Source organism: Melitaea cinxia, chromosome 1 (genome assembly GCF_905220565.1).
Source record: "Melitaea cinxia chromosome 1, ilMelCinx1.1, whole genome shotgun sequence".
Classification (NCBI taxonomy): Eukaryota; Metazoa; Arthropoda; class Insecta; order Lepidoptera; family Nymphalidae; genus Melitaea; species Melitaea cinxia.
This window is the reverse complement of record NC_059394.1, coordinates 8,019,519-8,158,841: the sequence shown is the minus strand read 5'-3', so window position 1 is coordinate 8,158,841 and position 139,323 is coordinate 8,019,519. Positions and strand designations below refer to the sequence as shown.

The following is a 139,323-nucleotide window of genomic DNA, read 5'->3' as shown; positions in this document are numbered from 1 at the left end:
AAGAGTCCTATGCCCAGCAGTAGGATATTACAGGCTGAAGCGTACTATAAGTGAATATTCAAATGTGCTTAGTAAAAACTTCTAATTTTGACCGTACAGACATTTTCTTACTTTAGAAATTACTCATGGAATTATTAAGTAAAAGTAAACAATACATTTTGCTTACCAAAAAACGTTATAGCAATTGAAACCATGACGTTAAATCTTAAAATAAGACTCTTAAATTTTAATGTTCTTATCAACACGACCGATCAGTTTCCACGCCAATTTTCAATTCAATTAATAAACACTTTAAATGTGTTTTAGCTGTTATTAATACCTTTTAAATTTTTTATATATTTCGATAATATGAATCTGTTTTCAAATAAATTCACAATATTTTGTTTTAAATTGCATTAAGAGAATAATTAATCAATAGTCTTTAAGAAATACAAGACGTCTCCTGCGTTTTTACTCACATTAATATTGCTTACTAATACTGTTCCACCACTATGAGGCTCAGCAAAAGCTTTATAGTTTACTTCACTTCTAAATGTTACTTATAGCGTTCTAAAGTTAAAACAATTAATAAATTGGTTATTTTATAAATCGACAAAAAAAATCCTTTTGACTATATAAATATAGATTATTTTATGAAAGTATTATTTTGAATCCATGAATTACGTTCAAAAATTTATCAACAAATATTATTTAAGTTATAAAAAGGTCCATTCATTCACAGCCACGTAATTTTATGATATGAAAATGTATTGAAATCACAGATACTGAGCTTTTCAGATCTTCCATTTGTTTGCTACAAAACCGTTAGTAACGTCGTAGTATTATTTATAAGTGTGAAGTCGAATACTAACACAACAAAAATTCTGTTAATTTGTAATCATAGACCGGTCCGATTTGAATAATTTATTTCATGCCTGTTCATTCAATAATAAACTACAAAATTCTCATTGTGATACATAGAATAACGAATTGAGGAATAAATCATCAATAAGTTTCATATACAACACGGACAAAAATGTCAGAGTCAGAAGGCAGAAGAAGGTAACACTAAGGTATTAAAAATGTATTTAATAAAAGGTTAACTATATATGAACATGAAAGCAAAATATAAATTGCACTTTCGTTATAAATGGTTCTCCGTAAAATTATTGGGTTATGCATTTAGAGAAAAGCAAATGCAAATGCTGAGTGCATTCAAAGTAAAACACATAAATGGATGCGACAAAATTTCTGGCAGTAAAAGTTTTCTCGGCTAATAACTTTAACTAAAACGTGTACTTTATATAACAAGGTATCTATCATTGAAATAAAAATTTACGTTATGCAATTTTGCTATCATGGCGTTTTTGGGAGAAATTTCCTTTTATTCGAAATATGATTTCTACATACCGCAATATTCTGCATTGCAGGTTTTTGAAACGTATTGACATAAGTTAACTATTAACATTTCTACATAGTCTAGCAATATTTATACTAAAGGAACACACCACCTTTTATGACTCATTACCGTCCGTTGTATGATATTATATTTATTTTTATTGTTAACGATAGCAACTAAAAGTTTTATCTTGAGGTTTCTTTTGTAATTAAGCCAAAACATTTAATTAATAGTAAAGTAATTTAAAAATAAAAATATTGTAGGAAAAAAATCTTTAATTAAAAAATATCACTGTGTAAATGTATTTATTGTGATTTTTTTCAGCTCAAGTTAATAAGAAAAATGTACCAACCGCCGCCACTGAGATATTCTTAAATGTAGATAATTGAAGTTCTTAAATCATTCAAGGTTATCACAATAAAGCATTAAAAGTGTTCTAATTTTAACAGCAGCGTAATATAATACGCTGTAGTGACAGAATTCTGGACATGATATCCAGTAGACTGAATAGCATATACATGAATCATTGCTGTGCCGTTGCAAGTGGAACGGTGCAGCGGTGATTTGTGTGTATTGTAACATTTAATTGTAACATTTATTTGTAACATTTATTTATTTTAAAAAATTGTAATAATTCAACTAACGTAGTATGTAAGAAATATTATTTACTAACGAAAATGCCGCGTTGGCGCAACGGTCACAGCCATGGCTTGTACCTATTACGCTGGCGGTTGCGGGTTCGATCCCAGCACATGACAAACATTTGTATTGACCATACAGGTGTTTGCCGTGGTCTGGGTGTTTGTGCAGTCCTTGTGGGTCTCCCCACCATGCCTCGGAGAGCACGTTAAGCCGTCGGTCCCGGTTGTTATCATGTACATCTGATAGCGATCGTTACTCATAGTAGGGAATATATCTGCCAACCCACAGTGGAGCAGCGTGGTGGATTAAGCTCTGATCCTTCTCCTACATGGGGAAAGAGGCCTATGCCCAGCAGTGGGATGTTACAAGCTAAAGCGTAACTAAAATGAGTCACTGCTTACTTAAATAAAGAATATTATTATTAGTATTATGATTATTTTAACTTTATTAGATACATTGCATTACAAAGAGATAAAGCTATTATATTTTATAAACATAATCATATCTCAACCAACTTCAAATAGGATAACAAGATAAGCATCAGCTTTCGATTCAAATAAAAAACGTCAAGATCGGTTCACCTAGTAAAAACTTACAAAGTTTAATACAACTTAAGTCGACGAAAAAATAAGTAAATGCGCATTATTAGAAAAAACTCGAAAAGTACTTATCAGATCTCAATTATACTTAAATGAGACCACATGAGAAGCACCATCTTTCGATTTAAAAAAATCATCGAAATCGGTCCACCCAGTCAAAAGTTCTGAGGTAACATAAATTTAAAAAAAATACAATCGAATGAAGAACCTCCTCCTTTTTTGAAGTCGATTAAATAACACATTTCCTAACCCGTCGTTCGTAACAAGCGTTGTTTGCCTAGTAAACGAAAGAAAGAACCGAAATTGCGTGTATTTAATAGTTTTAGTATAACCATCATAATGGGTCTCGTCACGGAAAACATATAATATTTATTATTGGGTGGAACAGTTTCTTTTGAGTTATATCTGTTTAGAAATATTTTTCTATTACTTACACGCATATAAATCACTTAACACAGCACACTCTTACGCAACAACTCCAACCAAAATTTTCCACTTTAATTTTTTAATTTCGCTATCGATATCGATATCACGTTAAGCTATTGTTCCCAGCTGTTAGTATAAATATCTGATAACGATTGTTACTTATAGTATAATCGAAAGGAAATATATCCGCCAACACGCAGTGGAGCAGCCTGGTGGATTAAGCTCCAATCCTTCTCCTACATGTAGAGAGAGTCCTATAATAAAATTAGATTATAACTAGTAATTTAGTGAGTTTCTCACTCATTTTTATATGTAATAAATTATAACAAGAAAAATAATTAAACGGTTTTTAATGTAGGCTAAAGAATATACAATTCTTTTCAGAGGAAATTCATTAGCACGCTTTATACATTCAACTGTTCTCATTATGAATCGTTGAATTTTTTATTTGAAGGAAAATTATGTGTGTCATGTATATCCTGTATGAAACGAGCTCAGTTAAGTATTAACAAAATATCTCTTTACAGAATTTCAAAGTGTATAAAGGAAACAAAGGATTAAAACAGATTAAGTATCGTTTTAGAATTTTTAATTTATAAATTAATATGTACCTACTGGTATATCTTTCGAATAAAAGAACATTAAAATAAAAACAGAATCAATTGAACGTTATTATAAAAATATGATTATTGTATATCTTACAAAATACACGACTAAAAAATAAGATTCCCAAACGTAACTCCACTATCTAAACCTTACTTTGTAAAAATAAAGTATGTATAGCTTATCTGTTTCCTAGGCGTAATACCTAGGAAACCGCTATTCCTGAACTAATATAAAGAAATTCAATCGACATATTTAATTTTATAACGCAACAAACCTTACCTTAGAGACAAAAGTGTAGATTTTGAATTTAATCGCTTAGGTCTCACATTTACATAAGTATATATGAAATCGTTAGTCCATTACCATAAAATGTCAATCCGCTGGACGCATAAAAATGAAAATAGGCAGGGGAGATAATTTACAGTTAGTAGACGTCCGCTAAAAACGTATTTTTTTAATTGGGCCGCATTGAAGGGCTCTTACAAATTTGCATGAAACACCTTCATTTTTTGGGCTACAAGGTTGAAATTTAACAGAAAGATAGCTAATAGTTACTAGACATCCTCTGAGAACGAATTTTGTGACAAAGACCATATTAAACTGGTCTAATGGCTCTTACTAGTATTTACAAAAGTCCTTCATTTTTTGTGTGTATCCCTGTGGTGAGAAAGGTAACCAAAGCATGTGGAGGGGATTGCGGGTAGGGCCAGCAACGCACTTTCGATGCTTCTGGTGTTGCAAGCATCTAACGGCTACGGTAATCGCTTACCATCAGGTGAGCAATGGTTTGTTTGTCGACTTAGTTGTTTAAAAGAAAGTTAATAACGTCCACTAAGAATAGATTTTGAAAAATTATACCTCTAAGGTTTAATAGTTGAAAGTTTGTATGGCAAGTCCGGAATTTTTTCGAATTACAAGCATGAGATGCTTTTTTTTACTAATGTTTCATCATCATCATCATCATCATCATCATCATCATCATCATCATCATCATCATTTCAGCCTATCACAGTCCACTGCTGGACATAGGCATCCACAAGTTTGCACCAAAAATGGCGTGAACTCATGTGTATTGCCCATACATAGTCACCACGCTGGGCAGGCGGTTTGGTGATCGCAGGGCTGGCTTTGTCGCACCGAAGACGCTGCTGCCCGTCTTCGGCCTGTGTATTTCAAAACTAGCAGTTGGATGGTTATCCCGCCATCAGTCGCCTTTTTAAGTTCCAAAGTGGTAGTGGAACTGGGTTATCCCTTAGTTGCCTCTTACCACCCCACGGGAAGAGATGGGGTGGCAATATTCTTTACTGCCGTAGCCACACAACAGACTAATGTTTAAAAACTAATAAATACGTTTTTCAGCATTTGTGGACAATTTACCCTTAAAGGTATAAAATAAAGGTTGAAATTTTAAACTGAAAGTTCGTCATTTTTGAAGCTGAAAACATGTAATTTTAGACCTAACAGTGTGCGGCCCTATCGAAAAATCCGTTCTTGGTAAACGCCAACTAACTATTAACCTTTCTGTAAATTTTAAGTTCATATCACAAAAAATTAAGGACAACTATCAACTACCTCTCTGCCAAATTTCATCTTTATGCGTTCAGCGGTATTAAGATTTCGTAATGAGTGAATGACTCAATGATTTTATACGTATATTTTTTACAGTAAAGTAACTTATAATATAGACTTAGCGTGACGACAGGTTAGCGCAGCGGTCACAGCACTGACTATTGGACTGGCGGTCGCTGGTTCGATCCCCGCTCACGACAGACATTTGTATCGGCCATATAGATGTTTGTCGTGGTCTGGGCGTTTGTGCTTCTGTATTGTGTGTGTTTCCGGACCCCCGACACTGGAGATAATCCAACTGGGGGCCTTTGAGTGTGAAGCGTTTATATATTTATTTAACTTACTTTGATAGTTTTGATAAACATCTCTTATTAGTCACGACTATTACATTCATATTATTTTTGTTATGCAAATATATAGTAAAGTTTTCATCTCGCTCCTATTTCTCCGACTTGATTGACGTAAACTATTATTTTTCATTAAATTTTTTGTTCAATACCAATGATGTATAACCTATACCATTATGTATAACCTATATCACTCCTGAATAGTGTAGCTTTCTATTAGTGAAAGAATTTTCACGATCGGATCAGTATTTGCGATAATTACCCCTTACAAACAAAGTTAGAAAATTTACCTCTTTATAATATTAGTATAAATAGTATAAATAATAACAATGCTCAGCTGATCTGATAAAACTCGCTAAATATATTTATGTATTTCTTTTAAGTAAATTTTTCATGTACGAAGGGCATTTCAAATTTATTATTACTTCAAAAATTGATGCTAGGCTTTACGAAAAGCGAAAGTTACTTACTGTTGTCACCGAGTAGTATTAAGTAATAGCAGCATAGGTTAATATCGTTAGTTGACTTAACATAGGTATGAAATAATAATAATTTAAAAAGATAAAAACCGTTGCCTGGACCTTTTAAGGCTTTTATCTAAAATGCGCTCAATTGTAGCTTAATCACGCTACCGCATTGCGGCCTAAAGGTTTATTTGAGCTCGAGTTGCTCAAATATAACTAGCAACTTTTCGGAAAGATCCTTTTAAAATAAATAACTATTTCTTTTTATATTAAAGATATTACAGAAATAAATCACCCTTTAAAAATCTGTATAAGTCTCTTCTTATTGTAATGGAAAAGTAAGTCTGTTTGTCCATTACAACTTTTTAACTTGAACTTTGAAACCAGCTCTACTCTCTGAAATTAATTTCATTGTGTACAAAAATACATCAACCGACAAATCAAAGTAATATTAAGAAAGGCATATATTTTATTGATATATGACTTTCTTTCGTTGCAGCCATCCACAAAAACCAGAGAATCTACAAATATGTCGTTCAAAAAATATTGAAGAATTAGGTTCCTACATGAGGAAGGACGAATTACTTGGTCAAAACTAAACGAGCTGTAACAGTTACATTGGCTCTAAAATGATAATATTACAAACACATTTATAATACTTTAAAGTAACATGTATAAGCTGCATGATAGCTTAGTAAAAAAGGCAAATGTTAATTGGTATTTAATATTTAAAAACTAATATTGTGCGGTACATTAAGAACATATTTCTTAATTTCGAGAAAATAATTTCAATTCTAGCCCAACATTTTTAACTTATCTCGGAAATGAGTATGTAATATGTATAGTATAATTAAAAATTTCCCTAATGTTTACTGTTGAGATTTTTCGCTTTTTGGTAAAATCCGTATCCGTAGATTTACAATATTAATATAAATTAATCTTCATCGCTAAACAATCGACGGTAAAATTCTAAGCTACTAACCTTTTCTTTCTTTTTTCTTTTTACACCTGTTTAGAAAGCCTGGTTTTTACCTGTTTGCATAAAAACTTAATCATACATTAATTGATTACAATGTATGATTACAAAATTATTGTTTTGCAAAAAAAATCAGTATTTTGGTAATCAAATAATCATTATACCTATTTTTTTAAGTTCTTAATCGACATAGTGTTCTGTAGTTACTGTTCAAAAAGGCTAGAGGAGAGTCTTCGATGGCCTTATTAAAAATCATATATTAATTTACAATAAAATTAAGATATTTCAAATATTGAATAAAATTGTTTCCCTTTTTGCAAAATGAATAGCTCTAATGATTATTTTAAGCATATTCAGGGAAATATGTTTATTGCTTTATACCTTAAATAGAAATTGAAAATTCCGCATACATTTATACCATTTAAACGAATATTCCAGAAGATATCACAGTTTCAAAATTACGCGTAACCAAAAATTTATTAACAGAGATACGGTTTTGTGGCACGTCGACGTTGTGGTCTATAATACAATCGTGGTTTGCTAATATTATTATAGTTAGTTTATCGTCATCCTCTCCCATATAAATTTTGTGTAGTCTACGAAGTATGAAAGATATATCTATACTAATAATATAAAGAGCTTATAGCTTTAGAAAGTTAGAAAACTTTGTTTGTTTGTAGGGGCTAATCTTCGCAAATGCTGATTGGATCATGAAAATTCTTTCACTAACAGAAAGCTAAACTATTCAGGATTGATATAAACTGTATTTTATTGTTATTGAACAAAAAATTCAGTGAAAAATAATAGTATATGTAAATCAAGTCGGAGAAATACGAGTGAGATTTAAACTTTGCTATATATTTGCATCACAAAAATATTAACGCCCAACGAAGTGGCCACGGGTCGGCTAGTTACAAATATATTTATTTAGTTTTACTAGTTAGTGATTTTGATGAATTTTTATATTACCGTGTTACACAAATTTACAATTTAATACGTAAACAATAAATCCTATAAGTAAAAAATGCTAGGTAAATCCTTTTCAGATTATTATCTTGTTTATATTTCTAATTTTATTATTATACACATGCTTAGAATCATGCGTGTTATATTTCTTAATAAAACTTTGTTAATTGAAATTCAAGTAAATTTTTTTGATTAATCTTTAGAAAAATTTACGATGTTTATAAGGATTTTAAAATATACATATTAAAAATATACCAGCATACTCTTTGCGGACGAGCACGTGAGCGAGGGCTAATAAGGTTAAATGAGATTAATTTACTGTTTGCGCTCGAAAAAAAATGTTCAATTTAACATACAAGTATGGTTAAAATATCATGGTGATTTCTAAAACAACCTAATTAACTATTATAAAATGTATACTTTTATAGCAATAGGATATTGCTATTATAGTGATATTTATAGTAAACTAGCTGACCCCGCAAACGTTGTTTTGCCATATATGTTATTAACCCCTTAAACCCCCCCCCTTATAACTTAGGGCTATGAAAAATAGATGTTGGCCGTTTGTCAAACCTACCCGATATGCACACAAAATTTCATAAAAATCTGTCCTGCCGTTTCGGAGGACTATGGTAACTAACATTGTGACACGAGAATTATAAATAAGATATCAACTATACCTTTCTGTCAGAAACGTACGTACAAATACATTTAGGTAATAATAAAGTGCCATCATACATTTTATTTTTTCATGCTATTAGGGTGGCAAATAAGTATACGAACCGAGCAATTATTTTAGTTTTTTTCAATACTGTTCTAAGATCCCAGGTACGAAAATATAATTAGAAATAAGTGACAAATATTTGTGTATATTAATATTATGATTCAGTAACATGCCACTGCTGGGCTCTTTCCCATTTATAGGCCTCTTTCTCCATGTAGGAGACGGATTGGAGCTTAATCCACCACGCTGCTCTACTGCAGGTTGGCGAATATGTTTCTATACTATGAGTAGCGATTGCTATCAGGTGTGCATGATAACAACCGGAACCGACGACTTGACGTGCTCTCCGAAGCACGGTGGGGAGTGGAGGCAGATACATTTTCGCGCTAGTTGCATTTTTACCTTGTTTATTCCTTACTAGCTGTTTCCCGCCCGCTTCGCGTGGGGTAAGTTCGTGTCTTCGCTCCGCGCGGAATAGTTATTCTATTCGGATTGAAGAACTTGATTGCTCTAAGTTAACAGGAAAAACCCCATGCAACAATGAATCTTTAGACAAAATGACTAGATTACGAAATAGTTCGTAAGGCATTTCAATACTATCACATGTCCGCAAATGATTAATTGAAAAATCGATCTAAAAAATAAAATATAAATTATAGTTTAAAAAATCTAAAAAAACATGCTTTTACAGCTAATCGTATATATAATAAAGTTTATGTTACAGTAGTAGAAGATTGAACAATCAATCATAATTAATTACTTCAAAATAAAATTATAATAAAATTTAAGTTATTAAGAGAATAACTCAATTCATAGTAAAAAGCGTGGGGTGCTTGATATACTAAATGTAACAATTATTCTACTTGTAACTATCTACGTGCGGAAAGTTATAAAAACATAGTAAAAAAGTTATGAAAATATAGTAAAATGCACCTCATGTTTTATTTATAATACATTATTTTATTCCACTTCGTTATTTATTATAAATTTATTATTATTTTATTTATTTATTATAATTACATAAACTTAAATATATAGACAAATCACCTAAACTAATGTCATAGTTGTAATAAAAGAGCTGTCGGAGAAAATTATAAATTTTATAGATCTGCCAAACGGTAGTGAAGCACATTGGCCAATAAAGCTCCATTTATTCTTCCTTTGGGTATTTGCAAATTAATGAGTCATTCAATGGTAGTTAGACGCTATTTATTATTTTTGTGAAGGCAATTTATTAAATATTTTGTACAAAGAGATCAAACGTTTCGCTGTACCTACACGTTTTAGATCCAAAACAAAAAACACGAACTAAAAGGATTATATTAAACTTGAATTTAGACAGCGTTATAAATATAAAATGTCATAACGGAATTTTAAATTACGAAGAAATGAGCTATTCAAGTAAGCAATTTTGCGAATGAGTTACGATTAAGAGTTTATTTATGTATAAAAATAAAGTAATGTTGGTATCGTTAAAGGAAATAGCAAAGGTGGCGTCGTCGTCGTCAAGATGTCATTAACGAGTTTGCGCCTTTAGCAGGATTTCCTAACCACCGCGAATCACTCGCGATAATAATAGAAAGGTTAACAACCTCAATTCACTGTGAAGAATTAATAAAGAAATATTCAAAACATTACGTAGCATACATAAATATTATAGATTTTGAATTGAAACTTTTTTAGGCACATGTGGGTAAAATTTTTACGAATGAAACGACATGTGTACGCACGCACTTTTTTTAAACTTTTATAGTCACTATTTAACATAGAAAACAGTTTATTTACCATAATAACTGTCATAAATTATTTTCAGTTTGAGATTTTGGCCAGGTCATAAGACCGCGACGCTTGCATTAATGCAGAAATGTCGGAAGTTCAAAGTCACCATGAGAGTTATAAATAAATAAATATCTTAAACATATACGTAGGTATAGGTCGTGCGTTCCTAAAGTGGGGAACTTTATGATGTAATCATTAAAGTAAGAAAAGATAAAGTAAGCAATTTACGTTACAGGTAAAAGCCGATTAATATACCCAAGAGCCACATGTTTTTTTTTTTCAGTAAATAGACTGAATATCTATATGATACTAATAATAATACTTTATTTCAGACTAAATTCTAAGTCCATATTGGGTTAGTACAACAAAACAAAATTAAATTAAAAAATCAATAAGTACAAATAAAAATAAATAAAGTAAAAGTAAAATCAAAAATTATATTACAACCAGATTAAGAATGTTTACAATTATAGGAAATTACCGTAGCTTATAGACGCCTGCAACACCAGAAGCATCGCAAGCGCGTTGGCGACCCAATCCCCAATCCCCCCCAGGAGCTCTGATCACCTTACTCACCAACGGGAACACAATACTGCTTGAAAACAGTATTATTTAGCTGTGGTCTTCTGTAAGGTCGGGGTACTACCCCAGTCGGGCTGCTCCATATTTTGAGCAGGAAATTCCTGCTGTGCCCTACCTCAGTTAAAAATATACTAACTGATATCACTTAATTTACTATGATAAATAAGATCAAGTATCATAGTAATTTTAGTTAGTATTTTCATTGCGAAACATTACAAACTATCAAAACCATATACAGCTACATAATAAGTAGCAATTCATAACACAAAATAAAAATATAAATAAGGACGAAAGAAAAGATAAATAGGAACAGTTCAAGAAATAACTCTCAATTAAAAGAAAAAAAAATCGTGTATTTAATTGTCGTTAGTCTAGATAAAATACTATTTAAGCATTCGTTTAAAATCTTAATAATAATAGAGTTGAACGTTACTTGGCTACCAGCCATTTTCAATATGATACGCCTTTCAGTTTAAGAATCATTGAGAAGACAATGTATTAACTTAATTGACATGTATCTAATAACTTCTTCATAGTCTACCCGATAGATAAAAAGAATACCTGACGCTATCAGTATTTCATTAAGTTTAATTATAATAATAAATATTCTTTATTGTACATCATGTATAAGCTGTGTGGTTACGGTAGTAAAGAATATAGCCACCCCTTCTCTTCCCGTAGGCGTGGTGGGTGGAAGTGAAGTTGACGATGAATGAAATGTTGCCAGTACCACATCCTATTTTTAGATTCATTCTGTAAGATTCCACCTCTGGGCCTCTTTCTCCGTATAGGAGAAGGATTCGAGCTTAATCCACCACGCTGCTCTACTGCGGGTTGGCAGGTATATTCCCTACTATAAGTCACGATCGCTATCAGCTTCTTACGAGTATGATAGCATCCCGACAGCTTAACGTGCTCTCCGAAGCACAGTGGGGCGACCCACAAGCAAAGACATTCAAACCGGAAAAAAATATATTTGTACAACTACAAGTATCCATCCCGAGCAGGAATCTAACACGCAAACCGTCGGTATTTTGGTACCTTCAGGCACCACTACCTACACCAGAGCGATTGTGAGCAGTGTATACTGTATATACATACCATATACTCGTATAGAATATAACAAGTGTGCTAGTACATCACTTCTTTTCTGTCAAGTTCAATTTCTCTGTCAAATTTTAATTAATAGCAATGTGGGTAGCAAAATGAAACGCCGATTGGCCGCAGGCCAGTTTAAGTGCTCTCAAGCGCGATTTTACGCTGAAACGAGCCAACTTAGTAGGTAATATGTAAAAAAAATGTATTGAACAAATTGAAAACTGTGGAAGGTATATTTTTCATCAATTAATTTAATGTACTAAAAATAAATATAAAAACATAAAAAAGTTGGACTTATCTCTGAAAGAGATCTTTTCGATTCGACCCATGGTCATGAAAAAGAATTTTACATAGCGTGGCAAACAGCGCCAAAAAATTAGTTTGAAGACGAAAAAAAACTACTATAAAGTATGTATTTGTAAAAAAAAAAGTTGAAACTCCAAGCTTCTACAAAAATCGCAAAGTATACTTTCCATTTTAGGCTAGTATTCACATAGGTTAATAAAATCCCTCAGACGATTTTTTAACAGATACAGACACTAATTTATAATGATCGAAAGTTTTGGTAAAGACTTTTTTCAGAGTAAAAGTAGTAAGCATATACCCCAAATTTTTAAATAATTCACATTATATAAAATTGTTTGGAATTAGTAGGACTTAATTATTTATTAAGTAAAATACTTCATCATCGACTAACAAGACACATTTTATTATTATGAAGTGGTTTTTTATTACTGAAATAGAATTCTGTACACACAAGACCACAAAGTTCTGTGACAAAAAAAAAAACACGACAACTATGTAACTTTATGAAGCAAGTTCTATAAAGATTACTAGCTGACCTGGCGAACTTCGTATCACCTTATTTTTTTCTGAAATATAATAATAACATAATATATCAAAATAAAATATAGCCTATCTTTTAAGTTGGATCAAACTGCACACGGTGTGCAAATTTGACTAAAATCGGTTAAGTAGTTTAGGAGTCCATTGAGGACAAACATTGTGACACGAGATTTATATATATTAAGACTAGCTGTGCCCGCGGCTTCGCCCGCGTTGAAATCAATGTGTCACAAAGTTTTCCCAGCAAACTTCCAATGAAACTTTCATCAAAATCGGCTTAGCTATTCCGTAAACCTTTCTCTTGAAGCCCTCTCTCCATTAGTGAAACCGCATGTAAATCCGTTTAGTAGATTTTGAGGGAATCGATCACATACACTTTTGGGGACGCCCGCGACTACGTCCGCGTGGTTATGAAGATATGCATATCTTATCATTAAACATCTTTATAGTAATGCATTACTATAAAGATGTTTAATGCAAATTATTTTTTTACTTCAGTCACTTGAAATGCTTATCACACTGAGTAACTTTTTAAAAGGCACAATTTAGTATAATTTAATAGCTATTTTTATAAAACCTCTACACACTACATTTTTAGTTTTATTTTCAAGCTGCAGTATAAATAACCTATCAGGTGAACTTATAGCTGCTGTATATGTTTCATACAAACTATCAACCGTAATTAAACCCCCTTAGCGGTGAAATATCGCAAAATCCGTTCTTAGCGGCGACTACTAACTATAGGTAATCTACATCCCTGCCAAATTTCATCTTTGTCCATGCTGGATAGATGGACCATCCAGCGGTTTTTGAGTTCTCGTGATGAGTGAGTCAGTGACCTTTCTCTTTTATATATATAGATTACGATGCATTATTTGGACACCTCCTCACTACTGTCTACGCCCTATAAGAAACCTATATGCCAAATTTCAAGTTTGTAGCTGTTATAGTTTCGGAGATTTCGTGATGAGGGAGTCAACCTACCATCCCCGTTTTAACCCCAAAAGGGAGTTGATTTCTAAAGATACATTATTGGGACACATTCTCACTATCTAAAGAGCGTATATTTTAAATTTCAAGTCTCTTACTTCAAAAACATAGGACTTTCATACAAACTTGCAACCCCCGTTTTACCCTCTTAGGGGTAGAGTTTCGTAAAATCCGTTCTTAGCGGATGTCTACGTCCTATAAGGAGCCTACCTGCCAAATTTCAAGTTTGTAGATGTTATAGTTTCGGAGATTTTGTGATGAGTGAGTCAACCTACCATCCCCCGTTTTAACCCCAAAAGGGAGTTGATTTCTAAAGATACATTATTTGGACACCTTCTCATCATCTATAGAGCATACATTTTAAATTTCAAATCTCTTACTTCAAAAACATAGGACTTTCATACAAACTTCCAACCCCCGTTTTACCCCCTTAGGGGTCGAGTTTCTTAAAATCCGTTCTTAGCGAATGTTTACGTCCTATAAGGAGCTTTTCTGCCAAATTTCAAGTTTTTAGGTGTTATAGTTTCGGAGATTTCGTGATCAGTGAGTCAACGTACCATACCCCGTTTCAACCCCAAAAAGGGGTTGATTTCTAAAGATACATTATTTGGACGCCTTTTCATCATCTATAGAGCATACATTTTAAATTTCAGGTCTCTTACTTCAAAAACATAGGACTTTCATACAAACTTCCAACCCCCGTTTTACCCCCTTAGGGGTCTATTTTCGTAAAATTCGTTCTTAGCGGATGTTTACGCCCTATAAGGAGCTTTCCTACCAAATTTCAAGTTTGTAGGTGTTATAGTTTCGGAGATTTCGTGATCAGTGAGTCAATGTACCTTCCCCTGTTTCAACCCCAAAAAGGGGTTGATTTCTAAAGATACATTATTTGGACGCCTTTTCATCATCTATAGAGCATACATTTTAAATTTCAAATCTCTTACTTCAAAAACATAGGACTTTCATACAAACTTCCAACCCCCGTTTTACCCCCTTAGGGGTCGAGTTTCGTAAAATCCGTTCTTAGCGAATGTTTACGTCCTATAAGGAGCTTTTCTGCCAAATTTCAAGTTTGTAGGTGTTATAGTTTCGGAGATTTCGTGATCAGTGAGTCAACGTACCATACCCCGTTTCAACCCCAAAAAGGGGTTTATTTCTAAAGATACATTATTTGGACGCCTTTTCATCATCTATAGAGCATACATTTTAAATTTCAGGTCTCTTACTTCAAAAACATAGGACTTTCATACAAACTTCAAACCCCCGTTTTACCCCCTTAGGGGTCGATTTTCATAAAATTCGTTCTTAACGGATGTTTACGTCTTATAAGGAGCCTATCTGCCAAATTTCAAGTTTATAGGTGTTATAGTTTCGGAGATTTCGTGATCAGTGAGTCAACCTACCATCCCCGTTTTAACCCCAAAAAGGGGTTGATTTCTAAAGATACATTATTTGGACGCCTTTTCATCATCTATAGAGCATACATTTTAAATTTCAGGTCTCTTACTTCAAAAACATAGGACTTTCATACAAACTTCCAACCCCCGTTTTACCCCCTTAGGGGTCGAGTTTCGTAAAATCCGTTCTTAGCGGATGTCTACGTCCTATAAGGAGCCTACCTGCCAAATTTCAAGTTTATAGGTGTTATAGTTTCGGAGATTTCGTGATCAGTGAGTCAACCTACCATCCCCGTTTTAACCCCAAAAGGGAGTTGATTTCTAAAGATACATTATTTGGACACCTTCTCATCATCTATAGAGCATACATTTTAAATTTCAAATCTCTTACTTCAAAAACATAGGACTTTCATACAAACTTCCAACCCCCGTTTTACCCCCTTAGGGGTCGAGTTTCTTAAAATCCGTTATTAGCGAATGTTTACGTCCTATAAGGAGCTTTTCTGCCAAATTTCAAGTTTTTAGGTGTTATAGTTTCGGAGATTTCGTGATCAGTGAGTCAACGTACCATACCCCGTTTCAACCCCAAAAAGGGGTTGATTTCTAAAGATACATTATTTGGACGCCTTTTCATCATCTATAGAGCATACATTTTAAATTTCAGGTCTCTTACTTCAAAAACATAGGACTTTCATACAAACTTCAAACCCCCGTTTTACCCCCTTAGGGGTCGATTTTTATAAAATTCGTTCTTAACGGATGTTTACGTCTTATAAGGAGCCTACCTGCCAAATTTCAAGTTTATAGGTGTTATAGTTTCGGAGATTTCGTGATCAGTGAGTCAACCTACCATCCCCGTTTTAACCCCAAAAGGGAGTTGATTTCTAAAGATACATTATTTGGACACCTTCTCATCATCTATAGAGCATACATTTTAAATTTCAAATCTCTTACTTCAAAAACATAGGACTTTCATACAAACTTCCAACCCCCGTTTTACCCCCTTAAGGGTCGAGTTTCTTAAAATCCGTTATTAGCGAATGTTTACGTCCTATAAGGAGCTTTTCTGCCAAATTTCAAGTTTTTAGGTGTTATAGTTTCGGAGATTTCGTGATCAGTGAGTCAACGTACCATACCCCGTTTCAACCCCAAAAAGGGGTTGATTTCTAAAGATACATTATTTGGACGCCTTTTCATCATCTATAGAGCATACATTTTAAATTTCAGGTCTCTTACTTCAAAAACATAGGACTTTCATACAAACTTCCAACCCCCGTTTTACCCCCTTAGGGGTCGAGTTTCGTAAAATCCGTTCTTAGCGGATGTCTACGTCCTATAAGGAGCCTACCTGCCAAATTTCAAGTTTGTAGGTGTTATAGTTTCGGAGATTTCGTGATCAGTGAGTCAACCTACCATCCCCGTTTTAACCCCAAAAAGGGGTTGATTTCTAAAGATACATTATTTGGACGCCTTTTCATCATCTATAGAGTATACATTTTAAATTTCAGGTCTCTTACTTCAAAAACATAGGACTTTCATACAAACTTCCAACCCCCGTTTTACCCCCTTAGGGGTCGAGTTTCGTAAAATCCGTTCTTAGCAGATGTTTACGTCCTATAAGGAGCCTATCTGCCAAATTTCAAGTTTATAGGTGTTATAGTTTCGGAGATTTCGTGATCAGTGAGTCAACCTACCATCCCCGTTTTAACCCCAAAAAGGGGTTGATTTCTAAAGATACATTATTTGGACGCCTTTTCATCATCTATAGAGTATACATTTTAAATTTCAGGTCTCTTACTTCAAAAACATAGGACTTTCATACAAACTTCCAACCCCCGTTTTACCCCCTTAGGGGTCTATTTTCGTAAAATTCGTTCTTAGCGGATGTTTACGCCCTATAAGGAGCTTTCCTACCAAATTTCAAGTTTGTAGATGTTATAGTTTCGGAGATTTCGTGATCAGTGAGTCAATGTACCATCCCCCGTTTCAACCCCAAAAAGGGGTTGATTTCTAAAGATACATTATTTGGTCACTTTCTCACCATCTATAGAGCATACATTTTAAATTTCAGGTCTCTTACTCCAAAAACATAGGACTTTCATACAAACTTCCAACCCCCGTTTTACCCCCTTAGGGGTCGAGTTTCGTAAAATCCGTTCTTAGCGGATGTCTACGTCCTATAAGGAGCCTACCTGCCAAATTTCAAGTTTGTAGGTGTTATAGTTTCGGAGATTTCGTGATGAGTGAGTGACCTCTCGCTTTTATATATATTATAGATTATAGATTATTATTTAGCACATACATAATTAGAAGCGTTTAATATTATGTCATTAAATCAGAGTTTATTGTTTTTTTTTTTTTTTTTGACGGAAGTCTATGCATACGACATTGTTCTTGGTGCTCCTCGTATACAAGGATTAAAAATTATAAAATTAAAAAATTTATTGTGCAATTGTTTAGTCGTGTTTCTTTGCAATGTCTTAAGTTGTGATACTTTTAAGAAAGCAATGGAGATCGCTGAGCGCACTGCTTCTTGTATAATAAGAAACCTTAAATAATTATCCGAAAAAAAAAATAAAGATGTACAGCAAAAACAAGTAAAAAAATACAATAACAGACAAAAAATGTCAACATCGAACAATGACCCCGCTTTTCTAGGTAACCTCATATACATATAAAATTCTCGTGTCGCGGTGGTTTACTTAAACTCCTCCGAAACGACTTGACCGATTCTCATGAAATTTTGTGTGCATATTAAGTAGGTCTGAGAATCGAACAACATCTATTTTTCATCCCCCTAAATGTTAAGGGTTCCACCCCTAAATATATATTTTTTTTTTTCATTTTTATATAAATTATTTTTTTTTTTTTAGTTTTTTATGATACAACATAAAATAATTGTGTTTGCTCGCAAACGAATAAAAACCGACTTCAGTTACATCGATGAGTAATTACAACGTAGACAGTCGAAAAAATAGTCAAGGAACTACGCGTTATCAAAGATTACTCAAAAAGTAGTTATCAGATCTCGATAAAATTTAAATTTGACACTCAAAATCGGTACACCCAGTAAAAAGTTAATACGGATTTTCGAGAGTTTCCCTCGATTTCTCTGGGATTCCATCATCAGATCCTGGTTTCCTTATCATGGTACCAAACTAGGGATATCCCCTTTCCAACAAAGAATTATCAAAATCGGTACATCCAGTAGAAAGTTATGCGGTATAATACAACGTAGGTCAACGAAAAAAGCGTCAAGTAAAAACGCATTATTATATATAACTCGAAAAGTAATTGTTAGATCTCAAATAAATTTAAATGGGACCAAATGGCACACACCACCTTTCGATTAAAAAAAATGTCGAAGTCGGTCCACCCAGTCAAAAGTTCTGAAGTAACATACATTAAAAAAAATACAGTCGAATTGAGAACCTCCTCCTTTTTTAGAAATCGGTTAAAAATACATACAACCCTAAATTTTCAATCCTCTACGATCAACCCCTATTTTTAAATAGCGTTTAGCGGCAAGACAACGTTTACCGAGTCAGCTAATAATTATAAGAGATCTGTCGATCTGTAGTCAAATCTAACAAAATCGCGTGTAGAATAAGCGTAACCTATTCAGGATATTAAAAGAAAGATACGGGCAGTTCATTTAAAAAATGGAATGTCATTTTAAAATAATAAAAACTCTTGATATATACACTACTAACTATTGATTAATTACATTTTTTCTACTTTACTCGCATTATTTATTCTTCTAAATGAGCTATGCTTTACGAGTGAGCTAACTAGCTGACAGTTAACGACAGTGAGAAGGATGGGTTCCCAGATGTTTCAATAGTTTATGAAACAATAACCTTTGCTGGAGTAGTATTGTTATTGTAAATACATTAATAATTAATACATTAACTAGGTATTAATCTCATAGATTAAGTTTTTGTTCTAAGTAACAGGCGTATTGCGATTTATACTTCAGTAATGGTAAAATATTCACATTAATAGTGTAATGACGTACATATAAATAGTAAGCCACCGTCGTAACATACTGTTTGAGGTCTTACAGCTCAATCAACGGTTTTCAGGCGTACACCGCATAATCGTCGCAATAATAATAATAAAAAATTATGTGGTGTCACTCAAATTAAAAGAAATCAAGAACTACAAAATATATATAAAATTCAACATCTTTTTTTTTTCAAATTATGTTGCTTCTATATTATCCGAAGGAACTTCGTTCCTACCTGGAAAAAATTATGTGCTTACTTTTTAAGGCTCTCAGTTCACTAGATTTTCTTTTGGCAATTTTACCATGACAAAATAGAAATCGCAATTTCCTTTGTCACTTATAACATAAAAGTCAAAAGAACAAAGTTAGGACCGCATTTACAATGCCGATAAACAATAACAATACTTTGGAGGGGGTAAAGTTATTGTTAAGATTTCAAACTATTGTATAGACATACCGGTACCCATACCCTTGCAATAATAGATTTCGAATTCTTTATACCTTACTTACTGTCAACAGACACTGTGAACAGACAAGTCGCTGTCTGTTTGTACGTGTATCATTGCTTATTTGTACATAAAAATAAAATAATACCTACTTACTCTAAACGTGTTAGTTCATTGCTAACGATAAGTGCTTTATTAGGTTTGGTTTAATGTGAGCATAGAGCAGCAGCGAATTCATTAAGTAATAAAAGGAAGATAGATCGTGTATTTTGAGTATTTTATATAAATACAGAAGTGTAGTGAGATTTACTATTATTGGGTTTGAGTTTAAGATGGTAAACTTAACCAATACTAATGAGCAGGCAGCGTTTACGATGGGAGAGGGAAGTAGTAGCCGAGCTCCGTTAACTCCTCGAGGTCATCACAACTGGTGGAAATTAATGGTTAAAGAGCCCACCACTTTAAGGGAATTAGAAAAGCTAGCAAAAAGGGCAGCTAAACTCATGAAGAAATATGGAGGAACTTCGGACGAAAATGTAGTAGTTGCAATGGATTTGTTACGTCTAGAGTACAATATGGTATGCCGATTAATATTTATTAGAACTATGAAAATAATTATGAAATATATTTTAAGCATCTATATATTGTTTATTTTTTTTCCTTACAGAACTTTGTAATCGTGTGTGAAAAATGTAAAGGAACGCATCACTACGACGAAATAATCGCTCCAGAAAGATAACATGTTTTGTGTTTCATCAACATTGTGAGATCATGTTATACGTTATATTATATATATATATAATTCATACTAGTTTTACTAATTTCAAATATTTTGCTTCAGTTTTCCTAATGATACCTATATATTTTATTAATTTATAAAAACAATTAGTTTCATTAAAATCGAAATAGATAAAACGTACAATTAATGCATTTTACTTTTTTGTTGTTTCGTCCAATTAAGTATTAATTAACTAATAAAATTTTGGGAATGTACCGTGCCTTGACTAAAGATGAACTCAGCAATAATAAATAAGTGATTTGATTGTAAGAGTTTCACTAAATACATTTAAAACTTTAAAACTAGCTTCACGTAGACATAATGCTTTTTTAAACAAAACTATCATACTATGAATTAAAAGAATAAGCAAATGAATACACTGAAGAACTACAATTTTTTTTTCATTTTTTATGTTTAAACAAAAGGGCGGAGTCAGCGTCCTATTTTAGGTGATAGAATTTACAGCAGCCTCTTTGCGAATAAAGTCATAGAAATAATACAACGTACCTAAGTACACCATAACTTTGTAAAAATTAGTTTTTTTAGAAAGAAAAAGTTTCTTGTGTTAATTTATTTACGTAGATAAAATATAACATTTAAAATACAGATACCTACGCAACAATAACTCAAAAAAAAGTCAATAATAAAAACAAAAAAGATAACTTTTTTGGAGTTTCATCCTTAAGAATCGATTTTAATATAAAAAAAAAATGAGGAGTAAAATCTACTGAACGAATGACCTCGTTACGTTCTTGTTAACGCCATGTCATCATCATCATCATCATTTCGGCCTATTGTAGTCCACTGCTGGACATAGGCATCCAAAAGTTCGCGCCAAATTGAGTCAGACACTTTTTTTTCTTGTTACTCAAGCTACTACGTCATATCCTATTATATGACTTTTGTAGAAAGGCCTATATCATATAGAATTATGTTATTTGAAGGTAACTTTAAAAAGGCTCTAGCTTTTCTTTCTTACATCTAACAAAATAATAATGAACTCCAAGAACTAAGGACCAAATAAATATTTTCCACCAAGCCGTTTATAAATGCATTTAAATAAATTGAAACAGAAGCAAACATAAATTTTATTCATAAATTTTAGTATTGAGCTAACTACTTACTTTGTTTTTTTTTTTGCTTAGTAAAAGCTACTTGAATGAATAAGCAAAGTGCAATCGACGAGGTTTATTCATTAGTTTTATTTACTCTTTAGTACTTCCCTAAAATATTTGACTGTAATTAACTGATACTTAACCGCCTTACATTTTAAATCCAAATGTACATAATAATAATTAATGCACGGTACATACAGACAAAAAATTTAACATCCGTGTAAACATCCCCTAAGAACAGATTTTACGATAGTCGACCCCTAAGGGTAAAACGCGGCTTGTAAGTTTGTATGAAAGTCCTATGTTTTTGAAGTAAGAGACTTGAAATTTAAAATGTATGCTCTATAGATCGTGAGAAGGTGTCCAAATAATGTATCTTTAGAAATCAACTCCTTTTGGGGTTAAAACGGGGGATGGTAGGTTGACTCACTCATCGCGAAATCTCCGAAAATATAACAGCTACAAACTTGAAATTTGGCAGGTGGGTGTCTTATAGGGCGTAGACATCCTCTAAGAACGGATTTTACGAAACTCGACCCCTAAAGGGATAAAACGGGCTTGGAAGTTTGTATGAAAGTCTTTTTGAAGTGTTTTTGAAGTAAGAGACCTGAATTTTAAAATGTATGCTCTATAGATGGTAAGGAAGTGTCCAAATAATGCAACGTAATCTATATATATATATATATATATATATATATATATATATATATATATATAAAAGAGAAAGGTCACTGACTCACTCATCACGAGAACTCAAAAACCGCTGGATGGTCCAACCTAGATGGATGGACAAAGATGAAATTTGGCAGGGCGGTAGATTATAGTTAGTATACGTCCGCTTAGAACGGATTTTGCGATATTCCACCGCTAAGGGGGTTCGATTGGGGTTGATAGTTTGTATGAAACATATACAGCAGCTCTAAGTTTGCCTGATAGGTTATTTATACTGCAGCCTGAAAATAAAACTAAAAACGTGGTGTATAGAGAGGTTTTATAAAAACAAATATTAAGTTGTACTAAATTGTGCCTTTTAAAAAGTTACTCAGTGTTATAAGCATTTAAAGTGACTGAAATAAAAAAATAATTTGCATTAAACATCTTAATAGAAACGCATATCTTCATAACCACGCGGACGTTGTCGCGGGCAACAGTTAGAGTAAGGTACCTGCGAGTAATAAGAGCCGGCGTATTGCAAGGGCCACTACTCCAAAAATACACTTCCAAAGTATTTATAAGATGGCCCTTGCCCACACATATAAAGAACCAATAGGAAAGCTTAATTTCATTGCCACGTGATAGCACGATCCGCCATCTTGTCAGTAGCCAAGAAACTGTCCGAACAGTTGTTTGACGTCACCCGTTAGTAAAAATCTCTCCATAAACATTATATATTGTGTGTAAAATAGTCAGCTGTTTGTAATTTTTTTCTGTTTTATAGTAAAAAGTAATCATAAGAGTTGACTAATCAAGGTAAGTTTAATCGCTTTATTGACAATTAACAATTTTACAAAGAAAAGCCTAAAAATCACTCTCGTGGTCTAATAAGGGCCACTTAGGCGGTCGGTAAATAGAGCCACTGCCCGGCCCTTATTAAACTAGTGGCATAATATTTTTTTAGACATTTGCATAACCATTTTCTACATTTCCCATAATATATTTTCTAAGCGTTGCTCATTACTTCATTACTTACAATGCCTATATAATGTAATAATTAAAAACTTAAGTGAATCATTTAAATACTTAACCCAATAAATAATTGTAAGTTTTATTTATTTCATCTGTATTTGCTTTGCTTGAGCTTATTTATTTCCTTTTTAGAATATTGAATTGAGTTAATTATGGAACCTCCTTCAAAAAAACGTCGAGGACTTTGGTCACTTCAACAATTACGAGCTGCAATGACTGCACTTCAAGACGGACTGATGTCACAGCGTGCTGCAGCTGCATATTATTCTCTACCCAGAAGAACTTTGGTAAACCATTTAAAATCTGGAAAAGTCGAAAACAAATACGACGACGTACGATTTTAACACCAGAACAAGAAAATGATTTGGCGTTAAGGATTAAAAGACTTGCCTCCATAGGATTTCCTTTAACGCCTAATGTTATTCGCCATCAAGCTTTTCTATTTTGCGATCAACAGAAAATTCCTAACAATTTTAAACAAACTTCAAAGCTAGCTGGTAAAGGTTGGTTAAAATTATTTTTAAAAAGACATCCCGATATATCAAAGCGCAAGGTTCAAATCTTAAACCCAGGACGAGCGCAGAAACTAAATAAGCACATTGTTATGCAGCATTTTACTGAATATAAGAAAATTTACGACGAACTGGAGATAGGGCGACATCCGCAGCGCTTATATAATATGGATGAAAAAGGCTGCCGTCTCACGATTCATAACCAGCCAGTAGTATTGGCACAAAAAGGTATTAAAAGAGTCCATATGGTTGCACCAGAGCATGCAGATAATGTTACTGTGGCTATATGTGTAAATGCTTTAGGCAATCCAATTCCGCCAATGATATTATTCAAAGGTAAAAGGTAAAAGCTTGAGTTTAATGACAATTTGCCTGTAGGATCACTTGTGAAAATGGCAAAGAAAGGCAGTATGATTTCATTATTATTTGTAGATTTCATACATCACTTGGGAAAATATAAAGCACTTGTTCCGCGACAAAATTTTACGCCTCAAAATATCCGTGATGTATACAGTTCCTTTGTTGATGAAAATGTAGGTCCAATATCAAGGCAAGAACAAACTCCCAAGAAGAATACAGCATATACTGACTTCTACAGTACACACAACACGTACGACAAGTACGTGATAGCAAGTGATTCTGAAGACAACTTGCCACTATCGATAATAAAAGCTAAAAAAGTCATAAAGTCTCCATTTCAGGAGCTGATTTCGACACCGAATTTAACTGTGGTGAAACAAAATAAGCCAAGACGTAAGGCCATCAATTATAAAGCACGGATTGTAACCAAATATTTGTTTGCTGAAAAAGTTAATGAAAAACACCAAAGTGAGAAAGAAACAAATAATGAACTGCCACAGCAGGCAAAGGAAAGGATGAAAGGATGTCCAAAAACATTTCGTCATATTAGAAGAAATAAAGAAAAGAAACAATTTAAAGGACAGAAATTAAAAAATAGAAAACAGAAACGGACACTAAATAACACTTTTGACAAATGGTACTGTCATGCTTGTAATACAGAGAGTTTTAAAGACATGCGACAGTGTCCAGTATGCCAAAAATGGTTCCATGAAGAATGCGTGGGCCTGACAAAAGATGATATTGATTTTCAATGCCCTATGTGCAATTAGCTGATCAAAGCTGTAAAATAAAGCATAAAGATAAAACTGATTTCTACTGGATTTTATAATGATTGATCTCATTAGTGTAATAAGAGCCACATTTTTTATACAAAAAAAAAGTTTTAGTTTTATTTGTTTTTATTAAAGCTTTTGATATTGTTACGCGCTAATTCTTCTTAAATATATTTAATATTTTTTATTTTATTTTCGTAATGCTTTTTAATGCGATTTTTTTTTACTTTATTCTAATAAGGGCCATCGATATATTTTTGATTAGTTAGAATTCATCTAGAGCGTGATTTGTAAAGAAAGTGATAAATGATAATTAGTGGAAACAAGAAAATATAATAATAGTGCTCATATCAGTGAAAAAAAAATTATTTAAATTTGGCCCTTTTTAAACCACCAGGGTTTATTAAGGACCACACAGAGGGTTTTTAAAAAACTGATTTGTAGACGAAAATTATAATAGTAATCCAAAACATTGTACTTGGTTTGATTAATAATAAAAAAAATATTTCTCTGATGTCTTGTTTTTTGTTCTCAACGTTTAAATATTTAAAATATTAAGTGTTGAATTAAGGTGGCTCTTATTTGCCGCAGGGACCTTATTATAAAACTAAGTCCCCAAAAGTGTATGTGATCGATTCTCTCAAAATCTACCGAACGGATTTTCATGCGATTTCACCAATAGAGAGAGGGCTTCAAGAGGAAGGTTTACGGAACGGCTAAGCCGATTTTGATGAGAGTTTCAAATGGAAGTTTGCCGGGAAAACTTTGTGACACATTGATTTCAACGCGGGCAAAGCTGCGGGAACTGCTAGTATAACATAAAACCAAATCAATAATAACTATTAGAAAAACATACATACGGAAAGATGGCGTTACGTTGCCGAAAAGTCATGTCTCTACGAGTGAGCAATGAGCTATAAGAAATGAAGATAGAAGATATATTTACCCCACAAATTCAACCTACATGGACAGATAATAATTATAACGATTTGTTAGTTTGATAAAGTATAGTCAAGTTAATAAGACTGATAATCATTTAAAAATATTCTCCTTTATAGAAAAAGAGGTCTGTGCTCAGCAGTGAGGTGCAACAGAGATGCTACAGATTAAATTAAATCATTCATATATTAATAAATTGTGCGATCGAGAATAGTATATACATACAATCGATGTAAATAAGAAATGTATTTGATTGTACTGCTCTAAGGGCGTAGGACTCGATATCGGCGTACCCTTTAATTACTGCAAAATCAACAATGTCTTAATTAATATATTTCCGTGTAGCGAATTTACAGCTAAATTATATTAATGTTTTACATGATTCTTACGGATATCAATCAAATTGATAGAAGTACTTTGTACTTTACTAGAAGTTTTTGTTTTTTCTCTACTTCTATTAATTATGTGGTATTTTAGAATTTTTTTTAAATAATTGTTAAAAGTGACAATATTTTTTATAATAACGATCTTATAATAATTGGCTTAATAAGTAAATTTATAAAATGGCTTGGCTTAACAAGTAAATTTACTAAATGTGAGACATTTAATTGTATAATACTAACTCACACTATAGTCACCAAAACGTATATGTAATAGGTAGGTGGATGTATTGAATTCGTTGCAAACTTCTAAAGCTCTTAGCCTTCTATTTCATTTGCTAGTAGGTAACAACATTAAACTTATCCTAACTAGAAATGGTAGCTCTCGGCATACACCATTGACAATCTTCATGACTAGCAAATTCAATATATATTGCAAATATGTTATAGAAGGATGAACACAACATTACAGAAGATAAGTTAAGTTTGGAAGCAACCTCATAATCGGATTTGTCTTCATTGATTAAAACAAAAATGTTGAAACGCATTTTATTATTAATTTCGTATATTTTGTATGATTTGTAGTGTATTACTTGGTTGATGTTCCTGGTTTATAAAAATAAACAAACGAAAAACTTGGTTTACTTTCTGTTTCACATATAAATAGCAGTTAAAATCTAGTAATATAACGCAATAACAAACTAAAGAAATTGTATTGTAAAAGCTAAATTCCTTGTACATATAAGATAAAGAATTTAAAATTCGAGTCATTTATTATTTTCGGCACGCATTGAAATTTTAAAACAATGGTTTTTTATAACCAGCTCCTGCAATAGAAGTATAAAAGAAGATTGGTACCTTATAAACAAAAGGCTACGCAGATGTGAAGACTTTTTGTCATCGCAGGTAGTAAGTAGTCTCAACCGAAAGAGCATTTTTATTTTTATCATTATTATTACTAACTGACCTGACAGACGTGTCTTACAAACTGTCTAATGAGTGAAGTTTAAACAACCGTTGCTTCTCAAGGGTTTCCAATATTCTTCATAATTTTCTTAATTTTAAAATTTCCGTTTAGCAACATACCACTATTTAAATAGAATATCTAATTGTAATAGTGAACAACTATTTTTCTTGGGTAATTCACTGTAGGAAAAAAATATAAGAAACTAAAATCCGGTACACCATCATTAAATTCTTCTTCTCAAAAACTTAAATTTTTACATAAGCTAGATAATAAATTTAAAAATAAATAAACATAAACGGGTGCAGGATAGAGCTCCGGCAAAGATCAGGCAGCAGACGGCTAGAGTCCTCGGGTACTGCTTCCGTCTCCCACCGCACTCGCTGCTTACTCGTTAACATTAGTTTAATTTCCCATCTTAAACTTAAACCAGATAATAATAACTTTGAATTAACTTTCAATAGTTATGTAAACTACACAAAATACTCGTTCTTTCTTCCTGTTATACCTATCTCTATTAGTGAACTAATACACTAGCTAACATTAAACTGACTCAATGTTATTACTTATAATTAGTAATTTACTACTACGCTTAAATGCTTATTATTATTTTTAACTGTATTACTAATTAATAATTACAAAGAAGCAATGACTCATCAATTATTTATTAGCTGATTGTCTGTTCACGACACTAAGTGAAGAATAAAAAATTTAATTCGTACGATTTATTTTTGTTTTACCCACACATTAGGAAATTCTAAACAATTCTTTTAATATCATATCAAAAATCGACCGTTCCAGCGGGGATCGACTATAGACGGCGCCACGGTCGCTTAGACCGAATATAAAATGATCATATCAAAAATTTCGATCTAACGGGTGCATCGTTCCATAGCTTAATTGGCTAACGCCGAGTTGCACGAAAAGAAATTAAAATTTAAGTAGTGATTAAACTAATTTAATCGCAAGAATTGTATGAAATTCTTGTGATTAAATTAGTTTAATCTCTACTTAAATTTTAATTTTGTTTCGTGCAACTCGGCGTAAAACACCGACACGGTAAGTCCGAGATGCAGGCTCGATCCCCGTTGGAACGGTCGATTTTTGATATTATATAAAAAAAATAAAAAATTTGAAAAGTATTACATTCTTAAACATTTTTTTGAATATCATATCAAAAATTACCTAATTATGATTACTGATTAACATTAATATAATGTTATTATTATAATTAACAAATCATAATAATAACATTATATTAATGTGTGGGTAACACAAAAATAAAATCGTACATATTACATTCTTGCAAGAGTCTTACAGGTATATATATAAAAGATCGAGGTTTTAACAATAACTGTATCTTTTCTATTACTAAATTATTTATATTGTTTATTAGAGGTAGGGTGTTAATTTTGTTGTTTTGGATTTTATGTTATAAGTTAAAAACTTATTCTGATTTCTACTTTCGACGTGATGAAATCGCCAATAGAAAATCTAACGAACACTAAACCTGAAAATGATATTATTAATACTCCTTTTACCATATTATTCACTGTTGTTAACTGACAATTAGACATACGTGAATCACAACATGTTTGAAAGAAAAATTAATTTCATTAAAGTAGAAAACACGTAAAAACGCAATTAGCAAATGAGTTAATTATTACATGATTATTATTATTTTTTTTGTTAAGTCAACATTTTTTAATCAGTTAATATCCGGTGTCATTTTTAAAACAAAATGGATAGGTTACGCTTATCCTACACGTGTGTTTGATTTGACTATAGGTCGACAGACTTATGATTGTCTAGTAAAGCTAGGGTGTAGACTAGTACGCTAGGAGTAGATAGGAAGTTATCAATGACATTTATCCATCGGATATGTATAAGATATGTATATTAGATTGTATTGCACTATTTCACTTTCTGTTAATGTAGTTTTAGTTATATGCAATATGGGTGACAAAATCAAATACCAATTGGCTGCACGCCAGTTTTCAATCGAGCAGATTGCATAAATGCTTTTAAGAGTGACTTTACCCTGAAAAAATCCACCTAAGTAACAACTTTAGGTTTATCAAACGTATTTAAAATATTTTTTCTTACTCCTTAGCGTACATTGAGAAGTTCTTGAAAACATTAAATAGGTTTTGTTGAAATAAAAAATTATTAAAAGTTTAAGAAAATATATAAAAGTTAGTCAATAGCTACACAAAGTGATATTTCAATACTAAAATACATTTTATAACAGCACATTTCTAAGAATGGTATAACTATTAGTGTCTAAGGAAGTTGAAACAAAAGCCGTTGGTCTCTGCGAGTCATTTATTATTACAGGCCTACTAACGAGGCAACATTTACTTTCAGCGTTATCTACATGCCTCCTTATTCTTACAAGCTTTACCGACTACAATGCCAGAAAATATTCAAGTGTTACTTTATCTAAGAATATTATAATTAATATTAAAACAATTGGACTCTATATATCAATAAAATATCTTGAGATTTAATTATTTCAAAGTTTATTCAAAAATAAGTAATTAACAATATTATTGTTCTTAAGTATTAAAGCATTATTATGTAGTATGTAGTACTCGTATCATTCGCACAACTTCTTTTCGTTGTATGTGGTTTTCTTTTGGTGTTTTTTTTTTGTTCTCTTAATGTTTCCATAAAGGAGTATGCAAACATAAGTTGCTTTCAATCTAGTTAAAACGGTGAATCCAAAAATTCTTGGTTATAGATCTGAGGTTATAGATATGTTATTTTAAGACTAGATAATGGGTGAGTTGTTTTGTGCTTGTTTATTTTCGCAATAAAACAACACTGAAATAAGCAGGAAGGACAATTATTTATTTTTCTCTTTGTTGCACTGCAAATTATAGAATGTAAATTTTGCTAATTTTATAACTATAAAAAAATTAATACATTTTGTTAAGAAAGGTTCGCTGTATGGTTACGGCTTCAAAGAATATAGCCACCCACTTTCTTCCCGTGGGTATCATAAGAGGCGACTAAGGGATAACACAATTCCACCACCAACTTGGAACTTAAAAAGCCAACCGATGGCGGGATAGCCATCCGACTGCTGGCTTTGTAATACTCAGGCTGAAGACGGGCAGCGACGTCTACGGTGCGACAAAACCAGCCCAGCGGTCACCAACCCGCCTGCCCAGCGTGGTGACTATGGACAGAACACATGAGATCACGCCATTTTCGGCGCGAACTTGTGGAGGCCCACGTCCAGCAGTGGATTGTGATAGGGTGAAATGATGAATGATGATGATAAACGAAGGTAATACTAATTGTACGTAATGAATGTTTTTTTTTATTCTTCCTTAACAATGTATTCTGTTTAACAATGACATAACCTTTAATAAACAGTTATTAAGTAAATGTAACGAAACAATGTAATACTTGATTTTCATTAGTTTGCTAAGAAAGACAAAACAAAAGGTTAAGGTAGTTTTGTTTATAATATTCATAGCGAATTTTTATTATACACTTAATGAGTCTTAATAAGATTTACGTAACTGCTTGCTACTTGTTATTTTTTTAAAGATACTTGTTTATACATGAACTAGGTACGCCCGCGGCTTAACACGCGTTAATTTGAGAAAAAATTAACCTATATATCCTTCAACAAACAAACGTTTTCAGCTTTATAATATTAGTATAGATAACCGTAAATATATAAAACAGTTAATTGATTTTCCAAAAAACAAAAGAAAGCAACACAGATGCAGCGTTACAACGTATTTAACTAAATCCGGATTAAACTGAAAATTAAAATACTTATTCTGCCTTACTTATGCCGTTCATTTCTACGCGCTCTCAATGTTCGCAAAAAATAAGGTATAATCCTAAATATTGCTTATATTAAAAGAAAAATGAAATTAGTCGTACATATGAGCGTAATATTATTAAAATACAATACGATACGCTCAAGAAGATTTTTAACCCGGCAGGAGGCACTACCGGGTAAAATTTACCACATAGTGCAATAAATATGTAACAAATATTTAGGGTTCTGCTTAATTTTGTTCCCGCCGCTTCGAGTACCTGTCGAAAACGCACAATGGTTAGCCAGTTTGAATGGCTGACCACTCTTTGTACGGTATTTATCACCAACTGATCTTTTAGATGAATATGGGAATTTTTATCCAGTTAGTGTCTTACTATTTTTAGTATTTATTGTGCTTTACATAAAACCTGGTAAATTTACCAAAGTGATAAAACTACTCATTGACAAGTTTTTGAACCCCCAGAGAATATTCGATCGCAGTAGCATTATTATTATTATTTCCAATCATGCTTCCGTGATAATACGTTACAAAAAAAACTAGGCAAACAACAATATCATCATTCATCATCATTGGCCTTACTACATCTATTGCAGACGATTTAGACAGTGTCAAACAAACACTGTGTCGCCTAGAACACCACCACCTTCAGGAAAACGCAGAGTTGCCTAACTTCTGCGCCACCCTCTCGACCTCACCGCCTAGGTCCACAGGAACGACGAGTCGATACGTGTGGAGCCAGTTCGACTGCAGGAGTCTTTCGCAATTTAGAGCTATGCCACGAATGCTTGACGGAAACCCCATTCCGGCTTTCAAATGAAGTTTTCCTTCTCCAGGACCCTGATGATTTTGACACAGGTCTATCCCTCGGTCGCCTTTTACGACCCCCACGGTAAAAAAGGGGGTGGTGCTATTCTACTTGGCCGACACCACACGGCATAAACAATAATATATATAAATCATGACAAGTTGCACTCAGCCAGAAAAAGACCAGCATCGACGTTCGCAAATGTTTGCATCACGATATGCAGTGTTTCCTTCGTCCTTTGTGTAAAAATGATTGATAAACTTGAATTAATTGCAATTTGTGCCATAAAAACATATCTAGAAAACAAACCATTCCTATTTTATCATAAGTAAGAATATGTTATGTTTTTTTCAAATTTATGTTTTTTATAAAACTTGGTGAACTTTGGTTTCATTAAAAAAAAAAAACAATACATTACAATAGTAAATGATCACTTTATCTACACATTATTTCACTAAAAATATAATGGTATTTTTGACCCGGTTGCGACAGTCCGTGCTATATTATGGGACGCGCCTCGCGCCGACTTAACAAAAAGTTATGTCTTCCAATTCCTTTTTATGTAAATTATTCTTTTCGATATAAATAGTTATATAGAGTTCTATGCTTATTAAAAATATTTATGTACCTACCTATTAATATATATAAACAAGAACTCAATTCGCTAGACTATTTTCATTTCAATAAGTCTATTTTATGCTTAAAATATACCTTTTTTTTTGTTATACTTCAAATTCACTCCATATTAAATCCATAGTTTAGGTACATATTTCGGGTAATAAATTTTATGTAAATTTGGCAGGGTATTGAGCACATGCAAAATATTTATTTAAGGCCGACTTCAAAGCGATGGTTTTAAAATGATACGTTAATGAATTTTCTCTAGAAGAAGTTAACCATTGATAAGGGTGGCAAATGAATATTAATGGGAATTTTGAAAAACCTGTCAAAAATTAAAATGGTAGCAGTTTGTGGTTATTTTTAACCGATTTCAAAAAAGCAGGAGGCTACTTAATTTGTTAATTTTTTTCGTATATTTACATTGTATTTACATAACGTCAGTTTATTAAAGTCAGTTTTTTTTTTCTTTGCTAGCAAACACAATTATAACGATTCTTTTTCATATACTCTGCAGCTTTCGACAACTACTTATAATACGATTTTTATATAATTTGTAACAAGTTTATATGAAAAATATTGGAGTCTATTGAAGTTAAGTCCTTAAGAATCAATTTTCATATAAGGCTACCGGTGAGAAAAAAAGATGAGGAGTAAAATCTACTGAATGAATGACCTCGTTACGTTTCTCGTAGCGCCTTATTTATTATTTGATTCGTTTATTAACCATTTGATATAGTAATCGTTTTCTTAGACTAGTAAACCTATTTTGTCTATTTAGACAGTCGATCAGAAGGTTACGTCTGGTGATCACACACTTTTTTATATAAAAAAAGCAATTTCACAGACAATAATAAATGCTAGTCATCCTTACTGTAGCTTTTTAAGTGATTTCAAATATTATTTTTGCGTTAGAAAGAAACTTAAAATCTGTACAATATCTACCTCGTCACGATTCATTATTGTGAAAAAGTAAACCCACTAAGAAAAATAACTGAAAGTTTTCATTTCTCATATTACATGACGTATCCTACATACACTGCTAATATTAAGATAGAGCTTTGTCAAAAATTCCCTGATATTATCATTCATTTGGATTAATAATTCTAATTGTGTCATAATAGTACATGAATTGATAATTTCACTAGTGTCACATAGAATGAAGACGTTTTATAGACATAAATTTATTAAAAGTTTTACTCCATTTATATATGAAAAGATATCTAAATAAAACAAAAAATATATCATGCATTCAATTGTTGCACGTCTTACTTCAATTTTATTTTAAACTAGCTGTGCCCGCGACATCGTTCGCGTGGAATTTAACTAAAAGTTATTGTTCAGTTCATAGTGTTAGAAAATAAATAAATTTCTTAAATAAAGGTAGCCTAAGATACTCCTTACTACATCAGCTATCTGCCAGTGAAAGTCCCGTCAAAATCGATCCAGCTGTTTCAGAGATTAGCTGGAACAAACCGACAGACAGACAGACAAAAATTGTAAAAAATGTTATTTTGGTATATGTCTCCTGTATACATCCATATGCATTTAGTAAAAAGCGGTTATTTTAATATTACAAACAGACACTCCAATTTGTATAGACTAGCTAACCTGGCTAACTTCTTTTTCTTCTTTTTTTTAAATTTTTCTTTTACACATTTCTTTTTCTGACAATAACGAATAAACATGATTAACTACCTTATTTAGTACCTAATATTTTAAAAAAATCCAATTTGGTGGTCGTTCGAAAGTCATGCGCGTACATACATTTTGGCTGTTCATTTTTATTGATATGTACTTTAAAGCTATTTCATATTATGCACTGGCTTGAAATTATCAAAAACAATTAATTCCGTTAAAGCGAAACATTACGCAATTTCGCTGCAGCAAATTAACTTATTCATTCATGAGCTCGTTCCTGTCCCCTGCGGTGTGCCCTCGACCGCAAACTGAGCTCGCCTTCCTGCCACCAGCTCGTGATAACTGTTTGTTAATTAGCAAGTGAATAAAACACATAACAGTACCTACGTTTCAAAATTTACTAAACGTGCTATGTTTGTGTGAATATGTGAATATGTATATATGAATATATTGTCTTGTGTATTAGTTAACAGTCATAAAGAACGTAGGTATTTGTATTTTTTTTTCATAATCAAAATTCAATTTACTCCATAATAATTATAATTATGTATCACACATTCTTTTGTTACGTACATTTTTTCTATATAATTATCAAATAATATGATTCTATATAATTATAAAAATAATTATCATCAGATTGTACTCATAAGAAACGTACAACAAATATTGTGTAAACACAGACAGAAACAGATATGCAAGCTTTTTTTATCGTGAATTTGGTCTTTTTTAAACAATGGAAATCGATATTTAAAAAATAGTGTACGAATAAAACGATTTCGTTACGATTTTACTACAATTGGTGATGGAGTAGCAACTTTACACTCCACTTTTTGACGGCAAATTGAAATTAAGTAGATACTCACCAGATTTCAAGACTTCCGAGATTGAAGAGTTGATTTCATCCGAAAGATTTTCTTGGCCGTTGTCAGAATAAATACAAAGAAAGACAGACAAAAATTAAAAATAGAATTATATTGGGTTCTATTCTATTTCCCCTCAAGAAGACCTTTGTAATTTTTTTTTTTTTTTTTTTAATAAAATTTATTAGTCTTACGATTTCTTTATTAAGATCACATTCCTCATGGGCCTTTACGTCTATTCCAGACGATTTAAACGGTGTCTGAAGAGCATTTCTTCTGATGGCTGTACAAGCCGATACGGGAGCGGCAGACTCTACCACACACCGAACAAGGAAAAGATGTGCTAGTGTCATTGATGTCGCTGTTCTGGTGTTTTTTGTTTCTCCTGTCCGATAAGAGTCCAAACCAGGCTTCATCGTGATGTTGTTAATTTATCTCATATATATTATTTCTTACCTGACTGAACTACTTTATTGCTTTTAAAAAATAAATAAAAATAAATAAAAAAATAAAATAAAAAATAAAAAAGCCTTTTATTTCTTGCTTTTTTCATATTACAGACTTAATATCAATGTGCATGCAAAATTATTCACAAATACAAAAAGCGTTTTTAAAAAAAGTAAAAAAATAATAGTAAAAAAAGTAAACAATAAAAAATAAGAAAATATCCGTTAAGTACCTAAACACAAATTGATATGGTTAAATAAATAGTAAATCTAGAAGAAAATATTAGTATGTATTGTTTTAGTTTATTAAATCATAATATTTCATTTAAATAATAGTAATTTTCTTGGCAAGAACCCTCTCAATGAAAGGTAAAGGCCTCCTCCAGAGATGACCAGTACTCTCTATTCTCTGCCGTTCGCAACCATTGAGTACCTGCTACTTTTATGATGTCATCTACCCAGCGTGCGTATGGTCTTCCTCTTTTTCTCTGTCCTTGTGGACCTACCCATATTGTTGTTTTTTTAGTCCAGCGATTATCGCTAAGTCTCGCAACATGTCCAGCCCATCGCCATTTAAGCTTTTTTGAATAGCTGAGAGCGTCTATGGCTCTAGTTTTTTGTCTTATATCAGTGTGGCGGATCTTTTGAATTTTTCTAATTTTCAAAATGCTTCTCTCCATACTCCTTTGGCAGGATGTTATTTTATTTTTTGTTTTTCTGGTGAATTTCCAAGTTTGGCTAGCATATGTTAATGAGGGGAGTAGGCAGGTGTTCATGACTTTAGTTTTCATCCGTATCGTCATATCGCTTTTGAGTATTTCTTTGAGACTCCAGAACTTAACCAGAACCAAAAAAAATATATACTCATTTCGAATTTTATGAATTCGTTCACAAACATTACCTGTAAATGTTTCCAATATAGTGCCCAAAAACTGTTTTTTTTTTCTGTTGTTTTTCTTCCTACATATGCACAACTAGATCGGGTGCAGCGGTTCGCCTGCGTAAGTAGCATCGTGTCGGAGACGGAAGGACAGAAGAAAACAGATGTCTTTTGAGTGAGCTGAAGCCTGGGCGACATTTATTTATTTATTTATTTATTTACACTTTCGCACACTAATACAAGGTTTTAACAGCATAACAAATAGAATATAAAAATAAAATTTGCATCAGCTGCAACAGGCGGCCTTATCGCTAATACAGCGATCTCTTCCAGGCAACCTTTGGGCAGAGGACTAATAAGGAAGTGTGGGTGGACATTCGCACAACTGCGGCCCATGTGGTGGTCCATGAAACTTACTCGGAGAGTAACATTAAAAATATTTCGCTCCAAAGTGAACACTGTGCTGCTGTACGAGTGCGAGACGTGATCACAAAAAATATCAAGCAACGCATCCAGATCTTCGTCGGCCGATGCCATAGACATATCCTTGGTATTTACTGGCCTGATAGGATCTCCAACGAAAAAATGTGGGATCTCTGCTCCAAGACACCTATCGGTCTCCAAATAAGATGCTGCAAGTGGACTTGAATTGGCCACACCCTAAGAAGAGCCCGTGACCACATTCCAAGGCAAGCTTTCAAGTGAATACTACAAAGGAAAAGGAAACTTGGCCATCCTAAGCACACTTAGAAGTGTCCAATGGCAGCAAACTGAAGGCGATCGGGCTGACGTGGTCCGGGGCGAAGTGAGTTGGGGAAAACAAAACGCGATTGCAGAGTACTTAGGAAGCCGCCTGCCACAACTAGGGGCTATAGGACATTAAGCCAAGTAATCACATGCACTTAACATCACATGCACATACATCCGAAAAGTGGCAAGTTGTGGCAATGCCTGTCTGAACAGCTTACCCCAACTGGTCCCTTTGATCATGATGTTTTAATTTACTACGATTTAATTGATCAAAGGACGTAGTTAAGCTATAATTGATAGCGATGAGTCATAAAAAAAAATATTGTACGCCTGATTATTAAAGTTTTAACATCAACTTTCAAAATGTTTTTTTTTTTTTTTTTTATTTAGATAATTATTATTAAATTAACGGTAACAAAAAAACTAATATATAAATTTGAATTTTGAAAATTAATTGATTCAGTCTGCAACATACCACTACTAGGTATGGGCGGCTTTTTCCATGTTAAAGGATCGGAGCTTAATCCACCACGCTGCTCTACTGCAAGTTGACGAATATATCCCTACAACGAGTAACGATCGCTAACCAATATCTATGATAACAACCAGGACCGAAAGCTTCGTAACGTGATCTCCAAGAGACGATGGGCAAACGCAAAAGGATAAACACCAAGGCGGGAATCAAATACAATTACAAATATGGGTGTTTGTGTATGGGTGCAACCATAAAAAGAGGTAGTTACTTATTCAATAAATAATAAATACGCTTTAATTAATGAAACGAACACTGGACAAATTGAAAATGCTTCAAGAAGTCAATGCAAATTAACCTTTAAAATAATATTAATCTTTTATTGTTAAGGTAAAAAGGAGAGGTCAAATATTTCTTAAAATTTAATGTCATTAATTTCTTTGATACATTAGCTTGCGAATTAAATGTCAATGAGCAACCTACACACGGTCTTCTATACAGGTCTTGCAACAACAATACAGTTTTATTCTCAATTTACTGACGCCAGAGACATGACGATAGATGGGTGTGCTGTGTAACGAAGACTGAATAGCATTCTGACTCTTTTTCTATCACACGTAACACATTTATGTTTTAAAATATGCATAACCTATTACAATGAAACATGATTCAACGGACCACGTGACCACTACCACCACCACGCACCACGTGACCGCACCCACCGACAGCAGTGACGTACAGCAGCGTTGACGCGAACGAAAAGTTATGACAGTATCGTACTAATCTCTCACCATTGAAATTGGGCTCCGTTGCAAGACCGTCCGTTATGTATGAGACCGTGAACCTACCCTGTGCTTCATTTCTGCCTTTTTTTAATTTATTGAGAGCTGGATTCGAGTATTTCGCTCTTCAATTTGTGCCTTTACTTAAATGCTGCCATGTAAAAATGATTCGTAAATTTAATCCATTGGATTGAGGTGATGGATTTTAAACTTAGAACTTTTAAACTTAACTTAAAAAATGCAGGAAATTCGAAATTTTTCAATTTGATATTCTGAAATCAAAGCTTAATTTACACACAATACACAGTGTGCTTAGGTTTTTGGGGAATTATAATTTAGTTATATTGTTATAGTAAAGTTTTTTAATATGATACAATAGGTAACCAGAGTGTTCATTGTTTTGAAATGAATATAATAATCGCAGTGTAAAGACGAGAAGGAATAATAAAATTGTAACTCCAAGCTTCCGACTGTCCGAGTAAACGTCTCCTTTCTGGATTATGGTATTCGCTTGTAGAATAAAAAATTGCACAAACAATTTTGGAATTGTCTCAACATAAATTTAAAGTTTTTATTAAAAAAATTATGTGGTGTCATGGGACACCAGGTAGGAACGAAGTTCCTTCGGATAGTATAGAAGCAACACAATTCGAAAAAAAAAAATGTTGAATTTTATATATATTTTCTAGTTCTTGATTTTTTTTAATTTTGTGGATTGGTTTTTATTAAGTACATAAAAGTATTTAAGAAATTTAGTATTTTAGAAAATAACAAATACCGTAAAATAAAATAAATCAAACAAAATGATGATAATAATAATTCAAACTATTAAGTAAAATAAAAAAAAAACATGTCTTTATTTATTTTTGTTGATAGTATAAAATTACATAAATAATTTAAAAAAAAAGTTTATTAGTAATATTTTAGTTTTAAGAAAAGTCATATTATACAGTCGTGTGACTGATATTACGTCACTTTCGTTATATATTCGGTGCAGGATTACATAGTTTATAAAGATGTATGGACTTGTGACATTGTATTTCATGCAAGATGTTAGTGGTTTTGTACTAAAACACAGTTTATATAATATTTTCAAAAGAGTAACTGCGGAGTTTCTTGCCGATTCTTCTCTGCAGAATCTACATTCCGAATCAGTGGTAGCTTTACAAATAACAAAAATAATAATCGACTTAGAATTTTAATTTGTAAAATGACGATTCAAAAGTGCTCTTGGAGCTTATTTTAATAAAGTTGTTTTTGATTTTGATGATTACTAAGATTTAGTATTCATTAAATATTATGACTAAGTTAAAGTTGCTGCATAACACACATTACCTAAGTTTGTAATGTATCTAATATTAAGTTGTAATTTTTTTTTTAATTGATTGATTCTTTTGATAACTTAACTTTTTTAATTTATTGTTTTTTATGAATATATTTTTTCCTTTTTTTGAAATTCGTTAAGTGTGTTATCCCCTTATGGCCAAATAAATATTTTCATTTCATTTCATAATAAACCAGTTATAAAAAGTAATAAATCTACATACATAAGTACGCCTTTAAAGCCTTTTTTATGTGTGGTGAGACTCATTACTTTAAAGTTTAACTAACCTTAAAAAATTAATTTCTCAGATTCGAAATTGCGCCTATTCATAACTCAACAGAATTTGTTTCAAACCTATAAACTTGATAAAAAAAGACGTTTTAAAATCTGTTACATTACTTACGTATTATACTTAATATATTTTAGTGTGTTTTTAAAATTTTCATCTTTGGGTGAATTATCATTTAGCCCATGGAGCATATAACTAGTTTTATACAGCATAGTGCGTACTACAAAAAAGCTATTTAAAGAGTAACTTTTATGAACGTTTACGTCTAGATTTAAAATATTTGCTATAAATACAATGTTTTAATGAATAAACTAAAGGGGATTAAGTAATTTTATTAGTAATTTACATTCAACACTTTCTGAACGTGTGTGGCAAACAAGATAGAATAGTGAGGAATGATTATTATGTGTAGGTATCTAACAATGAGTAATGAATGAGGAATGACGGATTGTGATTGTATACATACGAGATTCCAATCGTGAATCTTGACGGACGATTCGGTCGACAGCTCATCGTTTGTTTCTAACAAGTGCAATTAACTAATATTATAAACTAAATATTTAAGTGCTAATTATTGTGCCTCATATCAACAAGATGTGGGATCCGACTCATGTTCAAGTAACAGTGCAAAAAGCAAGAGGTTTGATAATAAAAGGCAAAAACGGTACAAATAATTGTTTTGTTACAATCTCCCTTGCTAAAGAAAAATTTCAAACTTCCGTAAAACACAAATCAACTTCGAATGTAGAATGGTTTGAAGAATGTGAATTACGCATACCATCTCAAGGAAACACCGCTGAGATTGTTTTAAAAGTGTACGATGAGGATTTTGTTAAGGATCACTTATTAGGTCAAGTATCGATTCCGTTAAAAGACCTCGATGTATACGAACGTCCCAGAAATCGATGGTACCCGCTGCAAGGAAAAACTGGGAAAGAAAACGACAAAAACAGAGGTGAGTTAGAGGTTAAAATAGGATTTACTGTTAAAGAAGGAAGCTTAACAGATTTGAGCAAAAAAGATAAACATAAATCGTCTTTGTCTAGTATTGCGCAGAATGTTGGTGGTAGCCTTATGAGTATCGGGAGTATCGAGAAACGTAAGAGTTTAAAGAAATTAGCAAAAAACTTAGGCTCTAAGATTAATCTTACAAAGAAAGACAAAAAGAGTGATTCATCATCGCTAGGAGGAAGTGTAGGAAATCTTAGAACTTCTGTGTTATCAACACCCGACACTTCAACACCAAAAAGATCACCTACAGAAGCAGATCCAGGTGTAATAAGTGAAGATGAGGATGAATTTGCTTTTGATGATTTATCTCATAAAAGTTCTGGGAGCTCACTAAATGTACAAAATTCCTCTTACTTACCTCGGTCAGTAAAATACACCCCATCTCCTAATAATGCATCACTTGAAAATTTAGGAGGAGGTGAATTTTTGAGACGATCAACCAGTAGTAATTTAGTAACTGCAGAAAAAACAGCTCCATTGAAACCTGTTCGTTTAAGTCTTGATACTTTTACAGCCCCACAATTACCAGTACAAGTGTTAAATAAAGATGACGAATGGTCTCAAAAACTTTACCCCAGAAAATCTGTCAGTCAAACTATGATAGACAGAGAAAAATCCTCCAGTTTAGAAAGAAACAAAAAATTAGATAGCCCTAGTTCTCTTAAAGAAAAGCCTAGTCCTAAGTTCTTCAAGAAGTTTGCAAGTAATAAGCCTAAGAAACTACTTGAAGAACGTATCATTGTTGGTGAAGAAAACATAGTTGAAGAAGATACTATCAACCCAGCATTTAATAATTTACCAAAAACTGTAGTACAGCAGTATGACGATATGACTCGAGAAGACCTCATAGTATTGATTTATAACTTACAGAAAGATGTAGAATCAGAAAAGAAAAAGAACAAGGATCTGGAAAATTACTTAGACGAACTGTTGCTGAGAGTAATGGAGACAACACCGAGAATTTTACAGAATCCCTATGTTAGAAATAATAGCATGCATATCCGGAACAAGTAGATTTTATTATTGTTGAACTTGTGGGAGTTGTAATGCTTTGTATGAATTACATTGCAAGGTCTAACCACAGTGAATTTAGATTTGATCTAATACTGAATTAGTATATATTTTTCCTGAGATTACATTGTCTATTGTTTATTATAAAAATAATTTATATTGTTAATAAGTGCTTCTGAGTAATATTATTTAACTAAAATAGCATTCACTTCAAAATGTATACAAAAAAACTGTTAAACTGTTGTCAATTAAAAAAATTGTCCATATATTTCATAGGTAATTTTATGAGTATTTCCAATTAGCATCTGATACCGTGCCTTAAGTATTCTTAAAATCTGTGATACAAATTGTTGATCACAATAGATAGTGTCTATTATCTTATTTACTCTATTTTATATTGATAGATTAAAAATTCTATAAATTGCATGTTTTCTTTAAAAATATATTACTTACTACTGATTCAGTTTATTTTTGTGTGCCAAAATTAATTTATCATTTTGCTGTCTTTTGGTGATTTTTTTAATTACTACTGTAATAAATAACATTCCAAGTTATTATATATCATTATTGTTTTGAATTGTAACATTTTTTAGTGTTTGAAAAGTATTCTTTACTTAGTTTATTACATATATTATTTTTGTACTACTAACAAAATTAACAAAAGCCTGTATAAATATGATAGACGTATACTGAGGCTGAAATTCTTGATACATGCTTTTATTTTTAACATAAAGTGCAAATACAGGCCACGTAAGGCCTCTGTGCAATATAACATAGTAATAATATTTAAGGTATAATTATAAAAAATAATTAAAAATCTTTTATGGGTTTGTTCAAACAAAATTCAAGTCACTATTCACATTTTCTAACGTTATAATTAATGAAAATGTTTTGTCATATAGATATTAAGGTGTAATATGTTTCTTTTAGTAACAGATAGTATCTCCCAGTTTATAATTTAGATAAAAATTATTATTTTAAGATCCAAGAGCTGATTAGATGATATTTTTCATTTGAAATTGATGGTTGTTAATCTAATCATAATTAAAATTATTTTTCACCTTTTAAAATACTAACTCATTTTTAACCACGTTAAGATAAAAAAAATTGCATGATTATTTATCTCATATCATTATAATATAAGGAATAAATGTGTTTTTTGTAGACAGTGAGCTAGCAATTTAAAGTTTTAGTAAAAACTGCTTACTCTTTAATTATTTTAGTAATATTCTAAAGCTAAGAGAAAAGTATGTTTATGTAAATATGTTAAGTGAGAAAATATTTCAGAGATCAATATTTTTTTAAGATACCTACTTGATAATTGTTAACTACATAAAACTAAAACATTGTAGCAAAAATAAGTTTATGTATAAAAAGACCATATTAAAATAAATGTTTATTAAAAAAATCATATTAATTTATTATTTATTTGTGACGACGACCCTTTACTGGAGCAGGAACAGTAGTTGTAGAAGCATATGTTTTCTGGGACAATTTATTCATGTAGTAGAGAGTAATAAGAGAGAAAATTAAACTGAAATAAAAATAATATACAATTAGTTTTTCTCATAATAATGGTAGTATAAAACGAAAGATTTTCATAATAATATAATACCTAATTACCAAATAAGAAAAGGTAAAACATTCCAATCACTAAATGCTATATATGCTATACACTATCCCTTAAATGATATAAAGTGAAAAAACAAATATGAACCACTGCCTAATAACTATAAAAAATTATAACTCAAAAATTTTAATAATATAATTATGCATTACAAGCATTGAACGATATAATTATACTTTCTAAACACTGATAGTACCTAATTTTAGAAAAGTTATTTGTTACCACTGCCTAATAACTATAAAAAATTATAACTCAAAAATTTAAGTAATAAAAGTATGCATTAAACATTACAAGCATTGAACGATATAATTATAACTTTCTAAACACTGATAGTACCTAATTTTAGAAAAGTTATTTGTTTAATTTGTTACTCTTAAATTAAACTGTATTGTTACTTGATTCTTATCATATTGGTGGACTGGTGTGGCTTATAGTCTTATAGGAACTATTCAAAGCCTATGAAATAATTATTATAGAGAATTGTTTAAAACAATATTAGAAAAAATATAAAGACCAACACGCACCTACAAGGAATAATGCACCACTATAATAATTGTAACAACTTTATTGTTTATTACTTATTGTATTACACATACACATTATCTCCTCTACTGAAATTCATCGACTCCTTTTTTACTCTTTTTTTTTATACAACTAGGTCGATAAACAAGCATATGGGCCAACTGTTAGTAAGCAGTTACCATAGCTTATATGGACCTTCACAAAACCAGAAGCATCACAAGCACATTGCCAATTCTATCCCCCAACCCTCTACAGGAACCTTGGCTACCGTACTGCTCACGAGAACACAACATTGCTTGAAAGCATTATTATTTAGGTGTGATATTCTGTAAGGTTGAGGTACTTACCCAGTCAGTCTTCTCCAGACTTTAAACATGATATTTTCTGCCTCAGTAAAACCACACTGCCCTTACCAACCAAACAAACTTTACAAGATTAGAGGAGTACAGAGAGTAGATGTGAGTTGGTGCAATATTCCCTGAAGATACTAAACAATTAGACCGTTGCCTTTAAAATGTTAAAATAATTAAAAAATACATATTTACCATGTTGTGAAACATATTCTATGTACCATCCCTGATGCAATAAGAGAAATTATCATTGATAACACAATCTCCGGCAATTTCAATTGGAAATTTTTTCCAAACAATGTAGCCTCCAGGTTTCCTATAGCCTATTTTAATTGTTAAGGAACTAATAAATCATTTTAAACAATAATAAAAACTTTTATGAAAAAAAAACTGTTATGAATATATAAATTAAGCATCACATTACTTGTCTGCGATGGACTCCTAAACTACTTGACCGATTTTAATCAAATTTGGACACGGTGTGCAGTTTGATCCCACTTGAAAGATATATTATATATTTTATTGAGATATATGTAATTATTATATTTAAGAAAAAAAATAAGGCAATACGAAGTTTGCCAGGTCAGCTACTAATCATCAAAAATAATAATTTTCACCAACAAGGCTTGGCTTTACAGCAAAATTCTATAAGTTTATAAAAATCTTTTAAATTCTATCTCACAATTTCAAAAATTATAAAATATGCCTATTTTATTTTTTTATTTATTTTACCATTTATGCACACTAAAGGATAGCAATAGGAAATAGCCCTTTTAAGCAATGCTGGTACAAAGGCACTACTTATTCCATGATGGAATCTCTTCCGGTAGTCCTGCCACACGAAAATAATAAAACAGTCGTAAAATTAGCGTGTACAATATAAACATATTGAGAATAAATACATAATTATACAATACTAGCTGACCCGGCGAACTTCGTATCGCCTAACACAAACTTTATCGTATTGTATTAAAGTTCGAATTGACTTTTAAGTATTATCACAAATCTTTTGTATGGGAGTATAGAAAAGTGTTGTTTTTAGACTTTTTCAGGAAAATTATTTTTTTTTTTTTTTTAGAATTTTTCTCTCCGTAAGAACCATCCTCGTACTTCAAGGAATATTTTAAAAAAGAATTAGCGAAATCGGTCCAACCGTTCTCGAGTTTTGCGCTTAGCAACACATTCAGCGACTCATTTTTATATTATAGATATAAATGCATACATACATTATAATGTATACACACGAAAATACAAATAATATGATACTTATATACAGTTACGGCATTAAGATTATAGCCACCCCCTCTCATCCTGTGGGTGTCGTAAGAGGCGACTAAGGGATAACACAGTTCCACTACCACCTTGGAACTTAAAAAGCCGACCGATGGCGGGATAACCATTCAACTGCTGGCTTTGAAATACACAGATCGAAGACGGGCAGCAGCGTCTTCGGCGCGACAAAGCCAGGCCTGCGGTCACCAACCCGCCTGCCCAGCATGGTGACTATGGGCAAAATACATGACTCACTCAATTTTTGCCACGAACTTGTGGAGGCCTATGTCCAGCAGTGGACTGTAATAGGCTGAAATGATATACTTATACATACACGCTTATACATACACGCATACACATATACGATACGTAATATAATACATACGATAATATATTCCAATACGCATAAAGACAATTAAATTGATTTTAGACTAGGATTGATTCCGGTAGAATTCTCTCTCTTTTAACCGACTTCCAAAAAAGGAGGAGGTTCTCAATTCGACTGTTTTTTTTTTATGTATGTTACATCAGAACTTTTGACTGGGTGGAGCGATTTCGACAAATTTTCTTTTAATCGAAAGGTGGTGTGTGCCAATTGGTCCCATTTAAATTTATTTGAGATCTAAAAACTACTTTTCGAGCTATATCTAATAATGCGTTTTTACTTGACGCTTTTTTCGTCGACCTACGTTGTATTATACCGCATAACTTTCTACTGGATGTACCAATTTTGATAATTCTTTTTTTGTTGGAAAGGAGATATCCCTAGTTTGGTATCATGATAAGGAAACCAGGATCTAATAATGGGATCCCAGAGAAATCGAGGGAACTTCTGGAAAATCCGCAATAACTTTTTACTGGATGTACCGATTTTAATAATTTTTAATTTAATCGAAAGCTGGTGTTTGTCATGTGATCACATATAAATTTCATTGAGATCTGATAACTACTTTTTGAGTAATCTTTGATAACGCGCAGTTACTTAAGTATTTTTTCGTCGATCTACGTTGTATTACTCGTCGATGTAATTGAAGTCGGTTTTTTTTCGTTTGCGAGCAAACACAATTATGTTAAACAGCGATAGTGTTTGGCAATCGCGAATTTCATATGGTAGGGAATTCCAAAGTCTAACGAAATGTACAGTAAAGGAGTGGGAATAAAAATCGGTACGGTGGGCATCTGAAGAAGAGAACGTTTATGAGATCTGCGCGGAGAATCATTATCGTGAGAGAAAGAAAAGCGGTCCCGTAGATACGAAGGAGAACAAGGATTAAAAAGAGGCTTAAAAGGAAAAGAAAGTATTCTAAAATTTCTAAGATGGCGGGTAGGTAGCCATTACGAAAGTGACTTACATGATCATATTTTTTAAGCCGAAAATGAAACGCAAGCATAAATTTTGTAGTCGCTCAAGCCTCTTCAGTAATTCTTCGGTGACATCTAAACAAGTGACATCAGCGTAATCAGTGATCGGATGTATGAGTTTGCACGAGAGAAACTTTTATCTTGAAGGGTAAAAAATGTTGAGAATAGAGCGAAAAGTATACCTTACGACTAATCTCATTGATATAAGCATTCCAGTTAAGATTGGAATAAAAAACAACACCTAAATTCTTAGCCGAGTCGGAAAAAGTAATATAAAAAAATTTGTTGAGAGCGTGTAAGTCAAAATCGCTAGGTGAAAGGATGGGTGATTTGCCAATACCCACGGACTTAAGAAATTTCCAAATATCTGCAGTACTTCTATTTTGGAGAGAAGAGTGAAAATATTGACTTTTGCCAGCACGACAAATACGGTTGCATCGATTACGAAGAGTTTTGAATTTTTGGAGATTACTTTCGGAAGTACAAAGCTTGAATTTCCTTTTAGCGCGATCTCTAAATGCCATTTGTTCCTTGATAGTATCGGAAAACCATTTTATTTGTTTTTAAAAATATTTTTGTAAAACAAGCTATATTTAAAATACGAAATATATTTTTCTTGCATTCAGTAAAATACGCCATAGCGCCACGCTTTTCCATAGGAGTGAAATTTTGTACAAAGAAATAGTTCTATACACAAAAAATATCAAGTTTCACAAATAAATATGAAATTAATTAGCGTAGTAAAAGATTTGGGAGTATTTTTGGATGGCAAAATGACTTTTGTACCACATATTGAAGGCATGGTTGGAAGAGCTTCCAAACTACAAAGTTTTGTTATCAGAAACGTCGGGGCATTTAAGCGCTCATCAACCAAAATAACTCTCTATAACAGTATTGTGAGATCAGTTCTCGAATATGGTAGCGTGGTATGGCATCCACATTATGCTTGTCATATATTACATATAGAATGTATTCAAAAGCGGCTGGTTCGACATTTAGTTTACAACCATTACAGAGACAAGAAGTCACTCTCGTATAATAATATTTTAGAGTTACTGAAAATGCAAAGTTTAAACAGCTGACGAGACATACCTGATCTCTGTTTTTTCTATAAAATTATAAGAAATTATTTAAGTTGCCCAGCTCTTTTGAAAAATTTTATGTTTAGAATCCCTCTTCAGATGCCTCGCAGGCCAGTTGAGCCACTCTTTCGCCCATTTCGTAGAACAGTTTTGGGTGCAAACTCGCCAGTCTCACGAATTTGTATGCTATATAGTAGATGTAGGGGATCGATTGATGTACACAGCATGTCTCTAACTTAGTGGTTATTGTTATTATTATTTCTTTTTCTAATGTTTACGCGAATTTTACTCATTGTAGTGGGACGGCTTTTTTAGATTTTGTCACGGTCTGTTGGATTTTTTAGATGCCCAACGTTATCATGGTTGCTGTAAAGTATCCGGAATGTTGGGCGTCTGAGAGGCCTGGTGGGTCTCGATGGGGTTTCATTGTAATTATTGTAATTAACCTTTTTTTTTTATTAGTCTGTGTTTAGCACATAATTTAGTTTTTAATAAATTTCTTATGTATACATAATATAAAAAGCAAGTCGTGTATACCTATAACTGATTGTGCAATTAGCGCAAATAAATTAAATATTATACTCTAGATGTAAGTAACATTGTAACAATCGTTGGTGTACCAAATAAATAAATAAATAAATTTGGTATTTATACAACAATAGTTATATTCATTACATTTAGGGCCTGTTTCACCAGTTGAGGATGATGATATCCAACAGATAGAAGTTTTTGATGTGTTATTCTTTCTCACCACCAAATTCTACGGTATTTATAAAATATTGCAAAAATGAATCTAAAAGCTGTAGTTTATGAATTGAGACACAACAAGTTCTAATTGCCTATTCTACCTCCCGCTGTTAAAGTCTAATCGTAACTTATTTGCAGGATAAACTTTATCCATAACTGGTGAAACATGCCCTTAGTAACCAAATAAAATAATTCGCTTCAAAAAGGATACAGTAACGAAGAACATGAACATTACGGAGCCCAAGTACCCGCCAAAAATAATTGTGACTGGAGACCTTGTTAGAAGTGGTTTGTACATTTGCATTCCAGAAAATATTAATAAGGTTAAAATTGACGATAACACAAAAGACGTGGCGCTGTTTACGGCTGAAAAAATACATCGAATCGTTAACATAAAACACTTAAAATAATAATCATACGATTTGTCTAACTTACGCATTATGGAAATTGATAAATTATTGTATTAATAAGTATTGAAAACAATTTATTTCACCGGCTAAGTTTTGTGACCATAAACGATAATCTTTATTTGTAGCGAGATCCAATAAAACAGAATTGACAAGTTTGACACCTACCCCACCCCAGCCTGCAAAATAATGATATTTGTAATCAAAAAAATACTAACTGATAGATTTTGAATTGCTCAATTCAACTACGATGTCCTTTTAAATTGCTCACCTCAAATTATTTAATTAAAAATAAATTTTTTTTTTAAAAAATCAAATATTTTCAAACTCCTATATCTTTTGATGTATACAATATTTTAAATTGCTCAAAGTGTTAAAGAATTGCTTAAGTTGCATTTATAATTGCTCAAGTACAGTTTGGAACAGCTCTACTTTCCTTAATTTTTAAATAAATATAAATAGTTTGAACAAATAAAATATTGATATTTGTAAAAAAAAAATACTAATCGATACATTTTCAATAGCTCAATTCACCTACGTTGTCCTTTTAAATTGCTCACCTCAAATTATTTAATTATAAATCAAAAAAGTCGTTGAAAAATATTCTTTTATCAATATTTTCAAACTCCTATATCTTTTGATGTATACAATATTTTAAATTGCTCAACGTGTTAAAGAACTGCTCAAGTTGCATTTATAATTGCTCAAGTACAGATTCGAACAGCTCCACTTTCCTTAATTTTTAAATAAATATATAATGTTGGATCAAATTACCGTTTATATCGATAAAGTGAGCGCTGCAGATGCGCATAGACAATGATGGGAAGCCAAAAAAATTGTGGATATTCGTAATAAAAAGATGCTAATCGTTCGATTTTCAATAGCTCAATTCAACTACGTTGGCCTTTTAAATTGCTCACTTCAAATTATTTAATTAAAAATCAAAAAAGTCGTTGAAAAATATTCTTTTATCAATATTTTCAAACTCCTATATCTTTTGATGTATACAATATTTTAAATTGCTCAACGTGTTAAAGAACTGCTCAAGTTGCATTTATAATTGCTCAAGTACAGATTCGAACAGCTCCACTTTCCTTAATTTTTAAATAAATATAAATAGTTTGAACAAATAAAATAATGATATTTGTAAAAAGAAAAATACTAATCGATAGATTTTCAATAGTTCAATGCAACTACGTTGTTCTTTTAAACTGCTCACCTTAAACTGTTCAATTAAAAATCAATAAAGTCGTTGAAAAAAATTCATTTATCAATATTTTCAAACTCCTATATCTTTTGATGTATACAATATTTTAAATTGCTCAACGTGTTAAAGAACTACTCAAGTTGCATTTATAATTGCTCAAGTACAGTTTTGAACAGCTCCACTTTCCTTAATTTCGATTTCCTTTCCTTTCCTCCATTTTCGTTTCCAACAACTGATCGGGACGCAGACGTCCTACCCGTCGATGAAGATTGAAATATTGATTGAAAATATTGATAAAAGAATATTTTTCAACGACTTTTTTGATTTATAATTAAATAATTTGAGGTGAGCAATTTAAAAGGACAACGTAGGTGAATTGAGCTATTGAAAATGTATCGATTTAGTATTTTTTTTTTTACAAATATCAATATTTTATTTGTTCAAACTATTTATATTTATTTAAAAATTAAGGGAAGTGGATCTGTTCCAAACTATACTTGAGCAATTATAAATGCAACTTGAGCAGTTTTTTAACACTTTGAGCAATTTAAAATATTGTATACATCAAAAGATATAGGAGTTTGAAAATATTTGATTTTTAAAAAAAAAATTGATTTTTAATTAAATAATTTGAGGTGAGCAATTTAAAAGGACAACGTAGTTGAATTGAGCAATTCAAAATCTATCAATTAGTATTTTTTTGATTACAAATATCATTATTTTGCAGGCTGGGGTGGGGTAGGTAAGTTTGACAACTGATAACGACTCCCAAGTTTGTTATGTTACCTATGTGTTACCTACATCTCCGTCTATGATTACCCAGAAAGCCAGAATATTTATGGTTAATTCTTAAAAAGTGACAGTAACCTGTCGAGCAGTTTTTAAAGGAAATTCGTAGTTATTTATATAGGAAAAGCCAATTTTTACACTATATTCTATTAAAAGAGATTTCTGTTTTATATAGAGGCAGAGTAATAACAAAATAGAATTGTAATGTAGAATTGAAGTCAATCTCACTCTACTTCCTTTTGGGACTGTTTCATAAAGAAGGTGTTCATACAGAACAGCTCTACTTACTGAGGAAATTGACTAGCATTTGACCCCTCTAGATTCCACGCCCATACCAATATGGTTCCCAGTATGATTCGCCACTTCGCTGTACCACTTTGTCATTAAGTCCATCACGACGAAAGTGATGTGAGTCAGTATTATTATGTTTAGCTATCGTTATGTCTTAGAAGAAGGACTCAACCTCTTCATGTGAACTGCTCGAGGTCGGCCTATTAACCCCTACAAGCTTGAGTACAACGAGAGTATCTCTCGCTTAATTTCAGTACAAGTTACGCTACCCGGGTTGAGACGCTGAAGATCTCTACCAGGCTGTCAGAACCTTGTTGACCAGAAACCCCACGCCACCCTGGGATTGTTACTTTATTTGTTTACTTTTTTCCTTGAAGTAAAAAAGGGGCCGATTCCAAGATAACTGTATCCTCACCCTCTCTTCGGATTTCAGATAAACCTAGAACGTGCCACCTAATATTATTTAATTGTACCTCAAGGATTTGGAGGCCTTCTTCTAGTCTTAGACTTCTTCTAAAAAAAAGTCTAAGAGATGTCGGTAAAAACATATTTCTTTAGTGAAGTCAGAGATAACGTTATTGATATCGTTACTAAGCCCTGCTTGACAGGTTACGGTGACACTTTTTTTAGAACTAGTCATATACTTAATGTATCTAAACGTTAAAATTTAACTTATCATTCATTCATGTCTTCTACCACTTTTACGTGACATTAGCTAAATCATTTGTGCCATCTTAGCACTATTGGAAGCCATTTTACCGATTGATTGTTTGGTTCAGTTCAGTTCTTTGCTTAATGGCTTTTAGTTGTGTCAGTTTGACACATATCATTTCGCCAATGTCACGTGGGATGGAGAACACACGAAGGAGATTGTTATTTTTTCGGTGGATTTGAGAATACAATTTAGTTAAATTTTGAAAATACACGAAAATAGTATGTATTTATTCACAATACTAAAAATACAAAATGTACAAATATATAAAAATATTTATAAGTATATAACATTGTACTAAATATATATATATATATATATATATATATATATATATATATATACATTGTAATATTTACAATTTAATTTTATTATATTTAATATATTTACATAAAAACGAACACAGAGGACTAAACACAAACATTAATAAAGATTCAACATTTATAGGGCGGGGAACTTCAGGAGGGAGTACGTCATACAACGGATGAAGGAGTTTGGGGCAATTAAACAGGATATGGGATGGAGATCCTTCATCTAAACCGCATTCGCAGAGTGAATGGTCCCGTACTCTAATTTTTGCGAGATGTCTAGATGTGCAAGCGTGACCTAAACGCAACCTGCAAATGGTCGAAGTGACCCAGCGATCGGCGTGTCTAAAACGGAAAAACCATGGTCGTCTAGGGATTTCTGGTTGCAGGCTCGCATAGTATTTACCTTTTACCATTTTGGATGATATCCAAGATGATGTCCACGAATTGGCCAACCGAGTATTCGCTGCAACACCAAGATCATAACAGAAAGGACAATGGCAGATCGCCTAACAAATTTTTGTTGGCATAAATTTTTAGCGTCTACTAATGAAAAATATGTAGTAAAATAGTACTTAAATTCCTAATCACTTTTGCTTAAAGAAGCACCACCGAAAGAAGTAATGAATTGAAGATATTCCAGGTTGAACATTTATAGGTTATGTGTCAACAACTTGTTGGTACCTGATCAAAAACTTAGTCAAATATATGTTAAATATAGTCCGAAACTACATTTTTAATAACTAGATAGATTGATTACAAAACCTTGTAGTAGATATATTTAGAGTATCGACGCACTTACAGCAAAATAATAAATGGCTAATTAGCCATAAGTCCGCCCATTGTACTTCACTGTCTGTAACTATCTTTATGCTTTGTTTGTAATATATTTGTGGTGTACAATAAAGTATAAAATAAAAATAAAATAAAGAAAAATATTTTTCTTAGACGCTTGTTTTAAACCTTAGGACTAAAATATTTCATATTCGGGGATTTTCTTTGTTACCTGTCCTTTAGGTATTTCCTACATAGGTACATCAGCGTTAGCTGTAGGTGATATAAAATCGACGATCGACAAAGATGTTCATCTTCTTAAATCATGAGCGCTGTATGTCAACAGATCTAATAAACCCTGCTCTTAGAATTTCTAGACCACGCTTCTGATTAGATTTTTCTTTAATAATAATCACCATAGATAGTTACCAGGACCATCCACTTATCGTGCCCTTTGCAGCATGGGATCATCTTTTTATCAGATAATCAGATAAATTATTTTTATATATATTTTATTAAAAGCTGGATTCTAGTCCTTCGCTAAACTAAGACAGTTATGTTTTTTAAGTGTTGTCATGGCTATCATACTATTTTACCTTTGCCATTCTCGAATTATTATTGTATTTATGAAATAATTGGGCTTAGCAAATAAATAAATAACGCGTTATTCTTTGTAATAAAACAATGTTTCGGGTTTATACAATATAAATCGTGTAACTTGATGCAACATAATACGTGTAAAGTGTATTATTTATTTAAAGGCATAGATATTGTAAAAAAAAGTAGATAATGCGCGGCCTTTGTTGTTAGTGAAGCCACAAAACTCGGCTCCTTCAAGTAAATACACGCGCTCACGCACACATATGCATCAAACTACGCTCATTTTCGTCAGTATGTCACAAGGCTTCATACAGTAACTTTGCTTATAAAATGCCGTCTTGTGTGATTAAATGGTGCAAAAACAATACCAAAGTAAACAAAAAATCTGAAGGAATATCGTTTCACACGTAAGTACATATAAAACTTTAAATTTATTGTTATTCCAAAATAATATTGAGGTTATTCGGAACTAATAATTTTAATGTCACGAAATGACGTACCACGGGAGTGTTGCCAGTAGTTCTTTTTTTTCAATACCCCAAAATGTGGGTAAGTAAATTGTACGCAATCAGAAAAATAATTAAGTAAAAAGTAGACATAGTTATTGTTTTTTTTTCTCGTGTTATTTTATGTTACATAAATTGAAAATAAAAAAATCAAAATATATTTATGAATTATTAACTCGTTTGTTTTATGTTTTAACTTTTTACAATTTTTGAGTAAACTAGGTACCCATATTTTACTATCAAATTTCATGGTTTTAGGTTTCCAACAAATATTTTAATAAGAGGTGAATGGGTAGAGGCTGTAAGACTCAGAAAATGACCACGATTATGCTGGCCATGCGCATAAAGTCAATTTAATACGATTAGTGATTGAAAAATATTTGAACATAAGACTACATCATATTAGTAAAATGCAAACAATGACGATGACTCTGAGTTCTAAGCGACACAAATTTAAAAAACTTATACAACATAAAGGATTCTAGGTTTAAGAAAAATAGTTAAAAAAAACTGACTGCAAACTGAAAAGAGATAAACAGAGGGGATAGGAAGTGTCCATTCATACGATTATCTTACGAATATATTTTTTTATTATTCTACCGATTTTTCGTTTCATTTTTAGTAAACTTATATAAAACTATAAACAGGTTTTTATTTTCACATATCCATTTTACCTATATTAAATTAATTGTTTAATAAAAATTTTAGGGACTTTGTTTAAAAGGTGTCAACACTTCACTCACTCACACATCTTTAAAAAAGTGGCTTCAGTTTTCTGTTCTAGGTGCGTTATCTACCTTTTTTTACTTGATCTATGTTTAAAGGCAAAAAGTTCATTTATGTTACTAAGAGAAGATTTATTACCATGTGGCAACATTCAACGGAACTATCGCTAGGTACCTCATATTCCAATGACATGTCAAATCATTTTTACAATAATCAAATGTTCTTTTCATTAAAAATGATATTTTTCCTAGACTTACACAGATCTTAAAAATATATTGAAAAAACGTAAGAAATTATTTTATTTACATTCGACATTAAGACATTTATAGACGCTTAGGAATTCTATCAACAACTTTTTCGCCATTGTTCTTTGATTGTTTGGTTTAATGAATTGCAGTTGGTGGAGCACGGTTGATCCCGCCAATGTCACGTACAGTGGAGAGCCCGAGAGCACACGAAGGAAATTGATCGGTTTAGTTGAGATAACAATCTCAATTTCATTTTAAAAATGGGCAAAATACTCAGATTTTAATTATTACTCCTTAATTTAAAACAATACAAACAGTTAAAGTTAAACTAAGACTACAACTACGACTAAAAATTAAGTTGTAAATAAATCATGTATCTGTCCTAGTGTAATTATAATTAGTTCGTAACTTAATTTTATTTATTTCAAGATATTTACACCAAAATAAACAGACTAAACACCAAAATTAACATACATTGCACATGTATAGGACGGGGAATGTCACAGGGATGATGGAAGGATGTCATATATAGGAATAGGACGGAGGAGTTTAGGACAAGACGTGATAAGAATAATATAATAATATATTCCTTTAGTATAATCATGGTATGATGACCATGAATATACCAAAGGAATGAAATAATCTTCTTCTTCTTCTTTGGCTTTAGCTCCCTTGTGGAAATGAAATACCTAATGAATACTTTAAACGTATGTCAGTGTCAACTGTCAGTATGTCTTCGAAATATTGATTTTTTATTATTAAAAATACTTTAAAATACCATAATTCCATAATTGTATAACAATTTAAGTTCCTAATGGAATAAATTATAAAAATGATTCGATTTATATATTTTAATGCTATTTGAGTTAAACATATTACTGAATAGGTATTTAATATTGACCTTTTTATTGTTTAACTTAGAACTCAAAGAATTATCATTATGTATATATTTCACGTTCATTAAAACACGATACGACTGATAAGAATGATACAATTCATTCATTACTGAAAATAGTTTTGACATAGAATTTCAACAAAATGCAATGTTTAAGAAATTCTGTTTTAAAAATAACACATCAACCTTTTCGTACAATTGTGAGTTTAATTTTTATATAGTATAATATTGTATTCTTGCAATAAAGAGGACATATTTTTGTTTAGAGCAGTGCGATCCCCGAAATACGAATTTATGAAGTAGGGCCAAGAGATGGACTTCAAAATGAATCGAAATTTGTACCAACGGATGTTAAAATTGAACTTATTCATAAACTTGCTGCAGCCGGTATTAAAGATATTGAATCTGCAAGGTAAGCGAATATTATAATGAGTAAAAAATATCTTGTATTAAGTAACAGTAATAAAGCTGTCTTTTTCTTATATATGTATATTGTTAGTTTCGTGAGTCCAAAGTGGGTAAAACAAATGAGTGATGGATCTGAAGTTATGAAAAATCTCAAGAGAGTTCCAGGTGTTAATTATCCAGTACTAATACCTAATCTAAAAGGCTATGAAGCAGCAGTAAGTTAAATACTAGTATATTTTTACAAAGAAATATTGAGTATAATTTGCATATTAATTTCAAATTATATTGCCTAATCTAATCTTAACATTTTTTAGAAAAAATGCAACATTGAGGAAATAGCTATTTTTCCTGCTGGTTCAGAGGGATTTTCTCAAAAAAATCTAAATTGTTCACTTGAAGAAGGTCTTAAGCGGTTTAAACTAGTTGCCGATCAGGCAGTGAAAGATGGTATCAGAGTGAGAGGATATATATCCTGTGTTGTAGGATGTCCCTATGATGGTCCTATCAGTCCTAAAACAATCGCAAAGGTAATATATTTAAAAGTACAACATTTTTACAACAAAACATAAATTAAAATAGACATTTAATTAAAATCATAATTTTAAAAATAAGCACATTTAATATGTCATTATAGTAAAATAAACTATTTGCTGATTTCACATCACATCACGTTCAGCCTGTAAAATCCCACTGTTGGGTATAGGCCTCTTTATCTATGTAGGAGAAGGATTGGAGCTTAATCCACCACGGTGCTTCGCTGCGGGTTAGCGGTTGTTCCCTACTATGAGTAACAATCTCTATCAGATATTTATGATAACAACCGGGGACGATGGCTTAACATGCTCTCTGAAGCATGGTGAGGACAAGGACAGAAATCCAAACGGGAAAGAAATATTTCGTTCCTTAGCTAACAACATCGTTTAAGTCATTTTTACCAACTTTAAAGGAGACGAAAAAAACTATCTATTTTATAATATTGATGGAATTTTTGTGTTATTACTTAATAATAAATAACCTTAGTTAGCGGTTAAGAAATAATTATTTATATTTATTTTGACGATTTACTTTATTTTAACTTTTATTTTATGACTTGAGATGTGTTGACTGATATTTTATTAGACTAAGTCGGTGTTGCTTGCGGAAATGTTAATAACATAGGTCAATCATCACATCAGATCAATTGCTTAAAGTTATTTGGTGACACACAAACCCTTAGAGCGCAACTGTAATGGGTATTTTTTTATTAGTTAAATATTTAAAACAAAGTATTTAATAAACTGCAATGAAACAAGATACAATAGTAATAACAATATAAAAATAAAATATAATACTTGAAATCACTAGTCTAATAGTCAGTTGCAGTCTTTAGCGATTGCTGTGCGGAAGGTCATTGTAAAAACAGTGGCAACTAGATGGCAATACACTATTTACGTGTTGCAAATCTTCATACTTCCGTTTTGTAATTGGTACTGTTTCACCCGCAGTAACTGTTTGCAGCTAGAAGCTGCATACAGTTTCTGCGGGTGATAAACAGGGCATACACTGAATAGTTTAATATCGAAAAAGGTGTTAGACAGGGATGTGTAGCGTCACCATGGCTGTTTAATCTGTTCATAGACAATTGTTTAACAGATTGAAAAGAGAATGAAAGTGGGTTGAGAATGAATGAGTTACTCGTCAAATGTCTTCTCTATGCTTATGACCAAGTATATACTTGCGTCTTCGGCCGAGGAGTTGCAGGAGATGGTAACTGCTATGAGTGGAGCTTTTGTAAGACAAAGAATGAAGATGAATGTAAAGAAAACGAAAGTGTTGGTGTTTGAAAGAGATAAGGCAGTGACAGACTGCAATATCGTGATTCATTCATGGTGAACAAATTGAACAGGTGAATGAATTTGCGTGTCTGGGTTCAAAGTTTACAAGAGATGGAAAGTGTGAGAGTGATATTGAGAGAAGAGTGAATGCAGGAAACAGGGTGGATGGGGCTTTGCACTCCTTTATGAGCAGTCGGAAGGTGTCTAACAAGGCTCGTTTGGTTGTGCATGAGGAGGTGTTGATTCCGACACTCATGTACGGAAGTGAAAGATGGGTATGGCAGAAGAAATATGAAAGCAGAATAAATGCAGTTGAGATGAGAGCGTTAAGAAGTATGATAGGAGTTAAACTGAGTGACAGGATAAGAATAGTGAGATAAGGAAACGTCGTGGTCAGGAAGAAAGTGTAGTGATAAAAATTGAGAAAGCTATGCTCAGATGGTTTGGCCATGTCGAGTGAATGAGTGAAGAACAATTGACGAAAAAAGTGTATAAGGCGAGTGTGAATGGAATGGTTAGAAGGGGTAGACCTAGATGGACGTTTCGAGGCCAAATAAGGGACGTCTTGACAAAAGGCCAGGTCAAAAGAACCCTAAACCGAAGAGCGTGTATGAAGGGAATAATGAAAGTAGACGAAGCGAAACAAGTATGTAAGGATCGCAGCAAGTGGAAAGAAGTGGTCTCTGCCTACCCCTACGAGAAAGAAGACATTATCAACTTTTTCTATAATATCTAAATTGCTAATAATTGCTAATGTCAATATTTTCAATATCCAAGACTATATTTTGATTAAGTATTGTTTTACATTGTCCTGGCTACTAAATACTTTTCAGGGACTCTCCACAGTTTTTTTCGTTTATTGGTGTTGCAATAATTGCGTATTTATTATGAGAATTGCATGCTTTGGTATAAGGAGAACTAGTGTTAATTTTTTGATTCAAATCTTTAAAAAATAATTGGAATTATTAAATTCAAATATAAATAACTAGTTTAATTCTTTTTTTATCTTTTTTGCATCTTTTTTACGCCATTTATGTTTTGACATCAGTCCTGCTTCTTAATTTAGCACATAACTCGGATCACTCAAGGAATCAATTTCTTCTACATCAATAGTGTATTTCAATCATTGAGTTTCCTAAAAGAAATAAAATACATTTTGAAACACCGCCTAAGTTAAAAAAAAAAAAAACATAATTAGTAAACACCGCTTAAGTAAATAAAAATATTCTATCATCATTTCTTTCTATATTAATAAGCCTAAATTCTATCTATCTTCTATTCAAACTTTTAACATACACCTTTCAGCGATAAAAGTCACAAAAAATATAATAATCACGGAGCGCCAAGTATTTTCTACCAGAAAAGTATGACAATCTATCGACTTATGCGGTGTTGAGAGGCCAACCGACTTGCGCGCTGTCACTACTTTTTGTATTACGATTTCTTATTCGCTGAAATCAATATCATGTGACCAATGATAAGACGCGCAATGAGCAGCTCCATCGAAATGCATTAAAATGAGAAAACCGTCAATTTCGACTTAAGCGGTGTTGTAAGCTAAGGGACGATTTGTACAAATACAAATATTAGCCCTAGCGGGAATCAAACCCGCAAACCGTCGGTGTTTTAGGCAACTACTTGCACTTGAGTAACAGAGCAGTTGTTGCTACACCAGACCAGTTGTTATTGAACGGTTGAATTTATATTTAAAAAGGGATACCTGTATTTACGGTTTTTTGGTAATTTTGAGTTGGTGGTCATGTTTGTACCCATAAAATATCCCAAAAAATATACTATTTTACATAATAATCATAGTGTCCATGAAAGTTTAAAAAGTTATACTGGCAATTTATTTTTTATATTTTACTAGTTGACCTGGCAAAGTTCATATCCTAATATTTTTTTTTTTTGTATAATAATTACATATATGAAAATAAAATACAGCATATCTTTCAAGTTGGCTCAAACTGCACACGGTGTGCAAATTTTGTTAAAATTGGTTAAGTAGTAGGAGTACACACCGACAAACAACGTGTCGGGTAATTTATATATATTAAGACTTTTAATAAAGGTTGTTTTTAGATAACAGATGAACTATTTTCAATGGGCTGTTATGAAGTATCATTGGGTGATACAATCGGAGTTGGTACCGCCGGTTCAGTTAGGAAGTTAATGAAAGAAATTGTAGCAGTAACCACAGCAGACAAACTGGCTCTTCACTTTCATGATACATATGGACAAGGATTATCAAATCTGCTTGCTGGTCTAGAGGTAATATTTTATTTTACAAAGTGCTCCTATTAAAAATTTACTACTTTGTTAATTAAAACAAATACAAATAGACTAAAAACATTAGAATATAATAAAAAAGGACATATTTGTTAAGAATGTGAGCTCTTCAAAAAATTTTAGGAAATAGCTCAAAATATAGTAAAGCTAACGCTTTTATAGGTAGTGTGCACCTGTTAAGCATTAGATACATAATTGTGTAATAATTTTCTTAATTTAGTTGAAGCCAGAGGCAATGGGGATTTAAAAAAAGTTTAAATTATATGCAGCAAATCTTACAGCGTAGAGGTATATTACTGTAGAGATTATAATGTATCTGTAGATAAGATAAAGATAAAAACTAGATTTTTTAAATCAAACAAAAATTATTGCCGCAACGGAAACGGAAAAGTAAAAAAAATGACGTAGAATATTATATTTTTTTAAGGATTTTTCTTTTTTTTTGTTACAAAAAGTGAAATCTGAATCTAGTCTTTAATGATCCTACATTACATTTTTTTTGTTGTTGTTTTTATCCACAATCCTGATAATAAAATATTTACACATTGCATTTATGTAACTTTAATTGGCTAGGCTAGTTGTAAGTGAGAAGTGTTTGAATGAAGCAATAAGAGTATAGGGGCCTGTATTGACTCGTCCCACCTAGCGTCGAATCATTTCGCTCTGCCTCATACCATGTCACTTTATTCATTATTTATGTATTATTTATTATATTATAGACTAACACCATAATCTTACATAAGGAAACATCTCATTCTATAATCCATAATAAGCAGTTTACCTATAAAAAGTTACTTTAACTGAAAAATAAGGTATGAGTAAGTATAGAGGGAAGACTACGTTAGTTAATTAATTTTAAATTTAGCCCCAAAACGGTAAATAAATATAGTTACGGTAAATAACGTTATCATTTAATAAATATTATTAACCAGCTGTACCCTGCGCGCGTTGCTACGCTTTTTTTTTGGTCGTACCAACTCAGAAACCTTTGTGGGCTCATGCACAACACTTTGCTGAAGATCATAACATGATCAAATGCATTGTTTACGATTCTATAAAGGACATACAGACACACATTCATTTTTATATATCATCATCATCATCATCATTTCAGCCTATCACAGTCCACTGCTGGACATAGGCCTCTAAAAGTTCAAGCCAAAAATAGCGTGAACTCATGTGTTTTGCCCATAGTCACCACGCTGGGCAGGCGGGTTGGTGACCGCAGGGCTGGCTTTGTCGCACCGAAGACGCTGCTGCCCGTCTTCGCCCTGTGTATTTCAAAGCCAGCAGTTGGATGGTTATCCCGCCACCGGTCGGCTTTTTAAGTTCCAAGGTGGTAGTGGAACCTTGTTATCCCTTAGTCGCCGCTTACGCCACCCACGGGAAGAGAGGGAGTGGCTATATTCTTTAGTACCGTAGCCACACAGTACATTTATATAAATACTAAAGTAAAACTATTATCCGTTCCTTTTGGACGTGCTGGGATAAATCTCTTTTAGGGCAAACAAATATTAAATTATTAAATTCTGTTCGTATAATAAATTGTTAAATTTCTGTTTTTGATATTAAAATAATCGCTTTAGCTAAATTCATGTGTATAATATGTATACACGGGACATATACCAAAATAACCCCATTTATAATTTTTGTCTGTCTGTTTGTTTCGGCTAATCTCTGAAACGGCTGGACCGATTTTAAGTAGTAAGAAAAATAACTTTTTTGTTAAATTCCACGCGGACGAAGTCGCGGGCACAGCTAGTAAATAAATAAATTTTCTATTATTCATTTTGTTGAGGGTAAAATACAGAAATGGAGAAAAAAATTGAACATACAAGTTGAGGTTCTTGATTTTCACTGTTACGTTTGAATTTATAATTACTATATATAAATATTACTACTTTCTTGAGAATCGTAGGCTTTTTGATATTGAACCATGAAAAATGTGGCGGATAGTTAGTTTATATAACATTCCAAATCCATTTAGACATATAATAATAACTAGCTGGGCACCGCGGTTTCACCCTTGTTGATTTTAGGAAAAAATAGCCTTCCTTTTTAAAGCATACCTAACCTTCATTTTTAAATAGTTTAAATTTTTGAGTTGTGGATGCCGGTAGAGCGAGCAGATTTATGTGGAGTAATTTTAAAGTTTTTTTTCTAAAAAGGGAGGCAAACATCTTAACCTTATATATGATAATATATTTACTTAAGCGTATCATCAGAATAAATATAACTATTCTGTTCTATAGCTAAACATATATTCTTTATTTTATTGATAAAATAAACAAGATTAAAAGAAGCGATAAAATAAAAACAACATGTATCAGTGTGCTATAATAAAGTACATAAAAATCATACGATGTTGAACATTTGTCATTGTCTGAAAAATAACTGTTCACGCTACTATTGTCAATATCAAAAGATTTTATATTTTTTTGCAGTTTGGTATCAAGACCGTCGATTCTTCTATCTCGGGTCTAGGCGGATGTCCGTATGCACGCGGAGCGAGCGGAAACCTTGCAACCGAAGACCTTGTATATTTCCTTTACGGTCTAGGAGTTAATACAAACATAGACCTGGTCAAGCTCGTCGAAGCCGGCCGTTATATTTCCAACTTCCTCGCCAAACCTACAGAGTCCAAAGTGAACCGAGCTCTCGGTGACCGATTTAAAAATCGCGAAAACATTATAAAAATGGCTGCATGCACGCTTTAGTAAAATGAAAAAAGACGAACAAAGAGTAAATTTTATGTAAATATTTCAATAAATATGTAATAAATATTAATATGAAAATGTAATAATAAATGTTTGCATTCGTATATCGTGTATTATTTATCTGCTGGCTAGAGTTATGTCAGCGTGGTCACAAGCGTCACTACCCAACATACTGGTTTTTATCAATTATCATGCGAAGCGGGCGCTGGGCCGGGTGACGGCGGCACACACTAGTGCGGCGAGCGCGCACCGAGCAACTCGCTTTATATTGAATTGACCTTATTTACTTGATCCGATCTTGAAAGAGGGGTCGATAAACCCTTCATTCATTTAACCATTCCTAAATAGTTTTAATACATCAGTTTGTAGCGGGATACTGTCACGGTTCGTTAGTTTTTATGGCATATAGAAAGTTCCAAAAATGGTCGAAGTGAAGATAACCGAAAAAATTAAAGTCGGCGGTGATAATCCCTGCTTTATCATCGCTGAAGTTGGTCAAAATCATCAAGGTGACATTGAAATTGCAAAAAAATTAATAAAGGCCGCAAAAGTAAGTATTGTTTGAAATATTTGACACTCATTGCTATATGAATGATTTGAGGTTGTGAGCGCTTTGTTGTGAGTAGCCAGTAGGAAACAAAACAACGGATGACGTATCACGGTGAATGCCGTGCAAGTTTATTTCCCAATTCCAAAACAGCACATTTTACCGAATTAATTCTAATAATAATTTATTATTTTACGTGTTTCTTTGCTTAACGATAGAAAATGTTAAAGAAATACCTATACTTACAAAAAATATAAAACACTACATTCGACAAATATCAATGTAGTTAGATATTACTAGGTACTTCGAGAATAGTAAATTACTTAGTATATTTACGAATAATAAAAACAATGTCGTAACTGTATTGATTACAAAACGCAATTTGTTTACGTTTTTTGCGATTCTACCCAGATTAATATTTACGGATTTTTTATCGCTATTCTAAACTTTAGCTAAATGTCTTGTATTTTTTTACTTAAACATGCTAATTTAGTATTTAATAGTGAAAGGATTATTAAAAACGCAATAAATTTTTAGAGATATCAATTATTAATTACAAATATATATATATACATATATATATAACTAGATCTGTATAGGTAGTTACGTGGGTTATAGTTTGAAATATATGTTTTATTTATTATTCATATTTCATAGTACTTATAAGTAAAGAAACCATACACATTGTACGTTTGCACACAAACACTCTGATTTTTACTAAGACATTGTCTAATAACTTGTAGGTATTTGTTATTATTACACTTTACCTTTTCAACTATAGGATGCTGGTGCGAGCTGTGTAAAATTTCAAAAGACCTGTCTCAAGGAAAAGTTTACGAACAAGTATTTAGAAAAACCTTATGATAATCCAAACTCTTGGGGAAAAACTTACGGCGACCATAAAAGACATTTAGAATTTTCTGACAGTCAATATAGAGAATTGATTAAATATGCGCACGAAGTCGGAATCCTCTTCACTGCTTCTGCTATGGATATGGTAAGCCTAAGCAAAAACTTTTATTACCTAATTCTGTATTTTTTGTTTAATTATTAATTCTTTATTCACTGATTTGTGTGTCTTTTTTTGTTTGAAGGTTTCGTTTGACTTTTTGGTCAACATAAAAGTGCCATTTATAAAAATTGGTTCCGGAGATTCAAATAATTTACTCTTTTTAAAATATGCCGCATCCAAAAAGGTCCCTTTAATTATATCGACTGGAATGGTTGATAAGAGCGCAGTAAAAACTATTTACGACATCATATCAGCGCAACATAAACGATTCTGTTTATTGCACTGTGTATCCGCGTATCCAGTGCCATTCGAAGATTGCAATCTGACTGTGTTACTAGATTATAAAAACACTTTTGATGTTCCGGTCGGGTATTCTGGCCAAGAACTGGGAACAGCGGTGGCGCTGGCCGCAGTTGCACTAGGAGCTAAGGTATAATCTGTTTCAATTACTGCACTCATAAGTACCAATATATACTTCACACATTCACCAACTTTTAATTAAACAGTAACAAAAACAAAATCTTTTCAATTTTTAGTCTAACAGTCACAAAAAAGACTGGTCTATTTCAACACGCTACTTTGTTTTAAAAAAATATTAACAGCGTTATTTTAGTAACATTCCTTGCAACCTTGACAAGGTCTCCAAAAATAAAATACATAACGACTATTTCATACAACTATCTCATAAATTTCTTAAAATATTTTGTTTTTGTTCATACAAATTTATTTTCACGCAATTGTGAGCTAAAGAATAAATAATTTGTTTGCTCGCAAACGAAAAAAAAACCGACTTCAATTACATCGACGAGTAATACAACGTAGATCGACGAAAAAATAGTCAAGTAACTACGCGTTATCAAAGATTACTCAAAAAGTAGTTATCAGATCTCGATAAAATTTATATCTGACCACATGATAAGTATCAGCTTTTGATTAAATTAAAAATTATCAAAATCGGTTCACCCAGTAAAAAGTTATTGCGGATTTTCGAGAGTTTCCCTCGATTTCCCTGGGTATCCATCATCAGTGCCTAGTTTCGTTATCATGGTACCAAACTAGGGATATCACCTTTCCAACAAAAAAAGAATTATCAAAATCGGTACATCCAGTAGAAAGTTATGCGGTATAATACAACGTAGGTTGACGAAAAAAGCGTCAAGTAAAAATGCATTATTAGATATAACTCGAAAAGTAGTTGTTAGATCTCAAATAAATTTAAATGGGACCAATTGGCACACACTACCTTTCGATTAAAAAAAAATTGTCGAAATCGGTCCACACGGTCAAAAGTTCTGATGTAGGTAACATACATTAAAAAAAAATACAGTCGAATTGAGAACCTCCTCCTTTTCTGGAAGTCGGTTAAAAAACTTTAAAATACCGAAAAGAATTACAATTATTAAACAAATGATTTATTTTTTATATTTAAGGTATTGGAAAAACACATAACACTGGATAAAACTATGAAGGGTACGGATCATGTCTGCTCGCTGACACCTGAGGAGTTTAAGCAGTTAGTAAAAGACGTGCGTGTTATTGAAGCATCGCTTGGTACTCCTATCAAAAAAATTGTAACATCAGGTATATACTTCAAGCATATATATAACTATTATACGAGTAGAACGGTCAGAATTAAAACCTTAAGATATTTATTTATTGATTAGTGTATCAAAAAAAAACTATCTGTGCCCTACGATATCACTGGCGTTATTTTAAGGAAAAACCGTCCTAAAATATTTTGAAAGCATTACTGTGCATCTCGGGCGACTTGCACAGGCCTGCGCCGCGACACTTCGTCGATCAATTGATTTTACAATATTCCCTAAATTATGCAACAAAATTAAATCCTATAAAAGAAAAAGTTTATTTTCATACAATTGCCCTGTTAATAAAGTATTTTTCATTCGTAATGATTCAATGCCTGGCTAATTTAAATGCAATAAAATCGCCTATTAATTTTTTGTGATCATTAATTCGTTACAAAGTTATTTTAAAACTATGATATATTCTAAGATACTCATAGAAATCGAGTGATTACATTTTAGTACCTCTTTTATCAAATTATAGCGGGTGGAACCGCGGAGCTCAGCTTGTTATTATTACATTTAGTATTTAAAAACATGTGTAAAAAATATTAATAATGTATTTTTAGCAATGGATTTTGTGGCACGTAATAGATGCTCAAAGTCCAATTTATATCAATGTTTTATGTATGTACTATTCACTTCGTAATTTTTTTTTTATATTATGAGGTCGGCAAACAAGCTTACGGCTCACCTTATGGTATGCGACTACTGTAACTTATAGACGTCTGCAACACCAGAAGCATCGCAAGAGCGTTGCCGACTTATCCCAATTCCCCAGGAACTCTGGTCACCTTACTCACCAACAGGAACACAACACTGCTTGAAAGCTTTCTGTAAGGTCAAGGTTATGGACTACCCCATTCGGGCTGATCCATATTTTGAGCAGGAAATTTCTTTCTGAGCCCTACCTCGGTTACCTCACTTAGTACCCCAGTTTTAGTATAAATAACAAGTAAATTGTTACATAAGCATACTTTTTACAGAAATACCGTGCATTGATAAGTTGCAAAAGTCCCTTGTTATGGGCTGTACAAAGAACAAAGGTGAAATTTTATACCCTGGAGATGTGAAAATAAAAGTTGCGGAACCTAAAGGCTTAAACGCGTTACATTTCGAAGAGGTTATCTACAAAACTCTTGTTTACGACAAGAAAGAAGATGAGCCCCTCAATGAAGGAGATTTCTGTTAATTAACAACAAGAACACTACAGATTCATTATCAGCCATAATCAACTATCACTATATTTGCATGCCCATTATTATACGACTACAAGCACAAATTAACTATTAGACTCGTTTTTGATATAAGTAAGTCTATACATATAAAAAAAAAGAAAAAAGGAATAAAAAATGTTTAATGTTACTAATAATATACAAGCTTCTATTTTAAAATGCGTTTAATTTGACGTCTTCTTTTGTATTAATTGTTACAGTTTTTTAATTTCCTCGTCAAATTCACCTACCTACTTGAATCAAATATACACGAATGTATTCGTAAATAAAACAAATGAATTAAAAGCAATGTAGATGTTTTCTTGGCAACGAACAAACGTAAATATTATTACAAGAATTCTCAGTAGATGTTTGTAGTTAGTACGAGTAACTATGAGATAAAGAAAATTTCCATGTTTCCATTTTTTTACGTCGAGTGGCCATTCATGAGTGGCTGACGTCAATGCAGCACTGTTGAATATTTTTGTATTCTTTGAGTATTTTTGGAAGTTCTATGGTTTTCTTTCAGTGTTTAAAAGTGTTTTCACCCTAATTAGGAGAAAAAAAGAGTAACTAGTTATTTTATTCCAAATTATAAGCTATTATTAGTAGAAATATGTATTCCTGGCAATAAATACAATTCTTTGTCTAATCTAACGGAATCACAGCATTAAAATTATACACTGGAGTGGCGTCATTTGCCCATCTGTGAATTCCTAGCGAAGTCCTTAATCGATATACTTTGAAACAATCGTGTCTGAATTATTCATATTGAAAGTGTAATCGGGAGCGCGTGTCGTGTGGTGTAATAGAGCACAAGTGGCGCGGCGCGCGAACGCTGGCAAGGTGCCCGCGCCGCCGCCAGTCCCCGGAGTATCGGCTCGACTGCCGCCTGCGCCGCGCCGCGCCCGATCACTTTCCCACCCCCAGTGAACCCACGAACCATAATCCTATTACGTATTTACGCATGCGACGCGACTATTATATACTGTTTTGCACCATAAAACCACTTCATTGAGATATTATTTACGCCAATACAATTTTTTCGCGCTGCAACACGTTTTCAGTCTCCCAATTAAGAGCTGCCGATTTAGGTCGCCCGGTTCGAACAGAGCAGCAAGATATTTTTATGGCCGATCTGCGGTGCAGACTTACGAGCTTTTTGGTCACGTTGCTAGTTACATGAATTACTATTAATAGCGTAGAATCGTAAAACTCATTCCATAAAAAATATCGAGTGATGTGCTTAATGCACATTGTACAGTCTTCCTGGACGAGATTTTTGATAGGTAATAAATCGTCAACAGAAACAGATAGTCGTTATATGTTATAGTATTGGCATTTAGTGTTGAACCGTTGACATTTTTAAATTGCATTTGTAACTAGTTTGAGTGTGGTGTTCCAAAATGCATCATTTGTACCCGTTGGCGAAGGGTGACCCATTGTGCCCTCTGGGTTTCCACCCACAAGTGCGATGGCCAACGCGTTGTAAGCGTTGCTTTCGCGATTACAAGGAGCATGGTGGACGGAAGAAGGAGGAAGACTTCACCGCATCTACACCCAGCCTCTCAACTTGGAACTCGCCTTCATCACGGTAGGTCACAAAATGAAGGATAGAAATATTATACTATAGGTATAGTTAAAAATCCTTTAAAAATAAATTATAAGCGAGATTTTTTTCCCTTTAATAGAAGCAATAATTATTATGTGGCTAACCCGTTTCGTACATACGTTATATATAAGAATAAAATAAATAAATAAACACTCACACTCAACGGCCGCAGTATGATTTTCTCCTGCATTGGGGGTCCGGAAACGCACACAATACACAAGCGCAAACGACCAGACCACGACAAACATCTATATGGCCAAAACAAATAATTGTCATGTGCGCGGTGCTTTTTTTTACCCAGGGGAAATCCCTTATGGATACACCGACATAACCCAAGGTCCACGGAAGTCGTAGGTTTTGTGGGACCTTCACCGACCAAAAAACCACAGGGGTGTTCCTTTGACACACCTGGGCGGAATTACGGCAACGCTATTGTACTTCCGCGATCTATTGCATTTCTAAATCATTATAATAATTAAAATTTATATTATACCTTTATATATTTAGTATATTTTTTCACACATACACACGGTCGGCCTGTTCCTCGGCCAGAAACGATTTGAAATCTGTTTGACCCGAGCAAGCAGGGCTACCTACAGGCTAGTAATTTAATATGATATTATTATTATGATAATCTAGGCAATGAATTCATAGTCTAGGGAATTCTTTCAAACATTTCTCCAATAGTCACATAGACGTGTAGGGTATTCTGAGCGTCCAAGCTTATATAAACTTTCTAAGGACACGTCAGCAAGGATTAACACGTATTTTAAAAAAAATATAAAAGTACCCTCTTATTTCGAACATTATTATCTTGTAACATATTTCAATCATTTCATAACTTTAGATAAATGAAACAGTATTATTGATTTGTTAAAATATTTATACATGTATAAATATTTTAACAAATATTGTAATTTAATGTAAAAAATAATATACTATAATACTTTGTAGTTTTGAACACTAACAGTTCAGTCATATCGAAAGAGCAGCGCAGAGGCGACAAAGATCCAACTAGTTTATTTATTTTATAATAAAATACATATAAGTATAGTAGATATAATAAACATGTACCTATGTACATATTTTTATCTATTTTGGGTACCAACTCTATCAGACATTTGCAATAGACAAATTTAGATCAGCGTGACTAATTAAAAATAAGTCAAATTCGTTTTCGCTGTAAATCTGCGGCAATGACAGATACCGGCATTTCACGAAACTTCTAAAACGGCCACTGTAAATCTTTGTACTGTACAAATAATATCTAAATATATAAAAATGTGGGCGATAAATTCCGAAAGTACTGAACCATTTTTTATCAAATTTTGTAAGCATCTGTAATTTAGTCCAACTTGCGAGATAGGGTAGTTTTTGTCTCAATTGGACCCGGTAGGTGGCGCAGCTATCGGTGTGTAAGCAATCAAATTTGGTAACTGTTTTCCGGGCAGGGCAACGTCTGCGGGGTCTGCTGGTAGGTATATTATAGTTTTATTTTCCATACAGTAGGTAATTTGTCATGTAATATTTTAGATGAATATAGATAACTTTCCTCGCCTTAAAATAAGGTAGAAAGCCAAAATTGCATATGACAAAATCGGTTTTAATAAAACCCATCTTCCCAACTGCCAACTTTTAAAAGATTGTGTTATTGAGAAGCGTAATTGCAGGATTTAAAATATAGACCTAATAATACCTATATTAAAAAAAAGAAAAAAATCTACTGATCTGATTTTGTATATGAAAATTTCTTATTTGACTAAAAATAGTAATTAATCTTTAACCAAAACCACAATAGGAACCGCACGGGTTGTCTATAGTAAGTTAACATACGGACATGACACGGAAATGCATGCACCAAGAAATACACATATTGCAGAGAGCGACCGCGGTGTCTGGAATCATAAAAGTTAACCGTGGCACTATTCCAACCCGTCGAACATTTTCTCGGATTGTTTGCATTCCATCAACAAATACTCACCAATTGACGTAATAATCTACGAAACAACGTCAATATTTCAACACCTAAAAACTTTACAATGTGGATAAAATAAGCAACATCTGCCTAATACATTTGTTATTGTTATTTTTATCAAAAATAACTATTAAATATTGTTGTGACGACTTGATTTGGCTCAAGTAATACCTATTGGTAAGTGTGTAGTCAATTCTGTTTTGGCTTGTTTATTTGTTTTCGTTTGACGTGACTTTTGTACTTATTCGTATTTATATAAGTTTCATACTACATAAAATGTAGTTAAATATCCTAAGACGTGTAGATCGTCATACCTAGTCATAGTTTCTTTGTGACGAATGCTGCCAAAACTGTCTACTACGTACAAAGCTTTGTGTAGAAAATATATTTATAATATTATAAACTTTTATATAGACTTGTTGTTTGAGTTAATCTCGTTCATAAGTTATTGATAGGCTTTATCAGTAAAAAATAAAACAGGTCATTAGGGCATGTCTCATTTCAACTAACAAACAACACAATATTTACGGTTTGCACATTGAGATTGACAACTGGTATAGTGGTGTGAGTAGTAGCCTAAAACACTGACGGTTTGTGGGTTCGATGCCTGCTTGGGATGACCTGCCTGATGGATAAATATCCACAAGTATAAATATTTCTTTTTGGTTTAGATGTCTGTCTTTGTGATTCTCCCCACCGTGCGAGACAAAGTTTATCTTGCTAAAATTGCCTTGTTAATTAATGAAATATTTTTTATTCGTAAGGATTCAATGCTTGGCTAATTTAAATACAATAAAATCACCTTTTAATTGTTTGTGATCATTAATTCGTTACAAAATTGTTTTAAAACTATGATATATTCTAATATTCATAGAAATCGAATGATATCAAGGACAATTTTGTTCAAAAAGTTAATAATTGTGTTTGCTAGCAAACGAAAAAACCGACTGCAATTTCATCGACAAGACAACGTAGACGATAAAAATTAACAAAGGCAATAGTCGCCACTACGATTTCAATCGATTCACAAACGACGAGGTTATTCGCGAACACACATAAAAAAATATACTTATATACGGTCGAATTGAGAAACCTCCTTTTTGAAGTCGGTTAAAAAGAAAAGAACTTATTACGAATAACGTAATTATTTGGATATAGATTAGCGTGATGTCTATAAGACTACCTTCGCAAATAATGCATTGCAACAGCCACAAATCAATGCTGTGCCGCCGCGTTGATGCAACGGTCACAGCACCGATTTGTGGCTGTTGCGCTGGCGGTAGCGGGTTCGATCCCCGCACATGACAAACATTTGTATTGGCCATACAGATGTTTGTCGTGGTCTGGGTGTTTGTGCACTCCTTGTGGGTCTCCTCACCGTGCCTCACAGAGCATATTAAGTTGTCGGTCCCGGTTATTATCATAAATATCTGATAGCGATCGTTACCCATAGTAGGGTACATATCCGCAACCGGCATTAGAGTAGCGTGGTGAAACTCTAATCCTTCTCCAACATGGAGGAATAAGAGGCCCGCAGTGGGATGTTACTGTCGGAATGCGTGCGTGTGCGTGAGTGCAAATTGATTCATCTGACAAATATAGTAAAGCTAAATGTTAAAGTTAAATATAAGTTTATCATATTCTTATCTATTGAGTACCGTTATACATCAGATAGATTTATCAGAAACCGTTGATACATGCCACACATAATAAGAATTTAACAATAACTTGCTAAAAACTTCGTTTTACTTCTATGGATAATTCGACCACAAATGTACGAGTAGGAATGTAGACACGTAGCTACTCTTTTATTGTTATTATCAAAAAATATGAAAATTTTCAATAACTTTTTAAGAACATAGATTTTTTTTTTAAGTGCGAATCTAAACTATCTCAATCCATAAACGAACCTCTCTTGATTTTTTACATTTTACATTTTTTATTTAGGAAATTTAGTATTTTAGAAAATAACAAATACCGTAAAAAAAAACAAAAAAAAATAATAATAATTCAAACTATTAAGTGAAATAAAAAACGTGTTTTTATTTATTTTTGTCGACAGTATAAAATTACATAAATAATTTTAAAAAAAGTTTGCTAGTAATATTTTAGTTTTACAAACGTCATATTATACAATCGTGTGACTGATATTACGTCACTTCCGTTATATATTTTTCTTACGGTTTTAGTATCACATTTTTTTTAAGTTCGGTCGCCCAGCGAAATGTCAAGCCTCCCGTAAGGAACTTCGTTCCAAAAAATGCAATCTGTAGTCAGGTTGAGTGAGGTATTTGTTGTAAGTATTCACTGTAATAGAAATAGACACAATCTTTTCAGTAAGATATAAGCATTTTATCTATAGTTTGCATTACATTTACAGGTACATAATTATATGTATATACCTGAAGTCTTATGTGCCTAGGCTATAATATAAACACTAATGGTCTAATGTTTGTCCTCGTTTAAAAAAGTATTGAACAGCTACAAGCCAAGAAGTAAATAGAAATAAATTAGGTATAGTTTACAAAAAATGTGACAATTTTAGCTAAGACAATATGACAATACATTTACATTTCTTTACTTACGCATTTCTGTAATTCTGTATACTAATAATATGAAGAAAATGTTTGCGTTACTATTTATAATACGGAGAATTTATTTTTTGCTTATGTTCGATTCACTCAAAACAACTGGACCGATACAAACAATTTATTAACTGTTACAAAACCTTACCTATGGCATTTTTTATTGTAATTACCTACATGTAGTTAAAATATATTTTTACTGATATAAAACTACATTTGTATTTTAAGGTTGTAGATGGTCTTTTTTAACAACAATTAGAAGTAATATAATTACACTAGAAAACACGACTCTGCGCTACCCATAGCATTCAAATCATTGCGGCCGCAGCCGCTGTAACGTTTCTAGTTAATAGTAGAATTTTTAAATTTTACTATTCTGGTTAGACTGTTAAAATCATCTGAATTATTTCGATGACGGCTATTACATGGAATTATAGACATCATATCCTTTGCAAAGACATCAACGACCTGTAATTTGCCTAGATTTCACGCGAAGACGCGTTGGCGCAGCGGTCACAAGTGACTGTTACGCTGGCGGTCACGGGTTCGATCCCCCTCACGACAGACATTTGTAAGTATTGGCCATATAGAACATCTATCATGTCTATGTCATGTATCATGTCTAGTCATGGTGTGAGCGTTTATGTTTGTGTATTAATGTGTGTTTCCGGACCCCCGATACAGGAGTAAATGCTACTGAGGGCCGTTGAGTGTGAATAGTTTATTTATTTATTTATTAGAATGTCAATATTTATTCAATGTGAATATTTCTCCACAAAAGTTCAACAAACTCTGTTTAACAGCTTTACTGAAAAACAAAAGGGATTATCTGATTATTACTTATTACACAGTAACAGTACAGTTACGCGTGAAGTAGGTAATTAAAACGTTCTGTATAGGAACCGTGACGATGAAAATGGCTCTGAAGTTGAGAAGGTGACACGTGGCTGGGCATCGAGTTCAAACCTGAGCACGATCGATCAACCCAAAAAGGACGCCTTCTCCACAGGTATTTATTTAGTAATATTACACGATTAGTTTTCAACGAAACATATATTTAAGTATATTACTTTGTAGAAAATTCACAGTTTTTTTTTTTTGATGAAAGTAATGAACGAACAGTTGAATCAGGATGGGTTGGTATGGAATAATATTCTAATACGGGTAGGAAAATATTCAATAACTAAGCAAAAGCTTCCACTGTTGTGTAAAGGGATGGAGAAATAGGTTGATCTAACTTCAACAGCGACAGACTAATGTAACGCACAGTACCATGTTATAAGCACTTACCAAAATTTTATCTTATTAAAGTTTTATAATAACTTAATTATTTTTAAATCTGTTTTTAAATTTTGAATTAAAACTTTCGAATTTTCTTTGTTAACCCCAAATTTATTTGGTGCCGCGGAATATGATTTTTTAAATGTTTATGGTTTTCTCAGGGTTTAACAAAACCAGCACATCGTGGACGTCGACGCCTGACTTGGGGGCCAACGAAACTGACACCAGCACTGCAGTAACAGTCAGTTTAAAGTTACCTAAACGAAGAAACACGGGGCCCTTACCTTCTATAGACACCGGTCAAAGTAATATAGGTATTATTTTTAAGTTCTGTTGCTATTATAAACAACAGAATAATTTAAATAAGAACTTAGCAACTACTTAGCGATTTTTTGAGATTTCATTAACTAAATGCCTAAAATATACAATGTATAATGTTAAATTCATACATTTTTATGCCTTAAAAATAAAATTAACGTTATTGCGAGTTAATGCTAAGAAACATTTTTTAGGGCCTGTTTTAACAGTTGTGGATGACACTATTTGACGGATGACAAATACCAACACAAATAAAAGCTTTTGGTGTAATATTCTTTTTACCATCGAATTCAATCATTCGTTTCATTTCATCGAAAATAAAAATAAAAATAGCCTATAGCCTTCCTTGATGAAATGGGCTATCTAACACTGAAATTTTTTGAAACTTGGGACTATTGGTCCAGTTTGAACGCGCTAATCTCAGGATCTATTTTTCAAACAAACAAACAAACTCTTCAGCTTTATAATATTAGTATAGATTTCTATACGCAAATATGAATCTTGAACTTGTACTTTATTAATTAAAGTTAAACAATTCCTAATGGCTTATTCTATCTCCTGCTGTTAAAGTCTAATGGTAACTTATTTACAAGATAAACTTTATCCACAACAGATAAACAGGCCCTAAGGAATTCAAAACTCATTTACAGAGAGGAGTAGATGATGTTCGTATATTACTAACTAGATGTGCACTGCGATTTCACCCACTTTAATTTAAGAAAAAAGAAGTACTAAAATATTATATACCCTATAGCTTTCGTCTATATTTGGGCTATCTAACACTGAAAAAATTCAAATCGAACCAGTAGTTCCTGAGATTAGCGCGTTAAAGCGAACAAACGAACAAACTCTTCAGCTTTGTGATATTAGTATATATACTGCAAGTTAAGACAAGAACCCACGTTGCATCATTTTCAATCGCTTGATATGTTTTAAAATATATCTTGTGCTCGAATATTGAGGAGAACAGAATGAGGAAACTTGCATTTACCACATTTAGCACTAATACTTACATGACACCAACAATTATCAGGCTATTCATCATCATCATCATCATCATCATCATTTTTGCCGACCACTGCTGGACATAGACCTCCACAAGTTTGTACCAAAAATGGCACGAACTCATGTGTGTTGCCCATAGCCACCACACTGGGCAGGCGAGTTGGTGACCGTGGGGCAGGCTTTGTCACATCAAAGACACTGCCCACCTTCGGCCTGTGTATTTTAAAGCCAGCAGTTGGATGGTTATGCCGCACTCAGTCGGCTTTATAAGTTGATATCATCATCATCGTCATCATCATCATCATCATCATCATCATCATCATCATTTCAGCCTATCACAGTCCACTGCTGGACATAGGCCACTAAAAGTTCAAGCCAAAAATAGCGTGAACTCATGTGTTTTGCCCATAGTCACCACGCTGGGCAGGTGGGTTGGTGACCGCAGGGCTGGCTTTGTCGAACCGAAGACGCTGCTGCCCGTCTTCGGCCTGTGTATTTCAAAGCCAGCAGTTGGATGGTTATCCCGCCACTGGTCGGCTTTTTAAGTTCCAAGGTGGTAGTGGAACTTTGTTATCCCTTAGTCGCCTCTTACGACATCCACGGGAAGAAAGGGGGTGACTGTATTCTTTAATGCCTTAGCTACACAGCCAGGCTATTATCAAATGCAAAAAAGAAAGGCGTAGCGAAAATTAATCTAACTCTTGTAATACTAAATAGAAGGAGATGTAGGCATTTACACAATATTCTGACAATTGGCTGGTTCTTTTACGATACGATTCAGTCTGTAACATCCTACTGTTGGGTATAAGCCTTTCTCCATGTAGGAGATTGATAATACAGTACATTACAAAAATAATAATGTAATTTTTCATATTCAGAAACTGTCACAGTGCGTCGACCATCACCATCTCCTCCGCCATCGACAACCACGGCTCAGATCACGATCAACAAAAATGACTCACTCGCTGAGCGAGTACGAAAGGTATAAACAACTGTCAGAATCAATGTTTTATCACAAGAACTTTGACCTTGTCCTAAAAACCTTTATAAAATGCTAAAAAAACAGTAATATCTTTATATTAGCTAAAATATTAGTTACAATCTAAGAGGTAAATAAAGTTAGTTACATTCAGCGTCAATTTAATTTTATAACAGTTTCTTCGAAATCGAAACAAAATGTTTTGAACTGAACCTAAGTGGGTCATCTTGATGTTTAAACGGCTTTCAACTCAATATGTTTCGTTCTGATGCCCAAAATAACCAAAGGTCGCCGACAAACTTTCAGCTTGCTATCTCGAACTTTGAGACAGTTAAATCAATCAAGGAAATGATCCAATTTTATTGAATCTAGTTATTGTTGGTTAAAACAATGTTTTAAATGTTAGGTGAATGGTAGAAAAACCCTCATACTTAAAAAAATAAAACTTGTGATAATATAATTTATAAAATTTTTATATGCTACATACATGTATATATTTTTAGATGCAACTTATGAAAGCACAAAATAGTTTTGATAAAGAATCCAGTGTCGAAAAAGAAAGAGAGAAGCGTAGTAACTCCAGAAGTAAAGAAGAAGAGAAAATAAGTCGACAAAAAGACGATCGTGTCGTTAGAGAAGATGTTAACTTTTTAATACAGGTATACTTAACATTTTTAGCTAAATATTATTGAGTTTTGTGTCATTAAGAGTGTACCTCAAATTGCTTATTTTCCAGGTTCCATAGTTTTTTTAGGGCTCAACCGATTTTCATTGAACACATAATTTTATAATGTTCCCGTGATGCGCTTTCATTTGAGACCCCACTAGATTATATTTGCAGACATTCGGTTATTCTTCCCCACTTTCACCCCCCACAAATTTTAAACGACTCAACCGATTTTCATCAAACATATCTAAAAACACTCGCCCGTAACTCACCTTTCATACAAAAAAAAAACTAAATTGAAATCGCTTCATCCTGTTGCGAGCTACGGATCCACAGACAGACAGGCAGACAGACAAACAGACACGTCAAACTTATAACACCCCTCTTTTTGCGTCGGAGGTTAAAAAGCATTTATTTTAATATTACAAACAGAAAATCTAATTTTATTTATTAGTATAGATAATATGCAAACATAGTGAAAGCAATTATTGTTTGTTATATATATTTAGAAATAGCTCTAGTTAATGTTTAATATTTTTTTTAATGAACAGGTAAAAAGTTCTCGAAATAGTTCAATTTCCAAACCTCCAATACGCGGTGGTCCATCGCGTGATAAGGAAGATGAGTCTGATGATGAAGCAAGTACAGTTGGCACCGTCACCACAGACACGGAAACGACACTTATTGATCCAAATATAAAGGATTATCAAGTAAGCGATTTACTTGAAATTTCGAATTAATTATTCTTCATTACCAAATTACTAAAAAAAAAAATTGGCAGTTATAGACTGTCAATAGAGGTCAAAACTTGGAACTTTAGTATTAAAATTTAAAATTTTATAATGTTTGAATTAAAATTATGTGTATAATGTTGCACAATGTCAGGCATGTCGGTGACGCGAACCCACAAGATTTCACCCATCCAAAAAGTGTAACGCGCGAAGCACGCGGCTGCTGCGCGTGCGCCAGTCATGAGCATGTCAGTGACGCGAACCCATAAGATTTTTCGCTACCAAAAACTGACCAACGCGTTAAAGAAATTTTCAGTTCAATAATTTTTCGTTTCAGGACCAAATAGAAAGCTTAAAGCAGGAAGTAGATATTCTTAAGAAACGTTGTGAACGTGTTGAAAAAGAAAAAAGTGATATTTTGCTTCGAAGGTTAGCTAATATCGATACGGCAAATAAATATACCAGTGGTCGCACGTCAGAAGTACTCAAATTACAGCAAAAAGTAAACGAACTTACTTCCCAAAACGAAGATTTGAAAGATGAAAAGAAACATCTGTCTTTACGAATTAAAGAGATGGAAGTGGATATCGAAGTAAGCATGTATAAAATTCGAAATGTTTTTTTTTTATATTCAATATTTTCTAACGGAATATTTTTATTATGTAGTCTCGTCCGTCAATAGAAGCACAAACGCGCCAAATAGAACAACTGAGATCAAAGTTACTGGCGGCAGAAACTCTTTGTGAAGAACTAATGGATGAAAATGAAGACATGAAAAAAGAATTAAGAGATCTTGAGGAAGAAATTGAAGAAATGCAAGACAATTTTAGGTAAGTGTGTAATTTAGTTTGTGTCATTATAAAAAAGTATATGTTATAACTAAACATTATATACAATGGATTGTTATAGAGAGGATCAAGCAGACGAATACTCCTCGTTAAGAAGAGAATTGGAACAGACTATAAAAAACTGTAGAGTTTTATCTTTCAAGTTAAAAAAGACTGAACGCAAAAATGAGCAACTTGAACAGGAGAAAGCTGATCAAGAAAAGAAACTTTTGGAAGTGAGAATTTTTGTACTTTGTTGACTAACTAAGAAGCTTCCTTAGAGTTTTGAGCATAAATACGGTCATTTTGTTTGTTAAAATATTGCTAAATTGTAAAAGTTTTCTCACCCGTAATATAAAAATTTTGTGACCTCCCTATGCGTACCACTTAAGTAGTTGTTTTGATTTTACCACCCCTATCCTTTTTTAAATTATGAGTTAAAAAATTACCAGGGCGTCTCTTATAGGCTGCAAGTCCTAAGTCATCTTTTAAAATACGCGACATGGTTCTAGGTGCTATCTCCCGAGATAAAATCTTTCGCTTTCGTACAGGATTTCTTCGAATTCTTTCCCTTACTGCTTTGATCGCCTTCTTCGTACGAACACTACGTGGACGGCCAGATCTTTTTCTTTCACAAATATATGAGTTTTCATTGTACGTCTCAATAGCCCGGTACACAAACATTTGACTAATCCCAAGCGTATGTTTGCGCGTTTACCGCTAAAAAATCACCCTACGTCATTCCTCTCAAATTTAAAGGCACTCCCCTAACCGTCTTGGCCAGTATTGGAATACTTGGCGTCGACATATCGAGCAATGTGCAATTTCGTGGTCATCTGGAGGGAAAGGTTAAACTAGCCTCGAAGAAACTTGGAGGGCTCAGCTCAGTAGGGCGAAGCAATATTTCATGCCTTCCCACAGCCTACACTCATATAAGGCGCAGATCCCGCCCCCCATGGAATACTGCTGGGGGCTGTGGGCTTACCTGTGGGCTGGGGCGCCCCAGTACCAGCTCCTTCCATTTTACCGTGCTCAACGCCGAGAGGCTCGAATCGTCTGCGACAAGATTCTCTCCGATCGCCTCGATTCTTTGGCGCTGCGTAGAGATTTTAATAATTATCACAAAATATTTTACAACATATTATTTTCGCGTAAATGAGAAAACACAATGGACAAGCATGTAAAAATTACGGATTCCAAATTCAAATATTTTGTTTATTTTTAATTGTATTAGTATTTATGGCCAGACTATGTAGGTACTTATATAATACATGTTGGGAGTTGCTAAGCATGTCTCTTAAAACACTGATGGACAAAGTAACTACCAATGATATGTATAATGTGTTTTATGTATATAGTTATTTATATACAAATTTAGTTAGCAACGTTGGACTTATCTCTAGAAGAGATCTGTTCCATCCAACCTGTGATAGTGAGAGCTAATGTTACACAGCAGGCTAAGAAAGTGCAGTAATGTAGATAATAAACAGATTCTTGAAAATAAAAAGCTAATTAAATAATATTCATAATATCATACATTGAATGCATACATGTATGTGAAATGTATAGAAATATATACGAGTACAATAGTATATATATATATATATATATATATATATATATATATATATATATATACAGGGTGTCCCAAAAAGTAGTGATAAGCGGAATTCCAGAGATAGGGCACCCCTTGGGGTATCCGAATCACCCCTATGTATGTTCAGCGATTTTGCATAGTTTTCGAGTTATGAATTTTTTTATATGTTTTTGAGAATTTTCCACCTGAACAAATTAAAAAATTTCTAAAAAAAAAAATTGAATACTTTTTAGAATTTTTGTTTTTGTATCTAAATAGTCATGAGCTGTAGCTTCCCGTTTAAAAGATTCAGCTTCTTAACTTTGATGGAAATTGTGAAAATCTAAGTATAAAGTGAAAATTTTACGTTTTGAGAACTATGACTTCAATTTTCAACTTAGAATTAAAAATCTAAACAGGCAATTTTATGGTTTCTAATTAGGCTTAAAAACTTCTCCAAAGTCTCAGCTTTCATAATCATAAATAAAAAGTTGTACTTAATGGGGCTACTTTTGCTAAAATTTGCCTTCAAAGACATCAAGGTGGAAAATTCTTAAAATTACCAATTTGAATAAAAAAAATTTTTTTGCTCAATTTATTATTCCTTTAAGGTTAAATAGTTTTGTCGGCGTTCTAGCTGGGTCATACGTATAGGATTCTTGCGGAGGAAAATGATAAATCCGTAGATTGAGTGATATGGTTCCAAAACGATGGTGCTCCATGCCACTTTGCAAGAATAGTCAGACAACATTTAACAGAAAGATTTAGAGACAGATGGATCGGCCGTGGAGGGCCCATTGCATGGCCGCCGCGGTCCCCAGACTTGAATCCAATCGATTTCTTTGTCTGGGGATATTATAAAGAAATAGTTTACGCTAAAAACATTAGCAACGTAGCGGAGTTAAGACGAAAATTGAGACAGGCAGAAGAAACAATTAAAAACAACAGAATAGCATTCGTAAGAGTTAATTAGTCTGTTAAACTCAAAGAAAACTTTTTAAGACGATGTAGAACATGTATCGAGCACGAAGGTCGACATATTGAAAACTTTTTATAATAAATAATATTAAGACGATTACTTTTCGTTTTATTAATTAAACCTAAATAACCTCCAAATGTTTATTAAATCTTCGATCTTAGTTTTCTTACAATCTTTTGGTTGGTTAACAGACTAATAACCTAACTACTTAACTAACTAGACTAATTAACTCTTACGAATGCTATTCTGTTGTTTTTAATTGTTTCTTCTGCCTGTCTCAGTTTTCGTCTTAACTCCGCTACGTTGCTAATGTTTTTAGCGTAAACTATTTCTTTATAATATCCCCAGACAAAGAAATCGATTGGATTCAAGTCTGGGGACCGCGGTGGCCATGCAATGGGCCCTCCACGGCCGATCCATCTGTCTCTAAATCTTTCTGTTAAATGTTGTCTGACTATTCTTGCAAAGTGGCATGAGGCACCATCGTTTTGGAACCATATCACTCAATCTACGGATTTATCATTTTCCTCCGCAAGAATCCTATACGTATGACCCAGCTAGAGCGCCGACAAAACTATTTAACCTTAAAGGAATAATAAATTGAGCAAAAAAATTTTTTTTATTCTAATTGGTAATTTTAAGAATTTTCCACCTTGATGTCTTTGAAGGCAAATTTTAGCAAAAGTAGCCGCATTAAGTACAACTTTTTATTTATGATTATGAAAGCTGAGACTTTGGAGAAGTTTTTAAGCCTAATTAGAAACCATAAAATTGCCTGTTTAGATTTTTAATTCTAAGTTGAAAATTGAAGTCATAGTTCTCAAAACGTAAAATTTTCACTTTATACTTAGATTTTCACAATTTCCATCAAAGTTAAGAAGCTGAATCTTTTAAACGGGAAGCTACAGCTCATGACTATTTAGATACAAAAACAAAAATTCTAAAAAGTATTCAATTTTTTTTTTTAGAAATTTTTTAATTTGTTCAGGTGGAAAATTCTCAAAAACATATAAAAAAATTCATAACTCGTAAACTATGCAAAATCGCTGAACATACATAGGGGTGATTCGGATACCCCAAGGGGTGCCCTATCTCTGGAATTCCGCTTATCACTACTTTTTGGGACACCCTATATATATTTATATATATACACTATTGTACTATTTATTTACGGTTATATAGTACCTGAGTTGAATATGGCCACCTTAAGGTTGTTATCCTTTTTTTATAATAACAAAGCTAAAACTTCCAAGTTTTAGCATTTTTTCATGAAGAGTGGCTAATTATCTTTATAATAAAGGCATAAATATACAAAGACAATAAACGATAAATAATATTTTAAACAGTTTAAAAAAAAAAAAATAGAAATTGGCCATGTTTCCGACGGGGTAGGTTAATATGCCCATATATGTGGAAATATTTGTGTATTTACTTGTTTAAAAACCACTATTCAGTAACTGCAATAAAAATGACTATTATATTTTAATGGTGTTTATTTAAAAGGAGGTTTTTGTACGACATTCATTACAAATAAAAAACAATATTTAACAAGTAATATAAATTTGAAAATATCAACAATGAGATCGAAATCAACAATGATATTCAAACGATAAGATAGAAAATCAACATTAAATTTATTTAAAAAATTAATTTAAAAAAGAAAACGTAACGTTTGCGATCCTTCATAGATAAATGCGTTCATACAAATTTGTCAGTATCTTCTTTTGTTAACCCAACGCAGTCTTCGTGAACATACGTTTTACTTAAAAAGCATAGTCTCATGTCTGCTACTCTATCCTCATTGCAAACGTAACAATACCAAATCTTTAGATTTTTTTAAAATGTCTTTTAACTTTTTGGTGAGAAACCTTAGAAGTTACTGCTTAACTCTTGTTCATATTAGCAGAATATTGTTTTCTTTTTTGGGAAGAAACTTTAGATGATCCTGGTTCATTATTTTTCTTCTCTGTAAACATTGATTTTGTACCTCCTGTTTCAGACTATTAATAGCTTTTGCCCTTGGTGTAGTTTTTAGGCTTGACATTTTCTCCGGAGTTTTTAAAGTTTCACAAAATGATGAATATGACTCATTAAATGTTGTGTAACAAAGTTTCTGTAAATATGGCCAAACGCGGGCCATATTTACAGTCATACAAATTTTTTGCTTTTATATTAACAAATAAAAACACGCAATGGGTTTATAAATAAACAAAGAAATATTAAATTACAATCGTCACACAATATAGTAATGTGAATAGCAACGATTTTTATTAGAAAAGTATCGAAACACAAGACAATACTTACTGAATGTTTTTAAAACCTTAAAAGCATGTTTCATAATAATGGACGCAGGATGACCAGTGAGTGCGCGAGAGGGGTGACAAATACGCTGTACATGCGACCTCAGATTAATAAACAAAAGGCAGATGGAGCGCGCCGAACATGCGAGTGAAGCCACCAAAGCGAATACAAAATCAAAAGCGAATACAAAGTCGCAGCAGTGCTAAAGATAGCGTTGTATTGTTTAAACGTCTCGAGTGATTCATTATTTTTGCCAAAAAATGCCGTCTTGTGTTATTAAACATTGTAAAAGTTGTTTCTTTTGTTTATTAATCTGAGCATGCGACATTAGCGACAAATTATGATCACTTTGAGGTTATTACAAAGTTTTGTGTTTTAAATAATGGCATGTGGCCATAATTTCCGGCTGGCCATATTCGACCCAGGTACTTACACATAAATATTACATATTTATTTACATAAAATACACATACAATATACATATTATACATAAGATAATGACATGAAAATTAAAATATTCAGGAACCGAATTGATTATGTTATTCTTCTATGATATTTGGATAATAACTCGTCTTGAACCAGCTATAAGTATATAAAAATTATAATACACTTCATTTTTTTTTTCGTATCGAAATATGAATATATCAACTGACTATATGTGTCAATAGATAGTAGGAGGTGCAGAGGGTCTTCAGCGCGAGAATCGTATTAAAGAACTGGAAAAGGAAGTCGCGCGTTCAAACGAAGTGGCTCTGCGCCTGCAGCGGGAGTTGGCCGAAGCTAACGCCAAGTTGGCCACCGCTTCCGGTGCACCTCCCGCCAATGTTAAGAAAGCTCCACTTACAGAAGGCGTAAGAATCAATTTTGAATTTTTATTGTGCTCGTTTTTTTTAACTACTCGACAAACAAGTATACGGCTCACCTGATTGAAAGCGATTACTGTAGCTTAAAGACATCTGCAACTTCAGAAGTATCGTGAGCGCGTTGCCAACCCTATCCCCAATCCCGTAAGAAACTCTGGTCACCTTACTCACCACAGAAACACAACACTGCTTTAAAACAGTAGGTATTGTTTAGTTGTCTAGATCTTCTGTATAGTTGTCTCTTTATTAATATTTACATAAATTTGAACAATTTGATAAAACAGAGCTTAGCTGTATGGCTACGGCATTAAAAAATATAGCTACTCCCTCTCTTCCCGTGGGTGTGTAAAATAAAATAAAATTGTTTAAGCTTAATATATATAAATCACGTTATTTGTCCGCGATAGACTCCTGAACTACTAAACCGATTTTAATCAAATTTGCACACCGTGTGCAGTTTGATCAAAACTTGAAAGATAGGCTTTATTTTATTTTGATATGTGTAATTATTACATTTAGAAAAAAAACAAGGCGATACGAAGTTTGCCAGATCAGCTAGTTGATTATATTTTTTAAGACATAAGTTACTCGTATGAGATAATAGTTTTTTTTTAATGAAATATATATTGATGTTATAATCGCATAAACTTCACACTCACACCCAAAGGAATATTATAAAGTATATCCAGCCAGATCGAATCGTCCTGAGGAATAATAAATATAGATCTCTTTCAGCAACACAATTCGAAAATTTAATACACTCAAGTCAGGCTGTCGTTAAAACTTCGTTTAAAAATTGTTTTTACTGAAAAAGACTATTAAAACGCACTTTTCATCTAAGCTTATACTACTGCATAAAAATCAACCAATAAAACAAGTATTATTTAACTTTACTTAAACTGGGTTATTTAATGTATTAATAAATAAATAATGAATTTCATACGTATAAATTAATAACTTGAAACTTACTTATTTAATTCGTTATTATTATTTATTTATGTAATTTAATTTGTGCTGTGTGGCTACGGCACTAAAGAATTTAGCCACCCCCTCTCTTCCCGCGGGTGTCGTAAGAGGCGACTAAGGGATAACAAGGTTCCACTACTACCTTGGAACTGATAATGCCGACCGATGGCGGGATAACCATCCAACTGCTGGTTTTTAAGTACACAGGCTGAAGACGGGCAGCAGTGTCTTCGGAGCGACAAAGCCAGCCCTGTGGTCACCAACCCGCGTGCCCAGCGTGGTGACTATGGGCAAAACACATGAGTTCACGCCATTTTTGGCGCGAACTTGTGGAGGCCTATGTCCAGCAGTGGACTACAATAGGCTGAAATGATGATGATGATAAAATAGAAAATTTTGACGCATTTAACATTTTTCTATGTTTCTTAATACTATCACAATACAACTACTTGGCAAAGAACATATAAAAATTCGAATAGGAAACTACTTGTATTCGTTTAAAAAGTTTTTTACAATACAGGTAATATTAAAGATTCTTGTTTCATACAAAGTAATATTTTTTTTCTTTTTATGATCCAACAGAAAGTATCACGATCTTCGCTAACGCGAGGAGGCAGCCAGGAAGATTCTGCACAATTGCTGAGAGATTTGCAAGATTCATTGGAACGTGAGGCAGATTTGAGAGAACAATTACGCAATGCCGAGGAAGAGGTACAACAATTCTATAACTTATAGATAACGCTAACGAATTTTATGCCTAATTCCTTAGGAATATTTATTAGCACATTCGTAATTTAAAGAGTGCTGTACCCATAGTCATTTTTATTGATATGATGACATTCTAGAAGTGTTACAAAAAACTAACTCGTTTTTTACTATTCATTTCTATTTTTATATTCTATCCGAACACATTAACTATCTGCTTTAAGCTTATACTCGAACTAAAATTAGAGGGTTATATTGTAAAAATACTTTGTTTATAAAAAGTAAATAATAATTTCAGTAATTGTTATTAGAAAGCAAAATAAGTACTAAAAATCTGTCTATAATGAAAATTCTAAACTATTTAAATGTAAAACTATTTAGTATAATTTATGGAAACTAATGAACTACTTTGTTAATTACGCTAAATAATAATTGCATCTAATAGAATAGCCAACTGGCTCTTCTCCAACTTTTATTGAATCAACAAGTTGAACATGATTATTCTCTGTCTATATGTCTCTAAATAAGTCTATTTATTTATCTTTAAAACGCAACAGTTCTTCTTCACTTGCCTATAACAAAATTGTAAGACAAGCTTTTAATATTATCTTTAAACAGGCTAGTCGATATCGTCGACGCTTCGGAGACAAAGAGATACCTCCACCGTCAAAAGTTCCATCGCCATCACTGCCTCATCTTACTTCTAATCTTGCTGCCAATGACCATTCAAATGAATTTATTCAACGAATCATAGAAATGCAATACAACTTAGAAAATAAATTATCTTCATTAGACATAAGTCAATTGTCCATTGGCATTAATCAAATAACTCAGTCGCCCCATGATGTTGTCGCCACCTATTCGGAAGGTTGTCAAACGGAGCCTGTAATGTATCACGATGTAGCGAATGATACTAAGAAAATTACGTTAGACTCGTGCTTACAAACAGATACACAAACATCAGATATGTATAGTCAAACTGATAGCGCTTATCGTAAAAATAAAAATATTCAGACAGCTTGCATTAAAGCAGACTCTTATTCTCAAACGAATAAAATAAAAATCATTGATGCTTGCATACAAACAGTTGAAAAACTAGTTAATGGTAAATGTTTTCAAGTAAGCAATATGAAATTAGAACAAATGCCAAGCAAAAATGTAATGTCTAATGATAAAAGTACAATAACCGATATACATGAAGAAAATTACTTTGTTGACCCAAAGGCTAACCAAACTTTAAATAAAAAAATTTCGAGAGAAAAATCTGACAGCCCTCCCCTTTCTTCCGATAAATCAACATCAAGTCCCACAAACAGTATTCAATTTCCTTTTGCATTATTCAATCCATTGGCAGCAAGGGTACCTATTGTAGGTATATATTTTACAATTTTAATCAAATTAATTTACGTATAAATAACCATATCCCTGTCACTTTAGCATAATATAGGTATATGATATTTTTACCATTAGTTAATAATCTACTAACGAATATTTTCAGGCAAATAACTTGCGTAAAACTGCATCCAGATACGAGGACGACAATGAGTCCTTACTTCTACAGCTGAAGAAAATGGCTACCAAAGCCAGAAGTACGTCCAATTACAATTGCAAATTCTCAGTTTGTGTACTCCCGAACCCCAATTTACTCTTTATATCACTCTACCTAACACCAAATCATCTCCATTATTTTGTCCCGTAACTCGCCTCGAGGTAACCCGTTACCTTTTCTTTTGGACCTGCCACCTTTCAACGTTGTTGCTAACACGCTTTGCCTTTAGGGACTTTCTATTAGTCTCCGTAGACAATACGACCGATCCCGCGTATCTTTCGGAGGTAGCCATTTTCTCCAGTTCAGCTTGATACCTGACAATAAAATGGAGTTTTGAGTGTACTCACAAATATAATCATTTAATAAACTAAAGTTTCTAAACTTTACGCATATTTAATAATAACCTCGGCATTGCACTATACTAATATATATATATTTTTTTGTTGCTTGTATATAATTTAATTTTTTTTATTGAGTAATTAATATATTTACAGCTACAGGTCGCAAGCTCTCGCCTTCACCGCCTACAAATAGACTTGCCATTGAAGCTCCTAATGAAAAAGATGAAGGTATATCAGATGAAGAGGATCCAGCAGAGCTGAGAATATTATTAGAACTGAACGAACAGGTAATAAATTTACACATTTACATTGGAATAAATTTTACACGAACTATATAAAATAATAGATTTTTAAACAATAATATATGCACGTCTTTAATACCTAGGAAGCTGCTGTTTTACGTAAAAAAGTAGAAGATTTGGAACAGGATCGGGATTCTTTAACGAAGCAAGTGAAAGAATTGACAGATAAAATATCAAAAACTAAACCTAATACCACTTCAACGGTAACCTTGCGCAGAACTACGCCGAAAAGTAATTTAGCGGAAGAAAAGGTTAAGGTAAACAAGGAATATTCTATTTCGTTGCTTTTATTATTAACTATATAAATAAATAGTTCACATGATATAACATCGCTATTTTGTTCCTTTAATTATTTATTTATTTATTTATTTATTTACTCTTTCGCACAACAATACAAGGTTTTAACAATATGGTATAAGAAAATGGAAGTTGTTTAAGTTACAACAGGCGGCCTTATCGCTAATACAGCGATCTCTTCCAGGCAACCTTTAGGCAGAGGACTAACATTTAAATATTTGTTTTTGTTCAAATTGACATAAATGAAAAAAAAACCTTTTACAAAAATAGTTTCAATGGGATTATTTTCTTATGATATTCAAAATAAAGATAAGTTTGTTAACAAATTAATAAACCGAAAGTGAATATAGACTTTAAAAAATAATAAAAATATTTAACAGAAGCCTTTAACAGTCCACTGGTAGACATAGGCCTCCCCAAATGTTCGCCTATCCATCCGGTCCTGCGCCGTCTGAATCCAGCGGCTTCCCGCTGTCTTCTTAAAATTATAAAAAATTATATAAACTAAACTTTGTTTATAGGTTCTTGAAGACGAAATAGCTGAATTGAGAAAAAAACTTATAGAAAAGGAAAGAGACTGCGAAAGATTACACGCCGAACTTAGTCTTACTCAAAAAAAACCAAAAGCATCGTTGATAAAGAGCAAGTAGGTAAAACTGTACATGGATCAGGCATAGAAGAGTCATTTTTCACTAATTTTAAATGCACAGATGCGGCACAAAAACTTAACAATTTCAGGTATAATAATCAATCTTGTTCTTTAAGGTCTTTAGATGCAACGTGCGATCAACAAAACGTGGATTTAAAACGACAACTTCAAGTTATAGAACAAGAAGCAAATGTTTTAAGAGCTAAAACACAGGCGCTAGAAGCTGACAATGAAAAATTACAAACTGAGAATAAAAAACTTCAGGTAATATTGATTAAGTAATCGCAATTTGTACCCGTAACTTTTGACAGAAAAAGCTACGTTAAGCTACATGGGGGGTGGGAGGGGTCTAAGAAGGGCTAAAATATGACCACGTGCTTTATGGACGCTCCCTTACTTAAGCTTATTGACTAGAAGGTCATGGTTTGGCTAAGGTACCCGCAACGAGTTGCTAGCAGCCGTTGATTTGATCCCTGTTCATTGTAACTTACGTATAGACGACAAACCTCTGGATCCGTAAAGTACTTACTTCAAAAACATAGTAATTTATCGAAAAACTATTTTATAAATTCCAATGTTTATGCACTAAAGTTTTAACACATAATAGTTATTTGTTTGTTATTCATATTTTATTCAAGTCTAATATATTATAATTTACGTTTAAAATAAAAACTTTTTGACAAAAAATTAAACCGCCAAAAAAACTGATAAGCAAAAAAATATTAAACCATTTTAATTTAACCTTAATAACTAACTTCTTAAAGTAATTAAACTATATCTAAGTACATATTTTTATAAATAGTTGAGTTTTTAATTAACCTTATTAACTAAGTTCTAAAACTAATGTAAGTATAGCTAAGTAATTTTGAGTCGGCGCCAAACAAGCTGTGTAATTGAATAATTACGTAAAGCGTATAAATATTTAAAAAACAGGCTTTATATACCAACATGGGTAGACCTATTAAAAATGCTGCTCGAATGAGAAAAAGATATTTAGAAGAATCTAGAATAAATTTCCTACCCTTGGGGTTGGATTTTTATTTTCAAATGTATATAGGACCAGCTTCGGGGTTATACTCTTTCCAATAAAAAAAAAAGAATTATCAAAATCGAACTAATCTGTAAAAAGTTATGCGTGGTCATACATAAAAAAAATATACGCGTCGACTTGAGAACCTCCTCCGTTTTTTTGTCGCTTAATTACTTTTTATTTAATATTTTCTTTACTGTACTCATATTTTAGTTACTGAAAAATGCAAAAAGTTTAAAAACAGAAAAAAGTTTAGATCAAAATGTAACTAAAATAAGTCAACTAGAAAACGACCTTAAAGAAGCCCTAGCAAAAATAAGTGAATACGAAAACAATAAAGACGAAAAAACCGAAAAGAAAGTTCGATTCGGTGAATCTAAAAAAGAAGCAGATGCTCTAAAGCAAAAACAGGACGAACTGGATAAATTAAAGCTCAACTTCAGCAAGGTAATGTACCGTTGGTAAAAAAAAACATTATACCGGCCCGGTACTGTGTGGCTACGGTACTAAAGGATTGGAACATTGGAACTTAAAAAGCCGACCGGTGGCGGGATAACCATCCAACTGCTAGCTTTGAAATACACAGGCCGAAGACGGACAGCAGCGTCTTCGATGCGACAAAGCCAGCACTGCGGTCACTAACTCGCCTGCCCAGCGTGGTGACTATGAGCAAAACACATGAGTTCACGCTATTTTTGGCGTAAACTTATGGAGGCCTATGTCCAGCAGTGGACTGTGATAGGCTGTAATGATGATGATGAGATGTTAAAATAACAAGTTCTATAAAAACTTCCATACCTAAACTTATTAATTTAATTTTAATATTAAGGTTGAAAAAGAAAAACTTAAAATACAAGCTGTGTTAAAGGAATTAAAAGAAGATGCACTTAAATCTTTCAAACCAAGAACACCGAAAAAAGTTACGGATATAACAACTAAATTACAAATGAAAAAAATGGTGGAAGAACTAGAAAACGAAATCGGTAAAAATTGTTATTTATTTACATATTGATATGTTTACAAACAGTTCTTGTAGTAGATTCACGTTTTTTTAAACTCATAAAAATAATATATTATATTTGTAGGAGAAATGTATGTCATAATGAAAAATTCCGGGCTTTCATCTAAAGAATTAACTCTTAAAAGTCAAGCAGAAAAAGACATAGAAAATGTAAAATCAAAATTGAATAAAACTGAAACTGAGTTCATAAATGAAAAGAACCGATTACAGAGTGAAATTTCAAAACTCAAAGATTTAAATACTAAATTGGAGTCCGAAAATAAGTCATTTATTAGCAAGTTAAAGGCTTTAGAGACAGATGGCAATAACGCAGTTACTGAATGTAAAACACTAAAAGAAGAGAAGAAAAATCTGGAAACTCAAATCGCTAAACTAAATTCTGATATAAGTAAGTTAATTCATAAAAAGTAATAAAGTTTTCCGTAGAAAAATTTTAGTATATGTTTTTGTTATAGTACATAAAGATTTTGTTTCACAATATTAATAAAATAATCCTACACGTTTCAGAGAAAAACAGTTCCCAGCAGACTGCCATGGCGGATTGCATGAAAAAAATTGAAGACCTTAAAAAAGAAATGGAAACTAAAGACAAGGAAATTGATAAATTAAAGAAGCAAGTGGAAGCCATTAACAAATTAGAACAAGATAAAAATAAACTACTAAAAGAGGTACGTAATAGATATACGTGTACCTATTACATTATCCTTAAACATACCGGCAACATAAATATCTTAGTTGCTATGTTGTAATACGTATATTTCTATTATTCTCGTTGCAGGTTGCAGATAAAACTAAAAAGATAAACGAATTGGAGAAAAAGTTAAAAGAAGCTGAAGATAAATGTAAGAAAACAGAAAAATTATTAGCTACTCGCAAGGATCGGGTTGCAAAGTTGGAAAAAGAGGTAGTTTAACGTTATATTTATTTATTGACAAAACATTTTATACTAAGCACACAAGTTCATTTAGAACACTAGTCATTATGTTTAGTTCATTTAATTATTTTTATGTTAGCTATCCGAAGAAAAAGAACAAAACGAAGCGCTGACGAATTCAAAAAGACGGATTTCTATTGATCTTACAACTGAAAAAGATGACCTTCAAGCTAAACTTTTTAAAGCCGAAAGCAAAATCATAACTTTAGAAACAGATATGAAAGATTTGAAATCAGAATATGAAAATAAAATAACTCACTTGGAGGCCTCCATAGCTGCAAAAGATAATCATATAAAGCAGCTGGTATTTCCAATCTACCGATTTTGAAACATAGCATGAATATATCCCTAATTTTATTATGCCATTTTATTAGAATTAGAATTTCGTTTTGTTTTTAATCAGTGCTAGGTTTTGTTTTATTCCTGTGCATGACCTCTTTGAACCGTAGCAATAAGCGAGTAGCGTAAGATTATGATGTATCGTTTGTTTTTGTGTTTACTTAAACTATTATTTATTTAAGTATATTTGTAATTTTTTGCGTTTTAAAATATTAGTATATATTCTTATAATTGCCTTAATCACCACCATATATATTCTTATAATTGCCTTAGCCACCTTAATCAGGGAATTTAATATAATAATAATTGTAGGAAGATGCACTACGTGAAACCTCGACTCAGAAGTATGATGAAGCAATTTCATCAGTTGAGATGGCTCAACTTAAGGAAAAGTATGAGAAAGTCACTCAGGAAATTACGGAAAAAGAAGAAGATTTGGCAACATACAGAAATAAACTACAAAAGACTGAAAAGGAACTATCAACATTGCAAACGGAAGTAACATCGTTAAAGTCTGATGTTAACAAATTTGAAAATGAAAAAAAAGACTTAGAAAATAAGTTAAAAGCAGAGAAAAAGGAAGCTACATATTGGGAACAAAAAGCATCGGAGCTTGATACGGATTTGCAGGTAAACCGATTTTTCGTTTCGTAAAAAATATATTTAGTTCTAGAGTACTACTTAGACTTTAGTAGTACCTAGTAAAGTACTTTTCATATAGCTACAGTCAATTTATTTCATTATAGGCGGAGAGAAAGAAATTTGAACGTATCCGTGTTAATCACGACAAAGATATTAAAAATAAAGAAGTCGAATTATCAACCCTTAAAGGAAAATTAAAAGTTTTAGAGCAAACTTCTGGAGCTGGTGCTAAACGAATATCAGAACTCAAACAAGAACACGAAGAAGCAGTAAAAAGTATATACCTACAGCCTGCCATATTATTTAATTAAGGTAAATATTTTATTTTATGGTAACTAATTGTTAATTTTCAATATTACAGAATTAGAACATTCATTAGCGGTTGAAAAAGCAGAGTACGAAGAGTTGACAGGTAAATACGAATTACTAGAGGAAGAACATGTCGTTACGAAAGCGAGACTTACTGTTGATAAAGAAAAAGCACAGAGGTAAGAATATTTTTTTATCTCTTAAATTTTATTTAACTGATTTCCCAAAATTTAATTATTATTTTCTTCAGTGAACTTCTAATAGCACAAAAGGAATTAGACGCAGTATTGGCTGAAATGAAAGCGTTACAAGATAGCTACGGCAGCCAGACGGTCAACTGGAACAAAGAAAAGACTGAGCTTCAGGCACGTTACAAATGTTATCACTTCAGAACTTTCTAACAATATACTCTTTTATGTCTATGGAAGTTTCTCTTTTCTAACAAGAGTTTCAATAATGTCTTGGAGATTTAAAAATATGAATATAATACAAAAATTTAAACAACTTTCTGATAGCAATTTGGTTTCCACGTTATTTAGTTAGTTTTAAAATATAGCACATATTTTTAACTAAAAAAAATTGAGGCCATAGCTATTACTAACATAAAGAACATTTAGACGGCAGTTGTTCAAAAATTTAAGGCTTCTAAATATAGTCTAATTTCAAACTTTTTTTATTATTAAATATCAATAGAGAGAAATAGCGTCCTTGCAAGAGCGCTTGTGCGGCGGCGGTTGGGAAGTGGAACGTGCAAGGCTCACGGCTCGTCTGGAACAACAAGAAAAAGATCTTCGCGCCGCTAAAGAAGCCCATGACATGCTTTCTCATCATCACGAAGTTGCCAAAAAAGAAGTAAGTCAAGTAATCAAAAATTCTTGAACGAATTCTACACTGAAATAATAAAAACTGTATTTTTTAATCTTAAAATAAATGTTGTTACAAATTTACAAGTACATTAGATGCATAGTGTGCGAATCCAAGTCAGGATTAGATTAATTTTAAATTTAGATAATTCCAAAATTAACTATTACTCAATACCAGAATAAACTATTTTATTATTTATAAAATAATGCTGTTAATATAGTAGAAAAGTCATTGTAAAATCTATATGTATCTTTTGATCACGCTTTTCAGTTGGAAGACGCTCGAAAAAAACTTGAAGATTATGAAAAAGTAACGAATGTTCAAAGGACGTTGAAATCTGATAATGCTGAACTAGAACGTGAACTGGCGTCGCTCAACACTCGACTTGAACAAGCTGACAAAGCGAGGAAGAATGAAGTAGCAGAAATAAAAAAGCGATATGAAGCACAAATGAATACGATGCGAGATGAGCTCAAGTCATTACACAATCAAGTGTCGCGATTTAGACGAGAACGCGACAATTACAAACAAATGCTAGATGTGGCACAAAAGTCAGTGACAGATATGAAAAATGGCGATAAAAGAGCAACTCGCAATTCAATATCAAGCACTGATGAGGTAAAGATTTTTTTTTAATTTGTTTATTTAATATGCACAAATTAACTTTAAAACAGACACATATTTTGTTTTTTTTTATAAGCCTAGCTACCAATGCGCACTAAAGTACTAAGTATATTTATGTATATAGCCGATATAATAACGTTACTTTTCCTTTCAGGAGGAATATCGAAACAAAGTTGCAATACTAGAACAGCAATTGGCGTGCACTGAAGATGAGCTTTGCGAAGCGCGCCTTCTGGCCTCAAAGCTTAACACGGAACTTGTCAGCGAGCGCTCCTCGGCAGAAGTCCGTTTCGCTGAGATGCAATCGCGATTAAATGAAGTTAGTAACTAATTATATTTATTAATTTTAAGTTACACCAACATATATTTCCAATTAAAAGCTGTTCGGGCACCTACTTTTTTAACTTTTACAAGCAAAAGGAAAATGTAACAAGTGATAATTCTAATAAACTCAGCTAGTCTCGTACTTCTCTTATACACATTCAGATAAGATTAAACATTTTTTTCATGTCTTATAGAGTGAGTTTTTGCCGCCCGCGGCCCACCTATAATTTATCGCCCCATTTTTTATTCTTTTTTTTAACTCTAAAAATTGTGCTGATTATTAATTGAAAAAATTGTGCTGATTTTGCCGCCCCATTTCATGCGCCGCCCATGGCCTTGGCATATCTATAATATAAAAATGAGTCGCTGAATGTGTTGCTAAGCGCAAAACAAGAGAACGGTTGGACCGATTTCGTTAATTCTTTTTTTAAAATATTCCTTGAAGTACGAGGATGGTTCTTACGGAGAGAAAAATTCAAAAAAAAATTTAAATTTTCTGAAAAAGTCTAAAAACAACACTTTTCTATACTCCCAAACAAAAGATTTGTGATAATACTTAAAAGTGACTGTTAGGCGATACGAAGTTCGCCGGGTCAGCTAGTAATATATATATATAATTATGGTCTTAGAAACATAAAAGATATATCCTAATAATTCTACAAAATTTTACACATCGGTAAGAGCTTTATTTCCGATTAAACACAAGACATTAATTACGATTACAAGAACAAAATGAACACTTAGTAGTAAAAGTAATCGTGTTTCCCGGCCGCAGTACGAGGAGGAGCGGCTGCTGTCGTCGGGGCGCGCGCGCGTGGCGGGGCTGGCGACGCGCATGGAGCTGGCGTGGCACAAGGAGCGCGACGAGCAGCAGCGCCTGCTGCACGAGACCTCCACGCTGGCGCGCGACCTGCGCCAGACGCTCTTCGAGGTATGCGTTGCTCGAACCACCAGAAGCTTGTTTTGACATTCACGCACGGTTGTCTGTTCCTACAGTAAGCGACTTAATGTGTTATAGGTAATAGCCGACTGATATAGGGATTAGCTACAATTATTTTACACTCAGACTCGGGGCAGGAATCGAACCCAAAACCCCCTAGCAGAAAGCAGGGTCATTGCACACTGCGCCAACGGACTAGTCGAGATTTTATTAAATATACCCTCGCTATAATTACCTACCTCGCGACGCTGACACCCTTCGAGGTACCCACTCCTCGAAGAATCAATCTCGGTCTTTTGCTTGTTTTTTTTATTTTTTTAAGGTACATACATCGTACCATTGGAGTAGCTTGACTCGTTTTATAGCAAATATATAAACTAGAAGTTTTGGATTATTTATACTAATATAATCCAAATATAATGATTTTTTAAATTTCTTTCACGCTGGAAGATCATATCGCACCTTTAATAAAACAAAGATGTAACTCAAAATTTGTGGATTTGGAGATTTTACAATAAAACCCGTCTTCGTCGCGTAATGAATAGTTAGACTTCGACTCCGGCGTTTTAACTATAAGATACAGAGAGATACGCGACTGTTGCTCTCTTTTCTATCAACTGGAACTGACAAGTCAGTTCTTATAAAGTGGCGTGATTCAGAGATGCACCGGCAGTGAGCGGAGATTGAAGTGCTGCCTTTTGAGTAACATCAAATAATTCGATATTGGATTAAAAGGGATTTAAAATAAAAAGATGATTTTTGTTATACTTCATTCTCTCAGAAAACGCATTTGATAATGATGTGTAACATTTGGATTTACTTCGGTTTTGTTTTAAAAATTGACAAATTTTACAAAGTTAACGCCTAACACTTCAGTTTTATATTGAAATATATGCCTTAGTTGTTGGAGTAATTGGTTAAGTATCACTTTATTGTAATAAATAAGGCTATTTATAAAAGTCACTTTTGTTTACTTCTTTTTATTATTTAGAATGACGAAAGATAAGTAAAAACTTTCAACATTAATTCCCTTTTCGTGTAAAAGTTAAGAATAACTTGTAACTGTTGTGCTTATTTGTATAGGTTTTGAAAATGGTCTTAGAGCTCACAATTTTTTTTAAGTTTAATACCACATTCAGAAACTGAACACCACAATGAAGAGTTACAGCGTATCGAGCGTAAAAGTTATAAGATAAACATAATAGTGTATCATTACAACCTATACAGTCCACAGCTGGACATAGGCCTTCACAAGCTTTCGCCAAAAATAGCGTGAACTTATCGCACCTTTAATAAAACAAAGATGTAACTCAAAATTTGTGGATTTGGAGATTTTACAAGAAAACCCGTCTTCGTCGCGTAAAGAATAGGTAGACTTCGACTCCGGCGTTTTAACTATAAGATACAGAGAGATACGCGACTGTTGCTCTCTTTTCTATCAACTGGAACTGACAAGTCAGTTCTCATAAAGTGGCGTGATTCAGAGATGCACCGGCAGTGAGCGGAGATTGAAGTGCTGCCGTTTTGAGTAACATCAAATAATTCGATATTAGATTAAAAGGGATTTAAAATAAAAAGATGATTTTTGTTATACTTCATTCTCTCAGAAAACGCATTTGATAATGATGTGTAACATTTGGATTTACTTCGGTTTTGTTTTAAAAATTGACAAATTTTACAAAGTTAACGCCTAACACTTCAGTTTTTTATTGAAATATATGCCTTAGTTGTTGGAGTAATTGGTTAAGTATCACTTTATTGTAATAAATAAGGCTATTTATAAAAGTTACTTTTGTTTACTTCTTTTTATTATTTAGAATGACGAAAGATAAGTAAAAACTTTCAATATTAATTCCCTTTTCGTGTAAAAGTTAAGAATAACTTGTAACTGTTGTGCTTATTTGTATAGGTTTTGAAAATGGTCTTAGAGCTCACAATTTTTTTTAAGTTTAATACCACATTCAGAAACTGAACATCATAATGAAGAGTTACAGCGTATCGAGCGTAAAAGTTATAAGATAAACATAATAGTGTATCATTACAACCTATACAGTCCACTGCTGGACATAGGCCTCCACAAGCTTTCGCCAAAAATAGCGTGAACTTATGTGTTTTGCCCATAGTCACCACGCTGGGCAGGCGAGTTGGTGACCGCAGGGCTGGCTTTGTCGCTCCGAAGACGCTGCTGCCCGTCTTCGGCCTGTGTATTTCAAAGCCAGCAATTGGATGGTTATCCCGCCACCGGTCGGCTTTTTAAGTAATATAATAATAGTGTAATAAGTTATAAAAATTTTTTCATCTGATTACTGTAATAAATGTGAAAGTTTATGAGGATGACGTATGGATGGATGATTGTTACTCTTTTATGGCAAAACGACTGAATAGATCATTGTCATTCAACAATGCTGCTATTTTGACGTTAAATAATTATGATTATTATTCATCCTTAAAATATACTACAGTGTTATGAATTATTGTTATTTTAGACTAAAGAAGTTATGCAGGTTGAAGAGGAAAATCAACAAAATACATATATCTCCAGAGCCCAAAAATGTAACTGCAGAGCTGACGAAAATGATGACACCGACTCAATATTTTACTGTCACTTATGAGTTGACGAGAAAAATGACACCTAAATAATACTTGCCATTTACAGTCCTCTAGTTCGTCTTCAAGATCATCTTCATCTAGTTCCGATTCATCTAGCTCATCATCGTCAAGCTCTTCTAGCTCATCTTCATCCAGTTTTTCAAGCTCCAATAGTTCAATGCCTACCCAAAACCCTGCCCCACAAAACGTTACAACGGATTGTGAAGAAAAGACGTCTTACACCAATTCACCACAAAATACTGAGCAAAATATGAGCAAATTCAGCTGAGAGAGCGACGAAATTACAATAGTGTGGCCAGTTACAATATTTCTCCAGTATAATACACAGATCTAAGTGACGTCGACCGGAGTGACGACGATGCACTGTAGATTTTAATACGTTGTTTAATAAGCCTGTCAACAGAAGAAATATTATGTTTGAAAATCAAAGTTCTTCTGACTCTGACTGCAATAATAAACCAAATATTTGTCAGTCAGTTCAGCCTATTGCAATGCACTGCTGGACATAGGCCTCCCCAAGTTCGCGCTAGACATCCCGGTTTTCCGCAATCCTCATCCAGCTTACACTGGCAATCTTAGGTAGATCGTCGGTCCAACGGGCCAGAGGACGTCACACACTGTGTTTGCCAAGATGCGATCTCTACTACAGGACGCGTCTGCTCCAACAGCCACCGGTCCTGCGCCACAGATGACCAGCCCACTGCCACTTCAACTTGCTAATTCTGTGGGCTATATCGGTTACTTTCGTTCTCTCTCGGTAGTCTCGTTTCTAATCCTATCTTTGAGGGAAACCCCAAGCATGGCCAGTTCCATTGCACGTTGAGGGACTTTATATTTGTGGACCAGTCCCTTCGTCAGTGTCCATGTCTCGGCTCGGTATGTTAACACAGGCAGGACGTATTGCTCGAAGACTTTTGTCTTCAAGCATTGCGGAATCTTCGAAGTGAAGACTCGACGAAGCCTGCCAAATGCCGCCCAGCCCCACCGAATCCTCCTATCGGTCTCCTTCTCAAAGTTGTTGCGGCCTAGTTGGATAGTATGGCCTAAGTAAATATAATCCTGAACAACTTAGAGAACATAACTTTCGTTTTGTCCAAGTTCATACAGAGAACGACACGTCGGGAGGACTCGTTTAGACCGGCTAGCATTTGGCCTAACTCATCTAACGTGTCCGCAAAGATGACGATATCGTCGGCGAAACGAAGGTGAGAGATGTATTCACCGTTGACATTGATGCCTTGTTCAAGATCTTAAAGATATCCTCCAGCGCAGTAGTAAACAGTTTCGGTGATATTACATCTTGCTGTCTTACCCCACGCCGCAGGGAAATAGGTATTGTTCTCTGGTCCTGGACATGAACGGTCATCGTCGTTGCGTCGTACATACATCTCAGTACCACGATATATCGCCAGTCGATATGACATCTCTGCAGAGAGTCCAGGACAGCCCAGGTCTCGACACAGTTGAAGGCTTTCTCACAGTCCACAAATTCCATACACAGCGGCTGATTATATGTCTATGTCTTTTGAATAATCTGTCGAACAGTATGGATGTGGTCTACGGTGTTGTAGCCATTTCGAAACCCAACCTGCTCTGGTGGTTGGAATTCGTCGAGTCTTTCAGCGAGACGATTTAAATGTGCAGAAAATATTGATTCCGACGGTATTTAACTTAGGGTTTCACCAACCAAAAACAGGTCAGTGTGATCTATGTGTATCATATGATAATTCAAGCAATGAGCAAAAACAAGATGATAGACATTATAAGAAAGAAGAGACTGCTGATTTTTATACTATTTACTAGCTTACCCCGCAAACTTTGTTTTGCCATATATGTTATTAAACCCCTTAATCCCCCCCCCCCCCTTTTTAACTTAGGGGTATGAAAAATAGATGTTGTTCGATTCTCAGACCTACCCGATATGCACACAAAATTTCGTGTGAATCGGTCTAGCCGTTTCGGAGGAGTTTAACTACAAACACCGTGACACGAGAATTTTATATATTAGATTATTTGTGGTTAGTAATTATTTGTGATTTTAGGAGATATTTACTAGAGACTAATTGTACCTAATTCTTATAATAGTGTATAGTTTTTGTTTTGTTTAAAAAACAATATTTGTAGCCATAGAGAGATATATAAATATGAGATGATTAATAAAAATTTGTTTAATTCAAAAAAAGGTGATAAATTTCAGTTTTCGTTTTATAAAAAAATGATTCATTAATACATACAACGTCATAATTACAATTAAATAATCATAAAACGAAACATTGTGATTTATTTTTAAAACTTTTTGTTATGTTTTAATACTAAAGAGAATTTTTTTGAAATACTACCTAAAATATTAAGTAATTTTTGGCATAAAGAGATTTAAGTCGGAACTTTTTTTTCATCTCCATTTTACAGCTATTATAGACTGTAACACAGTTGTTTTTCTATTATTCTATTAATCTCTGTACTTTAAACTACTGATATCAATAGTAAAAGTCATTAAGAGCATTACAAATAATTGGTAATTTTTAATCAAACACAATGCGGAAAAAGTGCTAAACTTCAAACGCCAATTCCCACAATTTGCGATTTTTGAGTTACATCTTTGTTTTATTAAGGGTGCGTTATGTGTTTTGCCCATAGTCACCACGCTGGGCAGGCGGGTTGGTGACCGCAGGGCTGACTTTGTCGCTCCGAAGACGCTGCTGCCCGTCTTCGGCCTGTGTATTTCAAAGCCAGCAATTGGATGGTTATCCCGCCACCGGTCGGCTTTTTAAGTAATATAATAATAGTGTAATAAGTTATAAATTTTTTTTCATCTGATTACTGTAATAAATGTGAAAGTTTATGAGGATGACGTATGGATGGATGATTGTTACTCTTTTATGGCAAAACGACTGAATAGATCATTGTCATTCAACAATGCTGCTCATCATCATCATTACAGCCTATACAGTCCACTGCTGGACATAGGCCTCCACAAGTTTACGCCAAAAATAACGTGAACTCATGTGTTTTGCCCATAGTCACCACGCTGGGCAGGCGGGTTGGTGACCGCAGTACTGGCTTTGTCGCACCGAAGACGCTGCTGCCCGTCTTCTGCCTGTGTATTTAAAAGCCAGCAGTTGGATGGTTATCCCGCCACCGGTCGGCTTTTTAAGTTCCAAGGTGTCCTTACGACACCCACGGGAAGAGAGGGGGTGGCTATATTCTTTAGTACCGTAGCCACACAGTACAGCAACAATGCTGCTATTTTGACGTTAAATAATTATGATTATTATTCATCCTTAAAATATACTACAGTGTTATGAATTATTGTTATTTTAGACTAAAGAAGTTATGCAGGTTGAAGAGGAAAATCAACAAAATACATATATCTCCAGAGCCCAAAAATGTAACTGCAGAGCTGACGAAAATGATGACACCGACTCAATATTTTACTGTCACTTATGAGTTGACGAGAAAAATGACACCTAAATAATACTAGCCATTTACAGTCCTCTAGTTCGTCTTCAAGATCATCTTCATCTAGTTCCGATTCATCTAGCTCATCATCGTCAAGCTCTTCTAGCTCATCTACATCCAGTTTTTCAAGCTCCAATAGTTCAATGCCTACCCAAAACCCTGCCTCACAAAACGTTACAACGGATTGTGAAGAAAAGACGTCTTACACCAATTCACCACAAAATACTGAGCAAAATATGAGCAAATTCAGCTGAGAGAGCGACGAAATTACAATAGTGTGGCCAGTTACAATATTTCTCCAGTATAATACACAGATCTAAGTGACGTCGACCTGAGTGACGACGATGCACTGTAGATTTTAATACGTTGTTTAATAAGCCTGTCAACAGAAGAAATTTTATGTTTGAAAATCAAAGTTCTTCTGACTCTGACTGACATAGGCCTCCCCAAGTTCGCGCTAGACATCCCGGTTTTCCGCAATCCTCATCCAACTTACACCGGCAATCTTAGGTAGATCGTCGGTCCAACGGGCCAGAGGGCGTCACACACTGTGTTTGCCAAGACGCGATCTCTACTCCAGGACGCGTCTGCTCCAACAGCCACCGGTCCTGCGCCACAGATGACCAGCCCACTGCCACTTCAACTTGCTAATTCTGTGGGCTATATCGGTTACTTTCGTTCTCTCGCGGTAGTCTCGTTTCTAATCCTATCTTTGAGGGAAACCCCAAGCATGGCCAGTTCCATTGCACATTGAGGGACTTTATATTTGTGGACCAGTCCCTTCGTCAGTGTCCATGTCTCGGCTCGGTATGTTAACACAGGCAGGACGTATTGCTCGAAGACTTTTGTCTTCAAGCATTGCGGAATCTTCGAAGTGAAGACTCGACGAAGCCTGCCAAATGCCGCCCAGCCCCACCGAATCCTCCTATCGGCCTCCTTCTAAAAGTTGTTGCGGCCTAGTTGGATAGTGTGGCCTAAGTAAATATAATCCTGAACAACTTAGAGAAGGGTACCATCGACCGATACCTGTTTCGGTATGACTTGGTTGTTAGACATAACTTTCGTTTTGTCCAAGTTCATACAGAGAACGACACGTCGGGAGGACTCGTTTAGACCGGCTAGCATTTGGCCTAACTCATCTAACGTGTCCGTAAAGATGACGATATCGTCGGCGAACGAAGGTGAGAGATGTATTCACCGTTGACATTGATGCCTTGTTCAAGATCTTAAAGATATCCTGCAACGCAGTGGTAAACAGTTTCGGTGATATTACATCCTGCTGTCTTACCCCACGCAGCAGGGAAATAGGTATTGTTCTCTGGTCCTGGACATGAACGGTCATCGTCGTTGCGTCGTACATACATCTCATCAGTACCACGATATATCACCAGTCGATATGACATCTCTGCAGAGAGTCCAGGACAGCCCAGGTCTCGACACAGTTGAAGGCTTTCTCGCAGTCCACAAATTCCATACACAGCGGCTGATTATATGTCTCTGTCTTTTGAATAATCTGTCGAACAGTATGGATGTGGTCTACGGTGTTGTAGCCATTTCGAAACCCAACCTGCTCTGGTGGTTGGAATTCGTCGAGTCTTATGGCGAGACGATTCAAATGTGCAGAAAATATTGATTCCGACGGTATTTAACTTAGGGTTTCACCAACCAAAAACAGGTCAGTGTGATCTATGTGTAGGTATCATATGATAATTCAAACAATGAGCAAAAACAAGATGATAGACATTATAAGAAAGAAGAGACTGCTGATTTTTATACTATTTACTAGCTGACCCCGCAAACTTTGTTTTGCCATATATGTTATTAAACCCCTTAATCCCCCCCCCTTTAACTTAGGGGTATGAAAAATAGATGTTGTTTGATTCTCAGACCTACCCGATATGCACACGAAATTTCGTGTGAATCGGTCTAGCCGTTTCGGAGGAGTTTAACTACAAACACCGCGACACGAGAATTTTATATATTAGATTATTTGTGGTTAGTAATTATCTGTGTCTGTGTTTTTAGGAGATATTTACTAGAGACTAATTGTACCTAATTCTTATAATAGTGTATAGTTTTTGTTTTGTTTAAAAAACGATATTTGTAGCCATAAAGAGATATATAAATATGAGATGATTAATAAAAATTTGTTTAATTTAAAAAAAAGGTGATAAATTTCAGTTTTCGTTTTATAAAAAAATGATGCATTAATACATACAACGTCATAATTACAATTAAATAATCATAAAACGAAACATTGTGATTTATTTTTAAAACTTTTTGTTATGTTTTAATACTAAAGAGAATTTTTTTGAAATACTACCTAAAATATTAAGTAATTTTTGGCATAAAGAGATTTAAGTCGGAACTTTTTTTTCATCTCCATTTTACAGCTATTATAGACTGTAACACAGTTGTTTTTCTATTATTCTATTAATCTCTGTACTTTAAACTACTGATATCAATAGTAAAAGTCATTAAGAGCATTACAAATAATTGGTAATTTTTAATCAAACACAATGCGGAAAAAGTGCTAAACTTCAAACGCCAATTCCCACAATTTGCGATTTTTGAGTTACATCTTTGTTTTATTAAGGGTGCGATATATGTGACCATAAATGAGATTCTGGGTCTAAGGGTCTACTTTTGCTACGCAATACTTGCATTACATAGGTGGTCTGAAAATATATATTAAAGATATATAATACATACTTACTAGTTGGAGCGAGAGAGGGAAAAAGAGAGACTAGACATGAAGAGAAGAATAGAACAATTAAAGAGGACTACTGAGGAGGAGACCGAAGAAGCGAAGAAAAAGGTACATTGAAAAAATTATATTATATGAGTCACTTAAGATACGTAGAAAAGTTTAATATACACATATGAACTTATCATATATATTTGGCGATGATGCTAAATATTTTAAAAAACACCAGTGTGTTTAAAAAAAAACAGTTTCCTTCTTTAATATCGGCGCAATCTTCATAAGCTCTAACACTCTTCCTTAATTAGACTGCTTTTACCCAATAGTAGAAAGTTTATAAGTTTTACCTTTCAATACAACTTGTATCTTCGTCGTTCGTCATCGTTGTTGTTGTTGTTATAGACGTGATAAGTTCACATCAACCCTCTAAACAGATTGTGTATATAACCTTTACACCTGTATAAACATTGAACTCTAGGTGACAGAGCTGCAATGCGACTTGCTAGAGTTACGAGACGCGCACGCCAAACTGCGTACGGCCAATGAGAAACTGCGACGCGACAAGGAACGTCATGACCGCGATCGCGACCAGAACAAGCTACTCGTTGCCTCCCTCAAGCGCACGCAACAGGCAAGATTTAGTTTTTTACTATACATGATATTTGAGGTCTTCTGTACGCCTACTAGGATGATCACCTAAATTAAAATCTTTAACAATTTTACAGGAAGACGATAGAATTATTACTCAACTGCTGGAAACGATTGACGATTTGATGAAACAGAGCCCGGACTTATTCCGAACTGAGCCGACTGTTAACCCGGAGAAGAGTTTAATGACACCTACTCCTCCTAGAAGAAATAGGGTGAGTGCTCTTGACTTCGAATTTTTAACCGTCAAATGCCTATCTATTTTTAAAACTTGAACAAAAGATAAAAAAAGCTCACTGTATGTATGTAAGAAATAAAATATACGTGTACAAGGATAAATTAAATCTTAATACAACATCAAATCCAAAAATAAAATTACCACTTTTTATGAAAATAAACATTCCTCGTGGTTTCATCAGTCACCGATTAAGTTTAGACAATCTTGCTTGCTTTACAAATGTAGATAGATATATAATTACTGGTATTCTTTTAAGAATTTATATTATACTCGTTAGTTTTAAGTAGTGAAGTAATTCCTTCGACTTCGTCAGTTATTAAATCGGACTTTATCTTATTATATAATATGTTTTTGCTTGCCTATCATAGGCGAAATGTCTGAGATGCTCTGTAACTTTATATATTTTCTGTAAAACTATATTTCTTGCAAATAATAATTATTTATTTTATTATTGTATCATTATAAATTTTATTTGTATTGTTTGTTATTATTGTTTTTAATTTTAAAATATTGTGACATTTAAATTTTTAGTTGATTTTGTTTAATGGGTCATTCACCGCAGTCGTCCGCGTCGCGCTCGCGCTCGGGCACGCCGGAGGGCGGCGAGGCGGCGCGCGCGGCGCGGGCGGGCGCGGGCGCGCGCCTGCGCCGCCTGGCCGACGAGCTGCGCGCCTCGCGCATCGCCGAGCGGCGGCGCCGCCAGCAGGCCAGCGCCAGGCGGTAACCGTTACTGACTCGGAACACACGAGTGCTACCTTTTTAAGTATACGCTACTCGTTCTTTAATCGGTTCCTAAGGTGCTGGATTCTAATCATCCGCGTCCATCAATACTCGTACAGTGAGGATTCAGGGGCTTTTAACAAATTCCTTAGCGATTACATTTCAGTGAGTAACATACATCTTGTAACGTCCCACCGCTGGGTCAAAACCGACAGCTTAACGTGCGTTCTGAGACACGATGGGGAGACCCATAAGGACAGACACTCAGAGGACTTCGAGCGACAATCGAACCCGCTACCGTCGGTTTTTAGGCGCCCACACAACACACAAACCACTACGCCATTGCTATCGCCAGTCAACAATAACTATTCACCGCCCTCAACTTTATTCACAATAACATATTTTCACTTACATCTCACTCAAGATAACTAATATAATTTATTTAAAAAAATACCCAATGAGCGAACTCGTAGTAGGTACGGAATTCAGTTAAACAGTTCATTAAGTAGTTTTAGCATGACGCATAGCCAAGATACATACAAACAAATCATCATCATCATCATCAATTCAGCCTATCACAGTCCACTGCTGGACATAGGCCTTCACAAGTTCGCGCAAAAATGGCGTGAACTCATGTGTTTTGCCCATAGTCACCACGCTGGGCAGGCGGGTTGGTGACCGCAGGGCTGGCTTTTTTGCACCGAAGACGCTGCTGCCTATCTTCGGCCTGTGTATTTCAAAGCCAGCAGTTGGATGATTTTCCCGCCATCGGTCGGCTTCTTGAATTCCAAGGTTATAGTGAAACTGTGTTATCCCTTAGTCGCCTCTTACGATACCCACGGGAAAAGAGGGGGTGGTTATATTCTTCATTACCGTAACCACACAGCAAACAGATAGACAGAATTAAAAGCAACTTTAGCTTCAATATCGATTATACAGTGCCCTGTAAAAAAACCTCAAAATAACTCCAATATTATATAGACAATTATTTCATAAATTCTTATTTTTATCAGGGCTATGTCGACGGAGCCGCGTGACAACCTGTCGGTTGCGCCAGCCTCTCGGACGCCTTCACGAGCACCGTCGCTGAAAAAGCGATCGATATCTCTGGAACAAACCACTAAAGAACAGGTACTTAAACTTCTATGTGACTATAGCAATCTGCCTGACTCAGGTCTCTTTTTCATCCAAATTATGTGATTTCTATGTTCTTCCGTTAGAATACATTATTATCAATTCTAAAACTTGAAATATTTCTATTTACTGTCAGAGGCAATATCTATATGTACATACATCATAAACCCCAAAAATAAATAAGCAATTTATATATAAAAATAATAATTTTATAAATATACAGGTCAAAGTAAGAACTTTTAGTGTCTTATTAAAATTATTATTATTTAAATAATTCTATCATTAAATTGTAAAGTTAAAATGTATTTTTTCCAGACGGCTATTTGGAAATCAATAGATGACAATAGCGTATCTTCGTTGCAATCTTTAGATGGTGATTCAGATATGCGACTATTCACCATGCAACGTGACTCGAGTCTCGATAGGTAAGTTTTTTCAAGACTTATACCTAAGTGTTTTAAAAAGTAAGTTTTAAAACTTATAATTATTTATCTTAAATTTGATAACATCAATTTACAGCCGGTTATCAGGAGGTTCAGTTCAAAGTGACGTGTTGCCTTCAGACAAGAAAAAGAAAAAGAAGGGTCTATTTGGTAAACTGAAAGAGTTCACTAAATCCCGCTCTATCGATGACCACGTTGGTAACGAGGAGTTTAGACCAATAGGAACTGTATCACAGGTATTTTTAAAGCATAAGAAATCGTTGGCTAAATATACCGTTATTATTATTGTTATTTTAATTAACATGTTTAATTGTGAAATTCATATTTACTGTAACAGTAATAATTAAACTTAATAATTAACATAGCTTTTATACATATATGTGTAGGTAAACTATAGTTATAAGTTGCCTTAATTAAATAGCTCTCGTGTGTCAGACAATATTTTATATGCAAGTATTGTTAATCATCATTAGGGCTCAGATTCTGATATGAGCGCAGCGGGAAGCAAACGCGATCTTCGAGGAAGACTATCCGACATGTTCAGCAGAAAAGGACAACTATCTCGCGGAAACAGGTCTGAAATTAATTAAAGTATTATATTTGTTTTGGTTCTACATCTAATATTTTCACCAAACAGCCGCCAATTCAAAACCGTCCATTATTTACTTCTATCATAACCATTACCATAAAAAAATTAGTCTTAGTAAAAATTCAATCAGTTAAGTTGTATTTGAATTAATACTTCTTTTTTTATTCTACATAACAACTTCTAAAAGGGCTCAATTTGTACCTAATTTGCAGCCCCAGCGGTTTTTTTTATTTCTTCTATGAATATGGAGCTGTGGAATAATTTATTAGTCGTGCTCGAATAACTTTTCCTAAAAGACCAGTAACCTACTTCAAAAAGTCGTTACACGTAATAAAATCTCTTATTGTTGCTAATGTCCATGGTTGGCTATAGAAAATTACTGTCAGATAGAACTGTTTGCTCATTTTTGTTCTTTTATAAATAAAAAACAAGTTTCTTGCCATTTATCTTTTCACGAAATTATTTTCTAATGTTTTTTTTTTTACTATTTATCCAGTAAAGACCAAAGCCCAGAGCGCCCGGCTAGCGCAACTGGTAGCACCACTGGTATTGCGAACACGAAGCCAATTCTACGCAACGCCAGTGCAAATACTCTAACACGTACTACTGTTAAACCGGTACGGTTACCCATTGCCAATAATTGTTAGGCTATTTTTGAAAAATATTAACAAATTCTATTTTCTTTCAGAGCCAATCTCCCGTCGCCCGAGCTTCGAGTGCCACCCCCGGTGCGAAAAGGAAAGGAAAATAATTAAAGTATTAGTGTTTCGCTTTATTATTGTATTTATCCAAACTCCTGCGAATATTCCACATAACTTGTAATAATATCACAATACATATCAGATAGAACTATCGAAGAATAATATATAATGAAGATAACGTTCCTTCCGATCCCCACTTCGTCCGCTATCGTTGCTCGGAGACGAGCGCCTAGCTTTCTGTCGGCGATACTTATATTTGTAATTTTTATAATTATAAACTGTTGAATCAAATCGCGTTGTCTTATTTTCATATCGGTTATAATTTTTACAACGTAAGGTATGAACTTAAACGAAATGAAAAGAGAGATCTCGCAGGGATTGTTGGCGCGGCTAGCTCTGGTCCATGAGGTTGGCATCTACGCCGGCGCCCGACGAGTCCTTTAAGATGGATTCGAATATTGGCTGCAGGTCCGGGAAAGACTTGATTTGTGTTACGAAGTCCATTAAGTGAGGATTTTTGTCTGCGAACAAATTCATTATTATAAAAAAAAAGAAAATAAAGACAAAATAACATAAAATTTGTATAAAAGTTTAAAGCTTCTCACGATCAAAAAAAAAAAAAAATACCATGGTAAAACAAATAAGATATTCTAAGATTTATTAAACGGCAATCAACAAATAAATTTCATTCGATACAAAGTATATATACATGTCATGTGAAACTTCTTTGGCAAACCAATTTTGAAGTCTCGTTTATATTTATACAAATCTAAAGCTTCAGATTTCCGTTCTAGCGCCATCGACAAAAACGTTGTCGTTTCATTCGTAAACATTTTACCCTCATGCACCTAAAGAAGTTTCACTTCAAAAATGTTATTATGGTGTATATCGTGTATACATCCACATGCATATAGTAAGCGCTTTCAAAATAAAATGCGTACATTAGATAAAATCCTGAATATTGACATTGTACAAAGCACTGAAAAATTCAAATTTTTCCTATACAATCTGCACATATCCTATAAAACACGCTTTATATATGCGTTATTTCATGGATCGCCTTATTATTATTATTGCAGGAAAAAGGAAGCGAATTATAATTACATACAATTTGGTACTACTAAGGGATTTGTAGAAGTAGGTTTGAAATATTTTGAATCGAATAAAACCGGTGACTACCACCAAAATATGGACGCCAGTGCTTGAAATTCGATTCAAAGACGTTTTACCTAAATTGGACGAGAATGCAGCTATTGTTTTAGATAATGCATCGTATCATTCTCGAAAACTTTTTTTTTTTTTTTATGTCACTAGGTCGGCAAACAAGCGTACGGCTCACCTGATGGTAAGCGATTACCGTAGCTTATAGACACCTGCAACACCAGAAGCATCGCCAGCGCGTTGCCGACCCAATCCCCAATCCCCCCAGGAGCTCTGGTCACCTTACTCACCAACAGGAACACAATACTGCTTGAAAACAGTATTATTTTGCTGTGATCTTCTGTAAGGTCGAGGTACTACCCAGTCGGGCTGCTCCATATTTTGAGCAGGAAATTCCTGCTGTGCCCTACCAACATGATGCTTGACAAAGCATCTCAAACTTCATCTGGTAAACAAGACATTATGGAACAGCTACGTTCGAAAAATATTGCTTGTGATATATTAATACTATATTTTCAAATTTTGGATTTAGTTAAACAAACCGAAGATAGGTTTGAAAATTTTGTCGTAGACGATATGACTAAGTCCACAAATCGTCGCGTCATACGTTTGCCACCGTATCACTGGGAGCTCAACCCAATTGAGCTTGTTTGGGCTCAAGTGAAGGGCTACGCGGCAGCAAATAACAAAAGTTATAAAATTGAGGAAGTTCGAATTCCTTTGTTACAAGGAGTAGCTTAAGTAGATAGCCAAAAATGGTCGTCATGTGTCTAGAGATTACCAAGATCGAGTCAAAACTGTACAAAGTCGACAATTATGTAGAAAATACGTTAGAGCAGTTTATTATTCAAGTGTCTACAGAAAGTTTATGAAGAAATAACGATAGTTTTTAAGATAATTATTTTCAAGACTTATTTATTGTATATTTATTAAATTATTTAATAACAATATAAAATAAATAAATTAAAATTATTTAATTTTCTCTATACTAAATTTTAGAAGTATATATGAACAGGCCTTTACTATTACAAAACAAGAACAAAGGCGTTGGTTCCAGCCCTAACAACGACCCATCTCACTCTGTCAATATCGAAAATGTCCCAGAGACACACTCAGTACTCATAAAAAAAACAGGCTATAACTATAAAATTATAAATTAGTTATCCACAAAGTCTGTCTGCCAGTATTTTTGTCTATCAGTTTGTCAGGCGGACAAGCGTGTCAGTTGTTTTATCCGTAAGTCCCTCTTTCAAACAGTTACAATATCAATTATTACTCTGATCTTCAGTAAATCTGTTAGAAAATCAGTAAGTTAGCCGCTAACGCTACACAACACATACCCGCGTCCGGTATCTGTAGCAGCGCGGCGGCTGCACGTAGAGCGGAGCGCTTGAGCTCGTCTTGCTTCTCGTACTCCTGCTTTACAGAGTTCGCCTTCACCTTCATCGTGCACGTCGCTCGCAGGGGCTCCACGAGACTCTCTAATCCTAGTAATGTTACAAGTATATTTTAAGTGTCTAAGTTGGGTTACAAACTAAACTATAAACTCTGGAGTTAATTTTCAAAACTAGTCAAGTCGATTTTTCTTCAATTACACCAGTGACAATAGATAGTAAACACGTTTTACACTTTTTTTTTGTGCACTTCTTTGAAACAAACAAACGCAAATTTTTTTTAAGGATTGCACATGACTCAATTTGAAAGAAATTAAATTGGTACAAAAGGCCAGGTCAAGAGTACCCTAAACCGAAGAGCATGTATGAAGGGAATAATGAAAGTGGCCGAAGCGAAAGAAGTATGTAGTGAAGATCGTAGCAAGTGGAAAGAAGTGGTCTCTGTCCCTGTCTGTCTACGGGAAAGAGGCGTGATTATATGTATGTATGTATGTTAAATTGGTACTAATACTTAGAAAAAGGATCACAAAACTATGCTCCAAATGTTTAAATTTGGAGGAGACTGCTTTTGAAAACTACCTCCTGGACTGGAATTAAAACGACAGTATTACGAATAGAATCGTACTTTCACAATGGTATTCTCGGGCAGGTGGCATCAGTAGGACGAGATGGCGAGTGCTAGCGCGACCCCATCTCGCTCCACTCAGGCGGAAGTCAGCTAGCACGTGGTGGTTTTTAACCAATTGGGGTCAGGCATAACCGCTCCGGTGCCCCCGCGCCGGAGGATTTTCCCACGTTAAAAAAGGTGTCATCAGTCGGAACTCACTCTGCAGCACGACGGCGGGGCACAGGTGCGCGAGGCGCGCGCACATGAGGTAGGTGAGCATCTTGATGTCGTAGTGGTCGCGCAGCCCGTCCTCCACGTGCCGCAGGAACTCGAACACGTCGAGGCGGTCCAGGCACGTGCCTAGCAGCGTGTACATGCATTCGAACGCCGCCTTGCGCAGGTCTAGCCCGTCGTCCACCGAGTGCTTAAACGGGCCCATCTCGACTTCTCTGATCAACTCTTTCTGTTCAAATACGAGTACTATTAATAATTTGACATTACACTTTTTTAAACTACTTAAAATCTAACAGTAGCCAATCAACTATAGCTCGTACACAATATTTTATAATAATTTAATAGTAATTATTTAACATGCTACGACAAGTTAGATCGTTTGCGTATAATTTACAAAAAGCTAGTCGAAGGCACCCGGCTCGCCGATTCGAAGGGATCTCGTAGTAGCAATCGACCGGGCGACACGCGACACACACACTCACCTTGACCTTGGTCTCGGCGTAGATGGTGGGCAGCAGGTCGGGCAGCAGGTCGCGCACGAGCGAGGGCTTGTTGTGCGCGGCGGAGTTGAAGGCCACGAGCGCCACGCGGCGCACGCCCAGCTCGGGGTCGCGCAGCGGCAGCAGCAGCTCCGCCATGCAGGCGCGCAGCAGCCCGTCGATCGCCTGCGGCTGCACACCGGACGCGCGGCGGTTGCTTGTTACGCTTTTTACATCTTTATTTTGTTAAAGGAACGCGATACGTGGGAGCTAGCTTTCAATTATATTCATTCCGAATGCTAAGTCCAGAACCCCAAAATCAACATTCACACATGGTTGACTATTCCTAAAGTAGGCAATATATTACATACATACTCAGACCGGAGCTCGATTCTCTTATCGTATAAGATAAGCAAAACCTTTTATTTATAATATAATGAGATGGCTGTGACATTACATGAAAAATTCAATTTAAAGAAAAATGAATTCAGCAATTAATGAAAGGACATGGCCAAAAAAGTACATTCCACGTATGTAACACACATGTAAATATTTACTAAATGTTAAAGAGAGAAAGATGAATTATGACCTAGTTTAAAGGATACGACCGATAAGAAGGAGGCCTTTACCTTGTTTAATTAAAAACCTATTATTACTGGAACTATATCAGTTTAGTCTACAATAATTCGAAACTGTTCACTGTTTGTAAGTGCCTAATTTTTTAAATCATAACCTATACTCTTACATGTTGACGTCTTGTCTATTGTAATGACAAGTTCTGTGAGTTTGATAATTATAACAATTTAATGTGCCTATTATCACGAGTTATAATTTTTTTTTATATTTTTATAGTTATCATCAGTGTACGCTAAGTTCGAACGCCCATACAAAAATTGGCCATGTCATTTATTGAATTTTGATGAATATATGCCAATAGATATTCTCATGATTATTCAATATTTATTGAAATGAAATTATTTGTTTAGATCTAGTTTTATTTAAAACGTATTGTTATCACTTATCAATAAAAAAGTAATTTAACAATTTAAGATATTCACAAACCTGGTCTGATATAGTAAATTTAACTGCAGTAACAGCAGTTGTTCTTGTAAGTGGTTCAGGTGACTTCAAAAATTCCTTCAAGTGGGGTAGTAAATCTTGAGGCTCCAACAAGCACAATTTTCCTAAGCATTCTGCTACCTAAAAAAATTGAATACTTAAATACTACCTTGTTATTAATAGACCTAATCCATTTTAATGATTATACAGTCATTCAACAATTCAACGAAAAAACAAACTTGACTAATTAACTGAAATTTATAATACAAATTCGTAACATATCTATGAAATTTTGGACAATACGATGTCTATATGTTTAAATTAGCAATAATATTAGATTACTTACTACATTCCGAGATCCTTCCTCTGCACATTGACAGTGTTTCGACAACTGAACCCATATTTCAGGTATGAAGGGTCTTAAAGCTTCAACCCCTTCTGGGGTACATGACTCACAGGCTATAATCTAAAAAACATGACATTGATAAATTTTAACTAGAAGACACGACTTTACGTTGGTTTTGATTGAATGCCTTCAAAGTTCTCTACAGTGAATACCAATTTTGAGATTAAATCTTCTTGTACATTGAAGAAAACCCATACTATTAAAAAAAGTGTATATAGGCTTTAAATAATATAGGTATATTAAATCTACATAATGGTGTTGAATTTAATAAAGATTGACATGTATGTGTCGTCATTAAAGTGTGAATTAAATACTACATTAATATATTGTAAAATAAAAATAAAATTGTGAGCCATGCTTTATTACTGCTAATCTGACAACGAGCAAACGCAATGCTTGTTCCCAGCATTGCGTTAGCGTGTTGCCACGCAACCGCGATAATACGCGGGTCGTAAAGGCCTGCTCGCACCAAATGAACCCACTCGAACCAATCAACTTAATATTCAAGTTCTGAGACAGTTCACACAGTAACAGCATGTAATATAAAATACGGTAAGATATGGGGCCCCTACCTCTCTAAGCGAATGCAATAGCAAATACTGCCTCTTGGGCTGTGCCTCGATCTCGTTGAGTATGAAAGGCAGGAACTCGGGCAGGTTGCCCACGGCCACGGAGCCCAGCGCGTAGCTCGCGGCTGACTTCACCTCCTCCGATGATGGCGCGAACGAGCTCAAAAGAACTTCCTTCAGGTTCGGGATTGAGCTCAGGTCTCTGCCAATATACACTTTACTGTACTATGACTACTTACAGGTGCCTCTTCAAGGCTTTTTTAACTAAAGATGTTAGTCAGTTTCTCCAAGTTCGCGCCAGACATCCCGGTTTTCCGCAATCCCCACCCAGCCTACACCGGTAATCTTACGTAGATCGTCGGCCTAACGGGCCGGAGGACTAATAATTATCCCCAAATTTCTTTTAAAACATGCAATGATTCGAAATCGACATTTAACCAGTTAGCTAATCAGTCATCACACTCGAGGTCAGACACTTGACGTTAGGTCTTAAAGGCTCGCCGCTTCATGCCAGAATGTTCAGACAAAGATGTAAGGACTACTATATCAGGTTTGTATATTTGAATACGACTTGTTGTTTCGAATGTGGCAATACAATCTAATATATAAAATTCTCGTATCCGCGGTGTTTGTAGTTGAACTCCTCCGAAACGGCTTGACCGATTCTCATGAAATTTTGTGTGCATAGGTAGGTCTAAGAATCGAACAACATCTATTTTTCATACCCCTAAGTTATAAGGGAGGGGGTTAATGGGGAGTTAATAACATACAATAATGGCAACACGTTTGCGGGGTCAGCTAGTAGTGTTAATAAGTAAATAAGGCGACGGCAGAGCTACGCACAGGTGGCGGCCGATCTCGGCGAGCGCGAGCAGCGCGAACATGTGCTGCGTGTCGCTGGGCGGGTGCGCCGCGTCGCGCAGGAAGCCGCGCGTGATGTCCAGCGCGTCCGAGCCGCCCGCCGCCACCACGGCCGCCACGCACTTGGCCAGCGAGTGGTAGGCCTGGCGCGGCAGCGCGCGCGCGGCGGCCGCCTGGCGAACACAGCCGTGTTAGTGCCGCGTTAGTGCCGCGCACTCACAGCGCGCCGTGTACACTTATGCCTTACAATAAATATAAGTCATACTGCTGCGCGCCGCTGTGTGTACGACGAAACTTAGTCAATTACGATTTTTTTCGAATTTAAATATATGTCAAACAAATGTGTTAATTTTTACTGTGCATGTAAAACAAAACAACATCATTGTAATATCACAATCGATCAATCAATATTACCAGTTGTTACTGCAAAGATTTGTATGTTTTACTTAAAAACATTGATCAATTTCTTGATAGCATTTTTACGCTGACCAAAATTTTGTATTAAAACATACAATTTTTGTTCGCACTTAACCGATCTAGTCGTTTGTGCACATTTTTTTTACATAAAGATTTAATTACTTGTAAGGAATAATTCTTTAACCTATCAAATCGGCTTTTATCAGTTCTACGTAGAACACAAATAATAAGCGTGCAAACAACAGCGGTGTCGCTTCGACAGCTACACCACACAGCGTCGAGCAAGAGACGGAGATAAAGTAGAGACAGAGCGAGGAGATGAGCGCGCAAGGCTACCTGCTTGACGTGGTGCGGCGCGGCGGCGTGGTCGGCGGAGGCGTGCACGGGCGCCACCAGCAGCGCCAGCAGCTCGCGGCGCGAGCAGCCCGCCACGTCCGCCGCCACCAGCGCCGACAGCACGCCCACCATCGCCTTCAGCGCGCCGCCTGCCGCACGGGACACACTAACCAACTATTCCTTCGTATTTCTTCATTTCTTGTTTTATCATAATGAAACAACTTTTTTGAATTTTATCGCGGTTTATTAGGCTTTTTGGTCACATGTTCACGTTTTATTTTTTTTCATAAATCTTTTAACATTCACATACGATACGGTCGTAAAGTAGGCGATAAATCACTACAAATTGCACCAACAGGCTAGTTAATTATCCTGCGACCGCGTGATGTGGTGAGAAGCGATTGTAGTTTGAATACGATTTTGAGTTGTGTATGAGAGTGTAGTGTTAGTGTTTGTTGTTTAGTTTTAATTTTAAGTAAATCCCGTGTGTTCACTATCGGCTTTGTTGTATTAACTACTAAAGTGACGTCATTACTAAAAGGCTTTCTCTGTGTTTTTAAAAATAAATCCAAGTGCCGACCCTGCAGGAGCGGCGAGCGCGCGAGCGCCAGCACGTTGGGCGTGAGCGCGGCGCGCGCGTCGGGCGTGAGCGCGGCGGGGCAGCGCTCGCACGCGCCGCGCACCAGCGCCAGCGCCGTCTGCGCGCAGTGCAGGTCCGCCTCGCACACCAGCGCCGGCACCTCCGTCAGCACCTGCGAGCGCCGCGCCGGCCTCTTAGCGACTTGAGCCGTTACGCTCCTTTCAAATAAAACTTTCAACTTTGCAACGATCATCTTTTATTATTTGCCTTTAAAATTATCGCAACGTGTATTTTAATTTTAAATTTAAAGTGCGATGCGTTTAGTGTGTCTGTAGAGACTCGATGCACGCGTAGCACCAGCCACAATGGTTATTTGAAACCTCTGTGTATGTATAAATAATTACGCGTAAAGTTTTTTAGATATTTCATGCAATTTTCCTTTTATCTCAAGGTATTGCCGACGTCCAACTAAAACACTCCAATCCAACCGACAAGGTTTGATATTTATAAATCGATCAAAATCTTTGTTATAATCCAAGTGCAAATATTATTCCATTTTTTCTTACGTTCATTACGTACCTTACTTAGCAGCTCTATGCTAATAGCATTGCTATAGTTTTGAACGAGAGTATCCAATAAGACTAGAGTTGAAAGTTTTAAGGCCCGTTGATTCTTTCTCAGGAAGGATCCAAGAATTGGTACAGCGTCTGTCTGTAAAAGGGACAATTTAAGTAAATATATTTTTTTTCCACAATGTAGTATTAAAAGTTAAAAATTATTACCAAAATTGGCCGCAGGTCGATGTGTAAAGGTGACGAAGCGATTTTTGTGAGAGCCTTAACAGTAGTCAAACGAGTTATTTCATTACGTAATCTCTCTAAAAATATCGGCAAGCACACTGGGAGCTCGTTCTGGAACAAAAAACATTATTTTTACTACCGTCATACCGTCCGTACCGTTTCGTAACACACAGAGGCGGCTCGTCCTAGAGCGCTGATGCACAGCACTCCCACTCCAAATGTAGGATTTAAAATTACAAAGGTAATTTTAAATCCTATATTTCTTTATATTAACGATGCGTTGGCGCAGTGGTCACAGCACTGGCTGTTGCGCTAGCGGTCGCGGATTCGATCCCGCTCACGACAGACATTTGTATTGACCATATAGATGTTTGTCGTGGTCTGGGTGTTTGTGCTGGTGTTTGTGTGTTTCCAGACCCCCGACACAGGAGTAGATCCTACTGGTGCCATTGGGTGTGAAGCGTTTATTTATTATTTTTGTTTCGAACACACAACGAAACTAGCGCCATCTAGCGGCAGCCATTGAAACCACACAAAGACAAGAAAACTAGTGATCAAGAGTGGTACCAGCGAAACCTACGACATTGGCTACAACTTAGGACATCGTTAGTGCTGAGTGGTGTGTTGTGGAGATGCCATTGACTCCGAGAGAAGACTTCAAGGGGGGCGTCAGGACAAGCGCACAATGAGTTGCGGAGGCCACACCCACTGAGAACCAAGCTCCGCCCACCGTGGGCCAAGCCCCGCCCACTGACCCCACCTATCATGCCCCGCCCACTGACTACGCCCCCAGGCCCCGCCCACTCGGACGCAGGCCCCGCCCACTCGGACGCAGGCCCCGCCCACCCAGGCTCAGGCCCCACCTGCTTTGGCTCATGCCCCGCCCACTTTGGCTCAGGCCCGCCCACTTTGTCTCAAGTCCCGCCCACTGGATCCACCTACCTTACCACGCCCACCAGCGACACCGTAGCTTCTACAGACTCTCAAGTGGCTCTTTAATTAGAAAGTTTAATTAAGTTAATGGAGCTGCAAAAGGCTGAAATTTGTGGTGCTTTGCAAGAATCACAAGAGCAGCAAAGGGTTGAAATTCGTAGTGCTTTGCAAGAATCACAAGAGCAACAAAAGGCTGAAATTCGTGGTGCTTTGCAAGAATTACAAGAGCAAACAAGTTTCAAATTGCAAGAATTACAAGAGCAACAAAAAGAGCTCCAAGAAAAAACGCTTTGGGCTATAAAAGATGTTAGTCTCTGAGGAAGTTTAGGAGGTTAAGGCTCCTACGAAGAAAAGTTCTGGAGTCATGTGCTACAAGTGCGGCGAGAGGGGCTATCTTCAGCTCAACTGTCCGAAGAAGAAAACCCAGATAGCAAGGATGAAAAGGATCGAGGAACAAATAGAGGAGCTGAAAAAGCAAGGGGCTTCGCCCCCTGCCCGGGATCAGGAGTATGACTTCAAGACGAAACAACGCAGTGGAAAGTTGCATGGGAATGCCGACGCACTCTCACGAAGGCCGTGTTCGGAAGACTGCAAACATCGTGTTAAGCAAGAATCTAATGAAGTAACTTTAAAGCTAACAGGAACAATTCCTTTGGGTCTCTGGGAGAATGATGCTATGAGGGAAGCTCAAGAAAGAGATGACGACCTTCGGTACATCATCACATGGAAGAAACGGGGTGACGTAATACCAATCTGGAGTGAGGTTGCACCCACTGGCGCTGTCACTAAGGCGTACTGGGCTCAATGGGACAGTCTGATACTTCAAAACGGAATACTCTACCGGAAATGGGAGAAGACTAACGGCCGAGAGTTCCACCTTCAGATTATTGTCCCAAGAACGAGAGTACCAGATGTTTTACGTGAAATACATGATGGCGTATCAGGAGGTCATCTAGGTGTCAATAGGACGTTAACAAAAGTGCAAGAACGATTCTACTGGTTGGATTGTCGAGATGATGTATAGGATTGGTGCCGCAAATGTACTACTTGCGCTGCTTTAAAAGGACCACAGACCAGGAGCCGTGGGAACCTGCGGTTGTATAACATCGGTGCACCGTGGGAACGAATTGCAGTTGACGTAGCGGGGCCATTTCCTGTAACGGAATCGGGAAACAAGTATTTTATGGTCGTCATGGACTACTTCACCAAATGGCCCGAAGTGTTCACCATACCAAACCAAGAAGCTACAACAGTCGCTTCTAAGTAAATCGAAGAAGTGATATGTCGCTTTGGTGTGCCTCTAGAAATCCATTCTGATCTCCATGTCGATGCGATCCATGCGATCTTCGAGGCGACTTCAAGAGTGAAAACTAGTGATCAAGAGTGGTACCAGCGAAACCTACGACATTGGCTACGACTTAGGACATCGTTAGTGCTTAGTGTTTGAACCTAGTGCTTTGTGTTGGACCTAGTGCTAGTGAATAAGACTATTCCAAATCCAAAAGAGTCAGCAGGTTTTTCTCTCCAAATCCTTCGAACCCTAACACGTAACATTATTATTAAAACCATTAAATTATTTATTTTATACTATGCCTATGACGCCGCGTTGGCGCAACGGTTACAGCCATGGATTGTACCTGTTGCGTTGGCGGTTGCGGGTTCGATCCCCGCACATGACAAACATTTGTATTGGCCATACAGGTGTTTGCCGTTGTCTAGGTGTTTGTGCAGTCCTTGTGGGTCTCCCCACCGTGCCTCGGAGAGAACGTTAAGCCGTCGGTCCCGGTTGTTATCATATACACCTGATAGCGATAGTTACTCGTAGTAGGGAATATATCCGCCAACCCGCATTGGAGCAGCGTGGTTGATTAAGCTCTGATCCTTCTCCTACACGGGAGAAGAGGCCTATGCCCAGTAGTGGGATATTACAGGCTGAAGCGATGCCTATGCAATAGATTATTATTATGTTACGTACATTTGGCATTAAGTTGTACGAGCGGAGCGCCAGTGTTTGCGTTCCAATGAAACAAAACTTAGTACGATTCCTAGCACTGTATTTAATGAGTACGAAAGAAACAGGCCGACAGGTGAAGTAAAAGATTTCATATTAGAAAATAGCCTAATCTGGAGCACCGCTCACGCGCGACGTATTCGTCATGGATCCAGCGCGGGGGCGCCAGACGGTTATGACAGACTCCTACTGACTAAAAAACCACCACGTGTGAGCAGTCATCCGCCTGGGCGGGGCGAAGGGGTCGCGCTAGCATTCGCCACCTCGCCCCGGCGACGTTGCTATACCTATCGCAGGCTCGGCTGTACGGCGTGCTGCGTGCGGGGTGTGCCACGCGCCCTGGGATGATTTGCCTAAAACTATGCGCTGTTGTCGTTCTTATATATACAAACAAACGTGTCGGATACATCAGTTATTTAGCAGTTTTTCTTTTTAAATAAATAATAAAAATAAATTTGTGCGCGACATTTTGTATGTAAAAAACTGAACAATACAGTGTAGTATTTTTTGTTAAAAAGTGTGAAAAGATTTTCAAAAAGTCAAAATGTGCCTCGACCTGAAGTTGTACTTACTAACTTAAAAATGTAGTACGAAAATTAAATCTTAGACGCGTGTTTTTAAATCTGAATAATATTTCAAAACCATTGGTTTTGTGGATGGTTGTGTGGATGTGAATAAATGATTTTGTTTTCCTTGCTTGGTGTTTGGAGCTGGCGCCTGCAGTGGTGGTAAATCTGCATGGACGGAATGATTTTTATATACAAATAAATAAATGGTAAGCTCTAGTTTGTCGTTTTTTTTTGTGTTGTTTTTTGTGAATCAAAAATGTCACGAGCCGCCTCTGGTCATACATAATAGACGACTTAACAAAAGATTTAGTCCGCATTTATGGTTACTGACATAGACGTTTATCGGAATGAGAAATCTATGCAAATAACAAAAATAAAGAAAACTCGGTCAAGAGACGCAGACAGTATATTTTGGTCGTGAGCGACATAACCACGCGGATATTGGCTCACCTCCAAATAGTCTCCGAAGTGGCAGATGAGCTGGCCGCAGGCGGCGATGGCGCGCTCCTTGACCTCCTGGTCCATGTCGGTGGCGCGCAGGCGCACCAGCGTGCACTCGTACATGGCGGGCACGAAGCGCTGCAGCTCCTGCATCTCCTCCGCGTCGCCGTCTTGCAAGCTCTCTGTGAACACCGACCTCACTCGCTCACTTCATGCCTATACTTGGTCGTTATCGCATATATTTTGACAGACAGAACCGATTAATACTTCTAAAACTTAATAATGTTCCCACCAGCTTGTAACTCTTGATCGTCGAGCTATAAACTGTTCAATCACGATTTATTACATAACTAAATCAATCAAAGAAACAATAAAAGACAAACAAAGAAGACAGAAAAAGAGATAAGTAGGAGAAAGAATAATTCAAAGTAGGTAAGAGATGCGGTACTGACCGAGCGGGCGCATGACCTTGACGAGCGTCTGCAGCACGCGCAGCGCCTCGGCGGTGACCTTGTAGAAGGGGTCCTGCACGCACGCCAGCACGGCGGGCAGCAGCGCCGCCACGTGCGGCCGCATGGCGCGCGCCTCGTGCCCGCGCACCAGCCACACCACGAACACCAGCGTCTCGATCTTCATGGACGACGCCGTACTCTTGTCGCTGCGTGCCAGGTAAGTTAGCTTTGACATGTCGGAGCTTCGACTACCGACGATTCGAACAAAATTTTAGAAAGTTCATCATGAAACATTTGTTTGGTGATACATAGTTTTCAAAAGCTAATTACAGTAAAAAAACAAGATCCTTTTGTTTCACACATACCATGCTCTTTAGCCCTTACACTCGTGAATAATTACTTTTTTATTTCCCACTTTTTCAAACCGTACCTTATCACCGTACCGATTTCCTCAAAAAGAGACTTTTTAGTGTAATTCATCATTAGGGATCAGAAATGTCGGTATAGATTGCGAAAACAGAGCGCGACGGTGAGCGCGGCTTACGTGAGCGGCGGCGTGAGCGTGCGCACGACGCGCGCGGCGAGGTCGGCGAGGCAGCCGGGCGCGGCGGCCAGCAGCTCGCGCAGCAGCGCCAGCGCGCAGGCGCGCGCGCGCACGCTGCGCCCGCGGATCACGCGCAGCGCGCCGCGCACCACGCTCGGCACCTGCACGCGCACACCCGTCACGTCATAATAATTAGGTGTTCATTTATTTTTCATTCTTTGACCGTGTTTAATAATTTGAATTGTTAGAAAAATATAAAATATACAATTTATTCTGTTTATACACGAGTACAAAAAAAAAAAACAATATTCATGATAAATGAAGAACTATAGTCTGCTTTTTTTAACAAACGAGTACATAAATTATTGACCATTGACCAAAATGATTGTACGTGTTGTAAAATCTACTACTATACTACTATACAGAAGAATCTTTAATTTATGGCATGTCAGCGTCGCAACTGTCCGTTGTGCAACATTCTGCCAGTGCCAAGTATGAGATAAACCCAATGAAAGTCGATCTGATACAAGTTTACTAATACAAATATAAGTAAACATAGGCAGCAGTACACACGTCACAAGTACAGTATTTTAATCTTAGTACACTAAATTTAGAAGTATAATATACAATATGAACGGGCCTTTAAATTTGAAAACAAGGCAACGCAACAGACCCCCACCGATGAGCCATCTCCCCCAGTCGGTGTGGACCGGGCGAGACGCGCAGTACTCGTGTGCTAAAAGAAGCGGCCTACGGTGGACGGGCGAGGCGAGCGCACGCACCCGCTGCAGCAGCAGCGCCGGCGGCGAGTCGCGCGCGGGCGCCAGCGCGGGCGGCAGCGCGGGCGGCGGCCGCGTGGCGCGCAGCAGCGCCGTGTACGCGCTCAGGATGTCGCACTTCACGTTCTCCTCGCGCTCTGCGGACCACACCTCGACCTTGTACTGCCTACCGAGCCAGCTATCTCTTCGGCATACGCTTAGCCTTATCATTACATCATCATTACAGCCTATACAGTCCACTGCTGGACATAGGCCTCCACAAGTTTACGCCAAAAATAACGTGAACTCATGTGTTTTGCCCATAGTCACCACGCTGGGCAGGCGGGTTGGTGACCGCAGTACTGGCTTTGTCGCACCGAAGACGCTGCTGCCCATCTTCGGCCTGTGTATTTCAAAGCCAGCAGTTGGATGATTATCCCGCCATCGGTCGGCATTATCAGTTCCAAGGTAGTAGTGGAACTGTATTATTCCTGCGTCGCCTCTAACGACACCCACGGGAAGAGAGGGGGTGGGCTTAGCCTTAAATAGGATTATAATAGGATTTCGATTGCACACTTTAGTAATATGTCAAAAATTATTACGATTCTCTTAAGTTAAATTTAGCAGTAGTAAGCAAAACCAACTACCGATCACGTCGACTGTCGTCAACTTCTCGTTCTTTAAGATTTAATAGCTTTCAATGGTATCAAAATGAACATATATGCCGAGTTTTATGACATTTGTATGATGTCTAATTTATACGACACTGTATTATTAATAACAAATATATTTCTGTGCCTCCTGTGATAAGTGATACGAGTCGAGTTTATATACCCTTATTGTGATGTGATCATGGGCATTACAAAAAAAAAAAGTTTGGTATATGTCACGTTCTTATATGTGCTATAGTTACGGATTTTTTTTTATGATATAACTTTGTGAAAAAAAGTACCTGTTTATCAGTAATCAAACACTCGTAAGTATTCAACGTTATTTTTTGTGCTTTATGATTTAAATGCAATTTTATATAATTTCACATTTATTTTTCAATACATTTTTCGTGTTAATCAAGTTGACCGGCCGTCTTCATCGTCAACCATGTCCCGTCGCTTTTTCAAAGGGCGATTACTTTCAGGTATCGTTAGCTGACTCGCAAGTTGATATGGGTGTTTCTGCAGTCGTGTTTAAATAAAATAAATAAAATAAATAAATAAAATAAATAAATAAAAATAAAATTAACTGTAACACGCCAAAGAGCTGAACTTCGACGGGAGTTGCACCCTACACAAGATGGACCGACACCGCATTTGCTCATGGCCTACCAGCCGATTGCACAATTAAAAACAAAAAAAAATCTTATTTCTGCTCAATGATGATTTTCGACTTGTATCACTTGTCATAGGAGGAACAGATTTTAACTAAACCTAATGAAAAAATAACAATTAAAAAATCACCTTTGAATCTCGCAATCAATGCCGGAGAAACTTTCTGATACATTTCCGCTAACAGTTCATGGCGTGTTGAGATAACTGACTCGAGGCATTTAGCAGCCGCACGTCTCACCTAAAACAAATAATGAATGTTATCCAGTGAAACTAATAACAACATTGTTGTAACTTTTAGGTCTTTGCCCAGCAACTCTGGACAATTTTCAGTTCAAATGAATAAACAGAAATGTTTAGCTAATCCATATTATTAGGTTCAAAACTATATTAACAATAAAGATGTGACTGGCGAAAAGGACTCAGTCTAGGGATGGGAATTAGCATTTATAGTTGTCCGTACAAAAATAACTAAATCGCTAATTTCTTACGAAATATAGATGTACACAGAGCAAAAAAGAACACATTAACGTTATTAAATAACAATTACATACTTAATGTACTTTTTTTTATTCAATAACTTGGTAATTAATATAATATTTTAGCCGACTTCCAAAAAAGGAGGAGGTTCTCAATTCGACTCAATTTTTTTTATGTATGTTACATCAGAACTTTTGACCGGGTGGACCGATTTCGACATTTTTTTTTTAAATCGAAAGTTGGTGTGTGTCAATAATTTGGTCGCATTTAAATTTATTTGAGATTTAACAACTACTTTTCGAGTTATATCTAATAATGCCTTTTTACTTGACGCTTTTTTGTCGACCTACATTGTATTATACCGCATAACTTTCTACTGGATGTACCGATTTTGATAATTCTTTTTTTTTTTTGGGAAAGGAGATATCCCTAGTTTGGTACCATGATAAGGAAACCAGGATCTGATGATGGGATCCCAGAGAAATCGAGGGAAACTCTCGAAAATCCACAATAACTTTTTACTGGGTATACCGATTTTGATAATTTTTAATTTAATCGAAAGCTGATGTTTATCATGTGGTCACATATAAATTTTATCGAAATCTGATAACTACTTTTTGAGTAATCTTTGATAACGCGTAGTTACTTGACTATTTTTTCGTCGATCTACGTTGTATTAGTTGTCGATATAATTGAAGTCGGTTTTTCTTCGTTTGCCTGCAAACACAATTATTTTTCCAACATCTGTACTTACATTAATATCACTTAGATTAGAAAATAACACTTTAATTGTCATATTGCAATTAGTCTATGTAAAATAATTGTGATTGCTCGCAAACGAAAAAAACCGACTTCAATCACATCGGCAAGTAATACAACGTAAGTAGACGAAAAAAATTAACAAACGCACTAGTCGTCCTACGATTTTCATAAGTTTCTCTCAATTTTGCTGAGATTCCATCATCAGATCCTGGTTTCCTTATCATGGTGCACTACTACTTACTCTTCGATGTAATTGAAGTCGGTTTTTTTTCGTTTGCGAGCAAACACAATTATTGTTTATGAATCCATATCTCATAAATTCCAACATTATGTCTCATCACTACTGTCGGATAAATACGACATAGGCGTTGGAAGTCAATAAACTTTCTCCGGGATAATATTAGTAAATTTACCTTAATTGAAATAGTATTTTATTTTGTTTCTTGATATAGTAAATCTGAATTGTAACACTTATAAGAAGGTTGAATAAATAAACTTTCGAAAAAGAAATGTATTTTAGGCTAAAACATCATAATACATTTAGATATAGAATATATAGTACACAGGATTTTGTGTCGGATAAATCCGACTCAGGCGGTGAAAGGGTTAAAAACGTAACTGCGGATACCTTGCCAATTCTTCTTTTCAGAATCTACATTCCGAATCAGTAGTAGTTTTAAATGAACTATATTTAATTTGATAATAAGTAATATTAATTTTAATTTGTAAAGTGGCGATTCAAAAGTGCTTTTAAAGCCTACTTGAATAAAACCATTTTTGATTTTTCTTGTACCTTCCAGGACATGTCGTCGTCGTCGGAGTACTCCTCGGAGTCGGAGTCGGGCTCCGCGTCGGGCTCGAAGCACTCGTCCTCCATCTCCTCGTCCTCGCCGCCGCCGCCCTCCTCGTCATCCTCGTAGTTATAGTTTGGATCATATGTGATCATCTTCAGGCACAGATCGATGATCTATAAAGTAAATAAGTGTCAGATCTTAATATATTAAATTACCAAATCTTTACATCATTTACACAAATATATCTATGATATTCTATTATCTATCTATACATTATATAAAAGCGAAAGGTCACTATCACGAAATCTCCAAAACTATAACACCCACAAACTTGAAATTTGGCAGGTAGGCTATTTATATTACGTAGACATTCGCTAAGAACGGATTTTACGAAACTCGACCCCTAAGGGGGTAAAACGGGGGTTGGAATGTTGTATGAAAGTCCTATGGTTTGAAGTAAGAGACTTGAAATTTAAAATGAATGCTCTATAGATGGTTAGAAGGTGTCTAAATAATGTATTTTTAGAAATCAACTCTCTTGTAGAGTTAAAACGGGGGATGGTAGATTGACTCACTCATCACGAAATCTCCGAAACTATAAAAGCTATAAACTTGAAATTTGACTAGTAGGTTCCTCATAAGGCGTAGACATCCGCTAAGAACTGATTTTACGAAACTCCATCCTTAATAAAACGGGGGTTGGAAGTCTGTATGAAAGTCCTATGTTTTTGAAGTAAGAGACTTGAAATTTAAAATGTATGCTCTATAGATGGTGACGAGATGTCCAAATAATGTATCGTAATATATATAAAAGAGAAAGGTCACTGACTCACTCATCACGAGAACTCAAAAACCGCTGGATGGTCCATCCATCCAGGATGTACAAAGATGAAATTTGGCAGGGAGGTAGATTATAGTTAGTAAACGTCCGTCAAGAACGGATTTTGCGATATGCCACCGCTAAGGGGGTTTAATTGGGGGTTGATAATTTGTATGAAACATATACAGCAGCCATAAGTTCGCCTGATATATTATTTATACTGCAGTTTGAAAATAAAACTAAAAATGTGGTGTATAGAGAGGTTTTATAAAAATAACTATTAAATTATACTAAATTGTGCCTTTTAAAAAGTTACTCAGTGTGATAAGCATTTCAAGTGACTGAAATAAAACATAATTTGTGTTAAACATCTTAATAGTAATGCATATCTTCATAACCACGCGAACGTAGTCGCGGGCAACAGTTAATGTTTTATAAAACAACGTCCCCAAAAGTGTATGTGATCGACTCCCTCAAAATCTACTGAACGGATTTTCATGCGGTTTCACCAATGGAGAGAGGGCTTCAAAAGGAAGGTTTACGGAACGGTTAAGCCGATTTTGATGAGAGTTTCACTGGAAGTTTGCCGGTAAAACTTTGTGACACACTGATTTCAACGCGGGCGAAGCCACGTATAATCAGTGTGTCACAAAGTTTATATATAAAAATATACATATTTATATTTGTTATTATATACTAGCGGACCCGGTAGACGTTGTCTGCCCAGAAAACAGCTACAAAATTTGATTGCTTACATACCGATAGCAACACCACCTGAGATAAAAACTACCCTATCTCCCAAGTTGGACTAAATTACAGATGCTTACAAAATTTGATAAAAATTAGTTCAATAATTTCAGAGTTTATCGCCCACATACATCGTGCTACGAAATTTTTATATATATAGATTAGATCATAAACAAAAAAGGCTTTGATTATAATTTATGTAATAGCATAAGCAATGCCTTTTATATGACCAAACTTAGGTGAAAATCGAAAAAAAACGAACGAACCAAACGAACAATACGAAATATTGTAAATTCACCAGTTTACAATATTTTTTTAAGATTTCTAAAGGCATGCCAACAATCATACTAAATTATGCATACCAATTTAGCCCTTTTAAGATTTTAAGTCTACAATGAAAACATCTTCAATTTAGGCAAAATATAAAAATTATTACTGTTGGTATGTGTGGTTGGACTTCTTTTGGACATTTAAGTACAAAAGCCTCTAATGCCTGCAAGCAGTGTTCCCGCAATTCTTCATCTGCATCGGTTGAATGGCTTAGGACTTGTGGAGCCACTCTCCATAGTTGTTCGCCAAACCTATGACCAGCTTGACGGCTAAAATATAAACAACATTATATACGTCTTTACTATTATTATAATTCAGTTAGTTATTATATTTGATGAATTTTTGAAATTAACACCTATTACACTATATGTATTATGTAATAGGTGCTTGCTTGCGGTTGCGGGTTCGATCTGCGCACATGACAAACATTTGTATTGGCCATACAGATGTTTGCCGTTGTCTGGGTGTTCTTGCAGTCCTTGTGGGTCTCCCCACCGTGCCTCAGAGAGCATGTTAAGCCGTCGGCCCCGGTTATCATGTACACCTGATAGCGATCGTTACTCATAGTAGGGAATATATCCGCCAACCCGCATTGGAGCAGCGTGGTGGATTAAGCTCTGATCCTTCTCCTACATGGAGAAAGAGGCCTATGCCCAGTAGTGGGATATTACAGGCTGAAGCGAGCAAGCGACAAACAATCAAAAAAATGATTATAACAAAGGCTTATATAAGGCCTAAAGCTTTCTTAACAAATCCCATTATCCAGAAATTACTACTACTCTAAATAGTAATAAATTGAAGGAGTAAATCATGAAAGAAGGCTAGTATGTTATTTATTTTTTTTAGAAATATTCTTAGATACGAAATAAATTTTGGCCTAGCTTACCAAATAGAAGCGATACATTGTATATGTGTACGACTAACACTGGAAGACGTTGAGGAGCTTAAACCCTCCAACAAATGGTCTATTAACTTGTTATAGAGTGATACATTGCACGACATCACCAAGTGTGACAATGCCACTATGGTGCGTTTGCGTACAGCCTAAAAAAAATATGACAATTTATTAAAGAACTGAAATTAAGAAATATTGTTTTAAACAATATAATTATAATTTGTACATATAATTAATTGTACATAATTTACAGATTATTTTTGTTTTCAATTATATGCTGCATTGCTCGCACAATGACACAATCAATTGAGGATACTCCTTATCTCCCTGCCCTTATGCCACTTATGTAGGGTCAGCATAACATGTTTTCCTCTTTCCTCTCTATTATTCGTCACTTCAGCACTCACTCCTTTCTTTCTGTCCTCACTCACACAAATCATCCATCACTTTTTTGGCCTGCCGATCGCTCTTCGTCCTTCGACATTCATCCCTAACATTATTTTACCAATATAGTGTTCATCCCTCCTCATCACATACCCATATCACGTTAACCTACTGCTCTTCATTTTCTCTGTCACGAGTGCTACTTTCAAACTCTCCCTTATATACTCATTTCTAATCCAATCTTTCCTCCTCACTCCACACATCCATCTCAGCTTTCTCATCTAGAACACTCAAGAAATCTATAGTTTTGATAGCACAAACAATATAGCACTTTGTGTTCTAGTGTAGTAACTTGTGAGCTTTAAGTAGAAAACTCTTAAGAGATTTATGTTAAAAACAATTTCAATTAATCTCATTGTACTATAAAATTCCATTATTTGCTTACTTGATCTTAGCTAATTATGATGACATATAAGATGCACAACCAGAAATTGATATTTAAATTAGCTAATTTGTGACAGCTTGTATATAAATTTAGATCTGTATGGCTCGAACAAAATAATTTAATCTTGAGCATAAATCATATTAAGCTGCTGAACCCTATAAAATTCAAGGGTTTTTCGAATTTTGTGTTTAATATTTCATTACGATGATTTCATACCATATATACCAGAGTAATTTTTTTTAATAACCTGACGTGGAGAAGCAAGCTGAGGCAGCAGAGAATTCAAAAGCATCGGGTGAAAAGAAATTAACAGTCCTCCAAATCTGCTGAGCAAATCAGCTAAAATATCCAAAGCCTCTAATTGGACTGAAACGTCTTCTTGCTGAAAAATATTTAAAATAGAAAGATTAGGTAGGGGTAAGATTAGGTATTCTTGAAATGTAAAAGTAGTAATCAAATGAGATGTCTTACTTGGTATGACTAAATGTGACAAAGATATGGTCAATATTAATTATTCAATATTAATTTTTCAATATTAATTATTGACCTCATCTTTGTCATATTCATTCCATTAGACAATATTAATAATCAATTAATTTACAATATTTGAAACGAAGTTCCTTACGGCAGGCTTGACATTTGGCTGGGCGACCGAACAGAAAAAAATTGTGATACTCAAACCGTAAGAAAAATATGTAACGGAAGTGACGTAATATCAGTCACAAGACTGTATAATATGACGTTTGTAAAACAAAAAAAATACTAGTAAACTTTTTTTAAAATTATTTATGTAATTTTATACTGTCGACAAAAATAAATAAAGACAAATGTTTTTTTATTTCACTTAATACTTTGAATTATTATTATTATTATTATTTCGTTTGATTTATTTTATTTCACGGTATTTGTTATTTTCTAAAATATTAAATTTCCTAAATAATTTTATGTACTTAATTAAAAACCAATCGACAAAATTAAATAAAAGTGAAGAACTAGAAAATATATATAAAATTCGACTTTTTTTTCTTCAAATTGTGTTGCTTCTATACTATCCGAAGGAACTTCGTTTCTACCTGGTGTCCCATGACACCACATATTTTAAATCTCAAGTAATTAATTATATAATTAAAGTTTATTATATCAAAATTGTTTCATAATGCTCAAAAAACAATCCCGTGTATGTTACAAAACAGTCCACTGGCAAAATCTTAACAATCACAGGTTCAAATCTCATTTATTTATTTTTTTCATACTTATAATATTTACAATTTAATATACTTTTTACTAAAAACATTAGAGGAATTCATTTTTTTCATATATAATTTAGATTTTGTATATTGACTAAATATCATTTCATACAATTTATCTATCTCTACATAGTGCGTCATATGCTTTTTAAGTTTGCTCAATGATAATAATTTTAAAAAATATATTAATAATTAATTAAGTATAGACAAAAGTAGATGCTAATCTCTTGTTTTTTGGGTTAAGTGTTCTTGTAAGAAAGTATAATTGAACTTATTAAATCCTGACACAATTATTAATTATATATTTATATTTTTGTATTATACAGTAATTTATAAATATAAATGAATGTTTGTTTGTATGTCCTTTATAGAATTGTAAACTATGCATTAGATCATGTCATGATCTTCAGCAAAGTGTTGTGCATGAGCAAACAAAGGTTTCCGAGTTGGTACGACAAAAAAAAAAAAAAAATAATAGAAAAAGCACAGCAACGTGCGCAGGGTACAGCTTGTATATTATAAATTAATATATTAAATAACTATGAGGTATACTAATACTAAGATGATATATTTAATATCTATGAGGGAGACATCTATAAGAGGATTAACAATGAAAATTGTCAAATAGACTTCATCAAAGCAATTCATCAAATAAAAACATTTATAAATTATATATTTACAATAACAGTAAATGGACATATTAGATTATGAAAAATCTAGCACTTTTAAATACCTTCTCAATTGCACTGCTTAATCGTCCAGTGATTTTTTTACATACATTTGCAGCAAGAGTATTTGAACCTAAAGGTAATTCTGATATAACTGTTTTTAAACCAATGCTGCTTATGTCTCTCAATTGTTCTGTATCTGAAAGCATATTTGCACAAAGGGTTTCTACAATTCCTTCCACTTGATATTCCTTCACTTTATTCACCAAAGGACCTAGACTGTAAATAAAAGAATTTCTATACAATAACAACAAAACATTAAAGTGAGTAAGATGTGCTCAAAATAGATATACTACCATTTTACTGCTAGATTTTGAACTTCTCCGTTTTTATCTTCCAGTAAACGAAGTAGCATTTTAACAACTTTTCTCTCTGAATCATCATCAAGTTTTATGCTGTCTTTTTGTAGTTCAGTCATCAGATCATTTGTGGCCATAAATCTGAAGTCTTTGTCATTAGATGTCATCTATAAACAATACTCAAATTAACTCAAGAGATAAACCTAGATTTATAATTTAGGCCACAATATCTGCATTTTATATAACAAAATAAAATAAAAACTGCCGGGTACCTTTTCAAGAAGATTTGCAATTTGGTAGGATACACTAGCCATTTTGAGATAATTCAAGCTTTTCCAACGTTGACACTTGAATTCCAAAAGGTAAAAAACATGTGAAAAACTAATTTCTATGAGTTATAATACAAATTAAAGACATTTGAATATATCCAAAAAAACAACCTATTAGCTATTGCCAGCGAATTAATCGAAAAATAATGCTACCAAATCTATCCTTATGACTTTTTTATGCGTAGTGTTGGTGGCACACAACTAAACAGCCTTATATTTACTATTTAGCATAATTATGCCCAAGAAATAATAAAATAATTACAATAATTTAAGTAAAACACATAAATTACTATATTATTATAAAATAAGACATACACAACAGTATATTTTAATAAATGAAAAATATCATCATCATCGGAGTCAGTCATCAGATTAAAATCTATAATGTACTTAGGTAAAGTAAATATACTGTTTTACGATTATTTATCGAATAATAATTTAATATAATTCATTTAAATATTTTTGAATGAAGAAATAAAATGTCGTTAACAATATCTTTAATCTGTACTGAACATAGAGCAACACGGAGGGGAGTAGCCATTACCTACCCAACCCCAGCCTGCAAAATAATGATATTTGTAATGAAAAAAAAACTAATTGATAGATTTTGAATTGCTCAATTCAACTACGTTGTCCTTTTAAATTGCTCACCTCAAATTATATAATTAAAAATCAAAATTTAAAAAAAAAATTCAAATATTTTCAAACTCCTATATCTTTTGATGTATACAATATTTTAAATTGCTCAAAGTGTTAAAAAACTGCTCAAGTTGCATTTATAATTGCTCAAGTATAGTTTAGAACAGATCCACTTCCCTAAATTTTTAAATAAATATAAATAGTTTGAACAAATAAAATATTGATACTTGTAAAAAAAAAAAAATACTAATCGATACATTTTCAATAGCTCAATTCGACTACGTTGTCCTTTTAAATCGCTCACCTCAAATTATTTAATTATAAATTAAAAAAGTCGTTGAAAAATATTCTTTTATCAATATTTTCAAACTCCTATATCTTTTGATGTATACAATATTTTAAATTGCTCAACGTGTTAAAACCCTGCTCAAGTTGCATTTATAATTGCTCAAGTACAGATTTGAACAGCTCCACTTTCCTTAATTTTTAAATAAATATATAAAGTTGGAACAAATTTAACGTTTATATCGATAAAGTGAGCGCTGCAGATGCGCATAGACAATGATGCGAAGCCAAAAAAATTGCGGATATTCGTAATAAAAAGATGCTAATCGTTCGATTTTCAATAGCTCAATTCAACTACGTTGTCCTTTTAAATTGCTCACTTCAAATTATTTAATTAAAAATCAAAAAAGTCGTTGAAAAATATTCTTTTATCAATATTTTCAAACTCCTATATCTTTTGATGTATACAATATTTTAAATTGCTCAATGTGTTAAAGAACTGCTCAAGTTGCATTTATAATTGCTCAAGTACCGTTTGGAACAGCTCCACTTTTCTTAATTTTTAAATAAATATAAATAGTTTGAACAAATTTAACGTTTATATCATAAGACATGTGTACGCTGTGCGTGCGCATAGACAATGATGCGAAGCCAAAAAATTGCGGATATCTGTAATAAAAAAGATACTAATCGATAGATTTTCAATAGCTCAATTCAACCTCGTTATATCGTTATCCTTTTAAATTGCTCACCTCAAATTATTTGATTACAAATCAAAAAAGTCGTTGAAAAATATTCTTTTATCAATATTTTCAAACTCCTATATCTTTTGATGTATACAATATTTTAAATTGCTCAAAGTGTAAAAAAACTGTTCGCGTTGCATTTATAATTGCTCAAGTATAGTTTGGAACAGATCCACTTCCCTTAATTTTTAAATAAATATAATCCTGCCCGGAAAACAGCTACCAAATTTGATAGCTTATTTACCGATAGTAGCGCCACCTACCGGGTCCGACTGAGATAAAAAATAACCCGATCTCCCAACTTGGACCAAATTATAGATGCGTGCAAAAATATGATAAAAATTGGTTCAGTGGTTTCGGAGTTACGTACGTTTAGTTAACGACCACCACTGAAATCCTTATTGGGGATGAGTTATCCTAAAATCCGCTCATTGATCATTTCTATGATCACATATATAGGAGATTCATACCAAATTTGGAGTCGATAGGAGATATAATTTAAAAATGGGAATTTTCCATTGTTAACGCCCCCGCAAGAATATAATTAGTAATGTGAAATAGCTAGTTAATACAATTTTTACAGTATGTAAAATGCGGTCTACGATTAAGATCAATTTAATCATTAATAACTTACGTAAAATGCGCCCTAATATATTATTTAACATGAACTTTATTGACTAGCAATAAAGTTCAAATTGACTCTACATTTTACTTAGAAAACGTTTGTATGGGAAAAAGAAAAGGGCTGTTTTTAGGGTATTCCCGGAAATTATTCGAATTTTTCTCACCTTTTAAACCTTCCCTAGACCTCCACGAACATTTCAAGACCAAGATAAGATAAATCCGTTCAGCCGTTCTCGAGTTTTAGCGAGACTAAAGAACAGCAATTGATTTATATATATATATATATATATATATATATATATATATATATATATATATATATATAATAAGATTAAGGAAAGTGGAGCCGTTCAAAACTGTACATGAGCAATTATAAATGCAACTTGAGCAGTTCTTTAACACGTTGAGCAATTTAAAGTATTGTATACATCAAAAGATATAGGAGTTTGAAAATATTGATAAAAGAATATTTTTCAACGACTTTTTTGATTTTTAATTAAATAATTTGAGGTGAGCAATTTAAAAGGACAACGTAGTTGAATTGAGCTATTGAAAATCTATCGATTAGTATCTTTTTTATTACGAATATCCGCAATTTTTTGGCTTCGCATCATTGTCTATGCGCACGCGCAGCGTACACCTGCTTTATGATATAAACGTTAAATTTGTTCAAACTATTTATATTTATTTAAAAATTAAGGAAAGTGGAGCTGTTCAAAACTGTACTTGAGCAATTATAAATGCAATTTGAGCAGTTCTTTAACACTTTGAGCAATTTAAAATATTGTATACATCAAAAGATATAGGAGTTTGAAAATATTGATAAAAGAATATTTTTCAACGACTTTTTTGATTTATAATTAAATAATTTGAGGTGAGCAATTTAAAAGGATAACGTAGTTGAATTGAGCTATTGAAAATGTATCGATTAGTATTTTTTTTTTTACAAATATCATTATTTTATTTGTTCAAACAATTTATATATATTTAAAAATTAAGGAAAGTGGAGCTGTTCCAAACGGTACTTGAGCAATTATAAATGCAACTTGAGCAGTTCTTTAACACATTGAGCAATTTAAAATATTGTATACATCAAAAGATATAGGAGTTTGAAAATATTGATAAAAGAATATTTTTCAACGACTTTTTTGATTTATAATTAAATAATTTGAGGTGAGCAATTTAAAAGGATAACGTAGTTGAATTGAGCTATTGAAAATGTATCGATTAGTATTTTTTTTTTTTACAAATATCATTATTTTATTTGTTCAAACAATTTATATATATTTAAAAATTAAGGAAAGTGGAGCTGTTCCAAACGGTACTTGAGCAATTATAAATGCAACTTGAGCAGTTCTTTAACACATTGAGCAATTTAAAATATTGTATACATCAAAAGATATAGGAGTTTGAAAATATTGATAAAAGAATATTTTTCAACGACTTTTTTGATTTTTATTAAATAATTTGAAGTGAGCAATTTAAAAGGACAACGTAGTTGAATTGAGCTATTGAAAATCGAACGATTAGCATCTTTTTATTACGAATATCCGCAATTTTTTTGGCTTCGCATCATTGTCTATGCGCATCTGCAGCGCTCACTTTATCGATATAAACGTTAAATTTGTTCCAACTTTATATATTTATTTAAAAATTAAGGAAAGTGGAGCTGTTCAAATCTGTACTTGAGCAATTATAAATGCAACTTGAGCAGGGTTTTAACACGTTGAGCAATTTAAAATATTGTATACATCAAAAGATATAGGAGTTTGAAAATATTGATAAAAGAATATTTTTCAACGACTTTTTTAATTTATAATTAAATAATTTGAGGTGAGCGATTTAAAAGGACAACGTAGTCGAATTGAGCTATTGAAAATGTATCGATTAGTATTTTTTTTTTTTTACAAGTATCAATATTTTATTTGTTCAAACTATTTATATTTATTTAAAAATTTAGGGAAGTGGATCTGTTCTAAACTATACTTGAGCAATTATAA

At 34.1% G+C, this 139,323-nt stretch overlaps 6 protein-coding genes and 2 long non-coding RNA genes across 9 annotated transcripts; 4 read left to right on the top strand and 4 right to left on the bottom strand.

The window, feature by feature from the left end:
• Positions 1–40,431: 40,431 nt before the first annotated feature.
• LOC123669259 (rab11 family-interacting protein 2) lies at positions 40,432–42,150 on the top strand. The gene has a single exon (XM_045602875.1). It carries the CDS (start codon positions 40,619–40,621, stop codon positions 42,047–42,049), a length of 1,431 nt encoding a protein of 476 aa, XP_045458831.1. The 5' UTR covers positions 40,432–40,618; the 3' UTR covers positions 42,050–42,150.
• Positions 42,151–43,429: 1,279 nt separating this feature from the next.
• Positions 43,430–49,575, bottom strand: LOC123656195 (protein KRTCAP2 homolog). 2 transcript variants are annotated; one of them, XM_045591902.1, is made up of 4 exons: positions 49,444–49,575; positions 49,220–49,374; positions 44,741–44,868; positions 43,430–43,580 (listed from the first exon to the last, which is right to left on the bottom strand). In XM_045591902.1, exons 1-4 carry the CDS (start codon positions 49,445–49,447, stop codon positions 43,472–43,474), a joined length of 396 nt encoding a protein of 131 aa, XP_045447858.1. In that variant the 5' UTR covers positions 49,448–49,575; the 3' UTR covers positions 43,430–43,471. The 2 variants fall into 2 exon arrangements, with proteins under 2 accessions (XP_045447858.1, XP_045447865.1); XM_045591909.1 differs by having other exon boundaries at positions 49,502–49,572.
• A 6,888-nt stretch (positions 49,576–56,463) lies between these two features.
• Positions 56,464–63,723, top strand: LOC123656186 (hydroxymethylglutaryl-CoA lyase, mitochondrial). Its single transcript, XM_045591894.1, has 6 exons — positions 56,464–56,671; positions 56,738–56,883; positions 56,971–57,094; positions 57,194–57,406; positions 60,776–60,964; positions 63,427–63,723. Exons 1-6 carry the CDS (start codon positions 56,615–56,617, stop codon positions 63,697–63,699), a joined length of 1,002 nt encoding a protein of 333 aa, XP_045447850.1. The 5' UTR covers positions 56,464–56,614; the 3' UTR covers positions 63,700–63,723.
• Positions 63,724–63,872: 149 nt separating this feature from the next.
• Positions 63,873–68,235, top strand: LOC123656177 (sialic acid synthase). The gene is made up of 5 exons (XM_045591885.1): positions 63,873–64,249; positions 65,028–65,243; positions 65,341–65,688; positions 66,689–66,839; positions 67,828–68,235. The coding sequence occupies exons 1-5, from the start codon at positions 64,121–64,123 to the stop codon at positions 68,031–68,033; spliced, it is 1,050 nt and encodes a 349-aa protein (XP_045447841.1). The 5' UTR covers positions 63,873–64,120; the 3' UTR covers positions 68,034–68,235.
• On the bottom strand, positions 68,181–69,008 carry LOC123656216. The gene is made up of 2 exons (XR_006743499.1): positions 68,722–69,008; positions 68,181–68,604 (listed from the first exon to the last, which is right to left on the bottom strand). It is a non-coding gene; the product is annotated as an uncharacterized LOC123656216 (long non-coding RNA).
• Positions 69,009–69,134: 126 nt separating this feature from the next.
• Positions 69,135–111,127, top strand: LOC123656160 (myosin-3). Its single transcript, XM_045591869.1, has 40 exons — positions 69,135–69,649; positions 75,127–75,236; positions 75,670–75,822; positions 77,710–77,813; positions 78,314–78,469; positions 79,029–79,187; positions 79,546–79,800; positions 79,875–80,038; positions 80,118–80,271; positions 85,560–85,742; positions 87,303–87,431; positions 88,924–89,014; positions 89,469–89,602; positions 89,701–89,874; positions 90,436–90,560; positions 90,680–90,827; positions 91,807–92,040; positions 92,423–92,576; positions 92,679–93,002; positions 93,122–93,282; positions 93,393–93,518; positions 93,628–93,852; positions 94,200–94,517; positions 94,634–94,805; positions 94,891–95,017; positions 95,089–95,203; positions 95,532–95,690; positions 95,973–96,320; positions 96,481–96,645; positions 97,426–97,581; positions 106,379–106,477; positions 106,842–106,994; positions 107,089–107,226; positions 107,812–107,969; positions 108,983–109,100; positions 109,419–109,528; positions 109,623–109,782; positions 110,020–110,120; positions 110,632–110,752; positions 110,824–111,127. Exons 1-40 carry the CDS (start codon positions 69,462–69,464, stop codon positions 110,884–110,886), a joined length of 6,432 nt encoding a protein of 2,143 aa, XP_045447825.1. The 5' UTR covers positions 69,135–69,461; the 3' UTR covers positions 110,887–111,127.
• LOC123656210 lies at positions 73,900–85,145 on the bottom strand. Its single transcript, XR_006743498.1, has 3 exons — positions 84,993–85,145; positions 80,955–80,957; positions 73,900–73,909 (listed from the first exon to the last, which is right to left on the bottom strand). It is a non-coding gene; the product is annotated as an uncharacterized LOC123656210 (long non-coding RNA).
• LOC123656169 (cullin-associated NEDD8-dissociated protein 1) lies at positions 110,901–135,014 on the bottom strand. Its single transcript, XM_045591876.1, has 24 exons — positions 134,973–135,014; positions 134,698–134,867; positions 134,407–134,620; positions 132,674–132,808; positions 131,589–131,746; positions 130,809–130,971; positions 128,805–128,978; positions 126,902–127,010; positions 125,472–125,605; positions 124,690–124,850; positions 124,146–124,351; positions 123,703–123,875; positions 119,722–119,850; positions 119,519–119,650; positions 118,940–119,111; positions 118,360–118,508; positions 117,589–117,749; positions 116,749–116,947; positions 116,117–116,236; positions 115,774–115,911; positions 114,715–114,903; positions 114,218–114,461; positions 113,338–113,484; positions 110,901–111,357 (listed from the first exon to the last, which is right to left on the bottom strand). The coding sequence occupies exons 1-24, from the start codon at positions 135,012–135,014 to the stop codon at positions 111,227–111,229; spliced, it is 3,750 nt and encodes a 1,249-aa protein (XP_045447832.1). The 3' UTR covers positions 110,901–111,226.
• Between the last annotated feature and the right edge of the window lie 4,309 nt (positions 135,015–139,323).

Bases quoted from the DNA above. Each gene is read 5' to 3' on its own strand.
- LOC123669259 (XM_045602875.1), top strand. From the start codon at position 40,619: ATGTGGGATCCGACTCATGTTCAAGTAACAGTGCAAAAAGCAAGAGGT.
- LOC123656195 (XM_045591902.1), bottom strand. The intron at 44,869-49,219 runs GTATCCTTTTTG...CAATTAAAATAG, and splicing joins TGTTCATGTTCTTCGTTACT to GCTATAGGAAACCTGGAGGC. The intron at 43,581-44,740 runs GTAAATATGTAT...TTTTTATTTCAG, and splicing joins AGAATATGTTTCACAACATG to TTTAATTTTCTCTCTTATTA.
- LOC123656186 (XM_045591894.1), top strand. From the start codon at position 56,615: ATGCAATGTTTAAGAAATTCTGTTTTAAAAATAACACATCAACCTTTT. The intron at 56,672-56,737 runs GTGAGTTTAATT...ATTTTTGTTTAG, and splicing joins ATCAACCTTTTCGTACAATT to AGCAGTGCGATCCCCGAAAT. The intron at 60,965-63,426 runs GTAATATTTTAT...ATTTTTTTGCAG, and splicing joins ATCTGCTTGCTGGTCTAGAG to TTTGGTATCAAGACCGTCGA.
- LOC123656177 (XM_045591885.1), top strand. From the start codon at position 64,121: ATGGTCGAAGTGAAGATAACCGAAAAAATTAAAGTCGGCGGTGATAAT. The intron at 64,250-65,027 runs GTAAGTATTGTT...TTTCAACTATAG, and splicing joins AATTAATAAAGGCCGCAAAA to GATGCTGGTGCGAGCTGTGT. The intron at 66,840-67,827 runs GTATATACTTCA...TACTTTTTACAG, and splicing joins CAAAAAAATTGTAACATCAG to AAATACCGTGCATTGATAAG.
- LOC123656160 (XM_045591869.1), top strand. From the start codon at position 69,462: ATGCATCATTTGTACCCGTTGGCGAAGGGTGACCCATTGTGCCCTCTG. The intron at 79,801-79,874 runs GTAAGCATGTAT...TTTATTATGTAG, and splicing joins AGATGGAAGTGGATATCGAA to TCTCGTCCGTCAATAGAAGC. The intron at 80,272-85,559 runs GTGAGAATTTTT...ATGTGTCAATAG, and splicing joins AAGAAAAGAAACTTTTGGAA to ATAGTAGGAGGTGCAGAGGG.
- LOC123656169 (XM_045591876.1), bottom strand. From the start codon at position 135,014: ATGGCTAGTGTATCCTACCAAATTGCAAATCTTCTTGAAAAG. The intron at 134,868-134,972 runs GTACCCGGCAGT...TATTGTTTATAG, and splicing joins TTGCAAATCTTCTTGAAAAG to ATGACATCTAATGACAAAGA. The intron at 119,851-123,702 runs GTGAGCCAATAT...TTTTTGTTCCAG, and splicing joins ACTTCGGAGACTATTTGGAG to AACGAGCTCCCAGTGTGCTT.